At 41.2% G+C, this 144179-nt stretch overlaps 1 protein-coding gene across 6 annotated transcripts; it reads right to left on the bottom strand.

The window, feature by feature from the left end:
• Positions 1-24476: 24476 nt before the first annotated feature.
• Positions 24477-99974, bottom strand: HGF (hepatocyte growth factor). Of its 6 annotated transcripts, none has more exons than XM_039353438.1 (18): positions 99842-99974; positions 77254-77416; positions 74043-74155; positions 72471-72585; positions 69718-69860; positions 68456-68576; positions 63646-63764; positions 52111-52285; positions 44630-44757; positions 40771-40873; positions 36468-36607; positions 34601-34639; positions 32413-32509; positions 31226-31303; positions 29752-29895; positions 29205-29311; positions 28313-28458; positions 24477-27228 (listed from the first exon to the last, which is right to left on the bottom strand). In XM_039353438.1, the coding sequence occupies exons 1-18, from the start codon at positions 99906-99908 to the stop codon at positions 27061-27063; spliced, it is 2166 nt and encodes a 721-aa protein (XP_039209372.1). In that variant the 5' UTR covers positions 99909-99974; the 3' UTR covers positions 24477-27060. The 6 variants fall into 6 exon arrangements, with proteins under 6 accessions (XP_039209372.1, XP_039209374.1, XP_039209375.1 ...); XM_039353440.1 differs by having other exon boundaries at positions 31226-31300; XM_039353441.1 differs by having other exon boundaries at positions 69718-69845.
• Between the last annotated feature and the right edge of the window lie 44205 nt (positions 99975-144179).

The raw sequence follows: 144179 nt of genomic DNA, 5'->3' as shown, positions 1-144179 counted from the left end.
CTAAGCTTCAGAGTGGTTGGGAGGTTAATTCAGGCTCTCTCAGAAGACCGAAGCTGTTCCTTGCTTTTGCAGGAAAACAGATTGGTTTATTTCTCTGCCAGATTGATACGAGTTGTGGAGGGAGCGAACCCATCTCTTAAAAAAAAAGGAAAAAAAATACAGATTATTTTTCACGTAGGTTTCTGTAGATAGCAGCCCTCCGCTGTTTATATCAAATTGACAGTTCCTAATTCAATATCTCTGCTCTATCCATTCATCTGATTTAGCCAAGGAGGAAAAAAGATGAATTGGGAATTTCATCACCTGGAAAGATTTCATCCACAGACTAGTTTTAATATACTCCAGTCAAACAGCTCTGTTCACATTCGTCTTGTGGAACCGAGCTTATCCGCAGGGACAGAAATGTTTTTTTCTTTGTTTTACTATAAAATACTTTAAAATGCAAAGCTATAGCTCCTGTGCCTGGGATTAATCCCCTTTTAACTCAAGGCAAGCTGTGCTGTAAGAGAATTTGAGAACATAAAATCTAACAACCCTCAACTTAATCATATTTTTGCAAACGGGGAGACAATCAGAGGATAGCTGCTACTGCAGATCCGTCCTGCAATAATACAGCATAATTGAAATAAAATCAGTTCAGAGTCATTGGCTATCAACGTCAAGGCATTTTGATCCCATTCAGTAACTTTGCTGGGATTTAAATTAAATGTTGGTGGATCAGAACGGACGGTTACCCCAGAAGGGAGAGAGTAGAATGAATAGGTTTGGTTTGATCTGACAGGAAAACAAAGCAACATGTTCAAGTGTAAAGAACATAAAGAAGAGGGAATCAAGCTATTTTCCAAAGCACCTGAAGGCAGGACAAGAAGCAACAGGTGGAAACTAATCAAGGAGAGAAGCAACCTAGAACTAAGGAGAAACTTCCTGACAGTGAGAACAATTAATCAGGGGAACAGCTTGCCTCCAGAAGCAGTAAATGCTCCAACACTGGAAGTTTTTAAGAAGAGACTGGACAGCCATTTGTCCGAAATGGTATAGGGTTTCCTGCCTGAGCAGAGGGTTGGACTAGATGACCTCCAAGGTCCCTTCCAACTTTACTACTACTACTATTATTATTATTTCCAAAATTTACAATTAGGCAATACCTCTGTGATCTACAAAATATTGAAGAGTGTAAGTGATCTCCAGAACCCATCATCAAGCAAAAGATGGAGTGGTTTGAAAAGATGGAGGGCAACAATGTCCATTCATTGACTTGTATAGGTCCCACCCTGATGATGTTCAAAAAAAATCACTGGAAACTACAGTAGTGGCCCAAATTGTGGAAACCTTTTTGGGGAAAGTGTATTTTTGAGGTTTGATGGCTAATAACACCACTTTTGAGGGGGGAGAAGTACCATAAAATTACCTATCAATGGAAAGATAATTTAATCAAGAATGTAATGCAACAAAGTTTGTTCAATTTTCTGTATTTTATTCTATGAAACATTATAGCCAAATAACCAGAAAAAGGAAGTACAACTTGCTTCGGTTGATCTCAGGTAGCTTTCCTTCATCTGATTGTAGCCAATGAGCGTGAGTGTTTAGAGAGCCAATCGGGTGTCACCTTGTTTTGGCAATGAGCCAATCAGATTATAGTAGGATCCAGTGATTGATGTCCTGTATTGAAGCTGAGAGGAAGACATTTGTCAGTGTGTTATGTGATGGCTATCAAGTTGGTTAAGCTTTTTTTTGTTTGTTTGTGTGTTCTTTCATTTAGTGAGCTTGTAAAACGTAATAAAATTAAAGTCACGGTGCAAAGAGTTGACTGGTCGCCCAGAAAGCGATGTAAAATAGTATTATTAAGTGAACAAGGCTACAGCTATAAAGAAATTAGAAGAAAAATGGGTGGAAACTTAACCAAAGGTGGCATTTCTACTGTACACTTTTCCCAAAAGGTTTCCACAATTTTGGCCACTGCGGTATTTTTGCAGACTTTGGTGATAGTTCAGCTACCTAGGTTATTTTATTAAAATTCATAAGTGTCTTCTGGGCACTTATGATCTGTTTCTCATTTCATTGTTCTTAGTTTTTGTTTTTGTTTAAAACAGAGCCAGATGGAGCAGGATGGATAAATTAAATAAACCAATAAAGTCTGACTTGCTTCTGAGCTTCTTCAAAGCCAGATTCTTAAAACTGTCCAGGTATAAATGGGTTATATTCCATGGGTTATCATGATATGGGGATATATCCCAAAGGTGCTTTTTTCAAGAGGTAACTGGACTTCTTTGTTTTTCCTTGAAGATGTTTCGCTTCTCATCCAAGAAGCTTCTTCAGTTCTGACTGAATGATGGGGAACGGAAGGATTTATATTCCTTGCAGTCATCGGGTTGTTAGAAAGTTGAGAGCGTACAGCAGGGATCTTCAAACTTGGCCCTTTTATGACTTGTGGACTTCAACTCCCAGAATTCCTCAGCCAGTGTGTCTGAAGCCTTCTTGGAACTGCTGGAAGGACTGTGTTGTAAACTGTAGATACTGTAGGCCAGGAGTCTTCAAACCTGGCCCTTTTATGACTTGTGGACTTCAAGAATTCCTCAGCCAGCGTGCCTGGCTGAGGAATTCTGGGAGTTGAAGTCCACAAGCCATAAAAGCGCCAAGTTTGAAGACCCCTCCCAGAATTCCTCATTCAGGGACGCTGGCTGAGGAATTCTGGGAGTTGAAGTCCACAAGTCATAAAAGGGCCAAGTTTGGAGACCCCTGGCCTACAGTATCTACAGTTTACAACACAGTCCTTTCAGCAGTTCCAAGAAGGCACCACACCCATTTGCACTCTGATTCAGGTGACCCTGAAGGCACAGTGACTCAATGACTCTTAATGACTCCATGATTCTCAGAGAGAGTGTTAACGACCAGATGACTGCAAGAAATATAAACCCTTCAATCCTCTACCATTCCACCAGAACTGATGAAGCTTCTTGGATAAGAAGTGAAACATCTTGAAGGAAAAACAAAGTCCAGCTGCTTTTTGAAAAAGCTCTTTGGGACTACCATGATTTGGATGACTGAGAATCTCCAGAGACAGTCTTCTTCTTGTTGTACCATATCCATTATGGGATGTTGGCGATCATGTTAGTGATCCTGTTTTTATCAGTAGCTTCATGAAAAAGTGCTGCTGAGTTTTATCCAAACCAGTCCCTTAGATTTTGAAGCCACGACGTTCTTCTTCTGCCTGGACCTCGTTTGCTTTAAATCTTTCCCTGGAGGATTAAATGGAGTATGCCGTATTTTTCTGGGCGTTGCATCACACGTCTGAAATATTCTAATTTTCATCTTTTGTTTTGATGATTTCCCTTGGCTTTCCCAGGTGGCTTATCCCCTCCTCATTTCTGATCTTGTCAGCCCAGCTTATACGTAATAGCCACCTGTAAATCCACATTTCAAATGCTTCTAGTCTCTTCACGTGGCCTTCTGTCAGAGACCAACTCTCTACTCCATAGAGTCCATACTGAACATAGATTTGTTCAGTATGTGGCAGAACATTCCGTGCTAACATCGGTCTTATTAGCCACCTACGGACACATTGTTGATGGCCCATAACCCACAAGATGTCAAGGTCTTCATCAAAATCGATGGAAAACAACACTCCATAGAGCAGGACAGAAAAAATATAGCATCTGACAAGCCTGATTTTCAATCTTAGGCTTATGTCGTGACTGCAAAAGACCTTTTTCATTTTGCTGAATCAGAGACAGTACAGGGATATAAAGGGTCAATTTTCATTTCGGAACAGATGACTTTCAGTTTTGAAAATTTAATGTAGAAATGAACCTGACAATCTGTATGCATTTTGCGCTTTCCTTTTTTAACTTTAGGAACAGGTAGAGAAACAGATGGGGATGAATTTTAAGATTCAGTGAGAAACCAAAACTTGAGCCAAAACTTCGACACCTTTACCCACCTCTCCTCATATATAGAACAAAGACATTAAAAAAATATATTTCAATTTTGTTTTTGCCTTTTTGTCAGCCTTGACTTTTCCGAAAGAAAAAAAGTTAACATATGTGTGTATACATTGTTAATGATATAGATGTACTCCACATTTATCTCTTTTGGCTTGCGTCTGGGTACCCAGGTTTTGTAACTGCTTCCCCTGACATAATGCATTTTAGAGACTTTAAAAGACTTTGCAAACTTTTCCCTAATGTGATTTTAAAAAAAAAAAAATGTCAGAGCTACGGCACTGAAAAATTTCAAGAAAGCAAATTATGAAAAGTATTCTAAGTTTTGAACTTAGGGGGTCAATTTATTTTCCAGAGCACCAGAAGGCAAGATAAAAAACGATGGATGGAAACTAATCAAGGAGAGAAGCAACATGGAACTAAGGAGAAAGTTCATGACAGTGAAGACTATAAAAATCAGAATTTCTGATTTTGATTTCTTTTTACCAGTCAGGAAAAAAATCAGCAGGTAAGAGAGGCAGCATCATTAGGCATCTTACCTTTTCTGTTTTGAATCTGTACCCTGATTTTTTCTATATATCTCCAGCGCCATTGAAGAATAACACTTTATGTAGTAGATGAACCAAGTTGCAGTCCACAAATGCTTACTTTAAAATAAATCTCTTAGATGTCAGACTGCCAGACTTTTGAAAAATAACATGGCTTTTTTTTCTTGCCATTCTCTGTTTCCCCCCCCCCTTTTTTTTTTTTTTCCTCCCAGCATTTTCTACTTGAATTCACCATGAATGTATTTATTTTTTGTTCCTACTGGGATTTTTTCCAGGCGTTCCCTCAGTATCAAAATGATGGGAGGCAAGGCAAGAAACAATAGATGGAAGCTAATCAAGCAGAGAAGCAACCTGGAACTAAGGAGAAACTTCCTGACAGTTAGAACAATTAACCAGTGGAACAACCTGCCTCCAGAAGCTGTGAATGTTCCAATACTGGAAGTTTTTAAGAAGAGACTGGACAGCCATTTGTCCAAAATGGTATAGGGTTTCCTGCCTGAGCAGGGGGTTGGACTAGATGACCTCCAAGGTCCCTTCCAACTCTGTTATTCTGTTAATTGTTTTGGAATAATCCACTCTGGATTAATCTGGAATAATCTTCATGATATTCAGGACGTGGTTACCACCCAAACCCACTTCACTCCAATCAAGGGATCTCTTTATAGGATGCTCAGGCCTCCCAAGGGCTTCCAAATAATATAAAAATAATAACGGAATAACAGAGTTGGAAGGGACCTTGGAGGTCTTCTAGTCCACCCCCCTCCTCTGTTCAAGCAGGAAACTCTACAGCATTTCAGACAAATAGAAGGAAACATAACAACATTTCCAAATCAATCACCACAGTGAACCTATTTGTCCATCTACGGCCCTTGAACCACCGTTGTGACAGCAACAGTTGCATATTGCAAAGGAAGAACACAGTATTATAAACGTTATGAATATTGTATTATAAAGGAAGACTAACATAGGGTTGCAGGAATGAGGTAGGTCTAGTCTAAAGAAGAGAAGGACCAGAGGTGACATGGTGGCAGTCTTTCAATATTTGAGGAGCTGTCACAGAGAGGAAGGGGTCAACCCATTCTCCAAAGCACCTGAAGGCAGGACAGGAAGCAACGGATGGAAACTAACCAGGGAGAGAAGCAACCTGGAATTAAGGAGAAGCTTCCTAACAATCAGGACAATTAACCAGTGGAAAAGAAGTTGCCTTCAGAAGTTGTGAATGCTTCATCACTGGAGGTTTTTAAGAAGAGACTGATTAGCCACCTGTCTGAAATGGTGTGGGGTCTCCTGCTTGAGCAGGGGGTTGGACTAGATGACCTCCAAGGTCCCTTCCAGCTTTTTTATTATTATTATTATTATGGATCATTGCACAGTCAGCCAGATGTTCAGACTGGATTTGGCATTTGTCTACCTATCGAGTCCTTACCCAGGACCTGGGATAGGCAGATGTGGATGTTTGATGGTATTACAGATATCGTCGCAGGATGGAAGCAGTTCCTAGTAAGGCCGCCTTTTGCAATTGACTAATAGCGAATTTGTCAATGCCAATGGTGTTCAAGTGGTGCTCCAGTTGTTTTGGGATTGCAACCAAGGAGCCTATGACTATTGGTACTACCCTTGCTTGCTTTTGCCACAGTCTTTCTATTTCTATTTGTAGGTCTTTGTATTTTGTTATCTTCTCCAGTTCTTTCTCTTCTATTCTGCTATCTCCAGGCACTGCCACATCCACTATCCAGACTTTTTTGTCTTTCTTATCGAAATTGTTAAATCTGGGGTGTTATGTTGCAGGTGCTTGTCTGTTTGAATTCTGAAGTCCCAGAGCAGTTTAATTTTTTCATTTTCTATGACTTTCTCTATTTTATGATCCCACCAGCTTTTGCTTACAGGCAAATGATATTTTTTGCAGATCTTCCAATGCACCATTGTTGCTACTTTGTCATGCCGCTGCTTGTAGTCAGTCTGTGCAATCTTCTTGCAACAGCTTACTATTATTATTATTATTATTATTATTATTATTATTATTATTATTATTATTATTATTATTATTATTATTATTATTATTATTCCAACCTCATTATTCTGTTACTCACTATTGTATCAGTCCCCAAGGAATTGCAAGATCTTGGGGGCTTTCCCGAATGTCAACAGGATTGGGGCTTACAATCTCTCAGCTGAACTCCTGTGGCAGAGGCGAGACGAAGGAACTAAAAGCGTAGAGCAGTGGTTCTCAACCTGTGGGTCGGGACCCCATTTGGGGTCGAACGACCATTTCACGGGGGTCGCCAAACAAGGCTGTCTGCCATTTTTTCCCCCTTTTCTTTGGCCACGCCCCTGGCACCCGGTGATGTATAAGTGGTTGGGGGTCACCACAACATGGGGAACTGTATTATGGGGTTGCGGCATTAGAAAGGTTGAGAACCACTGGCGTAGAGCCTTATAGTTCCTATGATAATCATCCTTCAAAGATGGAAATTGAAGGGATCCCTTCTACTAGATCTTATAAAACAAGCAGAAACCCCTGGGAAAAGATGTTCTCACAGGTTTCCAGAACTTGGAAACATAGAGGTACATGAGCAATTAGTAGCACTATTCAGGATCCTTCACTTATGTGATCTCTGTACTTCTTGACCAGCTGTGGTTTCAACGTGGTCTTCAGGGGCAGCCCCACCTAGGATGAATTGTAGAGTGCAGAGTAGGCATGTTGTTGGTTTTTTGAAGAACCAAAGGAACTCTTCATATGAAAAATCCATTCTCCTCCACATTCTGGGGTAGTGTCTAAGCCATTTTGCAATATTCCATCCATTGTGACTTGCACCCTTACTCAGAACAACTTCAGTCAGCGAAACATTGCCTAAACCAGTTTGAATAGAAAAGCGTTAAAGCATCAGAAGCCTCACTTATGTATACAGTACATTTGAATCACTGTATCTATGTCTGAATCACCCATCCTGTTTGGTGGGTTTTTATGCCTAAAAGTAGAATTTCAATTCTGAGATCATCTCCATTCACTCTGTTCTGGTCTTCCAGCTTTGAGAAGTCTGAAGTTAAAAGTAAGTATTCATTAAACGAAGTTTTGAACTCTTACTCAGAAACAGGAATACTATACAGTATTATCAATGTCAACTTATTTTCCAAAGCACCAGAAGGCGAGACAAGAAGCAATGGATGGGAACTAATCAAGGAGAGAAGCAACCTGGAATTAAGGAGAAACTTCCTGACAGTGAGAACAATTAACCAGTGGAACAGCTTGCCACCAGAAGTGGTGGGTGCTCCATCACTGGAGGTTTTTAAGAAGAGACTAGACAGTCACTTGTCTGAGATGGTATAGGTTCTCCTGCTTGAGCAGAGGGCTGGACTAGAAGACCTCCAAGGTCCCTTCCAGTTCTATTTCGATGGATTGGATGTTTCTTTTCATGCTTCAACAATATATGAACAAAATACTGTGACCAAGGAAAGAAAACATCCTGAATATCCCTTGAAATAAAATGTAAATGCTTCAGACGGAAACATTTAAGGAATATACATAAATATATTTAAGTAATCTTCAGGAGAGATATAGAATTTTAAAAAAATTATGTTCAACAGCTCCGTCCAACAAAGTATTTATATAGATGGAGGTCATTTATTCAGAATTAGTTTGTTGATAGTTAAAGTATAGAGGGAAAGCAGTCTGAATAAAATGGTCACTAAGTAAAGGATGTTTCAGGTTTCTTCGCTATTGTATAAATTTGTCATCAGTGCTATTTCCTTCATTGTGAATACCACTTATGGAAAGAAAAATATACTTTCATTTTCCAATGTTTTACCAAATCTGGCAGGTAACCATGAATAGCGAAACAAAAAATGAAGCAAAACTCACTTAACAAATGTTTCAGTTAGCAACTGAAATTCAGGGTTCATTTATGATCGTAAGTCAAGGACTTAATGGTTAATATGTGCCCGTTTAATATGTTGCAGTTTAATTGCAATCCTCCAACACAGTCTAGAAAGATTTACGAGGTGAAATTTTAAGAAAGTACATTTGGCCTGTGAGTGATGATCATAACTTTTTGATAAGTCCTCAAAATGGATTGAAAGAAAATGCATGCCAAAAAGAAAAAGGAAAAAAAAAACACATTTAAAATGACTCACCAAATTCATGTTCCCCTTTTCTGATGCTTTTTACAAGGCACTGAAGAAGTTTTTCTGCATTTGATCAAGCAAATGTCCTAATTTTCAAGGAAGTGACTAAACATCAGGTTCTTCCAACGTAATGAGAAATATATTAATATTCCTAAAGGCGTTAAGATCTCATGAGCTTTGGAAACAAGGGTGCCAGATATCTCATTCAAAACCACGCAAGATCTAAAGATCTGGCCACCATTTTGCTTCTGTCAGGTTTTAGCCAACTGTAGGTAGCATACAGCATCACAGTCTGGTTTGGAAGCATCACTGCTTCAGACAGGAAGGTGGTGCAGAGAGTGGTGAGGATGGCAGAAAAGATCATTAGCAGTTCCCTCCCTTCCATCCAGGACATGGCACAGAAGTGTTGCTTGAGCAGAGTCCGTAAGATTATCTGGGACACTACATATCCTCTTCACGATCTGTTTTCCTTGTTACCCTCTGGGAGGGGGGGCTTCGTGGTATCCGAAGCAGAACATCCAGATTCAGCCATAGTTTCATTCCATACAGCATTAACCTTGTGAACTCTCAAGCTTCCTCCTTCCATTATATATTCAAGATGGACAGTATTTAATATTTATTTGCAATGTATATGTGGGGGTGTGGGTCTATACATATGTATATAGTATGTTTAGGTGTGTGTCATGTATGTGTTTCACTTTGAGAGCGGGCAACTAAATTTCATTTTTGATGTGTGCCGTTGTGCCCACAGTAAAAATGACAATAAAGGTTTCTTATCTTCTTATCTTATCTTATCTTATCTTATCTCATCTCATCTCATCTTATCTTATTTCTGTGTCTGATTTACTTTGGCCATGTCATGTGTGCAAATTCATTGGAAAAGTCCATGATGCTAGGAATGGTTAGTGGAACAAGAAGAAGGGGCAAGCAAAGAACATGTTAGCTTGATAACGTCAAATCTGATGCAAAGTTGAACATCCCATAACTGAAGGAAGCTGTGCTTGACAGGATAGCTTGGAGAGCACTTACCTATAAAGTCAGCAAGCATTGGACACGACTTCTTCTTCCTAGCATTATTCCCATGCTAAGGTAGGGTCTTCTGGTCAGCAAAGAGTTGGACATAACTAAATGGTTAAAAACAACAATGACATGTAAAGATGGTCTCAACAAGACAAGAAGGATGGGAATGAAATGAAGTTGGCGGTAGCGGATAAGGGAACTTTTCATACCATGTCACCATATTAGTTGAAATTTTCTGAATGAAACTAAAGTCCTGGCTTAATGCACACATTGGTGTCGAAAAAGGAGAAATATTTGTAGCTCAGGGTTGAACTGAGGTGTCCTTGTTGCTCTCTGAGCTTGGTGGTTTTCTTGCAGACGTTTCATTACCCAATTAGGTAACATCATCAGTTCTAGTAAGGAACGGGATTTGCTCTGAATTTATATTCTAGTGATTTTCCCTGTCAGTGTTGATGGGGGTGGTTCCTTGGTTGGGGTTGTTGTTTACTGTTAGCTTTTTTTGGGAGTTCCTTGATTGGAGTATTGTTTACTTCTTGATTGTTGGTGTGATGTTCATCTTGGTGTTCCTCTGGATTGCTGATGGGAAGGTGCTTTTGGTCCTTTTGTTCTCTTTTTGGCTTGTGGGTTGTCTCTTTTGCATATTCTGTAGCTGTTGTTTATGTCTATGTGCCTGTCGATGTCCATTTTGTCCGAGTTCCAGGCTTTCAGAAATTCTCTAGCTTTTTTTTGGACTTGGCTTGATCTAAGATGGTCACAGTTTCCCAGTTGCATCTATGGTTGAGTCTGTCAATATGCTGTAAAATGAAAGAGTTTTCATTGTGTCTTCTGACTGCTAGTTGGTGTTGACCATTCCCAGCAACACTGACAGGGCAAGCCACTAGAATATTAATTGAGAGCAAACCCCACTCCTTACTAGCACTGATGATATAACCTAGTTAGGGAATGAAACGTCTGCAACAAAACAACCCAGCTCAGAGAGCACCAAGGACCTCACAGACATTGGTGTGTCTGATATGGAGGCATAACACTACATGCATTTTGGTAGATGGACTAGTTGAAGCCCTTTGAATGTTGCCTCCCCTGCAAAGTTATTCAGCCAACACAAAATAAGGCCTGGCAAGTGAAAATCCCAAAGGTGAACAAAATTCAGATGAAAAAAGAATTTTGGAAGCTTAACTTCTTGAAAACAATGGTACGACAATTCTATTTCCTTCTCTTTGTTTCTTTACGTGTTTATTTGTTGTACCCCAGACAATAATTTTGGACCTTACCATGCAGCCTTAAAGAGCGAAGTAAACTCTGCAAGCTACAAAGTCTGCCCATAATGTATTCTTTTGTAATAAAACTGATTATCACACCAGATTGACTCAAAAACTCCTCTTTTTCTTTTTTCTTTTTCTTTTTCTCTCTTTCTCTTGGGCTTTTTTTCAAGCAAAAAAAGAACTCCAAAAACCTGGCTGCCTTTATGTGAAAATAAGCTAAAGCTGCATCCCAAATTGCATCAGATTGGATCCAATTTACAACTGTGGATAAAACCTGTCACTTGAACATAACATTTTCAGTTGAAAACCCTCGGCTGAATATTTACATTTGTATTTGCCACTGTGGAGCCCTTGAGGAATCTGTAAACAGTATTAAGTTTCTTCTTAACATAGTTATATAGTCTCGTGTCATTTCCTTTTGAGGCTGTACATCATATTTGTTTGGGTCAGTGAGTGCCATCTGTGCAGAGATGAACAATTATTTTTTTTTCCTTTAAAAAAAAGGCAAACCCAAGAGCTTAGAAATGTAACATTGATTCAGGCAGGTTTTTCATTTCGTACTACAGGTAGTTCTTGATGGATTCACTTAGCAACTGTTTGAAGCTACAATGGCACTGGCTTACGATCCCATGGTCATATGATCAAAATTCAGGCCCTTCAACCTTCAGTACAATTTATTCTCTTCCATTGGTATGACACATGATCCTCAAATGCTTCAGAAAGCATGCAACTGTGAGAAATTTGCATCTAGGCAAACCTCAACCAAAGAGCAATGATAATATTACCTGGTTGAGTAATGAGACATCTGCAGAAAAAACAATGAAGGTCAGCGAGCACCCTCACATCATAAAGACTATTGTATGTAGTATGTTGTAATGCAGGTGGCAGCCATGAGATGGCACCAAAGACATGCAGAAAACTCTCACCCTATCCTAACATCCAATATATAGGTCATTCAAGTTTTTACAGCTGGGTTTTGTAGCCCTATCTGAGAGTTGTGTGGTGATTATGTCCTAGAACAGGGGTGTCAAACTGTCGGCCTGCAGGCCGGTTGCATCAAGCAGAGGCCACGCCCACCCAGCTCTGGCAATGCAAAAAAAGTTGTGATATGTCACAACATGTCGTGTGACATGCTGAGTTTGACACCCGTGTCCTAGAACAGGGCTTTTCAACCAGTGGTACAGGTACCACCTATGGTACATTGGCCCCTGGCAAGTGGTACGCGACTATCCTAGAAAAGTGGTAGCGGGGAGGGGAATGAGCTGAACTGGTGGCAGCACCGCACAAGCCTGAGTGAGAGATGGCTGGAGCTGCAGGATTGTCAGGGCTCAGCAGAAGCGCCAGGATCAGCGCTTCTTTGGGACTGTCAGGGCTCAGTGGAAGTGCCAGGATCAACGCCAGGCTCCAGCTGGAGCTCAGCACTGATCCTGGTGCTTCTGCTGAGCCCAGAAGAAGTGCCAATCAGCTGGAATGTTGCAGCCCCTCCAGGGTCTTGTGATTTACATTCAGATGCTTGGCAATTGATTCATATTTATGACAGTCACAGTGTCCCAGGGTCATGTGAAGTGACCAAAACCTGCTGCAACCACTCAGCAGATGGGGGGAATAAAAACCAAACACTTCCCCCCACCCCACCCCCACTGCCAATCCTCAACAGAAATGCTCACAACAATGAAAACCTCGGACAGGAGGAAGAATGCCACAGGCAGGTGTCTTGCTTGGCTGTGGCTTGGGGGGCACTTTTTTCAGTGCTACTGTAACTTTGAACAGTCACTAAGTGAACTGTTGTAAGTCGAGGACTACCTGTACTTTATCACTTTTTTCATTTTTTTGGGGGGGGGGGGGACATCAAGTTTTTGACACCTTGTTAGGTGACTGGTGGTGCTCGGTTGTTGCCATATCCTAAAAGTGGTACAATGGGTGAAAAGGTTGAAAAGCCCTGTCCTAGAATGAGACCACAAACGTTGAGTGGGGTCTTTCCTTCTTTAAATCAAGTGAAGTTGCTGGAGGGTAAAGGAAATTCTGTTTTAAACAAAGAGGAGCTGGAAAAAACAAAAGGCAGTCAAATTCAATTTAAAAGATGCGGTTTTGCGGGCAATTTCTGCAGCTGCTCTTCCACTTCCAAACAAAATACAAGAATTAAAGAGTGACCACTGCAGCCACTACAATGTATTCAATTTGGGTTTTAATACGTTAATGAAATTTCATTTTATCCTCTTTGGCAAACATTGAATTAATACAATTTGCAAAAGAGGGTATTTTGGGGAAAGAGAAAATCGACTAAAATTACTACGTGGAATATGGATTATAGAAATTAATTGTTAATGATTGTTTTACAAATGTAACCCAGATAACACACTGTTCACCAATTATTAAGTGATTTATATTTAAAAAAAAAATTCAATAAAATGTATTACAACAAAAAAAGAAATTTCTTTTTTTATTGAAATTTTTATAAAAATTACAGTATACACCCCAAAACCCACCCACCCTAACCCCCCTCTCCCTCCCCCACTTCCCAGAGCTGAGTACAGAGTTACAAATATAATAATCAAACTCTAACATTAACCAGCTATATAAATAACCAAGTCCATAATGCGCTTTAACTCCCCTTTAACATAGGTATAAACAAATTAAAAATAAACATAATAATATAAACAAGTCGATATTATTAAACAATACAATATCCAAATTGTTAACAACACTAATACTAAAAATAATAATAAAACTAATAAAAATTCTACTATAATAAACTATTAATAATAATAATACTCTAAAATTTACTCATAAACTAGATGGAACTTTTTAGTCCCATATTTATTCTGAATATAATCTATCTATCTTCTCCAGACCGAAATGTATCTTTCTTCAATAAAATGTATTACAAAAAAAAGAAAGAAATTTCATTTTATGCCTACTCTTTTTAGTTCAGTTCAAGGTCTCAGAGATACTAGAGGGAGTTGAAAACGGTCAATTTAGTACTTTCAAGGAGCTGCATTACCTCTTTTCTCCTTTAATTGTTCCCTTCACATCCCACATAGAAGCCAGTGCTACGAGAGTTTTTTTTTTAAATTGAAGAGCACTTTTTTCTTAAGATTAATAGGTAGGGGACTTCATCTGAACAGTGGGAGGGCTTCAGCAGGCATTTGCTACAGCCAGATCTAGACACAACACCCTTGTTATTTTCCTCCTACTTTATGACTGTCTCACTTTCTCATTCCCAGAATGACCAACAACAGAGACTGCGTAAATTAAGGGGCTAAACCAGACATGTCAAACACCAGGCCCGGGGGCCAGATGCGGCCCGCGAAGTGGTTTCATGTGGCCTGCGAAGCCATCCTGGAAACAGTGAGGGAACGGCCCCCATTGCCTTGGCCCAGGCCGGCCGGGAGCCAATGTACAATTTTGTGGTGGCCCTCTATGCCGAAACGCATTCAGTCTTAGCTCCACAAGGCCACGTCGGCCCCGCCCCCTGGGTGCATGCTGGGGAGGTGTCACCCTTTGTGAGGAATGCAGAAATGGACCCTGCCTTGGCACTTGCCCCGGTCCCACCCCCTTCTGCCAGAGACCCTCAGATCTGTCCCACTCCTCCCCAGGCCCGCACAGGCACCCTTGACGCAAATGATGTAGAGCTGGCCATGCCCACCCAGTAGGCAACACCCACTCCATCCATGCCCACCCAGTAAGCCACACCCACCTGGCCCCCTGAGGGCAATGACAATGCTGATGTGGCCCTCAATGAAATTGAGTTTGACACCCCTGGGCTAAATGGCTAGCTAGAGATGTTTTTTTTTAAAAAAAAGTCAAGTTATTGGCCATGATCTCCCCCTCCTTTAAAAATAAGTATCACTCATTTGATTTATTTATTCTACATTTATTTATTTATTTATTTATTTATTTATTTCTACTTCTTCCGCTGGTGCCAGTGAGGTGGGCTAGTCCCATTGGAGGAAGAGGCAACTGTTCAGATACCCTCATTTTAGCAATATAAGTAGCATTTAGACTTATATACCTCCCCATAGTGTTTATCACACTCTCTAGACCAGGGGTAGGCAACCTTGGCTCTTTTATGACTCATGGACTTCAACTCCCAGAATTCCTGAGCCAGCCATGCTGGCTCAGGAATTCTGGGAGTTGAAGTCCACGAGTTATAAAAGAGCCAAGATTGCCTACCCTTACTCTAGATGATTTATAGGGTAGAAGCATTATTTGCATATTGCCCACAACAATCTGGGTCCTCATTTTACCGACCTCCGAAGGATGGAAGGCTGAGTCAACCTTGAGCCCTGTCAGGATCAAACTCCAGGCTGTGGGCAGAATCTGCCTGCAATACTTCATTTTAACTAATCTGCCACCAGGGCTCTTTCATGAGGTGGGTGTTCCAATGCCTTGTTACGGCCATTTTGATTATTTTTTACCCCCACCAGATGTGGGATAGCCCCAGAAAGCAACAGTCACTCTAAAACAAGAACAAGCAAAGACTTTGAATGAGGAATGGTTCCCTGTAATTGAAATCTGGCACAGTTTCAGCAGCAGATGACAACCGTATTTATGTCTCCAGATTTCAGCTTTTATTGATTTTGTTTTAAATTGCTTTTACTGACATTCGCTGAACTGGTGCCGATAATTGCAGTGGCTGGGAATTGTTTGAGAAGTTACTTCAGGGATCAACTTTTGTTGTTCAATTGCAATGCACTCCCCGAAGTTAGCAAGGATTTATGGGGTGCCAGCATAGAGATGTGAGCCAATTCAGATTTTGGAAACAACCAGAATGAAATACTGGGATAATAATAATAATATTTTAAAAAACCTGGAAGGTCGGACATGTAAAAATAATAATAATTTCATCTCTTTTGATTCTAATGAAGTTAGTTGCAGCACCCCTTTTCCTTGAAGTTAATAAACTAAGCTTTTCTCCAGTCGTAAAATATGTCTTCATAATCTCATTTTCAGTTGGCAAGAGGAACAGAAGAAGAAAAAAGAGATAACATTGTTCCATGAGGACTTAGCTATTATCCTTGCCATCGTAAAGAAGTAACAGAGCTTCTGGTAGGCAATTAGATCTTTTTATAAAGATAAGCCTAATAGAGTTGATCAATGCTGCTCTTGTGAGTTCAGCCAAAGCTATAAATTAAGATTTTTACATGTATGTACCATTCTCAGGCAGTTTTTATTTGATATCTGTTCTTTTTGTAGGGTACGTAGCTGATTTTGAAAGCTGCCTTAGGTCTCCTTAAATCATATTCCAGACACCATGGAGCATCTTAAACAAACTTACATTGTTGTTTCCATCCTCCTTACCGCCAACAGCTGTTTTGGGGTTTTTTTAACTGTCCATGTGGACATGAGAATGGTGGAGAAAAAATATATATATTTTCCAAATAGAACAAAGGCCATTTGCTCTTAAGGCTGAGCTCAGAATATTAAAGTTTAGATTAGATTAGGTGCCAGTTTCCTGCTTCAAAAGAGAAAGATTGCATCTAACAGTAAACAGCTCTCCTGGGGTAATAAAAAATGTTGAGTTTTACAGGGTTTTTTGGGGGGATACATTTTCAGAAACAAGTCTTCTTTACAAAATTTGCTTTTATTGGAAATGCATAGCCAGCCTTAATGGAATGATGAACAGAATGCATATAGTTAATTGGATGGTTATTTATATCCAGCGATGTATAAAAGATGCACTAATTTTAATTCTAGAGGTTAAGACATGTAACTCTGTTTCACCTAAAATAAGGGACTGTCCCACAACCGAACATGTCACTTTCAAGGTAGATTATGAGCCCTCTTAAATGTAACCTCATTTTTGTTTTTATTTTCAAATTGAGAGCAAATCCTCTAATCCAGAAGCCTGGTTGATCTTAATTGTGATCAACACTGTTGCCAAGAGAATACTTAACCCTAATCTGATCCTATAATTCTAACTGATCCGTAGTTTGGTAAATGAGAGAGAGAGAGATTAAATCAGGCATATACAGTAGTGGCTAAAATGGTGGAAACCTTTTGGGAAAAGTGTACTATAGAAATGCCACTTTTGGTTAAGTTTCCACCCATTTTTCTTCTAATTTCTTTATAGCTGTAGCCTTGTTCACTTAATAATACTATTTTACATCGCTTTCTGGGTGACCAGTCAACTCTTTGCACCATGACTTTAATTTTATTACGTTTTACAAGCTCACTCAATGAAAGAACACACAAAAACCCAACCAACTGGACAGCGATCACTTAACATGCTGACAAATGTCCTCCTCTCGGCTTCAATACATGACATCAATAACTGAATCCTATGGTGATCTGATGGGCTCATTGCCAAAACAGGATGACACCTGATTAGCTCTCTAAACACTCAATGCTCATTGGCTACAATCGGATGAAGGAAAGCTACCTGATATCAACCTAAGCAAGTTGTGCTTCTTTTTTCTGATTATTTGGCTGTAACTTTTCATAGAATACAGTACAGATAATTGAACAAACTTTGTTGCATTACATTCTTGATTAAATTATCTTTCCATTGATATATATTTTTATGGTACTACTCCAAAAAAAGTGGTGTTATTAGCCATCAAACCTCAAAAATACACTTTTCCCAAAAGGTTTCCACAATTTGGGTACTACTGTAGATAGTCCTTGACTTACGGCCACAATGGAGCCTAAAATTTCTGTTACTAAGAGGGACAGATGTTAAGTGAATTTTGCAACCTTTCTGTCAGAGCGTGCACAGTCTTATTGCGCTGAGGTAACCCAGGAATAAATATAATAAACAGTGGTTTGTATCAAATGGTGGGTTATCACACATTATCTACAAATATATATTAGAAACAAAATACATACACGTGGTGATACAGCAAACTCCGATACACAGCAGTTACCGCGGGAAACGGACAAGAGAGAAAGACTCCAGCAAAAAGCCTTCCCTTTTATACTCAGACTCTTAAAGGGATACACACACATGCTGAGTCATTCTTATCATTGCATCATTCATCTCACATTATACAAGCTGGTTAGCTTCTCAATCATTACCTTGGCACTTTCCTGCTACAGTGGTTAAATGAATCACTGCAGTTGTTTAATTAGTAACACAGTTGTTATGTCAATCTGTCAGAAAGTCACAAAAGAGGATCACATATACTGCAACCATCATAAATATGAAGCAATTGCCAAGTATCTGAATTTTGATAACGGAATAGCGAATTGGAAGGGACCTTGAAGGTCTTCTAGTCCAACCCCCTGCACAAGCAGGAGATCCTATGCCGTTCAAGACAAATAGCTGTCCAGTCTTTTCTTAAAAGCCTCCAGTGATGAAGCATGCACAACGTCGGGAGGCAAGGCTTGATCATGGGGAAACTGACATTCATGGTTGAGAGAGATTTTGTTTGGAGAGGAGACAGAAAAAGATTTACTCAACTGGATGAACTGCTTAGTTTGAATTCCAAGAAGAAGCCAACTGAAATGGTTATATCCTTAAGTGAAAACCATGTACAGGTAAGTCCTCCACTTACGATTACAATTGTGCCTCAAATTTATGTCGCGAAGAGAGACGGTTTTTGGAATGGGTTTTGCCCCATTTTACAACTTTTCTTGCCACAGACTTAATTGCCATTAAGTGAATCACTGCAGTTGTCATGTAACACAGTTGTTAAGTGGCTTCCCCATTGACTTTGCTTGTCAGAAGGTCACAAAAGTAGGACACATGACCCTGGGATATTGTGACTGTCATCAATACATACCAATTGGCAAGAGTCTGAATTTTAATCACGTGACCATGGGGATGCTGCAACGGTCGCTAAGTGTGAAAAGAACAGTCACAAGTCCCTTTTTTCAGTGCCATTGTGACTTTGAATGGACAATTAATGATTGTAAGTCAAGGACTATGTGTATAGGCCAGGGGTAGGCAACCTTGGCTCTTTTATGACTGGCGGACTTCAACTCCCAGAATTCCTGAGCCAGCCATGCTGAGAGGAAAGGGAGTGTTTCCAAGCTGAGCCATGCTGGCTCAGGAATTCTGGGAGTTGAAGTCCACCAGTCATAAAGTGGCCTAAGCCTAGGCCAGAATTAGGCAACCTTGGCTCTTTTATGACTCGTGGACTTCAACTCCCAGAATTCCTGAGTCAGCCATGCTGAGGGGAAAGGGAGAGATTTCCAAGCTGAGCCATGCTGGCTCAGGAATTCTGGGAGTTGAAGTCCACCAGTCATAAAAGAGCCAAGGTTGCCTACCCCTGGTATAGACAGTACTGATCATGAATAAATAGATCAAAGGCATCACCAAAAGATTCTGGTCAAGAATACACATATGGTTAGAGAAAATGACTCAAAAACACATAAATTTTAAGCCAGAATTATTTTTGTTAGCCATAATTGTAGGAAACTATGAGAAAAAGCGTATATATCTAATTTTACATGTATTAACTGCAGCGAGAATTATATTTGCTCAACATTGGAAAATGAAGATTTACCAATGGAGGAAGAGTGAATTAATTTTTTTTAAATTGTGCAGAAATGAATAGACTGAAAATGAAAGAGAAAGAAGATGCAGTATATTTTAGAACATGGGACACTTTTTATCAAAGGCTAGAAAAACGAGGAAGAGAGAAAGGAATTTAACATGTATTAGTAAGTTAAATGTTGGAAACCCTGACAATATGTTGCTGATAAAATATTAAGCATTTGTGATTATATATATATATATAATCTTATATATATATATGTCTGCTATTGGTTCCAAAGCCCTGCCATGATCTTGAAGGCTATTTCCTTAGTCACAGATTATCCTTTTCCAGAACATATTTTAATAGCAGAAGCTTGAAGGGAGATGGCTATTTATTCCAAAACTGTCCTGACCCAGCGCAGAAACTTGTGTTTAAGACTGAATTAGCGCCATGAGACCCCGTAGCACATTTTGACAAAATGCACATTTGAGTACTTAGTGCCTTTGAACTGAAACAGAACCTCAGATGCATTTCTGGATTTCTCATTACTGCCTTGTCTAACCACACATCAGCTAGCTCCCTGCAACACACACAAACACATGCGGAGAGATGTATATTATACGCAACTAAGGTTTGCTTTCCTTGGGTCAAGGCCAACACACCACTCCAGCTACGATTGACCGAAAATTAAAGGAGACCATGTGGACTAGCAGTCATGCGTGTTATTTTCTATGGACAGGCCTTATTTTTTCTAAAAAGTACTTTTTCCTCAAAGTATGTGGGTGGCAGTTTGATTTAATTTGGCAAGATTAATATGAAGCTCGATCAATCAGAATAGAGCTGGAAGCGACCTCGGTGGTGTTCTAGTCCAGAGTTCCCCATCATTTACGGCTCCGCAGGCCTGCGGGAGTGAGGTAGCGGATGGTTCACACAACTGGCTGGCAAGAGTGTGTATGCAGTTCCATTTGCATGAGTGGTGTGCATGTGCACCTGCTGCTCATACAAATGAAACGTGCATGGACACGCTCACCCACTGTTTGAACAAAGGAGGATGGGCATGTGCACGCTCGCCGGCCGTTTCCACGCCCCAGATGTGAACCCCTCATGACCCATTAGATTAATTAATTAATAATAGAATAATAGAGCTGGAAGGGACCTTGGAGGTCTTCTAGTCCAACCCCCTGCTCAAGCAGGAGACCCTATACCAGTGGTGGCCGATCTATGGCACGCATGCCAGAGGGGGCACTCAGAGCCCTCTCTGTGGGCACGTGTTGTCACCCCAGCCCTGCATCCTCTTCCTCACCAGCAGCTCCCCAGAGGAGAGTCATCCCCAGGAGTGGCCTGCACAGAGCAGCGCAGTCAAGGACATGGCAGCCGGGCAGCGGGGACAAGACTCCGCCCTCACACCCTGTCATGTGCAGATGATATTATGGGGCATGGGCAGAGGGTGTGGCCGCCAAGGCGTTGCTGGGCTGCCTGGGCAATCTGCTGGGGTGATGGGTGGCCCTGCGGGTAGGTGGGACAGGGACGGGGCTGGAGGCGGAGCGGGTCAGGGGCGGTTTTGGGGCACTTGTTATACATCGATGTTATCATTACCCGTGCAAATGTGAAATAATGTCTATATTTAATCATTTATATATTGAAAATATTAAGAATTACAATTTGTTTAAGGTTGAAGGGGGAGAATACAAATGGGAGAGGGGAAGATCAAGGAAATATATTATTAATTAATATACTAATTGTGTAATTATCAAATTCAATCATTATTGATTGTTAATTAATTATTATTGATTTTCCCCCTCAAATATATAAACCAAGACAACACACTGTACACCAGGCATTGGAGATGGTTATTGTTAAAAAACCAATACAATTAAAAAAAAAAAAAGAATGTAGGTTAATTGTATGCTGGTGCTCTCGATAAGAATCTGAATTACTAATAGTTAAAGCAAATTGGTGGTAGATAAGAGTCAATGGAATTCAAGGTGGGCTGGACTTGTGGCCATAAAGGGACTCACGACTAATGACACGCTTGACCTCATCTTATCTTCTACCTCTTTATTTTAATCCTGGATTGTTTCTGCTTCTCCTCTCATTGACCTTGGTATTAGTACAGAGAAGAGCAACAAAGATGATTAGGGGACTGGAGGCTAAAACATATAAGGAACGGTTGCTAGAATTGGGTATGTCTAGTTTAACAAAGAGAAGAACAAGGGGGGACATGATAGCAGTGTTCCAATATCTCAGGGGCTGCCATAAAGAAGAGGGAATTAAGCTATTTTCCAAAGCACCTGAAGGCAGGACAAGAAGCAACGGGTGGAAACTAATCAAGGAGAGGAGCAACCTAGAACTAAGGAGAAACTTCCTGACAGTGAGAACAATTAATCAGTGGAACCGCCTGCCTCCAGAAGCAGTAAATGCTCCAACACTGGAAGTTTTTAAGAAGAGACTGGACAGCCATTTGTCCGAAATGGTATAGGGTTTCCTGCCTGAGCAGGGGGTTGGACTAGATGACCTCCAAGGTCCCTTCCAACCTTACTACTATTACTAGTATCACACTAGGCTTTCCCGACCAGAAATGTCCACATCATAGAAAGCTCTGAAACAAGACTGGCAGATGCCTGAACTATAAAGCCTGGCTCTTTTTTTTAATCACCCCAGCAATTTGCTAGCGGGATTTAGGACATTGCATACCACAATGAGATGCTCTCATCCTCCTAATCATAATCACTTCCTCCCCAAGGAGTATGGCGGATGAAAGAGATCGGTGCTTATTAGGCCACCATTTATGTGTTAGGGGGAGACTGACACAATTTAAACTAGCTGGAGTGCTATTCCAAGAAGAAAATCTGGGGAGGGGGGGGGGAAACATGCTAATGCTGTTTAAGTTCACTCCAAATAAAGTTAATGAAGCTATTCCCACGGGCACAAGGTTTTCAGATCTGCAGATTGACTTTTGAGTAAGCGCCACTTTTATTTTCAAAGGGCTGGATTCCCATGTTGTTTTTATTGTTGTAGGACATCAAAAATAAAAAATAAAAAAAACCCACATGCAATAGAATATAAAAAGTAGTTTATTTTTCTCTGCTTTTGCTGTTCTAAGTCACCAGGAAGAATGGTAAGTTTAACTCCCATCATACTCCTAATCAACAAACTAAACAATCATCAGGAGGAATCGGTACACAATTGTTTTGTCCTTATTGAAACTCACCAGATATAAACAGCCATTTGAGATATTGGAAGGCTGCTATCATGTCCCCCCTCGTCCTTCTCTTCATTAAACTAGACATACCTAATTCCAGCAACCGTTCCTTATACGTTTTAGCCTCCAGTACCCTGATCATCTTTGTTGCTCTTCTCTGCACTCTTTGTAGAGTCTCAACATCTTTTTTACATCGTGGTGACCAAAACTGGATGCCAAGTTTTTATCTTAAAGCAATCATAGAGTGTCTCTAAGTAACATATAACAAATAGAGACTCACAGGTTTTACATTCAGCCACTTTAAAGCTGCAAAGAACACAGGTTCTTCTCTTCTTCAATAGCTACTTCATTTGTGGAACATTTTGAATCTTCTTTAAAATAAAAGAGAGGTGATTTAACTTTAAACAAAGGAAAGCAGGCTGGTACCCAAGCCATTGAGACAAAACAGGAGGGAGGCGAGATGCCAAACTATGCCAAATTAGTAAGTGTAGGCAGAGGAGAAAAACATGTAGCCAACAAAACTTGGATGGTAAGTAATCTCTGGATAGCAAACGGTGATCATGGAAGCCTCAAAGAAGCTGGTCAAAGGCTGCACATGGATCTTATAAAACCTGCCACCTGGCTCTTGTATTACCAGAAGTGCTTATGGAATAAACATCAGAAAACCAGGCTGCATGCCAGCCAAAGGCAGGTTTCCACCACATAAAACAGGGCAGCCCTCTGGAAAAAAAAAGAAAAAACCTTTGACTTTTAAATGGTTTGCTGGAGATGGATAAATTTGTTCAATTTGCTTCTGCATCATAGGTCCATTGAAGGATGTGGGGTGGTCTTTAAGCGTCTGGCTTTTTCCCAGCGGCGTGAAAAATACACTTTCAGCATGAAGCAAAAAAAAATGATGTTGGGGGGGAGGAAATCTTGAATACAGGCAGGCATCAAAGTTCTTCAAAGCACAGTTTTCAAAATCCCAACATTACAGGGTTATTATGTGGGAGATTGTCACACTGTAAAAATGTACAGCAACATGAAAGGATTGTTCGTGTTTTTCCCAAATGTTTTGCTATGGTATCCTCCTAATAGTAACCACATTTCTTGTTATCCTGTAATATTTTTACCTATCCAATTTAAACAGCCTGGCTGTTCATATCTGATAAAAGTATTCTAGGCTGAACATAGATGCTGGATATATATATACATACACACACGCACACATATATACATATGTATATATATATGTATGTGTGTGTGTGTGTGTGTGTGTGTGTGTGTGTGTGTGTGTATGTATATATACATATACATATGTATATATACATATATATATGTCTTTGGTTATTCGGGTATTCTCCTGCGTAAAATTGGTGATGTTTCGACGAAGTCCCATTTGTCATCTTCAGGCTGGTGTTTTCAGCTTTGTGCTTCTAGCAATTTGCTCCTAGAAGCACTAAGCTATATATTTCAATAAAAAAGGAAGTGATCACCAGGAAATAAAACACCAAGGTTTTAATAAATAAAATCAAGCTTTCGATGGCTAGCATCTGCCATCTTCGTCAGGATACAAGCTAGCTAGTGAGGAAACCTGCTTATAAGCATAGCCACACCTAAACTCTACGCATGGACCTTGTAACAGGTCCAAGCCGACTAATCCTTACTTCACTTACAGCCTTCCGTGATTCTTTCACTGTAAGTGTAGTGATTACTACAATGAAGTCTGCAATTAACAGGAAGAAAGTGGAAATAATGTATTCTTTGAATTCCAACATTAGAGGCTTTTGAACGCTTCTAAGCCTCAGTTGCATGAATTGAGAAAGTTCACAATAATCTATGCATCTCAGATTAATCTGTGACTGTGTGTGTGTGTGTGTGTGTGTGTGTGTGTGTGTACACAATCCCTGTGATCTCAAGGACATGTATTACATTTCTCCACAGGACAGTATATTAAAAGATTAATGAATTCCAGAAGATGGTTGGAGGTGCCAGAAATTTTATAAGTAGTCAAGTCTATAAAATCATTCTAATGAGTCTCAACTCACAGCAAATGTCCCAAGAAGCCTTACATATAATGTAATAATACCCCTATACATATTTTATATATAAATTCATATTGTCTTCTGCCCAGCAGAAGCTTATAATATTTCAGAATAATTTTTATTACACTGAACAGAAAGGCCTGCGTACATAATACAAAATGCCTTCACATATTACAGAGAATACATAAACCTTGAGGGGGGGAAAGCAAAACAAATTACATTTATAGTGTCATGAATATTCTTTTCATGTACATCATACAAATATATACAATTGAAGAGGGATAGGGAGGCAGAGAGGGAAAACATTTGCAAAATATCTTACAGTTTGGAAAAGTAACAGTAATTTACTCAAGCTTTTTTTAAAAAAAAAAACCTGACTAAAGTAAAATTTAGATCTACCTTGTATTGGATTATATTCTAGTTCAGAACTGGAAAACGTAAGTTCACACTAAGTATTGGAAACATGACTTTCATTAATTGCTACAACCCCATTTTGAATTTAAGATATTTTAGTTCTCATAAAGTTCTGAATATGCCGCCAGATAATTAATTACAAGTCCTTTGAACAAAAGGCCAGCAAAAATACACAAAAGCCTTCTAGACCTCATTAGTTGATATTTGTCTCCCTGTGCTGATATTAAACAGCTAATATAATAGGGCATCCATATACCAGGAACTTAGTGTAATAGGTACAACTGAACTAAAAATTATGGAATGCTTCACACCTTACATATAGAAATGCACGTTTAGAACATATTTAAAATGTGGATGCAAGAACGACAGATTGGAAAATCCATGTATTATACAGATAGAGGCGCAAGAGAACTAAGGTTAGCGATGACTCTCAATATGCCCCTGGGAGAACAGGAGTTTTTTCTATACAATAAACATTTGTGTGCTTCTAAAAATCTGAAAACAGTCTTCCAGGACACGAATGCAAACTGAAGTAAATACGCTGAAGAAAACACAACACAGCTCTTTCAAAAAATGGATGGTTGGGTTTTTGTTTTTTTTTAAATCACTCTGATTCTAAATTCTCGTTAAAAAAGATCAAGGTATTTTATTTTATGCTAGATTAAAATGATCAGTTCCATGATGGCTTTTGTTGGGAACGTGACTGTAAAATAAGGGTTTTAGCTGAGGGTAAGCATTCTTGATCTGGTAGAATTTTAAAGGGATAGTAGGTAAGGGATATTGGTGCACTAACCATTTCTGTGGCATAATTTGAAATTTTATATATTATATAATGGGATGATCAGCTGCTTAGTAAACTCCCAACCATCCCCTGCTTTTTCTCCAACCCCAAATCCTAGGTTTACTGTATATTCAGATTTAGAATTTTGTGCAGAAGACTGGCAAATATGAAGGAGCGCTGGAACAAATGAGTGAATGAATAATAACTTACAGCCAAAAGGCCAGAGATAGTGGCAGAACATTTAGAAGGCAAAGTTGTTTAGAAAGTTTACGTTCTAGAGGAGAAGCAATAGCTGAACAAAGAGAAATGGGGTGGGTTGAAATTTCTAGGTCCAAAACAGGGGTCTTCAAACTTGGCCCTTTTATGACTTGTGGACTTCAACTCCCAGAATTCCTCAGCCAGGCATGCTGGTTGAGGAATTCTGGGAGTTGAAGTCCATAAGTCATCAAAGGGCCAACTTTTGAAGACCCCTGGTCCAAAACAATAAGAGCCAAATTTTGCTTAAAGGAAACAATATGCTTAGTTTCCAAAGAAGCCCTTTAGATAAGTCTAACTAGATGTTTGCTGTTTTCCACCCTACTTCCTAATGGTGGTTCTTCATTTCTATATGTAATTGCATTAATGAAGAAGGAGATGGCTGTCAGAGTAAAAACAACCTTGGACATAGAAAGCTAGTAGAACTTATACCCATGTTGGTATCCATTTATGGACACCTCTAGAAAAATTACATTCTCTTTGTAGGGATGACTTTCACTATTAGGATGGAATAGACTTTGTGAATTCATTGCTCCCCTGGGTTGCACATCCAGAAAGCCACTGATAAAGGAATCAACACACATATAAACAATAAAGAGATGACGCTGTCCCTGAACCTGTACATATATTTTATGGCATCTTAAAGATAAATTCAGAGTGGGTTGTAGGTAACGAACAATATTGAAAATTGAAAAGAATGTTTATGTCTCATTAACAAGCAGCCCAGAAGAAGAAGAAGAAGAAAAACAACTTGGCTAATTATAGAGAATGTGCATTTATCCAACCACCATATTAGCAGATTTGCTTTCCTATTCAAGTATATTCAGGAAATAAGTCACCACATTTTGCTTACCCCACACGATGCAGCCAGCGGCAGAATGGGACAGGAAGAGCCACAGATACCTGTTAAACCTGACTATTATCAAGTAAATATTTGATGGATGACATTTTTTTTTCAAAAAAAAAAAAAAAAAAGAAAAGTCCAGGTTTTTTTCTATTACAATGCAGTTTCCCACCTTCCTCCAATGTCCCTAAAATTGGCATTTTTTTTTCCTTGGCAGGGTTCTTCGGCTATGACCTGTACGTCATTAAGATCTTATGTATCCATTTGGAGTAATAGGCCACCTTGACGAAAATCCCAGGCCGTTTGGGAACCGCACATCCTCGTCCAGGGATGATCACCCCCACCACAATCTTAATTCTATTCTGCTCGCAGACCAGTGGTCCACCGTAATCCCGCTGGAAAGAGAAAAACAGAAAAATCACATCGATGCGTTTATGGGAAGAGAGATTAAGACAAGAAACGTCCCTTGTAAAATAAGGAAGGATTTGCCAGTTGTATGTATAACATTAGCTCAGGAGCCCTTGATGGGAAATTAACCTTGGTAGATCTCTCATAGATTCTAAGACTGTTCTATTATCATACATTCATAGGACTAGGGATGATATGATAGCAGTGTTCCAATATTTCCAGGGCTGCCACACAAAAAAGGGACTCAACCTATTCTCCAAAGCACCTGAAGGCAGGACAAGAAGCAATGGATGGAAGCTAATTAAGGAGAGAACCAACCTAGAACTAAGGAGAAATTTCCTGATAGTGAGGACAATCAACCAGTGGAACAGCTTACTTTCAGAAGCTGTGGATGCTCCAACACTGGAGGTTTTGAAGAAGAGATTAGACAACCATTTGTCTGAAATAGTATAGAGACTCCAGCTTGAGCAGGGGGTTGGACTAGAACAGGGGTCTTCAAACTTGGCCCTTTTATTACTTGTGGACTTCAACTCCCAGAATTCCTCAGTCAGCATGCCTGGCTGAGGAATTCTGGGAGTTGAAGTCCACAAATCATAAAAAAGCCAAGTTTGAAGACCCCTGGACTAGAAGAATCCAAGGTCCCTTCCAATTCTGTTCTGTTCAGTCAACCAACAAGATCACTTTTAATCTGAATTGGGCTGGGGGCAGTGATGGCAAAATAAACCACATCCAAATGTATCTTATACAAATGTTGTGTCCTTCCATCTCTTGATGGGAGTCAGAAGATGCAGTTTTCTACATTCATGCCCTCCATTGGTGACTTGACATGAAAAATAAATTCTACTTATTTAAACATGAAAGAGGTTATCTTACAGATTTTTAACCCCGTTGTATTTACAGAAAATTCCATATGAATGATTGGGAGGAAATGGATTAGAACCACACTAGAGAAATCTCACTTGGAATACTGTGTACAGTTCTGTGTATGACACAAACAAGTTGCTGAGACCCTAGAAAATGTGCAAAAAAAGAGCAACAAAGATGTTAAAACATCTGGAGGATAAATTGTACCTCACAAGTTCCACTGCCGATGCTCTCAGCTCGAGCACACATTTCTGATTCCTTCGGCACTACGTTTCCTCCAAAATCTTGATTGCAGCGTTCATTCCCCATAATGATCATATTTGCTTCCTGAAGTTGCCCGTCAAAATTTCTTGCTGAAATGTTGAAGAGAAATGACTGTTCTTTACTCCATCTCATTGGTTGATTGATTAGGGATTATCAAGTCACGATCAATGTCCCCAAAAGATATACTTTCTCTTAAGCACACCCTACTCCCATATAGGATAGAATAGGATGGGATGGGATGACATGAGATGACATGAGGAAGAGAAGAGAAGAGAAGAGAAGAGAAGAGAAGAGAAGAGAAGAGAATGCAGGATAGGATAGGATAGGATAGGATAGGATAGGATAGGGAATGGGATAGAATAAGGAATGGGATAGAATAGAATGCAGAATAGGATAGAATAGAATATAGGATAGGAAGATGGAGAGAAGAGAAAGAAGAGGAGAGGAGAGCAGAGCAGAGCAGAGGAGAAAGAGGAGAGGAGAGGAGAGGAGAAAGAGGAGAGGAGAGGAGAGGAGAGGAGAGGAGAAAGAGGAGAGGAGAGCAGAGGAGAAAGAGGAGAGGAGAGGAGAGGAGAGCAGAGGAGAAAGAGGAGAGGAGAGGAGAGCTCTATTGTCATTTTTAAATTGTGAACGCACTGGCCCACATTAAAATGAAATTCTGTTGATTAATATATATATATATATATATATATATATATATATATATATATATATATATATATTAATATATATATATTAATCAATTGAAATGATGCTATGAAAGTCTATGTCTAGGTATTTAAATGAACAACCTACTTAATAGGATGATTATTTGAAGTCATTTAGAGTTACTCACTTCCTGTGTGCCCCCATCCATAAACACTGCAGGTGGTCCCATCTGGAATGGTGCAACCAGAAATGGGGAGGCGGATTATAGCTACAGCATTGTTGCTTACTGCAGGTCTAAAAAAAGAAGGGGGAAATGTTATTTTTTAGACATGGGCATTTATAGGAATAAGTAGGCAAATGTAAGATATCTTTTCAGATCAGATGAAGGTTAGATTCTCATGTCAGCCAGATGTTTAGAATGGATTTGGCTTTTTTATTCACTTATTATATCACCCCTAGTCCTTCTTTTCATCAAACCAGATGTATCCATTTCCTGCAACTGTTCTTCATATGTTTTAGCCTCTAGTTCCCTAATCATATTTGTTGCTCTTCCCTGTACTCTTTGTGATATTGTGAATGACAATTTGACTTTTTTTGGACACACCTGGTAAACACTCCTCATGATTGAATGTGACTTAAAGGCTTCAGCTCCGTTCAGTAGCATGATTTCACCCTAATATTAACCCCAGCAAACAGATAATTGCCTATGAAATATTATCATAACTGCAACCCACCTGGAAAGTTTTAATAATACTATATCAGATCCTTCAGGCCCATAGACCAACTGGGAAATATTCAGAACTTGCTTATGTTTTTCTTCATGAGCTCTTTCCACATTATGGATTCCAAGCCAAGCCTGATAGTCTTTGAGATTATGCCTAAAGAAAGCAAATGTAATCAGCAATTGGATTATGGGTCAATAAAATAATAAACCAGGATGGAAGATAGATTAGATAGACTGGTCTCCACAGGCTGCTTACTCTGCTTATTTGCTTTGTCATGATCTATTTAGATAACCGTTGCTCAATTTAAACAAAGGTAGCTAAAGCAGGGGTCAGTTCATCCCCCAAACAAAATAAATCACAGAACTCATGAGATCAGATCGTTGCCCTATATTTTAGTCTCCCAAAGTGGAGACTGGAACTGTTCCAACGGTTCACACTGTAAAGTCTGTGCCATCTGTACAAACCTCCTGGATTTTTACTCTGAGCAGACATTGAAATAACAACACTAGTGCAAATAGTTCAAACCCTACCCTTACGGAATAAAAATATGTTCAATTCCTAAGTCGTTCCTCACAAGAAAAAGGAGACTTCTCTAGATATGGATTCATCTAGAAAAACAGAACATTTCCATCACAAAACCCTCAATTGACACAACCCATACCTGACCCATCATCACAAGACCCCCCACTTGATGTGACCCACACCTGAACTATATAAGACCCATCACTAGACTCTCACCTGACGTGACCCTTCCATCACAAGACCTACTGACTGCACAAAGTCCCCTGAAGATGTTATGTAGCCTGGTAATAAAATGTTCTGAAACCAACCCACAATCTCGGTGTCAACCTTCAAACAAATTTGTCTGCAGCCATCTTCACTTCGTTTTTGGTTGCCACAATAATGGGAGAAGAGAGATGTATTCTCTTAGTTTAGACATAACAATAAATTGTTCTGTGGGAACCAAGGTCAAGTTACCTCAGTTTTGGCTGGCTGAAGCTACCCTTAGAAAGCCCACCAAAGTAGCTAATTGGGGATTGTGATTTATGACACACTGCAGGGGTGGGAAGTTTAACTTGTTATTTTGTAACCTTGGGGGGAGGACTTTCAGTCTTGGTTTCACCTTTGTTCGTGCTGATACTGTGTAGCCATTAAATGTGTTCTTTGAGGAAAGCAAATGCCTCAGAGTTCTAATTTCTACTGGTCTCCTCTATCGGAACCATGACACTCGGAAAATGAACCTCCACCCTCATCCTCCATCCGAGCTGCAGATATTCGCCACCATCACAAACTAAAATAATGGTTCTCTGTTCAAAGGCTCTGGATTTTCCAGGGTTGCATTGCATAAAAGTTGGGAATAGTTTAATGTTTCTCTCTCCTTTCCTTTTTTGCGATGTCAGAAATTCAGCATTTCTACCCAAGGACAAAACTGTAAAAGGTATGATCCTATTGCAAAGCTCTTGTAAAAAATTGAAATAGATACCGAGAGAGAAAACACTGTTTGGCTGTCAGGACCCAATCTTCTTTCACCAGTGAACCTCCACAAAAATGTCTGCCTCTGCTGGAAAAAAACCCAATGAACAAACAGTTATTTGGGGGGGGACAATCTGCTAATATAAAATTCACATTTATATCATATCGTTTGTACTGAATCTACAGGGAGTCCTCGACTTACCACCACAACTGAGCCCAAAATTTATGTTGCTAGAGCGAGACAGTTGTTAATTTTGAATTTTGCCCTATTTTACGACCTTTCTTGTCACAGTTGTTACGTGACTAACTGCAGTTGCTAAATTAGTAACAGGGCCATTAAGTAAATCTGGCTTCCCCATTGACTTTGCGTGTCAGAAGGTCACAAAAGGGAATCACATGACCCCAGGGACACTGCGACCGTCATAAATATGAACCAGTTGCCAAACGTCTGAATTGTTTGATCACGTGACCCTGGGGATGATGCAACAGTGTGAAAAAGTCATACATCACTTCAGTGCTGTTGTAACTTCAAATGGTCACTAAATGAACTGTTGTAAGTTAAGGACTACCTGTATTACATTTTACTTCAGCCATTGATGGAACCCGGTTTTGCTTGCTTCTTTGACGTTAACCAAGAGGACAATTTTAATGTCCAAAATTTAAGATGGGGTTGCTAATTCGGATGCCTGGACAGAACTAGACAATACCTAAGACATTAATTGAGAAAGGATTGGAATGGTCATCCCAAAGGTGGTTTTTCAGGAGGCAACTGGACTTCCTTGTTTTTCCTTGAAGATGTTTCGCTTCTCATCCAAGAAGCTTCTTTAGCTCTGACTGAAGGGATCCATTCCTCACCATCCAGTCAGAGCTGAAGAAGCTTCTTGGATGAGAAGCAAAATGTCTTCACAGAAAAACAAAGGAAGTCCACTTGCCTCTTGAAAAAGCACCTTTAGGGGACAACCATGACCTGGATGACTCACAATCTCCATAGATGATTGGGATGGTCCACCTGAGAAATGGTCCTTGGATAATTGATCCTCAAGAGTGAACCATTGGCTTCTTGAAGGAAGAATGTGAAAAACTTTAGCTGCGCCACAGGGAATAACTGGCCTTTCTAGATCTCAAAAATCATCTGACGCACAATTTTCATTTCAGAGGGAATCCACCCAGGGAAGAGATCTGTGCCCCGGTTCTTACCTGTCTTTCAAGCTGACCATCCATCCCTTATCAGGTTGCGTAGGGATTCCATTAACAACTCTTAGATGCTTAGTCGAAGCACACGGAATGATAGGAACTGAAATATTGATCATCGATCGAGTTACATACCGTAGAATCCCCAAATGAAAATTCACCACACTGAGCACTTTATAGAACTATGTTCAAAAACTCCTAAAAATAATAATAATGAATAACCAAAGAATTTCCCCCCCATATATTCTGTAAACCTCTAATGACTCCTGTATTAAATTGTCTGAAATCAACAGTGTCCAGCACCACGTAGTTCTTAATAGGATAAGAAAAAGATAACCAGCCATAACATAACAGCTTAGGCTTAAAATATTTTTCAGAAAGTTGTTGCTGCATCATAAGGAAAATAATAAGATAATTTTGTCTAGAGTCTTCTCAGTTACACTGGGTTCCATAATTCTAGTTTATTGGACTAACATAAAGGCCACTTAGGGTTAGATCCATAACCAAGCCCAGTCATAAAAACAATAACATATCATCATCATCATCATCATCATCATGGAATCATGATGTCAGGCACAAGTAAATAAGTTGTCATCTATGAGATATCCCAAAAGTGTTTTTTCGAAAGGAAATTGGACTTCGTTATTTTCTTTGAAGACGTTTCGCTTCTCATCCAAGATGAGAAGGATTTATATGACAGGAGTCATCTGGTCACTAGTACTCTTTCTGACAGCTCTTGAGGTCACTTGGGGGCTTATCTGTGCCCTCAGGGTCACCTGAATAGAACAAATGGGTGTGGGACCTTCTTGTGTTGTAATTACTCTGAGGACACAGGTAAGCTTCCAAATGGCCTCAACAACTCTCAGAAAGAGTGCTAGTAACCAGATGACCGCAAGGAATATAAATCTTTCCATCCTCCACCATTCAGTTGGAACTGAAGAAGCTTCTTGGATGAGAAGCGAAACATCTTCAAGGAAAATGTTTATGGAGATTCTCAGTCACATGATAGCAGTGTTCCAATATCTCAGGGGCTGCCCCAAAGAAGAGGGAGTTAAGCTATTTTCCAAAGCGTCTGAAGGCAGGACAAGAAGCAACGGATGGAAACTCATGAAGGAGAAAAGCAACCTAAAACTAAGGAGGAATTTCCTGACAGTTAGAACAATTAACCAGTGGAACAACTTGCCTCCAGAAGTTGTGGATGCTCCAACACTGGCAGTTTTTAAGAAGAGACTGGACAGCCATTTGTCTGAAATGGTATAGGGTTTCCTGCCTGAGCAGGGGGTTGGACTAGATGACCACCAAGGTCCCTTCCAACTTTTATTATTATTGTTGTTGTTCAGGTTGTTGTTGTCATCCCAAAGATGCTTTTTCAAAAAGCAACTAGATTTTCTTGGTTTTCCTTGAAGAGGTTTTGCTTTTCATCCAAGAATGACCCAATGACCGCAAGGAATATAAATCCTTCCATCCTCCACCATTCAGTTGGAACTGAAGATGCTTCTTGGATGAGAAGCAAAAATTCTTCAAGGAAAAACAAAGTCCAGTGGCCTTTTGAAAAAGCACCTTTGGGGCAACCATGACCTGGATGACTGAGAATTTCCATAGACAACCAACTATGACAGTGGTTCTCAACCTTTTTAATGCTGCGACCCCCAACCGGTCGTAAGTTGAGGACTACTCAATTCATTCTTTCTCTCATATGTCATCTAAAACTCAGCTATCTCCAAGCTTTCTGCATTTTTGCTTTAAGGTTCATTTACCTGGCTTGTTCTGTTAAGACAGTGGTTCTCAACCTTTTTAATGCCATGACCCCCCAACCGGTCGTAAGTCGAGGACTACTCAACTGGTGCAGCACCGTTTGCAGACAGGGACTTTTGGTGGGCTCAGCAGGGCAGAGACAGCCTGGACAATTCCTATTGGCTTTTGAAAGCCAATAGAATTAGACTCTATTCAAGAGAGTCTATTCTATTGGCTTTCAAAAGCCAATAGAATAAAAGGGAGTAGCACAGCTAAGGAAAAGGGGGAAAAAATGGTGGACTGTGTTGTTTGGCGACCCCCGTGAAATGGTCGTTCGACCCCAAATGGGGTCCCGACCCACAGGTTGAGAACCACTGATCTATGAGATAATGTCATTATTTAAATCATTATTCACCACCACTCCCGGAGAGCCCCATCATGGAAGCTTTGGATTACTTACTGTCTAAACTGCTCATCATTGAAACTGGATCACTGTCACCTAAACAGACAACACAATGCAAAATCACGTTGGGATAACTTTTACTAAAGATATTTCATTTAACAGCAAGAGACCGTTCACCTCATGCAAATGACAGCTCTCTACTGCCTTGTCTGTGACACACATTCAAGGATCCCTTCTTTTACCAGTATTTGGATGTTTGCTGAGAATAATGATCTGATTTGTGCTGTCAAATATCCCATTCAGATGATGTAGTAGCTTCAAGTGCAAGAGCCAAACTAGGGTAGAAAGTTTTTTTACTATCTCGTTCAAAGTGGCTCTCTCTGTGTGTTTCAAATTGCAGCTAGGGAATGGGTCTCTCTGGCTGATATTTTTCCTCAAATCTCCCAGAAATGGATGTTGGGAAAAAACACACACAATTATGATAGAAATATCTGCATGGCAGGAGAAATTTTTTTTCCCCTTTCCAGTGTTTTATTATGATTCTTCTTCAGTACTCAAACCATTTCCAATGACACTGTTATGACTATTGCAGAAGTCCTTTGTAAGTTTTTAATTACAAGACACTTAAATTCCCAGAGAATTTTACAGCCATCTGTCCACATTGCCGTTTCTTCATCCCTTTTCTCTTTCAAATGTTAGCTGAACGTTTTGCAAGAATTTCGGATTTTACAGGATCGTCAATATTTTAAATGTTCTCACGATGTAAACATTTTTTTTTACACTTTTTTGATCCGTGTGGTCTCTAATAACTATTTCCACACTTTCTAAGAAGCACACCATATTTCTGGAGGGATATTCCAGAACACAACACACAGGAAAATGAGGAAAAAATACACTTTAATTGATGCAATTTTCTCACCATGATATGTTTGTATAGAAACATATTTTGCCCAAATTAAGTCTGTCTCTCTGTCTGTCATCTTCATTCAATCTTCATTACAGTCATGGACCAGCACAGCTCTCCATTGTCTGTCTGTCTGTCTATTCCAGACATATCAAAACTCTCACAAGATCACAAGACCCTCAGCTGATGTGACCCTCACCTGATGTGACCTACTGATCACACAAAGCTCTTATGAGGAGAAGAACACCAATGACTTCCCCTAAACTCCACTGAAGATGTTAGTTAGCCTAGTACAGTGTTTCTCAACCTTGACAATTTTAAGGCATGTGGACTTCAACTCCCAGAATTCCACAGCCAGCAATGCTGGCTGTGGAATTCTGGGAGTTGAAGTCCACATGCCTTAAAATTGTCAAGGTTGAGAAGCACTGGCCTAGTAACAAAACATTCAGAAACCAACCCACAAGCTCGGTGAACGAACCTCCATTCTTGACTTGAACAATGAACAAGCATGTGCACAGACTTAGCTCAGATCTGTATCTCATCTATATATCTGTATACGGTATCTGCAACTTCTAGAAATCTCTTAAATAATCCCCAAAAGTTCTTGTCAGCTTTAATTTCTCTTTTACAGATTAGCAAACTTAATAGGAAGTAGTATATTGTTAATTGGGAATATTATCCAAAGGAAATTACTAGCTGCTAAGCGGTTTCTTCTTCCTGGAGAATTCCAGAATGTGAAGGGTTGATTTTTTTTAATGGGGGTGGGAAGCATTTGTACAACTTTTTTTTCCCATTGGAAGAACAGTAGTTTGTCCAGTGCCATTACAAACAGCAGTGATGTCAAAAGACCCACATCAAATCATGTGGTCACAAAGCAAATACATTCTTACTTATTTTCATCCTTGTCATAAGACCTAAACCTTGCTTGTTGGCACCAACAAGCTCAAGGCATAATTCCTCTCATTCATATCCCTTTTAATTAGGCCATTCCAGATCTTTTGGAATGACCCAAATACATACATCTGGATATACGACAGTAGTCCCAAGGGATCTGAGGATTGCTGGTGTAACACCAAGGTCCGTGAGCATCGTCATCTGGATTGCGACAGTAATTTTTCTTCACCTTCCCTATATCTAGGTCTTTATATATAGGGAGGTGCCTAAAAGGAAAAAATACACACACACACACAGCGCTAAGATCACCACTTTTTCAGAAGTATATAAGTTATTGCAGAAGTGTATACCTTATCATCTTATCTGTAGGAGAAAGAACTGGGTGGGGCGGCATCAAAAGAGGAATTAGCCTAGCATCTCTATGTAGCTGCAAAGGAACACAGTCCAACCCCTCCTTGAAGTGCGTTGGCCCTTATTTAACTCCAAGCAAGTTCTGAAAAGATCCCTATGCATAGGTTATTTAGCTATAAATCAGTTTCATTGGAACTTCATGTGGGGACCTGGTCTTTTGTGCCTGGTACTAACTTTGCAATACTTATAATAGAGGAATGGTTAATAAAGACTTATGGAACCATCTGATTACCACCTTCGTCCCACCTGATCAGGGAGGGAAGATATGCTGCAGACACAATCAAATAATTTCAACTGATGGGGTCCAAGAAGAGAGCCTTCTCTGCTGTTGCCCCTCCCTTGTGGAATAGTCTTCCCTCACTGGTGAGGCAGACTCCCACCTCCCCCACTCTCCTGGCCTTCTGGAAAGGAGTTAAAACATGGTTCCGTAGTCTCTCATGGAGAGCCCAGAAGATCATGCAGCTGTGCGACTGTTAGTCCTCTGAAAGTCTTCCTTGATCTTTTAATTAATTTTAACATTCCACCTCCTCTTCACTTTTTTAAACTTTTATATAAACTGTTTTATATTTTATAATATTTTATTGGATTCCGCCCAGAGTCATTTGTTGAGAAATGTGGAAGATACCGTGTTTCCCCGAAAGTAAGACCTGGTCTCAGTGGTGGGATTCAGCCGGTTCCCACCCTTCGGCAGAACTGGTAGCTAATCTTTTGTTGCCCAAGCGCAGAATGGACTTCCGGAAGCGGCATCCACAAAGAGAACTGGTTGTTCATATATTTGAATCCCACCACTGGATGGATGGATGGATGGATGGATGGATGGATGGATGGATGGATGGATGGACGGACGGACGGACAGACAGACAGACAGAGGTAGGTAGGTAGGTAGGTGAGTAGATAGATAGGTAGGAGATAGATAGGTAGGGAGAGAGAGAGAGATTGATGGAAGATAGATACAGTGGTGGGATTCAGCCAGTTTGCACCACTTTGGCAGAACTGATAGCTAATTTTTTGTTGCCCAGGCCCAGAATGAATTTCTGGAAGTGGCACCCATACAGAGAACCAGTTGTTCACCCACCACTGGATGGATGGATGGATGGATGGGTAGATAGATAGATAGATAGATAGATAGATAGATAGATAGATAGATAGATAGATAGATAGATAGATAGATAGATATAGATAGGAGAGAGAGAGAGAAAGAGAGAGAGATTTAGCCAATGATCACTAAATAAATGGCTCTTGTGAAGAAATATATGTCAGGCGCAAAGAATCAGCACCATTTGTAGGGTTGCAGCAGAGAAGATTTCTTCAAGCTTATTCACAAGAATTTGGTCAACTAAAGTTCAACACAAAATTGGTGCCAGATAGGGGTCAGCGGAATTCAAGAGGGGTTGGACTTGGGGCGTATGTGGAAACACAATGACCCTAAACTGCTTAATTTCACCCTCAGCTCTGCCTGATCTTCTCTTACAATTTATCTGCAATTGGAAGCCATTCGGGGACCTTTGCCAGGAAATGAAAAAAGTCAAATTATAACATATGGAGTTGATGATTGTTAAAAATAAAAAAATAAAAAGATGTTTTCCCCCTTTTGGGGAAAAAAATGGACACTGGATTGCATGTTAAACTAAGAGCTGAATGTGTTTCTTATATCCTTGGAAGAAGAAGTTGGAAGTCATTCTTCGTATATATTTTTGTTTCTTCTTCTTCTTCTTCTTCTTCCCCTTCTCCTCCTCCTCCTCCTCCTCCTCCTCCTCCTCCTCCTCCTCCTCCTCCTCCTCCTCTTCTTCTTCTTCTTCTTCTTCTTCTTCTTCTTCTTCTTCTTCTTCTTCTTCGTCTTCTTCTTCTTCTTCTTCTTCTTCTTCTTCTTCTCCTCCTCCTCCTCCTCCTCCTCCTCCTCCTCCTCCTCCTCTTTCTTCTTCTTCTTCTTCTTCTTCTTCTTCTTCTTCTTCTTCTTCTTCTTCTTCTTCTTCTTCTTCTTCTTCTTCTTCTTCTTCTTCTTCTTCTTCTCCTTCTCCTCTTTCCCTCTTCCTCCCCTCCCCTTCTTCTTCTTCTTCTTCTTCTTCTTCTTCTTCTTCTTCTTCTTCTTCTTCTTCTTCTTCTTCTTCTTCTTCTTCTTCTTCTTCTTCTTCTTCCTGCCCCTCTATTTCTACCTTCCTTTTTGCTCTTTATCTCTCTTCTGATTATTAGTTTTTGCTAGCTTTTATTTGTACATCTTTTTTAAAAAAAATACTAGAATTATTATGAAAACAGAAGTATACACGTTATCTAATTCATATTTAATTGTTATCAAATGAACATTGCTGGCTTTTCAGATAATGCTAAATAAAAACATTTGTAAACCCAGGAACCACAGAAGCCAGAAGAATGTCAGAGGAAAATTAGGCAGAAGAATTAGAAATTAAGAGTGACAAAACATGCCACTTGTTACATAATCAGGACTTTAAAAATATCTATTGAAGTGCAAACGTGCACACATTAAAGTTGCATTCCGTGCTCTTTGGGGTGGAAAACAATAAACGGTGAACAAATAGAAGCCACATTAAATTCAACACTTCTACCAAATCACCCTGCAGAAGAAACAAAATTTATGAAGCCATTTCTCAAAGTTGAGGCCAAGATGTTATGGTTGGGGAGGGAAAAAAAAGCATGTGTCTCAGAAGTAAGTGGTCTGAGTGTGGTGAAAGAATTGTGAACTGACAGTCATAAGTGTACTGGAGAAACCCACAAAAGAACACTGTGTATACCAAAGTATATTTATATAAAGGCCAGCCAACCCAGCTGATCATTGCATCAAGGAAGGATTAGCTTTGTCCCAACCACATTCTAGAAGACGGTTGCATTTAGTTCAGAGAGACCTGGATTCCAAGCTAGCTAATTCTGAAATAAATCTGGACCAGTCACTGTCTCTTAATCCTAGCTTGTCACAGAGGAATGATCAAATAGGATGTAGGCATCTCATCTGCTGTAGCGTTCTTGGAGAAACATTGATATGTCACCATAATAAGCAAGCCATATGTAATATACAGCCTTGATATGATATACACACCTATGAAATCCCACTCAAAAGAGGAAATGCAGCATGGTGGATTCTAAAGTTCTCGCAATGTTTTAATGGTCTTTCTTGTTCTCATTGGTTTACATTGTTTTCAAGATTTTCATTGTAATATATGTTTCGGAATTGTGAGCTTTCCTGAAATGGGCAGCTGTAGAAACCAGTTAGAGATAAACATAGAGAGATATAGATGGATAGATGGATAGATAGATAGATAGATAGATAGATAGATAGATAGATAGATAGATATAGATATAGATATAGATATAGATATAGATAGACGGGCGGGTGGGTGGGTGGGTGGATGATAGATAGATAGATGATAGATAGTTAGATAGATAGATACAGAGAAGAAAGAAAGAAAGAAAGAAAGAAAGAAAGAAAGAAAGAAAGAAAGAAAGAAAGAAAGAAAGAAAGAAAGAAAGAAAGAAAGAAAGAACCTGACCAGCTCAAGGTTGACTTAGCCTTCCATCCTTCCAAGGTTTATAAAATGAGGACCCAGATTGTTGGGGGCCATACGCTGACTCTATAAACCACTTAGAGGGGGCTGTAAAGCATCCTGAAGCAGTGGTATATAAGTCTAAGTGCTGTTGCTATTGCTAAATTTACATAATTTCTTAGGTTCTTTTTTTTAAAAAAAAAACACAACCTTTTAAATAATTGCATAAGATGACATGATGGTATTCTAAAAACAGTGAAACGGGAATTTGGGGTTGACTACAGGATTTAATTGTAACTCTTCCTAAATCTCTTTTCCTCGATCACATCGTCTGCACTTTTTTTCTTAAAACATCCATCCCCTCTATAAAAAAAAAGAAAGAATATATCCGATTAATAAGAAAGAAAATAAATCAAGGCTAAAACTGGACAGCCTGAAACCTGGAAGACATTTGTATGATACCTTACAATGTTCCACCCTGTCTAGGAGGGGAAAATATAACTCTGAATTAATTTTGTACATACCTTCTTAAATCTTGAATGTTTTTATCCCACATAGAGCAAGTCAAGCCGAACCGTGTCTGGGCTAAATTGCCCATATAATTCGTCCCATTTCCTCGAAAACAATCTGTGTGTTTCGGATTAAAAGAAAAACCAGGTCAAAGTTGTTAAGAGAAACTATCGCATTATCACTGCTCCCATTTGAGACAAAGCCATTCGTTCTAGACCCTCCTTAACTCAAGTTTGAAAATGTTTAAAATATAGAGCAGGGGTCCTCAACCTGCAGGTCATGGCCTGTTGGCCAGTGGGCCGAAGAACAGACTAGCCAGTGCATGTACCTGGGTGTGCGTGCTCACACCCTCACTTGTGCTAGCAGTGCTGCTGCTATACAAAAAGGGTGCCTCAGGGTGAAAACAGGGCACATGGCAAAAACAGGGTGATGCTAGCACCTGTGCAGCAAAAATTGGGTGGTGCTAGCGAGTATCACATGGGCGTGTTGAAAGAAAAAATCTTAATCAGGGTCCAATCCAAGCTGGGAATAAACAAAATGGAGACTGCTTTAGAAAGAAGGTTTTAGTTTATTGAAGAGGAGAGCCAGACAGAAAGATGGCTCTGAAAAAAAAAAAAACTGACCACACGGAGCAGTGAGTGCTGGGCTTTTATACCTTCTGGGGCTCTTGCGGTTGTTTCCTGTTCCTGTTTGTATTTCCTGTGTCATGTACTTTGACCTGAGTCTGAGTGTGTCCTTTTGGTATTGGTGGGTTAATCCTTTTACACAACGCCCTGCTCAGGCAGGAGATTCTATACCAGGGGTAGGTATAGCCTGCATCTTTGTCCCAGTCATGTTAGATGCATTAGTTTTATATAAAACATAAAACATAGAATAATAGGGTTGGAATGGACCTTGGAAGTCTTCTAGTCCAACCCCCTATACCACTCTGGACAAATGGTGATCAAATCTCTTCTTAAAAATCTCCAGTGTTGCAGCACCTACAACTTCTGGAGGCAAGTCGTTCCACTGATTTAATTGTTCTAATTGATTAATAGGTTTGAAGCTCAATAAATAGGTTTCAAGATGTAAATAAGTAATCCAGGAATAAATAAGTGTCTTCTTCCTGCCATCTTCTGCAGATGTGCTGGAGATGTTTTAGTTTAAATGGTAATTTGTGAACTTGACAAGGTCAGCCAATGCATTAACGTATTTGAAATCTGCCAGGATATCTCAGCACTGTGGTTTAAATCCAGATGTTCTCAGCACGCTGCAGCAGAAATGGAGGGGTTTTAAGTTTGTAGGAGCGCTTTTGCTTATTTGCTAAAACCCAGAGACCACCAGCTAGATAAAAGCAAAGAATCCCTTGAGTCAACTTTGGCCTTTGGTGACTTTATAGGCAGGTCTACGAAGCTTTCTTGGCATCACTCCAGAAGTGATTTACCCATGCCTTCTTCCACATTTTTTAAAAACAATTAGTTGGGATTTTCAGATCTCTCCTGAAAGTACCTAGGTCTAATCCTGCTTCAACATCAGTCAAGATTTGGGTTGATGCTGCCATCAGCTATGACTACAAAATAAAAACTCTATAAAGTTTCTCCAACTTGGAAACTTGAAGCATTCCTCAGGATGCTGGCTGGGAAATTCTTGGAGTTAAGGTCTGCACATCTTAAAGTAGATGAACACTGCTCTATAGATGAAATCTTGTGTCTTCCTGTCTCTGCTGGAATAGGACAATAATTCAATAATTCAATTTAATTATTTAAAATAATTATTTTTTTTTAGTTTTTGTCTCTCCTTTGGCATCCTATCCTTAATGACCTAGTCCACCATTTCTCTGATCCTATAGCAAAATGGCCATGGTGTGTTGTCCCTCAGTGAGTTGACCATGGCAAGTTGACCATAACAAGTTGGCCATGGCCATGGCTAGGGTGAGTTGACTGTAGCAAGTTGGCCATGGTGAGTTGTCCTATGGTAAGTTGACCATGGCAAGTTGGCCATGATGAGTTGGCTAGGGCGAGTTGACTGTGGCAAGTTGGCCATGGTGAGTTGTCCTATGGTAAGTTGACCATAGCAAGTTGGCCATGATGTGTTGGCTAGGGCAAGTTGACTGTGGCAAGTTGGCCGTGGTGAGTTGTCCTATGGTAAGTTGACCATAGCAAGTTGGCCATGATGAGTTGGCGAGGGTGAGTTTACTGTGGCAAGTTGGCCATGGTGAGCTGTCCTATGGTGACTTGACCGTGGCATGTTGGCCATGGCAAGTTGGCTGTGATGAGTTGGTCTAGACCTCTCCCTGCCATTCAATTGTTGATGGACATTGCTTATCAAATATATTGCAATTTCCCTCTTCCATAATATTTAAATATGTAGAGATATATGCATACAGAAAACTTGCTTATAAAGGCAGCTAGAGTCAGACATGACTGGGTGGTTAAAACAAGAACAATAGATGTATAGATTTACATTTACACACAGTAAATTTCTCAGGGCATCCTACAGCTATAGGAGCTTGTAAAAGTCTTCTGTGCAATTCTAACCCTGGTAGCTTTCTGATAACAGTTAAACCAAGATAACCTTTGATGGCATCTTGCTGAGCCTCTCAACCAGCTCTATTACAGTGTCTACTGAACCATTTGCTAAATTCCTGAAATTTATCCCTGTCATTCTACATCTAGTAGCAGTCTCTAAAATTTTCCAGCAGGGCTGTATTGATCACAGATTTTACCAAGGGCTACCTGTTTATTTCCAGCCAGCTGAGGATCAATGAAACCAAGAGAAAAATGTTTAGTAGAAAGAAAAGCCATTTGTTATCTACTACTTATTAAGTGATCAAGATTCAGAAACACATTAGTCAGAAACAAAATATAGATAAGCAGAGATCCAGAAAAGAAGTTGAATATAAAAATTAACGCTAGACCAACAGTCAATCAGTAAATGATACCTGAATTAAGGAACTAGCAATACAGACAAACTATCAAACAATAAACACAGCCTAATTAAGGAACCACCAAGAACCACCACCATAACATTGGTATATTAACTAAGACCAAACCCCACCGCCTTCTAGCACTGATGGTGTTTCCTAGTTGGGTCATGAAATGTCTGCAACAAAACCACAAATATCAAAGATGATTGAGGATCCCACAAAATATTCCTAGCTCCTGGAATCATTCATCGTACGATTCACCTCTAGACCCTTTATGGTTTTTGTTGCTCCTCTCTGCATTCTTTCTCGGGTCTCAGTGTCTTTTAGAATAGAATAGAGCTGGAAGGGACCTTGGAGGTCTTCTAGTCCAGCCCCCTGCTCAAGTAGGAGAACCTATACCATTTCAGATAAGTAACTGTTTAGTGTCTTCTTAAAAACCTTCAGTAATGGAGCATCCACTACTTCTGGTGGCAAGCTGTTCCACTGGTTAATTGTCCTCATCTTGGAGGTCTTCTAAACCAACCCCCTGCTCAAGCAGGAGACCCTATTCCATTCTAGACAAATATCTATCCAATCTCTTCTTAAAAACCTCCAGTGATGGAGCACCCACGATGTCTGAAGGCAAGGTGTTCCACTGGTTAATTGTCCTCACTTTCTCCTTAATTCCAGGTTGCTTCTCTCTTTGGTTAGTTTCCAACCATTTTCTTGCATCATGTATCTTTTTTCTATAACATATCAAATACCAGCACTCAAAGATGCATCTGCCAAGAAGCAACTCATTGTCAAAAACACAACGGATTTAGTGAATGCGTCAGCTTAGCTACAATATTATATTGCTTTTTCCTACAAGCCATCGTACTTAACCAGATCTCTATCATGCTCCAAGTCTTCAGGATCACTTCAGGGCAGATTATCATAATCCTCAGTATATTATTTTAAACCTTCCTTATCTGTGTAGCCGGCGTTACCTTTTTCCGTGGATGTGTTGCATTTTGGGATTTGGGAACAATCTCCAATCCGAATATTTGGATTAGTCGTAAAGCACCAGGGTACCTCAGCTCCGTCTGGATTTCGGCAATAGTTCTCTCTCAAATCCCTGAGGGAAAAAATAATAATAATAAGAGGATGATAAATGTGCTAACATATGTCTGGCAAACTGCTCAGTTTCTCCCACATAAGGAAGAAAACTTTGCTTGATAACGGTGTCACTAACTCGATTCTGCCGAAAAATGAATGTGTTAAAACAACAATAGCAAGTGTGCATATACACACAGCTACACAGCTCATAAAATTATTTCAATTTATAGTAGTATGGGCTTTGGCAACATTGACAGAAATAGTTCCATTTCACACGTTCGTAACCAAAGACTGTGAAACCAACACTGCCCAAGATGCTTTTTTATTTTTATTTTTTTTTCTGACAGAGGTCTGACTTTGAATAGATGAGGATTTTATTTATTTTTATTTACTTGCATCCCACTGATATTAGTTTTTTACAAATAATTCAAGACGGTGAACACATTCAATATTCTTCCACCTCCTGTTTTCCTCACAACCACCCTGTGAGGTGGGCTCGGCTGAGAGAGAGTGTGACAGGCCCATGGTCACTTACATGGCTAAGGCGGGACTAGAACTCACTGTCTTCTATGATTGGCCCAAAGCTATTCAGTTGGCTTTCATGGTTAAGGCAGGACTAGAACTCACAGTCTCCTCTGATTGGCCCAAAATCACCCAGTTGGCTTTCATGGCTAAGGCAGGACTAGAACTCACAGTCTCCTCTGATGGCCCAAACTATCCAGCTGGTTTTCATGGCTAAGGCAGGACTAGAACTTACAGTCTCCTCTGATTGGCCCAAAATCACCCAGTTGGCTTTCATGGCTAAGGCAGGACTAGAACTCACAGTCTCCTCTGATTGGCCCAAAGCTATCCAGCTGGCTTTCATGGCTAAGGCGGGACTAGAACTCACCATCTCCTTGTGATTGGCCCCAAATCACCCAGATGGCTTTCAGGCCTTAGGCAGGACTAGAACTCATGGCCTCCTGACTTTTAGCCTGGTGCCTTCACCACTAGACCAAACTGGCTTTATAAGATATATACAAGCTACGAAAGATATATTAGACAAACCAAAGGAAAAGAGGAATATACACAGCATAACGAGGCACAGTGAACAACTAAATGCCAAAAGGTGTTCAAATAAAGTGACTTTAATGACTGTATTTGTGACATACAAAGAAGCGTGGGATCACTCATATTCTCAGATGGCCACCATAAAATGGCTTTGTCCCCTGAACTTCATGAGTGCAAGTAGTCCTTGACTTATGATGACAACTGGGGCTAGAATTTCCATGATTAGGAAAAGGCAGTTGAAAGAGTCTCACCCAATTTGATAGCCTGTTTTGTCAATTACTGCAGTTGTTAAGTGAATTGCGTATTTGTTAAGCGAATCCAGCTTTCTTAATGAGTTTTCTTATGGGAAGCCAGCTGGAAAGGATCCCTGGATCACATAACCCTGGGATGCTGCAACCATCATACATATGACACCCAGTACCAAATGCCTGAATTTTGATCACGTGACCTTAGACATGCTGCAACAGTTTAATCCAAGGACCAGCCATAAATCACTTTTTCATCCCTTCAAATAATTGCTAAATGAATGAATCTCAAGTCAACGGCTACCTATATTCTCCCCAACTATCCAATCTCTCAGATCCTACGCTGCGTTGCATTGCTTGATATGTCTACGTGCAAGAACACAAGTGAGCAGTCAATCGGGAAGACCCAAATTCATGGGTAGCCTCACATTGCAGTGACAAAGGACGCACATTCAATTTTCACAGCTACTAAGATTGCTGGCTGAGCAGGTACAAAAACAGCCAGGGAAATGGATTGAAGCCTGGGAAATGGACCCCTTGTCAGTCAACAGGAGTGCTCATTTACCACCAGCTTATCAAGTACTTAGGGGCCAAGGAGTTGACAGCACAAGGAAACAGCAGCCAATCGCCAGCTATCACCAGACCAATCAACCAATAGGAAGGCACCAGATCAATACAACTCGCAGAATAGCCCAAAGCACATATTCCATGTCTATGTATGTTTTCAAGATAACCAGCACTAGGAATCGAGGCCAGAACAACAGCTTCTTAAGAACCGGTATTATACTAATTTGGGGCTTATTGCAAAGGCTTCCTTACAAATCTCAACCACATCTGAAACCCATTATTAATGCCAGATTTAATACTCTACCAAAATCAGCTCCCGCCTATTGTTCTGAATGGATGTTAGTATTATTATAATCAGCCCCTGAGTTTTTGTCACTAATTTAATTAGGAAATTGGACCCTACTGTACAGAATATATGCCTTCAGAAACTTTATCCATGTGTTCCCACTGCAGCTGAATATCTGATCTTCGGGGGAATCTCCTTAAAACAAACTTTCTGCTTATATTAAAGTTATAAGCCTCTGGAAAAATGCAAATATGGCTGTCCATTTCATCCCCCACCGAGTTCAGCACAGTAGAGCTTTTCATTTTGAAAGACTGTTTGATCATCACTCAGGACAATGGTCAAGAATAAAATTGGCCCATTTGAGCCTGTTTCCAACATCACACCTCCCCATCTGCATTTTTGAAGAAATTATAACAGAAAATCCATCAAGACTGGAAGTCCTAAGACCCTGTCAGCTTTCAACACTTTCGGTGTTGACTATTCGAGCTTGATTTTTCTTAATTTAGATACACGAGACATTTTTTAACGTGCTAGGAAAACACGGTATCATCAAAAGGACACAGAAATTGAGAGCGAGATTGTAGAGGCATACCACTATTTTTGCTAAACTGCGGTCCAAAATAATATTTGGAAGTTTCTAAGGGCGCCCAAGAGACAGGTTACAGGAACCAGACTTTATTTCCTTTTTTGCATGGTTCCAAAAGGTTTCTGAAAAAAAGGATTTATAGGGGATACCCCCATACTAATAAGCACAATGTATGAAATTTGGCTTACTATTATAAGGAGGAGAAACACTCACAGATTTGTTTATGCCTTTACTTGAAGGCAAAGCGTTACACACACTTGGCTGAACTCTTGAATTTGCTCACTCCAATCCTCCATGATTGATTGAAGCAGGACAGTGTTCAGAGTAAAAGCCTAGAAGATTGCCATGAGACTTTTATACCCTGGTTTCTTTGCACATTTAATCTGAAAGGAAGGTCTACAGAAACCCATGGAATTTACTGAGCAGAACAGAACCCAGTGAAAAGGGATTAAATTTTGAGACCGGAACACAGGGCTCCATCTCCTCATTTTATTCCGGTATGCAAACATCATCAATCCAAAATCTAGACTTTAAATTTCTAAGAACGTCTCCACTTCACGGTGTGAATTACTTCTTCAAACCAATCTCAACTCCTGCTGACTTATGATGTTTTCTTGGCAACCAGTACCATCCAGTCGTTTTGTCTTTTTTAAAATTTCCCAATCTCACCTATAATTCAAACTTTCCCAGTGGTCCTTCAGTCAAGTATTAACCAGATCTGATCATGTTTCGCTTTCTTAGGATCAGTCCAGGTTGGACAAGTTTTATCACTCGTTCCGGATACTTTAAATAATTATATTTCACAGTTCTAAATTTTGAAAACATGCGCAAACTACCTTTGGAACTGATTCACAAAACCAATGGAGCTGAGTTCCAGGATAGTAGAACAAAAGTTTATAGTAAATACTGTGGTTGGATCACTGTTGTATCCAGTGTTGTTTACAGTTGTGTACAGTGGTTTATAAACATCAATTAATGAGGAGGAGGAGGAGGAGGAGGAGGAAGAGGAGGAGGAGGGGAGGAGGAGGAGAAGAAGAAGAGGAGGAGGAGGAGGAGGAGGAGGAGGAGGAGGAGGAGAAGAAGAAGAAGAAGAAGAAGAAGAAGAAGAAGAAGAAGAGGAGGAGGAGGAGGAGGAGAAAAGAAGGAGGAGGAGGAGAAGAAGGAAGAAGAAGGAAGAAAGAAGAAAAAGAAGAAAAAGAAGAAGAAGAAGAAGAAGAAGAAGAAGAAGAAGAAGAAGAAGAAGAAGAAGAAGAAGAAGAAGAAGAAGAAGAAGAAGAAGAAGAAGAAGAAGAAGAAGAAGAAGAAGAAGAAGAAGAAGAAGAAGAAGAAGCACTTATTGACTTGTAATGTTTTGAATGGTAATTTTTTTTTTCCTATTTTCCTTTAGTGTGAAATGAAGCAATTTTTTACTATTGTTGTTGGACCCAAAGTGGTGTCTTCCTGTTCTCAGTATTTCTGAGCTGGCAGAAGTGAACATAATTGCAAATACACTTTCAGCTGTTTTTTTTTTTTTTCTTAAGAGAACAGCGGCCTACAGAAGAGCCAAAAAATCAGTGAGACGAGTTGATTTGTAACCGTTTTTTTTTCCTACATAGAAAAGTAGGAAACCACGTTTGTCACACTGAGCGGAGAGTAAAATGTAAGAAACGAGTATAATTAACCAATAATGAATATACTGGTGCAAAAAAAAAAAAAGCCTACAAAAAAATTTGTGCATTGCTGTGCCAGCCATTAAAAAGGAACAAACAGGGACAGCTTTTAATCAAACGCTTAGGTTTTTGCGAATGAGCATACACTGGAGACTTTACACCATATACTTCCAGCTTTTCTTTTTTAATTTAGAAACATACAAAATTCTAGAAATAGGCAGTTTCTAGAAACATTTCTAGAAATTCTAGAAACAGTTTGTCCATCCGGTTTCCACAAGACCAATTTTTGAAAGGGTCCATACCAGCCAGTACTGATTCCAACTCAAAAGTCCTTGTCTCCAAAATTCCAACTGCCAGTTGTTTCCATTTCCATCTTCCAACTGCGGTGTTTAATCTTCCAAATTCAAATGAGTTTTGCATTTCAAAGGATAGCCAAAGATTCCCAGCTTTCAGGAACATTTCTCCCCTTGATAAAGCGCATCCAGAAGAGTGGCTTTTAATTTCACGATGGCTGCTAATTCCACTGTATTCAGCCTGGTTGGAAATTGGTGACGAGCTCTAGAGCAGCTGACCAACATCTGGATATCATGTTCCATGGAAGAACAAGAAGATTCAAATGGAAGCCAGATTGTAACCATCATGTCCTAAGATCTTCATTGGGGACGTAGACTAACGTTAAATTGTGCATCCTGGAAAAAAAGAAACAAAAGCACAATATCTCTCGGCTAAATTTTACCAGATGATGTGAAACTTGAATTAAAAAATACTAGAACTGGCTAGCATTGATGATGTTGCCTAGCTGGGTGATGAAATGTCTGCAAGAAAACTACCAAGCTCAGAGAGCACCAAGGAGTCCACAGTTCAACCCTGAGCTATAAATATTTTCTTTTATTGAGACTGGAACGTCCCCATCTTTTCCATTCTGGAGCTCCAGTGGTGTCATGTTTCTAATTCTGGCTCACAATGGATGATGGGTTGAGTGCCTTCACTCAGCCTTGTGCTTCTATGGGCGTTCACACCACAACCATTTTCTTTTCTTTCCATCAGAACCAGATGCCAAGAATTAAATTGAAAAATAAAGGGAACAGCTGATAACGCTGAGGAAAGAATCCATACATCAGGGCCCATAGTTAATCCACCTCTTTACACATCATTTGTGTAAAAATCAATACAAAATGGAGCACCCCCTGGTGAACAAGTAGAATTTTTGATCACACTACAGCACTCCTAATAAAAATAAATAAAATTATGGGGTCCTTGACACTCTCTGAGCTTGGAGGGTTGCTTGCAGATGTTTCATTTCCAGGACTGATGATGTTACCTGGATGGGTCATGAAACATCTGCAAGAAAACAACCAAGCTCATAGAGCACCAAGGATCCCACTGTTCAATCTTAATCTACAAATATACTCTTCCTACTGATAAAAGTAAAATTGCCTGTCCACCTTGCCAAAGAAGCACACTTTCACAAAGTTATAACACATGAAGGCTCACTTACCCTCAAACAAGATTCTGGTCATGGTGATGTCCTGCTGAAGATTGAAGATACAGAGAGTGAATCCTTTCACAACAACCAGCCAATCAATTTAAGTAATGAAGAATGAAGAGCTTCAGAAGATCGTGGTTCCATACCACAAGAGCTTCTAGAACAGCAGCAATCCTAATTAGGAGGAGAAGACTTGATGGTGGGGCTTGGACTGTTTCAACTGATGGTGTAGGGTTTCCTGCCTGAGCAGAAGGTTGGACTCAATGACCTCCAAGGTCCCTTCGAACTTTATTATTATTATTATTATTATCATTATCATCATCATCATCATCTACAGGTGAACAGATGTGACAGAATAAGGGTTCCTTCAGGTCAACTAAGCAGCCAGTGATGGGGGAAGGCAAAGCTGCAGCTTCTCCCAAAATACAGAAAGATGGAGAAGAGGTGTCCAAGATCAGAAAAAAACCATAACTCTTGTGTACAGCTCTCCCAGCTGTGGTCAAATGTGGGAATGTTGGTCCAAACATCTGCACATACATACAGCCACCATATTGCTATTTACAGGACAAAGAGGCATGGTGGCCTAGTAGTGAAAACCCTTGACTCCCACTTGGAAGATTGCGAGTTCAGTCCTAGGTAGATGTTTCTCTATCAGGGCGCCAAGAAGAAAATATCTGTTGCAAACTCCACCTAGGTGTCAGGAAGGGCATCCAGCCAGTAAATGCTCAGTTCCGTCCGGTCACCCCAACTCTACCCGACATTAAGGGATTACAGGGTTATAAAAAGGGAATTTTATTGCCATTTACAAGACATACCTAAAGAAGTCATCTGCTCAAAGAACTTGTCAGAAATGGATACAGAGAACCCAACATATTTCTGCCAATATTATTGCCCCACCCCAAATGACACACAAAGGCTGCAAACTGGGTGTCTCACAAATCCCTAAGCTTGGAACACTACATAAGAAAGAACCGTGGATCATCTCCACAACAAATAACAACACTAGAGAGGATTTATTTCTTACAGCAAAAATGACGTGTAAACTTGTTGTTTTTGTTTTCCAGTGTCGGAAGCATCAAAGTGGTTCTGTGGCAAAAGGATTTGCCAGTGATATCACTGTTGCACAAAGGACACCCAACAGAGAGCTCCTTTCACATCCCTGTGAAGTTGCCCACCGAAGTGGTGCCCATTATTCTACTTGCAGTCACCCACTTTCGATATTGCTGGAATGGCAGGAGCTGGAACGTGTGATAGGAGCTCACCCCATCTCATAGCAGCAACAGGTTTCGAACACAACATGCCTGCCAATTGGCAACCCAGCATTCTAACCTCGTGAGCCACCGTGTTCTCTATGTCAGCTTGTTAAAGAGGTGCGATGACAAAGAATTCCAAAAGACACAATACCACTAATTTCTGCCCTTGGATTAGAAACCTTAATGATTGTTCTCCATATTGTGCTCAACTAGTCTTATCTAACTTGTGTTCCTCATGTGGGGGACTCACTTGCACTTAAAGTTCTCCCGCGTGAAGTTATGTTGGTGAGGCACCTGAGAGTCCCAGCGCTGACATTCAATCCCACTCCAGATGGTGTTCACGGTACCCCGGTAGCCTTCTCCTTGTCCTTGAATGCACTCAGTTGTTTCGATTACCGCCAAGGAACTGCGTACCACATTCTGAGCTAGAAAAAGAGAACAGGAAAACTAGCTGGGTGCAAAGACACAGACTTTCTTGCAACTCTGATGCAACCATTTTAAGATCTCCCAGAGAAGAAGACAACCCTTAAAAATGGAAAGAAAGTTGCAGAATCCAATCTGGATCAGTCACCGGGACCAGAGGTCTAGTCTTCTGAGTTTTTGGAGTCCATCCTCAGAGAGCCTCTTTCCAGTGGAATGGATACAGGAGAGAGAAGTTGTTGGATCCTGCAACATTGTCCCGGGACACGTATATTTGCCTCCCTTCATGAGAAAGAATGATTTTGTTGGAGCAAATCAAAATATAAATTGAATTAACATCCTTCTCCAAATTGGTGTCTTCCAGGAATTTAGGATTTTAGCTCCAATAATTTTTGGAAAGTTCAGGAAATATGGGAACTAGTATAGAGACTTAAGTCTAAATACACTTGAAGGGCATGAAGTGGTCCAAAGTTGGTCTAAAGCTTTACTTTTCCCAACAATGACTCATAAATCATCAATAGACATAGCTAGCCATGATTATCCAAATACAGTTAGTCCTTGACTTACAACAGTTGATTTAGTGACCACTCACGGTTACAATGGCACTGGAAAAAGCAATTTATGACCATATTTCACACTTACGACCATTGCACATGATCAAAATTCAGATGCTTGGCAACTGACTCACGTCTATGACCATTGCAGTATCCCAGGATCACGTGATCCCCTTTTGGGACCTGCTGACAAGCAAAGTCAAGGGGAAAGCCAGATTCACTTCACAACCATGTTACTAACTTAGCAGTTGCAATGATTCACACAACAATGTTAAGCAAGGTGGTTGTTACCGGATTTTAGCAATAGCCCTTAGACTTCACAGTGCTTTACAGCCCTCTCTGAGCAGTTTACAGAGTTAGCCTAACAATCTGGGTCCTCATTTTACCAACCTTGGAAGGATGGAAGGCTGAGTCAACCTTGAGACGGTCAGGATCGACCTGCTGGCAGTTAGAATGCAGAGTTAGCCTGCAATGCTGCATTCTCACCACTGCACCACCACGGCGCTGTTTTATAACCTTGCCTGCCACAGTTTTAAACAGTTTTAATTGTTAAATGAATCCTACAGTCATTAACTGCATCCAGCTGCCCCCATTGATTTAGCCTGTGGGGCTCTGACTGGGAAGGTCAAAAATGGTGATTATGGGTGATTTTTGCACATGGCGGAGGCCTAAAGCAAAAAAGTTTTATAAAACCCAGCTGAAGGCCTAGGACTGGGGCGACGGCACACGTGCCCACAGAGAGGGCTCTGAGTGCCGCCTCTGGCACCCGTGCCATAGGTTCGCCACCACTGCCCTATACCATTTCAGACAAATGGTTGTCCAATCTCTTCTTAAAAACCTCCAGTGTTGGAGCACCCACAACTTCTGGAGGCAAGCTGTTCCACTGGTTGATTGTTCTCACTGTCTGCAAATTTCTCCTTAGTTCCAGGTTGCTTCTCTCCTTGTTTAGTTTCCATCCATTGTTTCTTGTCTTGCCTTCAAGTGCTTTGGAGAATAGGTTGCCCCCCCCCCTTTTTTTTTTTTTTTTCTTTTGGGCAGCCCAGTGGTGGGATTCAAATATGTGAACAACCAGTTCTCTGTGTGGATGCTGCTTCTGGAAGTCCATTCTGAGCTTGGGCAACAAAAAATTACCTACCGGTTCTGCCGAAGTGGTGCAAACTAGCTGACCCAGCTAGTTTGCACCACTGGGGCAGCCCCTCAACTATTGGGAGACTGCTATCATGTCACCCCAACGCATCTTTTCATTAAACTAGCCATGCCCAGCTCCTGTAACTGTTCTTTGTATGTTTTAGCCTCCAGTCCCCTAATCATCTTTGCTGCTCATCTCTGCATTCTTTCCAAAGTCTCAACATCTTTTTTTTTATATTGTGGTGACCAGAATACACTTTACACTAGTGTTTATGTGATGATACAGAAGAAGTAATTCATAGCCATCAATTGTGTGTGTGTGGGGGGGGGGTAGGGAATCAAGAAAAACCAAATTTGCTGCAGAGAAGGATTACATACTCCTATTGCTATTTTAAGGGACAGCACCGGCTCCATTCACATGTATCAAGACACTTTGCAGCAGATTGACGCTTTCCTGGGGCTCAGTTTTATCTTTCCCCAAATGCATATAAACGCTTTATCATGGTGGTTTTGCATAATTTCCTGCCAAGCTTGTTCACCCTCATTTCCTAAGGAGAGTTAATGGTAAAGAATGATCGGTGTGCTTAAAGCTGCTGAATTCCCAACTCAGTCTGCAACAGAAAGGATAAATAATAATAATAATAATAATAATAATAATAATAATAATAATAAGAAGAAGAATAAGAAGAAGAAGAAGAAGAAGAAGAAGAAGAAGAAGAAGAAGAAGAAGAAGAAGAAGAAGAAGAAGAAGAAGAAGAAGAAGAAGAAGAAGAAGAAGAAGAAGAAGAAGAAGAAGAAGAAGAAGAAGAAGAAGAAGAAGAAGCACCTGCAACATAACACCCCAGACTTAACAATTGTCGATAAGAAAAACAAAAAAGTCTGGATAGTGGACGTGGCAGTGCCTGGAGACAGCAGAATAGAAGAGAAAGAACTGGAGAAGATAACAAAATACAAAGACCTACAAATAGAAATAGAAAGACTGTGGCAAAAGCAAGCAAGGGTAGTACCAATAGTCATAGGCTCCTTGGGTGCAATCCCAAAACAACTGGAGCACCACTTGAACACCATTGGCATTGACAAATTCGCTATTAGTCAATTGCAAAAGGCGGCCTTATTAGGAACTGCTTCCATCCTGCGACGATATCTGTAATACCATCAAACATCCACATCTGCCTATCCCAGGTCCTGGGTAAGGACTCGATAGGTAGACAAAATGCCAAATCCAGTCTGAACATCTGGCTGACTGTGCGATGATCGAGAAGAAGAAGAAGAAGAAGAAGAAAGAAGAAGAAAGAAGAAGAAGAAAGAAGAAGAAGAAGAAGAAGAAGAAGAAGAAGAAGAAGAAGAAGAAGAAGAAGAAGAAGAAGAAGAAGAAGAAGAAGAAGAAGAAATACCACTTAGAAACAAGGAAGATCAAGGAAGCACTGGAAATAATAAAGCAACAAATAACAGCTATAGCCAGGAAAATCAGTAGATATGAAGCTCGAATTGCAAACTATAGGCAGAACCTCCAATTTCAATCCAATCAGAAACATTTCTACCAATCCATCAATGGAGAAACTGCAAGAAATCAGTCAGTACCTGAGAAGGAAGAAACAGTGCAGTTCTGGAAGCAGATATGGGATAACCCAAAGAAATACAACAAGGATGCGGCTTGGTTAAAAGAGATGGATGCAAATAAAACAGAAGTTGAAATGAAAGAACTAGTAATAACAACAAAAATGGTAGAAAAAAGAGCAAGGAAAATCAAAAATTGGTCAGCACCAGGTGAAGATGAACTGCATGGGTTTTGGTTGAAACATCTAACTGTTATACACCCACTCGTTGCCAAAGAGTTCAACAATATACTACAAGGAGGAGAAATTGAAAAGTGGCTAACAACTGGGAAAACCTACCTAATAATCCACATCTGCCTATCCCAGGTCCTGGGTAAGGACTCGATAGGTAGACAAAATGCCAAATCCAGTCTGAACATCTGGCTGACTCTGCGATTATCCATAATAATAATAATTCCACCTTGATTCTCAAGAGTTTACAAGATCAACCGACTTTTAAGTGAGATCTGTTGTTTTTTTTTTGCCCTATATCTTTTACTTTTATTGTTATTTATTTATTTATTTATTTATTTTATGAGACTTATATACCGCTTTAAGTGCAAGCACTCTCTAAGCGGTGTACACCAGTAAGCAATGTGCCCCCAACAATCTGGGTCCTCATTTTACCTACCCCGGAAGGATGGAAGGCTGAGTCAACCTTGAGCCGCTGAGATTTGAACCGCTGACCTGCTGAACACAGTCAGCTAAAGTGGCCTGCAGTACTGCACTCTAACTGCTGCGCCACCTCGGCTGCTGCCACACTGAGGGGAAATTTGCATGCAGCTTTTGATTTTGAAGACTCTTCTCTCCTTTGTCATTTCACCGAGTCCAGAAATGAACTTGGCAAAGTATCTACAAATGTCCTCTTTTTTTTTCCTTTCAAAACTTCTTTCAAAATTTTGAACGTCAGTAATCAAAGCCTGCTCTTTTTTTTTTCCTTCGTGGATGGAACACGGCTCCAATTACACAATGAAGGGTTTCCATTTTGACTTTTTTGACCCCCTCCGTGGATGTTCCTGTCTATATCATCTGTTTCCTGACGACCTTTCATTTGAAAGTCCAATGGAACTGGTTGAGTTGCTCTCCTTGTTCCTACTGGAACTGAGGGGTCCTTGGTGCTCCCTGAGCTTAGCTGTTTTCATCAACATCATGAGTGCTAGTAAGTAGTGGGGTCAGTTGACAGCAAACCCCGCTCCCTTCTAGCACTGATGATGTTGCCTAGTTTGGTAATGAAACATCTGAAGAAAACAGCCTAAGCTCAGAGAGCACCAAGGACCCCCCAATCTTCTTTCTCCTCCTCCTCCTCCTCCTTGTCCTCCTCCTCCTTCTCCTTCTCCTACTCCTTGTCCTCATCCTCCTCCTCGTCCTTCTCCTCCTCACACTCCCTTCTACCACTGATGATGTTGCCTAGTTTGGCAATGAAACATCTGGAAGAAAACAGCCAAGCTCAGAGAGCACCAAGGTCTACACAATCTTCTTCTTCCTCCTCCTCCTCCTCCTCCTCGTCCTTGTCCTCCTCCTCCTCCTTGACCTCCTCCTCCTCCTCCTTCTCTTCTTCTTCTTCTTCTTCTCCTCCTCCTCCTCCTCCTCCCTCCCACACTCCCTTCTATCACTGATGATGTTGCCTAGTTTGGCAATGAAACATCTGCAAGAAAACAGTCAATCTCAGAGAGTACCAAGGACCCCCCAATCTTCTTCTTCCTCCTCCTCCTCCTCCTCCTCCTCCCACACTCCCTTCAAGCACCAATGATATTACCTAGTTAGGTCATGAAATGTCTGCAAGAAAACCACCAAGCTTATTTTAGCCCTGAGTTACAAATATTCTCTTTTATTGGTCCTAGTGAAACGGCCTGCTCTTTTAAAACTGATTCTGCTGCTGGATTTTTTAATAGATTCCATTTTTCTGCTAGTTATCTGGAAGGTTCATTTTCCTAATTTAAAAACTCCTCGAAATCATTTTAACAATAAAATAACAAAGCTTAGTAGAACCAAAGTTGAATTCTTCCAGCACCTATATTAGGGGTCTTCAAACTTGGCCCTTTTATGACTTGTGGACCAACTTCCAGAATTCCTCAGCCAGTATGCCTGGCTGAGGAATTCTGGGAGTTGACGTCCACAAGTCATAAAAGGGCCAAGTTTGAAGACCCCTCGCCTATGTGATTCAACATGCATCACATTCTAACAATCTTAATTTTTCCTTGCTTAAAGGCTGACCACAACTCTGGAAAAAAGCAGCTCTACAACCCTTTACAGAAATCTAAAGACGTTTCTGTGACAGATGAGTATGGGCTGCCTGAAAAGCCCATCTCCCTGGCAACAGGCAGAGATACAATCAGCCATAAACCCAAGATGAAATATATTAGAAGGGCTTAGGAGCAGACGGCCATAGTCAAAGTTATAGCAACTCAATTGACTGAGCACTAACAGAAGAAAGCAGTGGCTTTTTCACATATTTCAAAGAAAACCCATAGAAAGAAGTTCCACAAGGAATAATGTCAAGTTGACACAATATGGCATTGGAGGTAACTATTTGACCAGTGGTGGGATTGAAATACCTGAACAACCGGTTCTCTTATTGGATGCAGGCCTGGACCTCCGAGGCCTAGAACGGATTTTCGGAAGTGGCATCCATGAACTTCCGGTGGCCTGTTCTAGGCCTGAGAGGCCTCCTCCAGGCATCCAAGGCCTAAAATGGCCATCCAGAAGTGGTATCCACACACTTCCGGAAGGCCGTTCTAGGCCTGGAAGGCTTCTCCAGGCCTCCCAGGGCTAGAACGGCCTTCCGGAAGTGGCATCCATGCACTTCTGGTGGGCCATTCTAGATCTGGGAGGCCTCTTCCAGGCCACTGAGGCCTAGACTGGACTTCCAGAAGCAGTGTGCATTCAGCCGGTTCTCCAAACTCCAAATTTAGCTACCGGTGCCGAACCGGTGCAAACCGGCGGAATCCCACCACTGTATTTGACCATTGAGGAACAGCAAAGATCTCTAAGTCCAGGCAGTTTGATACAACTGGAAACAAAGTCTGACTTCAGAATGGGAACATGGAACGTCCACAGTATCAACTAAGAAAAGTTGGATAGTGTTAAAGCAGAGACAACACTGACCAAAATGTAACATCAACAGTCTGCTTGCATCTTTTCTGACTAACTCGTTTTCACTGAAAACCATAAACGTCCGTGAGCTGCACTGGATTCGCAGACTGACTAGACCAAGACAGGATTTCAGCTGGGGTGTGATGGAAGGAAAAAGAGGGAAGATAAGGTGTTTATGCAAGTTACATCCGAGACCGGTCACCACCCACCTTATCAATTCACAATTGTAGTGTGTTAAAAGCCCATTGGGTCTGTTGAGATCTTCTGAGATGGCCTGAAGAATTTCGATATATGCAGTTCAGCAGTCTCTTGATCCCTTCCACTCTCTTCCCTCCCCATAGTCCAATTTAAATCCTACCTCAGTCTGGCAATTCTACATATCTGACAAGGTGAGTTGCAGCTCATGAAAGATTCTGCCTTTTAACAAGGCTTGTTAGACGAGAAAGGAGCTACCTAAATCCTGATTTTTTTTTTTTTTTTTGCAACCATAGATTCAAATGGTGTTTCTCGTACAATGAACAGAAACTCCAAGGGTAAGTAGGATGGACAGGAATTTGGACAATTCCAATAATGGGAATTGAATTGTTCTATTCTGGATATGACTCACAAAAAAAAATGCTTTAAGAATTGTTATTCCAGACTCTGTCATGGGACACAACACAGTCAATGCAAGTTCATTTCCAACTTCACATTTCTCAGACTGATGAATTCATGAATGAGCTCTCATTGCAGTGGCATCTATCTATTTATCTATCTATCTATCTATCTATCTATCTATCTATCTATCTATCTATCTATCTATCTATAGCATCCATGTCTATTATCTCTCTTTCTGTCTATCTACATCCATCTATCTATCTATCTATCTATCTATCTATCTATCTATCTATCTATCTATCTATCATCTATCATCTCTATTTCTTTCTCTCTCACACACTATCTGTCATTTATCTCTATCTCTCTATCTATATTTATTTCTCCCTCCCTCTCTCTCATCTATCTATAGCAGGGGTGTCAAACTCACCGTGTCACATGACGTGTCGCAATGTATCACAACTTTTTTCCCATTGCCAGAGCTGTGGTGGGCACAGTTTTGGCATGACATATCCAACCCGCGGGCTGGCAGTTTGACACCCCTTATCATATCTATCTGTCATTTACATATTTCTATCAATTAACTATCTATCTGTCTGCCTGCCTGCCTGTCTATCTATATCCATCCATCCATCCATCCATCCATCTATCCATCCATCCATCCATCTATCTGTATCCTATCTATATCCATTTCTTCTTCTTCTCTCTCTCTCTCATCTAATTTATGTGCTACCACAATTACAGGATGCTTGTCAGCCAATAAAAGAAAAAAGAAAATTTAATTTAAAAGCATATAAAAATCTAGATAGTGGATCAGGCAGTACCCTGAGACAGCAGAATAGAAGAGAAAGAACTAGACAAATCATCATGGCCCGCAAATAGAAGTAGAACAATTGTGGCAGAAGAAAGCCAGGATAGTACAATAGTAATATTTGCAATCCCAAAACAACTGGAGCACCACTTGAACCCCATTGCCATTGACAAATTTGCCGTTAATCTATTGCAAAAGACAGCTTGACTTGGAACAACTTACATCCTGTATCAATACCTTTAACACCATCACACAACATCTGCCTCTCCTAATCCTTCGGAAGGCCTTGATAGGTGGACAAAAATACCAAATCCAGTCTAAACATCTGGTTGGCTGCATGACCAACCAGAACAACACTCTTTAGAATTAGTTGCTAAAATACTGAATATTAACCAACACATTCTTCATAAGCACAATGATCTATCATAACCTGTTCATAACCCTCTTGTAGCTGCATAAAGAAGTAACATTAAAAGAGAAAAAAACATGCAGGTAATTTCAGGATCACCATAAAAAAAAAAAAAACACATACTGAAACTCTTTGGTATGTATTGAGTTAAAAAAAAAGTCTCTTAGTTTGATTGGTTATCGTTTGGAAGTTAAACACTGAGATACGTAATATCCAGACATCTATACATGCAGCAGATGTTTGTGTTCCCAAGAGAGGTCTTCCTACTTTGGCTTACATGTTAACAGCTAGCATAAAAATAACACCTGTTAGACAAGGGGCGTAACAATTGCTTCTCAGATTTTATTTTTTTATTTTTTGCTACTTCAATAACTTGTTGATAGACGGCCTTGCAAGCATTGCACAGAAGGCTGGGGAAAATTCAGCATTTGCTGGACAGATGCAAACCTGAATCAGGGGTCTGGCATACACGTTTGTTCTATTTTAACAGAATCACACAGTTGGAAGGGACCTTGGAGGTCTTCTAGTCCAGTGGTTCTTAACCTGGGCAATATTGCCCCTCAGGGGGCGATTTCATTTTTCAGGGGGGCAACGGAACAAAAAGGGGTGATGTGGGGGCGAAGGAATGAAAAGGGGGCGATATGGGGGCGATGGAGCGAGAAGTTTTGGGGACACTTTTGAGACTTTTTCATACAGTGAATCGCTGTATATCTTTCATACAAAAACATCAGATCGCTCGCTATTAGTGGATTGAATTGTGTTTTCAAATGTTCCTCCAGCTCGCTTCCGTACAGAACGCCGTACATATGTGAATACGCAATGCTTATCTTCATGCGCGTTGCGCAGCAGCCTCTACCCTTTTTATATTTGTTTTTGCGTCTTAAATTTTACATGTAATTCAATCATTAAATATTACTGTTTTTCTTTTCGGGCATTTCACTTTCTTGCCATTGAATTTTGTTTTCAAAGTGGTCATTACACTTAAATAAATAAGATAATAATGAAATATATGTATCACGAAGTTTGGGAATAAAGTGACGGGTGGCACCAAAACTTTTCACACAGTTGAGATATGGGAAAAAGATTGGAAATAAATTATTTGCATCGATATGTCCTGATGACAATTTTAAAGAAAATAAAACAAGTGTTGGCATGAATTGAAGAACTATTTCCTCTGTTGTGATTGAGAGGTTATGTTGGGGGAGGGGGGCGATGACAACTTCCTCATTGGCTCAAGGGGGCGATTCGGTCAAAAAGGTTAAGAACCACTGGACTAGTCCAACCTCCTGCTCAAGCAGGAGACCCTATGTGCCATTCCAGATAAATGGTTTTCCAGTCTTTTTTAAAAAACCTCCAGGGATAGAGCATCCCACAACTTCTGGAGGCAAGCTGTTCCACCGATTAATTGTTCTTAGCTCCAGATTGGTTTTCTCCTTGGTTAGTTACCCTCCATTGCTTCTTGTCTTGCCTTCGGATGCTTTGGAGGATAGGTTGACCCCCTTGTGACAGCCCCTCAAATACTGGATCGCTGCTAACATGTCACCCCTAGTCCTTCCTTTTACAAGAACAAACATACTACGTTCCTGCAACTATTCTTCATATGTTTTAGCTTCCAAGCTAAACTTTCAGGAATGTTTAGGATTTTTTTCCCCTTTTCAGAAAACAGGGAACAATTCACTATTGTTATAAACCCCTCCTATGATGGAAGGCTTTAAAATAAGCTTTTAAAGACTGTCTGGTGCCTGATTTGTTTGGGTCTGGAAAATTGTTCCAGGTGGAAAGCAAGCAGATGGGATCTGAAGAGCAGCAAGCCATGACTCTTAAAGAATGAGAATCAAAACCCTCTTTCCCATTATGCTATGGACAATGGGTTCTTCATGTACTGATCAGGATCTTCATGTGCTATGTATAACATGGCCCAACAGCCTATCATCATCATCATCATCATCATCATCATCATCATTATTATTTTAAAAAATTAAATTAAATTAAAATGATAAACTTAAACTGCTCTGGGACTTCAGAATTCAAACAGACAAGCACCTGCAACATAACACCCCAGACTTAACAATTGTCGATAAGAAAGACAAAAAAGTCTGGATAGTGGACGTGGCAGTGCCTGGAGATAGCAGAATAGAAGAGAAAGCACTGGAGAAGATAACAAAATACAAAGACCTACAAATAGAAATAGAAAGACTGTGGCAAAAGCAAGCAAGGGTAGTACCAATAGTCATAGGCTCCTTGGGCGCAATCCCAAAACAACTGGAGCACCACTTGAACACCATTGGCATTGACAAATTTGCTATTAGTCAATTGCAAAGGCGGCCTTATTAGGAACTGCTTCCATCCTGCGACGATACCTGTAATACCATCAAACATCCACATCTGCCTATCCCAGGTCCTGGGTAAGGACTCGATAGGTAGACAAAATGCCAAATCCAGTCTGAACATCTGGCTGACTGTGCAATGATCCATAATAATAATAAAGTTGGAAGGGACCTTGGAGGTCATCGAGTCCAACCCCCTGCTCAGGCAGGAAACCCTATAGCATTTCAGACAAATGGCTGTCCAGTCTCTTCTTAAAAACTTCCAGTGTTGGAGCATTCACCACTTCTGGAGGCAGGTTGTTCCACTGGTTAATTGTTCTCACTGTCAGGAAGTTTCTCCTTCATTCTAGGTTGCTTCTCTCCTTGACTAGTTTCCATCCGTTGCTTCTTGTTCAGCCTTCAGGTGCTTTGGAGAATAGCTTGACTCCCTCTTCTTTGGGGCAGCCCCTGAGATATTGGAATACTTCTATCCTCATCCTTCTCTTCATTAAACTAGACAGACCCAATTCCAGCAACTGTTCCTTATACGTTTTAGCCTCCAGTCCCCTAATCATCTTTGTTGCTCTTCTCTGCACTCTTTCTAGAGTTACCTCCTGAAAAAGCATCTTTGGGAGAACTATGACCTGGATGGCGGAGAATCTCCATAGACAATTGACCACAAACTATTGTATGGGTATATCACACGTGTCAAGTGTGAATTACTGATCATAATAGGAGGCAAGATAAAAAAAAAAAAAACCTGGGTCGTCATGAAACTCAGCCCAGTGTCCTTATCCCGAGGAGATTATTGATATCTGGACTTTGGGGGAAGAAAAAATAAGACTTTCAAGAAAGCAGGCTGATGTGAAACTCACCACATGTTTTAATTGAGCAAAATTCCCAGGGGGTGTTTGGGTCAAGAGTGTAACACCACGGCCTCGGTTTACCATCCGGATTGCGGCAATAGTTATCATCAAAGCCTTTGTCGGGGTATCTGCAAAACATACCGACAAGCACGTTAACTTTGAGGCAGCTCCCAGGAAGGGCCAAGCATATGCAAGATACATTCCCCCATGCCGTCCCATCTAGGGAAGAATCCAAACAGGAGCTAATGAATGACTAGGGAAGCAGGAGAGATATGTCCATCAAGCAGAAGTCCTATCTTAACTGGGACCTCTTTTGCTAGGCTGTAGACCATCCGGTGGGGTCAATCTGCTAATTGGGTGATTTCTCCCCATTAGGCTCCCTTCTGACACAACAGCCTTAATTGGCTTCCTTCGGGGATGGCTCAATTAAGTGAGAGCAATGTAAACATTTCATGGGATGGCCGATTCATTAAGCCAAGGGCTTCTCTAGTTCAATAGCCCTGGGTTCAAAGCTATTTCCAACAAACCGGGCATCTATTTTTAGAAGCCAGCGTAATTTTGAGGCCATGCCCTCATTTCCAGCATGGTAGGGGACAAGTCAAGAAGAAATTAAATTTCCCTTTGCCCTCCTTTATCTTTTTTTTTTTTTTCCTCTCCCCTGCTTCTAATTACTTTCAAATGCCCTTTTCCTAGTTATTCGTCAAGGAAATCAAGAAGTCGTGGGCTTACAAAGCAATGGTGAACTTCTTGAATGAATACTTTTTCATTCTTCATTTAGAACTCCTTGTTTGTTGGTTTTACGTTTATTACTTCTGCTTCTGCTGGCAGGGGAAAGTTGGGCTGGATTTAAAGGAAGGCACAACACAGCTACCTTTGACTGGAGCCCTTTGAGAAGTTCTACACATTTCTAGGCATGTGGTCCTCCCTGGAAGATTAAAAACCTAATTTATAATTGCCCAAGGGACAAAGTTCTTTTTATCCTCAAGGGTCTTTTAAAAAAAATCTCTTCCACAAATTTGCTTGAACACTGCAGGCTTCTGTTCCTTTAAGAGATGAGATTCAGCATGATTTTTCCCTTGTAACCAAACCAGGAGAACATGGTTTCCTTTGATTGGAACTCTGTGGAATGGCTTGCCTCCAGATGTTGTGGGTGCTCCATCACTGGAAGTTTCTAAGAGATTGGACAGTTATTTGTCTGGAATTGTGTAGAGCAGTGGTTCTCAACCTGTGGGTCGGGACCCCATTTGGGGTCGAACGACCATTTCACTCTTGAATAGAGTCTAATTCTATTGGCTTTCAAAAGCCAATAGGAATTGTCCAGGCTGTCTCTGCCCTGCTGAGCCCGCCAAAAGTCCCATTTTGCAAACGGTGCTGCACCAGTTGAGTAGTCCTCGACTTACGACCGGTTGAGTAGTCCTCGACTTACGACCGGTTGGGGGTCACGGCATTAAAAAGGTTGAAAACCACTGCACTAAACAAACTATTGTAAATCCAAGAACTAGCTGTACTGTTGTGATGTCTGTTCTCCAGACCACTGAAATGGGTGCTGTTCTTTCCTTTCGTGAATAATAATACATCTTTATTAACTTTATATTCCCAATCCTGCTTCCGCTTTCACTAAACCAAACTCTGTACTCATACAAGCAGGAGTGTTAACTGAAGGTGCCTGCAGCACAATATATAACATTCTCAGATTTGGGGTGTGTGTGTGCGTGTGTGTGTGAGAGGTTTGGTTTCATCCAAATCTGCAGATCCCAGTGATGTCACCAATAGACTTGGAGGACACAAGGTCAACGCACAACCCAGCTTCCCCTGTCCAGCTCTGTCCTCAATGACGTATTTCCCTCCCCCCCCCCAAAAAAAAATCTCTTTCCACAGATGATTCTTCCCTAATCTAATCCAGCAAGTTCTACTTACCGACTTTGCAATTCAACAGCAAAGCTTTGATCGGAGGTTTCTTTTTAATCAGCCTTATGCTAAGGTCAGCCCTGTTCAGCCAATGTGGTCGAGGGCAAGCAATTCTTTGCCCTGAGGGGTCCTGGGTGCTCTCTGAGCTTGGTTGTGTTGTTGCAGACGTTTCATTACCCAAACTAGGTAACATCATCAGTGCTAGAAGGGAGTAGGGTTTGTGGAATGATGGAGGAGGAGGAGGAGGAGGAGGAGGACTGTGGAGTCCTTGGTGCTCTCTGAACATGGTTGTTTCCTTGCAGACGTTTCATTACCAAACTAGGTAACATCATCAGTGCTAGAAGGGAGTAGGGTTTGTGGAGAGGAGGAGGAGGAGGAGGAGGAGGAGGAGGAGGACGACGACTGTGGGCTCCTTGTGCTCTGAGCGTGGTTGTTTCCTTGCAGACGTTTCATTACCCAAACTCATTAGCATCAACAGTGCTGATGGGGCTAGCCCTGATGATGTTACATGGTTGGGTAATGAGACATCTGCCAGAAAATAACTAAGCTCGGACAGTACCCCCACAATTCTCCTCCTCTTCCCCCTCCCCTTCCCTTTTCCTTCTATCTCCTCCTCCTCTTCTTCCTTCCTTTCCTCCTCCTCTTCCCCTTCTCCTTCTAACTCCTCCTTCTCCACTTCCTGCCCCTCCTCTTCCTCTCCACAAACCTCACTCCTTTCTAGAACTGATGATGTTCCCTAAATGGGTCATGAAACATCTGCAGGAAAATATCCAAGACTTCTCCTCCTCCTCCTCCTCCTCTTCCTCCTCCTCCCCCTTTTTCCTTCTATCTCCTCCTCTTTCTCCTTCCCTTCCTCCTCCTCCTCCTCCTCCTCCTCTCTCTTCTCCTTTCATCTCCTTTCCCTCCTACCCCTACTCCTCTCCACAAACCTCACTCCTTTTTAGAACTGATGAGGTTACCTAGAGGGGTCACGAAACATCTGCAGGAAAACAGGACTCCTAAACTCTACTCTGCCTCTACTATCACTGACTCTGACTTTGGCCTTCCTGTAGCCACTCCTTAACACCCATTCTGCTTTTGAAGTAGGTGGGGGGGGTAGGAATAAATAAATAAATACAATAAAATAAATAAAGATTACACCCTTTGGCTGGAACCTCTTGCAACTTTCCTAAGCAGAGAACCCAATATTTGACAGGATGTAAAGCTGAACTATTTCTGTAGAGATTTGTGTGGAAAGATGAAGGTCATTAATAATAAAGAGTTATTTCGGCAACTCTGATAGAGTGCTTCTTTCAAGTTATTTTTAAGCCCCCCCCCCCTCCTGAAACCTGTCTGTGAATACTCTCTTTCCCTCCCTTTATTTTATTCAGATCCAGCTATCTGAATAATAATTGGCCTTGCTGCCTTTAATTAGGCGCTTCGTGAGTGCCAGCTTAAAAGAGATGTCTTTCTGGTATATAATTCATATTAACTGAAAATCTTTTAAGATGGAGGCCCAGGGGATGCTTCTCCTCAAATTCACCAAGAGAAATGGTATCATACAAGATTCAGCAAGGGACGGAGTTCATGGATCTTATGAGATGAGACTAACAATCAATTAGTAAAATAACTAAAAAAAAGCACTTTTGGGACAGCCATGAGCTGGATAGACTGAGAATCTCCATATAGACATTTATATAATCCAAAGAACATTTTCATTGGTCCCAGTTATTGGATCGGTTTATTGATCAGTGTTCAATTTGACGCATCATTTCCTAACAGGCTTTTTCTACAAAGCTTCATTGATGCTTAATAAGCATCCTTTATAGATTCTGCGGAAGCTAATTAAAGTTTGCTATATGTATGTTATTTTCTCTTTTCCTTCTTCACTGGGAAGAATTCATTTGGGTAATTGTACATATCTATAGAGCTACATTTAATAATAATAATAATAATAATAATACCTACAAATAGAAATAGAAAGACTGTGGCAAAAGCAAGCAAGGGTAGTACCAATAGTGATAGGCTCCTTGGGTACAATCCCAAAACAACTGGAGCACCACTTGAACACCATTGGCATTGACAAATTCGCTATTAGTCAATTGCAAAAGGTGGCCTTACTAGGAACTGCTTCCATCCTGCGACAATATCTGTAATACCATCAAACATCCACATCTGCCTATCCCAGGTCCTGGGTAAGGACGATAGGTAGACAAAATGCCAAATCCAGTCTGAACATCTGGCTGACTGTGCAATGATCAATAATAATAATAATAATAATAATAATAATAATAATAATAATAATAATAATAATAATAATAATGTTGAAAGGGACCTTGGAGGTCATCGAGTCCAACCCTATACCATTTCAGACAAATGGCTGTCCAGTCTCCTCTTAAAAACTTTCAGTGTTGGAGCATCCGTAGCTTCTGGAGGCAGGTTGTTCCACTGATTAATTGTTCTGTCAGGAAGTTTCTCCTTAGTTCTAGGTTGCTTCTCTCTTTGGTCAGTTTCCATCCATTGCTTCTTGTCCTGCCTTAGGCACTTTGGAGAATAGCTTGACTCTCTCTTCTTTGTGGCAGCTCCTGAGATATTGGAAGACTGCTATCATGTCCCCCCCCCTCGTCCGTCTCTTCATTAAACTAGACATACCCAATTCCAGCAACCGTTCTTTGTATGTTTTAGCCTCCAGTCCTCTGATCATCTTTGTTGCTCTTCTCTGTACTCTTTCTAGAGTCTCAACATCTTTTTTTATATCGTGGTGACCAAAGCTAAAAACCTGATAAAGATGAACTTGTCCTCATCTGCGCTCATGTGATACTCCGTTACTTTAATTCCCTACAATGGCTAGGTGCTATTGGTGCAAAAATCAAACATCATTCTGTTTTACAGACTTATACAAATGAAAAAAAAAAAGAATTAGCATGTTTACTTTTCTGGACGAAAAGGATGTCTGTGTGGTCTCTGAAGGTCCCAACGTTGACATTCTTTGCCTGTTTCGGTATGATCCATTGGACCTCTATAGCCTTCTCCATTGCACGTCATGCACTCAACTGAAACACAAAAAATATAAGAACCTCATTAAGATGGTTGCACTACAATATTTTATTTCAACCACCAGAAACAGTCAGTTGCAATGCATAGATTCACAGATGTTTCTATAGACTCCAGACTAGAGTTATCACTCAATTTTGACTCGAAGGTCAAGATTTTAATTTGAAGAATTGAAACTTAAACGATCAAGGGGAGTGCACAAAACATAGATTTGAAGAAAGTAATTAATTTCATTTTAGGGTGCTTTTCCACATTTGTTACTTCTTCTAGAATCATCCAACCACTGTTGTATCAACATAACAGAAAGAGGATGCCAGTACAGTGCATTTTATATCCATAGAGATATAATAGTCATTAAGCTTTTATGATAGTTTTGGGAGTTTAAAGGATAAAAGGGAATGGAAGGGAAGGGAAGGGAAGAGAAGAGAAGAGAAGAGAAGAAAAGAGAAGAAAAGAGGAAGGAAGGGGAGAGAAGAAGAAGAAGAAGAAGAAGAAGAAGAAGGAGAAGGAGAAGGAGAAGGAGAAGGAGAAGGAGAAGGAGAAGGAGGAGAAGGAGAAGGAGAAGGAGAAGAAGAAGAAGAAGAAGAAGAAGAAGAAGAAGAAGAAGAAGAAGAAGAAGAAGAAGAAGAAGAAGAAGAAGAAGAAGAAGAAGAAGAAGAAGAAGAAGAAGAAAGAGGAGGAGGAGGAGAAGTAGAAGAAGAAGAGGAGGAGGAGGAGGAGGAGGAAGAGGAAGAGGAAGAGGAGGGTATTTTATTTATATGTAAAGTCTTTAAGCCCAATTAAGGCAATTTTAGAAAAGAGCTTCCAATTTTGAATATCAATCCCACCGTTCCAAAATAACATTGTTCTATTATCAACATATTTTCTGTGGGTACTCATACCTCCTTTGCTCACACAAGAGATGGAAAAGGCAAAAGAAACTGACCACCAGGTTAGTTCCTTATGATTCTTACAAACTTATTATTCAACTATATGGCATAATTTAAACTTAGAAAGTGATATGGGGGTGGTAGAGATGTGGAAAGAAAATTAAAAGCAGAATGGGGGGTGAGTAAACTGCTAACCTAATATTCATGCCACCCAACATCTGGTGATGTTTTAACATCTGAGATCAGGCAATACCAATAGCCTCAGCGTTACCTTCGGAGCAGAGGGGAATCGCACAAACTTCGTGACGTATTTCTGGATTGCTGGTAAAACACCAAGGGCCACCTTCTTCTCCTCGTGGATTCCGGCAATAGTTCCTTTGAAGATCTTTACCTCGATAGCTCGAAGGTAAAAAGCTAGTTTTAAAATGATAATCATTACAGTATAAGAGCATGCACATTTGACTGTAAGCCTTTCCAACTTCGTGAATTAACTGTCTGATTATGGGCTCCCTTGCCCCATAGATACGCGAGCATGAAAAACCTTTCTAGATTGAGACATTCCCAAAATGAAATATTTCATCTGTCCTCTCTGCAAGGGTCTAGGGAAGGGGTCTTCAAACTTGGCCCTTTCATGACTTGTGGACTTCAACTCCCAGACTTCCTGAGCCAGCATGGGGGAACTATGGCCTCTTCATGACTTGTGGACTTCCCAGAATTCCTCAGCCAGCATGGGGGAACTATGGCCTCTTCATGACTTGGGGACTTCAACTCCCAGAATTCCTCAGCCAGCATGGGGGAACTATAGCTCTTTCATGACTTGTGGACTTCAACACCCAGAATCCCTCAGCCAGTGTGCCTGGCTGAGGAATTCTGGGAGTTGAAGTCCACAAGTCATAAAAGGGCCAAGTTTGAAGACCCCTGGTCTAGGAACAACTCACTGTGGCAACTCTCCATGGCCAACTCACTGCGAGACAACTAGCCGCAGGACAAAAGTTACACTAATCCTTAAGAAGTGGTGAAATAGAATCATTAGAGAAAGGATGCTAAAGGAGGGACAAGATGAAATAGGAATGACAAAAATTAAAATGTTTTTTTTTAATTATTTTAAATAATTATTTCCAAAGCTGGATTTACTTGAAAATTCACTATTTTTCTCAAATGGGTGTCTTACAATACCCTCCTGAATGATACGCTTGGCTGTGTAGTGCGGTCCATCACCATTTTCTGTGGTTATTTCGTAAATTCTAAACCAAAGGAAGCTCCAGGGAAGTTCTTTTGATAGATAATTCCACTTCATGTTGACATTCAACTGTGGTCTGCTCTTGTAGAGCAGAGTTCTCGACTTACCATAATTTAGTGACTGTTCGAACTTACAACAGTACTGAAAAGAGTAACTTAGGATAGCTTTTCACACTTACGACTGGCACATCTCCATACTTATGTGATCAAAATTCAGACACTTGGCAACTGACTCGTATTTATGTCAGTCAGGGTGTCCCAGGATCATGTGATCCCCTTTTGCGATCTTCTGACAAGCTATGGGTTGTCACTTAACAACCAGGATTACCAACTTACCAACTGCAATGATTCACTTAGCAACTGCAGAAAGGAAGGTTGTAAAATGGGGAGAAAAATTCACTGAACAAATGTCTCACTTAGCAACAGAGCTTTTGGGCTAAAATTGTGGTCGTAAGTCGAGGACTGCTTGTATTAGGGGATATCCTTCTCCACATCTCAGCAAAATCTCCCAGGCTAGAGAAGTTCGTAGCAAACACGGCAATTATTTATTTTTTATTTTTATTTTTTTTATTATTTTTAAAATTTATAAGCCGCCCCACTCCCGGAGGACTCTGGGCAGCTTACAAGAAAAACACCATAAAACATGACAAAACAAACAGTACAATAACAGTCATCCAGGGGTCAGATTTTATAAACCCCAGGCCTGCCAGAAAAGCCAGGTCTTAAGCAGCTTACGGAAAATCAAGAGGGTGGGAGCGTCCTAATCTCCAGGGGGAGCTGGTTCCAAAATGTAACATGGGTGTATCGAGGAACACCCACTATCACTCGCGCGGCTGCATTCTGGACCAACTGTAGTCTCCGAATACTTTTCAAGGGTAGCCCCATGTAGAGCGCGTTGCAGTAGTCCAGATTATTCTAAATGTACCATTGTCCTTCAGCCTTGCCCAGAAAGACTGCAATAAACTTATCTAAAGCAACAAGGACCAATTGTAAGTCACCTTTTTCAAAGTCGTTGTAACTTCAGCGAAGGGCTTAAGTCGAGAACTTCCTGTGTGTTCCTCTTTTCATGCCGTGAAACACATGTTTGTCAGTTCATCAAAGCAAGGAGGTTTCTACCACACTCAAACACATCCATTTGTTGTTGTTAGTTGCAAAGTCGTGTCTGACCCATCGCGACCCCATGGACAACGTTCCTCCAGACCTTCCTGTCCTCTACCATCTTCTGGAGTCCATTTAAGCTCATACCTACTGCTTCAGGGACTCCATCCAGCCACCTCATTCTCTGTCGTCCCCTTCTTCTATTGCCCTCCATCTTTCCCAGCATTAGGTCCTTCTCCAGTGAGTCCTTCCTTCTCGTTAGGTGGCCAAAGTACTTGAGTTTCAACTTCAGGATCTGGCCTTCTAAAAAGCAGTCAGGGTGGATCTCCTCTAGGACTGACCGGTTTGATCGCCTTGTGGTCCAGGGGACTCACAGGAGTCTTCTCCAGCACCAGAGTTCAAAGGCCTCAATTCTTTGGCGCTCAGCCTTTCTTATGGTCCATCTTTCACAGCCATACATTGCAACTGGGAAAACCATGGCCTGGACTATACGTACTTTTGTTGGCAGGGTGACACATCCACAGAGGTGTCCAAAAAGGCAAGAAAAATGGCCGTCTTCAAGGGATTGTCATCTTGACTTTTTACACCCATTCTCCCTGCAGATGCCTGTGATCCTATTCCATGGATTTAGCTAATCAGAGAATCTGCCCTGGCTGGAAAAGGCCGGGCTGAGCCTGCCAATCTTACCTGTGTTCGTGAGGTATGGTCGAATTCCAGGCTTGGCACTCGATCCCACTTTTTGTGACCGATATATTTCCCCTGTAGGTTGCTCCTTTGCCAATGATACAATTTCGGATGTAGTCTGTTAAAAGTAAGCGTAACAAAGACAGCTGATTGATACCTTCAAAAGTCTGTTTCGTTCAAATGTCTGTGGATGTTACCTATTGGGTAATGAAACATCTGCAAGAAAACTCTTACTACTACTCCTTTCTCCTCCTTCTCCTCCTCCTTTCTCCTCCTCCTTTCCCTTCTTTCTCCTCCTCTCCCCTTCTCCTCCTCCTCCTCCTCCTTTCTCCTCCTTTCCCCTCTTTCTCCTCTTCCTTCTCCTCCTCCTCCTCTTTTCTCCTCCTCCTCCTCCCTCCTCCTTTCCCCTTTCTCCTCCTCTTTCCTTCTTCTCCTTCCTCCTCCTCCCACCTCCTGCTCCTTCCTCCTCTTCCCTCCTCTTCCTTTCCCCTCTTTCTCCTCCTCTTCCCTTCTCCTCCTCCTCCTCCTCCTCTCTCCTCCTCCCACCTCCTGCTCCTTCCTCCTGCTCCTTCGTCCTCTTCCCTCCTCCTCTTCCTTTCTCCTCCTCCTCTTCCCTCCTCCTTTCCCCTCCTTCTCTCTCCTCCTCCCACCTCCTGCTCCTTCCTCCTGCTCCTTTCTCTTCTCTCCTCCTTCTCCTTTCTCCTCCTCCCTCCTCCTTTCCCTCTTTCTCCTCCCCTTCTCCTTCTCTCTCCTCCTCCCACCTCCTGCTCCTTCCTCCTGCTCCTTCCTCCTGCTCCTTCCTCTTCTCTCCTCCTTCTCCTTTCTCCTCCTCCCTCCTCCTTTCCCTCTTTCTCCTCCCCTTCTCCTTCTCTCTCCTCCTCCCACATCCTGCTCCTTCCTCCTGCTCCTTCCTCCTCTTCCCTCCTCCTCTTCCTTTCTCCTCCTCCTCTTCCCTCCTCCTTTCCCCTCCTTCTCTCTCCTCCTCCCACCTCCTGCTCCTTCCTCCTGCTCCTTTCTCTTCTCTCCTCCTTCTCCTTTCTCCTCCTCCCTCCTCCTTTCCCTCTTTCTCCTCCCCTTCTCCTTCTCTCTCCTCCTCCCACATCCTGCTCCTTCCTCCTGCTCCTTCCTCTTCCCTCCTCCTCCTCCTTTCTCCTCCTCTCCTCCCTTTTCCTTTCTCTCTTTCTCCTCCCTTTCTCCTCCTCCTCCTCCCACCTCTTGCTCCTTTCTCCTCTTCCCCTTTCTCCTCCTCTTCCCTTCTCCTCCTTCTCCTCCCCTCCTCCCACCTCCTGCTCCTTCCTCCTGCTCCCCTCCTCCTCCTCCACCACCACCAAGCTTAGAGAACCCCAAGGACCCCACAGTTCCACCCCGTGCTACCAATATTCTCTTCCCATGATGGAATGAAAGATGCTTCAATAGAAAGACTGAAAACCCTCATCCTCTTCCACCTCATCCGTAACCCACAGTTATGACCTGGTCCCACCTGCTCTGCATAATCACAGGAAACCCTTGTCCAACCCCCCCCCCCAAAAAATCGCCTTAGCTCCGCAGCATGGCTAATCCAGGTTAGCCACTTACCTTTCTTTTCGTAGAGAACGAAGGCGTTGTCATGTTTCTTCCTGACTCCATTTTCTAGGCTCGTAAAAGATAACCAGTGGCAACGTTTGTCTGTTTTGTCAAACGCGAAAGCCCTGGATAGAAAAAAATAAAAAAATAAAATCAATCGAACAGTTAACTTTTACTGGGATACATGGTTTTCGTTACCACATAATGAGATGGGAGAAAATATCAGAGATTAGGTAGAATTACTATAACTTCACATAATTCTCTTCTGCCTCCTCTTCCTCCTCCCCCTCTTCCTCTTTTTCTTCATCTTCTGCTTCCTCTTCTTTTTCTTCCTTCAAGAAAACTAACACTGGCAGTGAAAGTCTACTTTCATTACAATCTGTAGGACAGTTTTTAATCTTAGCAGACCAGTAAGACTTGGCTATGTTCAAAATATCTGGAGAGTTTACAAGGCACCTGAGATGCTTTGAACAAGCTTCAGATCCATCGTAGCTTTGCTCAGCCGACGATAGGGATCCGAAGTGTATTTTCTTTGAATGCAAAGATGTTGTACCTAATAGACTGAGAAAACACAACTTGAAGAATGTAAACGAGCCTTTTCTTTGGGCTTCACTCCAGCTGGACCCAGGAGGAAAGACTGAGAAGCTGCCTGAGAATTTAATTTATGAGCAGGGGAGGTCTTGGTGATCTATCATTGGGAGTTTTGACTCTGATTTCGAAAATGATCACATGGAAAGGAAGTAGGGTTTTTTTTTTAAAGAAAAAAAAGAAAGAAAAAATCTGCAGAAGAGTAAGCTGTGTGGGAGTTGAAAATGTTACCGATAATTGGTAGAGTCTTATTATTCTTCACTTCTTCTGAGTCTCAACCAATTAAGTATCAGTTACATCACAAACAACTTCTAGACGTAGCCCAGAATCTGTCATACTCAAGAAAGTTTGAGAATCTCAAGCTTTTTATCCACCCCCTCATGAAGTCAATACTCTAAGCAGAAAGTATTTGTTACTTCCACAAAGCTATAGGCTTTGTTTTCATTTTTTAACCATTAAATGCACGAAAACCCCAACTCTCTAACAATCAATGCAAGGGAAAAAAACATTGCTTAAGGATCTTGAAATCCCAATTCTTCAATCCTTCCTGTTTGGGAATATGTGTGTCTGCACACAGGCTCAGTTGCTTCTTCTTAAAATGAATCCCCCCCTTTTTTTAGTTGAATTGGTTACTTCCTTCCGCTGTCCTGACCACTTTCTACAGGGGGACGATCGAGAGCATCCTGTCATACAGCATCACAGTCTGGTTTGGAAGCATCCCTGCTTCAGACAGGAAGATGGTGCAGAGAGTGGTGAGGATGATGGAAAAGATCATTGGCAGTTCCCTCCCTCCCATCCAGGACATAGCACAGAAGCGTTGCTTGAGCAGGGTCTGTAAGATCATCTAGGACACTACACATCCTCTTCACGACCTGTTTTCCTTGTTACCTTCTGGGAGGGGGGGGGGGCTCCATGGTATCCGAAGCAGAACATCCAGATTCAGCCATAGTTTCATTCCATACAGCATTAACCTTGTGAACTCTCAAGCTTCCTCCTTCCGTTATATATTCAGGATGGACAGTATTTAATATTTATTTGTTATGTATATGTGGGGGTGTGGGTCTATACATATGTTGTACATAGTATGTTTTAGGTGTGTGTTATGTATGTGTTTCACTTTGAGAGCGGGCAACTAAATTTCATTTTTGATGGGTGCCACTGTGCCCACAGTAAAAAAAATGACAATAAAGATTATCTTATCTTATCTATCTACTTCAAGCCAGAAGTAATCTGAACTCCCATGAATTAAAAAGAAGTTGGTTCAGCGGGGATTTGTATTATCCATGACTATAGGCAAAGAAAAGAACAGGCAGGTATCAGTGGAATCTGCTTCCCACAGCGGTGGGTGCTCCATCGCTGGAGGTTTTCAAGGAAAGTTTGGACAATTGTCTGAGATAGTGTGAAGTATCCTGCCTTTGACTGGAGGTTGGATTAGAAGACCTCCAAGGTTCCTATGATTCTAGGACTTCCTATGTTACAAAAATATGCCTAAGAAAACACAAATACACAAAGATGCCATTGATCTGGTCAAGGTCTTGAAAACCCTTCATTCTTGTCATCTCTGAGTTTTAAGTTCAGAATCTTGGATTATTTCTCCGATTCTAGTTTTCCAGTTAAGTTCAGAACAATACAAAGATGATAACAATCATAAAAGAGCCGAGGTGGTGCAGCAGTTAGAGTGCAGTACTGCAGGCCACTTTAGCTGACTGTGTTCAGCAGGTCAGCGGTTCAAATCTCACCGGCTCAAGGTTGACTCAGCCTTCCATCCTTCCGAGGTAGGTAAAATGAGGACCCAGATTGTTGGGGGCAATGTAAATATATATATACATTGCTTACTGGTGTACACCACTTAGAGAGTGCTTGCACTTAAAGCGGTATATAAGTCTCATTCATAAATAAATAAATAAATGCAGATAGAACCGAAGGACTTAAGAGCAATGGGCCTCTTTAGAAGTTATCTCCACTTGGCTTCTGGACTGCACTCAGGAAAAAAAGGGTCTAGGGCAATTCACTGTGGTCAACTCACTCTGGCCATCTTGCCATGGCCAACTCACCATGGCCAACTCATCAAGGCCATCTTGCCATGGCCAACTCATCAACGCCATCTTGCCATGGCCAGCTCACCATGGTCATCTTACCCTGGCCAACTCACTATGGCCATCTTGCCATGGCTAACTCACCATGGTCATCTTGCTGTGACCATCTAGCCATGGCCATAACTTACTGCAGGACAACTCATCACTGCCAATTCATCATGGGAAAACTTACCACAGGAGAAATTCAACATGATAAAATGTTATCCCCCCACTGTTTCTTCAACGTTATCTTCATTTTTTGTCCCTTTCCCCCAAAAAAGGAAACATTGTCTGAGAAACAATGGCGGATAACATTTATCATGTTGAGTTATCCTGCGTGGAATTGTCCCATGGTGAGTTGGCCATGACAATATGGCTGCGTTGAGTTGGCCACAGAGAGTTGTGCCGTTCCGGAGGGGGGGAGATAGCTTTGTACCATCCATCACCAGTAAGGGATCTGAAAACAAAGTCCAAGTCACACAAATGTCTAATATTGGCTGCCTGCTTCTCCTGAAACCCTCTGCTAAAAAGCAGACCCATCAGAGTGCAAAATTCCTTACTTGCAAATGAATAAAAGTCCTTTACTTCGGTTGCATCTCTTCGCACACTGTTCCGTCGTATTTAGCAGCTTGGTTTTCACTTTCAGTGCCTTGTCTGTCCTTATTAACGAGGTTTCCGCTGTTTTCTTGTAGTCATGAAGGGGGTTTCTTTTCCCTTTGTTTTCTGCAAAAGGAACCAACAAACACATCGGTCCATTTTGTCCTTCCAAGGCAGTCAACCTGCTAAGGAGAACTATATAATAAAAGTAGCGCTCGACTTACCGCACAACACTCATTTAGCAATTGTTCGAAGTTACAATGGCACTTCAGAATGTGACCTACAGCCAGTCCTTCCACTTACATCCAATGCAGCATCCCCCACAGTTGTGTGTGGGATCAAAATTTGGGTGCATGGCAATTGGCCTGTACATGCACTAACTGTAGGTAGGTAGGTAGTTACAAAGGCACCCCCCAAAAGTGACTTATGACCATTTTCCACACTTATGACTTGCAGCATCCCCATGGTCACTTGTCTATGGAGATTCTCAGTCAGGAATATGAAGGGATTTCATATGAAATCTGTATGAACGGATTGCCAGACTAGACTGCACTCCAGTTTGAGATGCAGACAACACAGACTCATCCCCAACACCGGCGCCTGTCTTCCACCGTGAAGGGACACAGGGCAGAAAATATACTGCAACCATGAAGTCTCCACACCCATTTGCACTACTCAGGTGACCCTGAGGACACAGGTAAACCTCCAAGGGGCCTTAACGACTCTCCAAAAGAATGCAAATGACCAGCTCTCTGCAAGGAGTATAAATCCTTCCATTCCCCACCATCCAGTCAGAGCTGAAGAAGCTTCTTGGATGAGAAGCGAAACGTCTTCAAGAAAAAAACAAGGAAGTCCAGTTGTCTTCTGAAAAAAAGCATCTTTGGGACAACCAGGATCTGGATGACTGAGAATCTCCATGGACATTTAGCCATGCCCTTTGGGAGGAAAACCCTTCAAATGGTGAGGGAGCGTGATCGGATTTCCAGAAAAGGTTGCAGTATTCCAGTATTTGAGGGGCCACCACCAAGAAGAAGGGGTCAATTTATTTTCCAAAGCATCAGAAGGCAAGACAAGAGACAACGGATGGAAACCAATCAAGGAGAGAAGCAACCTGGAACTAAGGAGAAACCTCTTAATAATGAGAACGATTAATCAGTGGAACGCTTTGCCTCCAGAAGTTGTGGGTGCTCCAACACTGGAGGCTTTGAAGAAGAGACTGGACAGCCACCAGTCTGAAATGGTAGAGGGTCTCCTGCTGGAGCAGGGGGCTGGACTAGAAGACCTCCAAGGTCCCTTCCAATCTGATTGATTGATTGAAAAACAAAGAAAGTCCAGTTGCCTCTTGAAAAAGCGCCTTTGGGATTTCGGTTCAATGGCTTTTCATACCAGCAGTTTTTTCTGCAGACTGCCTACTTCAGAGGACTGGTATCTCCCCATGTCAACCCACTGTTTTGTCTCTGTAAGCTAGAGGAGACCATAAGATGCCATACACAACCAGTGTGCCTGCCCAGCCCAGCATTCTCAGATCTTTCTGGCCAGCTTATCTCACTTCCCTTGCATCCCATGGATGAAAAACACAGCACCATGCAAAAACATCTCAGGATCTGGAGATTCTCAGGCATCCAGATCATGATTGTCCCAAAGGTGCTTTTTTTTACAAAAGTCAATTAAAAAAAATATGTTTTTTTTCCTTGAAGACCTTTCTCTTCCCATTCAAGAAGCTTCTTCAGTTCTGATGGAATGGTGGTGAATTTTAAAGCAGAACTGAAGAAGCTTCTTGGATGGGAAGCAAAAAAAAAAAAGTCCAGTTGCCTTTTGGACAAAAAAAAAAAAGCATCCTTGGGATTCTTCAGTATCATCTCAACATAGCCTTTCAGATAAAAGAGTAGAACACTAGGGACTTACTTGATGGATGCTTGATGGAAAATATATGTTTAAGTTGGAAAGAAATCCTCCAATAGAGGTTCTATGTCCACAAATATTTGTTAGACAAATATTAGCTTAAGTATGAGATAAATAGACATTAAGAGAAAAAGAGAGGAAGTATTTGATGTTGAAACAAGAGAAAATTTGGTTACTAAATTTAAGATGTTTGGAAATTATTAGAAAATAAGAATGCATTATACTGTATTATCAATTAGTTGATGTAAGATGGTGAGAAATAGAATATATCCAAATTAAAAAAAAAAAGAATTAAGTCTGTCAATGTAAATGTAACTAATTGCTATCAGTAAAAATACTCAGAATTTGGTGGGAGAAATAAACTAAAATAAGGACTGTAACAGGATTGATGATAAGGCAATCCAAATGAATGGAAAGAAAAGAAATGTATTAATATGATGATTTTTTTAGGAATATTGGAAAAAATATATACTAAATTGTCAGTTATTAAAACAATAAGAATTGTATTTAACGCAATGTTTGCAAAAAAGGATGTTTTTAGGGAAAGAGGAAAGTAAACAAAATTAATATATGAAATACAGACTATAGAAATTAATTGTTAAGGACTGTTTTTACAAATGTAACAAAGACACTACACTGTTTACCAACTACTGAATGACTTATGTTTGTGTAAAAAACTAATAAAAATTATAATAATAAAAAATAGAATATATCCAAATAGATAAGATGTGTATTCTGAATATTAGACTTTGTGATGAATTGTGATAAGGGGAACTTTGGTTACTTAAAATTTGGAAATTATAAATACTAAATGTTAAAGTTAAACATTAGCGGGAAATTAAAAATCGGGGAAAACTAATTAGGATATTGATTGTCTAAAGACTGAATGTCAAAATAATAAGGATATGTATAAGCCAAAATTATTGATAAATGTAAGAATATCATTTTTATTTAATCGATTTAATAAAAAGTGTAGTAGTTTAGACAGGAGACAGTGAATACTGAGGGGAAAAGAGAAGAAAAATTTGATATAGTAGCTTGAGACTTGAACTGATACTTCTATGTTATTGTATTATCAATTGGCCCAGCCACCACGTTGCTTTTTGAATACTTAAATGTAAAACCAGAAAATCAATAAAATATTTATAAAAAAAAACATATTTGTTAGACAATTTGGAGATCACTGTGCTGTGTTTTTGTTTTTTTTCCTTAAAAGAGTTACAGAAAAACAATCCTACAAAACCCTGAAGCTATTGAACTGAATCTTGGCACATTTATGTCTTTGAAAGGATTCTTATGACGTTCACCCACCTCTGCCAAAATAATGAAGCAGCTACAGTTTTGATGCTCTCTCGTTATAGCCGAGGGACCAATTTTTTCCTCCAGCTGAATCTCAAAGCAGATCAGATCAAATCAGATTACTTTTGAATTTCAAACAGCAAACTCAAATCAAAGCATGTTCTTCTTTCAGTCTCAGGACCCCAGCTGAAATCAAATTAGCGCTGACTCATGTTTTCTTAGCATCTAAGGGATGGGAATGTCTTTTAACAGGACCACAGTCAAAGAAAAAAACGCAGTTCTTTTCCCTATACACTGCTCTTCCCAACAAAAATCTTCTTTAAATTCAAATTATTTATTTGAAAAATCCAGGAAGTAGGGAGAAAAAAACCAGATACAAGAATGTTTGACTTTCCCCCTGAAATGGACAATTACTATTTCTAGAGTGAAAAGAATCTGGGCAAAGATATAAGGAGAATGGACCTGGGCACATGTATGATTTCTTTCTCCTGCTGTTCCTCCCAAGAGAATACCCTCAACCTGTCCTTCACTAAAATAAAGGCATCAACCCTCAGAAGGGCTTGTCCTTACAACACTTGGAACACTGCATCCACTACAATCTAAAAAAGATGTTAAGACTCTATAAAGAGTGCAGAGAAGAGCAACAAAGTTGATTAGGTGGATGAAGGCTAAAACATATGAAGAACAGTTGCAGGATTTGAGTATGTCTACTCTAGTCTAATGAAGAGAAGGACTAGGGGTGACCTGATAGCAGTATTCCAGTATTTGAGGGGCTGCCACAAAGAAGAGGGAGTCAAGCTATTCTCCAAAGTACCTGAAGGCAGGACAAGAAGCAACAGATGGAAACTAACCAAGGAGAGAAGCAACCTGGAACTAAGGAGAAATTTACTAACAGTCAGAGCAACCAACGAATAGAATAGCTTGCCTCCAGACGTTGTGGATGCTCCATCACTGGAGGTTTTCAAGAAGAGCTTGGTTAGCCATTTGTCTGGAATTATGTCTCCTCCTTGAGCAGGGGCTTATACTAGAAGACCCCCAAGGTCCTTCCAATTCTGTTATAAACCATGACTGTGCTCCTCAGGGCTCGCCATGTGAGACTCCACACCAGGGGTAGGCCACCTTGGCTCTTTTATGACTCGTGGACTTCAACTCCCAGAATTCCTGAACCAGCCACGCTGAGGGGAAAGGGAGAGGTTTCCAAGCTGAGCCATGCTGGCTCAGGAATTCTGGGAGTTGAAGTCCACAAGTCATAAAAGAGCCAATGTTGAGGACCCCTGATATAGGGCAGGGGTGGGGAACCTTGGCTCTTTTATGACTCGTGGACTTCCTCCCAGAATTCCTGAACCAGCCACACTGAGAGGAAAGGGAGAGGTTTCCAAGCTGAGCCATACTGGCTCAGGAATTTTGGGAGTTGAAGTCCATGAGTCATAAAACAGCCACGGTTACCTACCCTTGCCCCAGACTTCTTTTTGGAAAGCCAGGAGAATGGGGGTCTGCCTCCCTTCTGAGGAGAGAATATTCCACAGCGTGTAGGAAAAGGAAGTGAAGGCTCTCTTCCTGGACTCCATTAATCAGAATTCATGGATTGGTGGGGTGTGCAACACACCTTCCCTTCCTGACGAGGTGGGACAGGCTGAGGTAACGGGAAGAATTTTCTGCTGGTGGAAAGATAGCTAGAGATCACAGCAGGGAAAAGCTCTCTGTCCCCCTTTCATACAGATAGTCCTCGGCTTACGATCGCAATTCAAGCCCAAAGTTTTGTTAAGAGTTTTGCTCCATTTCTTGGCACGGTTGTTAAGTGAATCACTGCACTGCATTGGCTTCCCTATTGACTTTGCTTGTCAGAAAGTCGCAAAAGGGATCACGTGACCCCGGGACACCACAACTGTCATAAACACCAGTCAGTTGCCAAGCATCTAAATTTAAAAAAAAAAAGTTTTATTAGATTTTATAGGATTAGGGATAGAATGGGGTCAGGATTAGGATTAGGGTTTAGGCTGGAGTTGGGGTCAGGACTGGGGTTAGGGCGGGGTTGGGGTCAGGATTGGGGTCATCCTCCAGTATCTATTTAGCAAACAGAATATTGCCTGGGTACATATATTTAAATAACAATAATTAATATAATAATAGATAACAGTAGTAAATACGATTAGTTATCAAAAGCAGTATTAATTAATCAATCCATAACATCCTCCTTACGAATATGTATTCAGAATTACATATCACATTCCTTTCTCTCGAATTCCTTTTTCTAGCCGTTGATAAAAGTTATCCCACGTTCTAAAGCAAACTGAATCTTCTTTCTCTTTAATCTCTAAAGTCAATATATCCATTTCTGCACATTCTAGAACTTTCTTGATTAATACTTCTTCAGTTGGTAAGTTTTCATTGTACCAATACTGGGCAAATACAATTCTTGCTGCTGTTAATACATGTAACTATTAGATATCCGCTCGCCAAGCATCTGAATTTTGATCACATGACCACGGGGATGCTGCAACGGCCGTAACAGGGAAAAATGGTCATAAGTCACCTTTTTCAGTGCGGCTGTAACTTCGAACAGTCACTAAATGGCTGTAAATTGAGGACTACTTGCCTACTTGTCTAATCTACCTGAATTTTTGAATTTGTTAAAAAAAAATAGTTTTCCTTGAATGTGACATCTTTCTTAAGTCCAAATTCCAAACTGAAAAAGGATTCCTAAAGACCTCGTTCTCTACAGCAGACATGTCAAACACAAGGCCCAGGGGCTGGATGTGGCCCACAAAGTGGTTTCATGTGGCCCGCAAAGCCATCCTGGAAACAGTGAGGGAATGGCCCCCGCTGCCTTGGCCCTGGCCCAGGCCGGCCGGGAGCCAATGTACAATATTGTGGTGGCCATCTATGCTGAAACGCATTCGGTCTTAGCTCCACAAGGCCGTCCAGAAACAGTGAGGAACCAGCCCCTGCCGCGTCGGCCCTGCTCCCTGGGTGCATGCTGGGGAGGTGTCCCCCTTTGTGAGGAATGAAGAAATGGACCATGCCTTGGCGCTTGCCCCAGTCCCACCCCCTTCTGCCAAAGACCCTCAGATCCGTCCCACTCCTGCCCAGGCCCCCACAGGCCCCCTTCACGCAAACGATGTAGAGCCCACCCAGTAGGCCACACCCACTCCATCCACGCACACTCAGTAGCTGCACTCACCCTGGCCACCCCCCACCCCGAGGGCAACCGCAATGCTGATGCGGCCCTCAATGAAATTGAGTTTGACACTCCTGGTCTACAGGAAAGGACCAAAAAGAGGAACACACAGGTATTTTTTTAAAATAATAATAATAATAGTCAGAGGAGGCACAGTTTTGCAAATGGAAAGTCCAGATTCACATCTTTCTCTTCATTGTGATGTTGAGCAGGATGGGTGGCCGGGACCCCTCCCCGCCTAATTTATTTTTGCAGCATTGCTGCAAGGACCAAACTCCACTCAAGAGCTTCTCAGTGGCCAAATTCCTGCCAGCGGTTTAAGAAATAAACGCAACCAAGACCGACCGGCAATTATTCCAAATGGGAAAAATATCAAGCGCCCCAAATGGAGCCGTTTCTTAATTGTCTCCCCTGGTTTGCATTAGGATCTTTGCGAGATCGAGCTGATTTCACTGTAGCAAAGAAGCTGCACAAGATGTTAATCTCGGAGTAACTTAAAGAGGGCTCGGTGCCAAAAATATGTCATCCTGCTGCTCATGAAACATACCCTCATTTCTCTTTTCTGCAATTCTTCCTTACTTCCTCTAAAGAAACTGCACCAGTCAGAAGCCAAGCATGTGTCAGAAGTAATCGGATTTCAACAGAAGTTTCCTAGAAGGATTTTTTTTTAAACAACAAAGGAACAACGCATCGAATCGCTTGTAGCATTGCTCTATTATTTCTGATTTATATCCTCAGAAGCTGAAAGCTAACACTGAATCACAACTCAGCCTCACAACGCACCTTGCATGTTACATCAGATACAGGTAAGTCCTCGGCGTAGGACCACAATTTTAGCCCGAAATTTCCGTTGTTCAGTGACAACATTTGTTAAGTGAGTTTTGACCCATTTTACGACCTTTATTGAACACGGCTGTTAACCGATTCACTGCAGATGATAGGTTAGCAACCTGGTTGTTACAGCAGTGGCCCAAATTGTGGAAACCTTTTGGGAAAAGCGTATTTTTGAGGTTTGATGGCTAATAACACCACTTTTTTGGGGGGGGAGTAGTACCATAAAATTATATATCAGTGGAAAGATAATTTAATCAAGAATGTAATGCAACAACGTTGGTTCAAATATCTGTACTGTATTCTATGAAAAGTTACAACCAAATAACCAGAAAAAGGAAGTACAACTTGCTTAGGTTGATATCGGGTAGCTTTCCTTCATCTGATTGTAGCCAATGAGCATGAGTGTTTAGAGAGCCAATTGGGTGTCATCTTGTTTTGGCAATGAGCCAATCGGATCACAGTAGGATTCGGTGATTGATGTCATGTATTGAAGCTGAGAGGAGGACATTGTTCAGTGTTTTATGTGATTGCTATCAAGTTGGTGGGGTTTTTTTGGTGTTCTTTCATTTAGTGAGCTTGTCAAATGTAATAAAATTAAAGTAATGGTGCAAAGAGTTGACTGGTCGCCCAGAAAGCGACATAAATTAATATTATTAAGTGAACAAGGCTACAGTTATAAAGAAATTAGAAGAAAAATGGGTGGAAACATAACCAAAGATGGCATTTCTTTCTACTGTACACTTTTCCCAAAAGGTTTCCACCATTTTGGCCACAACTGTAAGCAATCTGGCTCCCCCATTGACTTTGCTTGTCAGAAAGTCGCAAAAGAGGATCACGTGACCCCAGGACACAGCAACCATCATGAATATGCATCTGAATTTTGATCACATGACCTTGGGACACAGCAACAGTCATAAGTATGAACCAATTGCCAAGCGTCTGAATTTTCATCATCTGATCCTGGGGATGCTGTAAAGGTTGTATGAAAAATTATCATAAGTCACTTTTTTCAGTGCTGCTATAACTTTAAATGGTCACTAAATGCACTGTTTGTAAGCCCAGGACTATCTATATTTTAGCATGTTTCTGTTTGGCTAGTCTAGTGAAAAGAAGGACCAGGGGTGACATGATAGCACTGTTCCAATATTTGAGGGGTTCCCAGAAAGATGAGGGGGTCAACCTATTGTCCAAAGCAGCAGAAGGCAGGACAAGAAGCAATGGATGGAAACTAATGAAGGAGACAAACAACCTGGAACTAAGGAGAAATTTCCTGGCAGTGAGAACAATTAAACAATTAACCCTAATCAAAACTGGATATTGATCTTAGCCAATCTCAAAAGAAAGCTAAGACTTGGCTTGACCCAGAATAATAGACTAGACTGGGAAGTAAAATATATCCTTAAAAAAAAAAAACAGTGTCAAAACCTTTTCCAGATCATTAACTCCAAACCTAATGAATACACCCACGAATTTAATAGGAGCTGAGCTGAGGGAGAATTTATTGCATATGTATTGATGACGTATTTAACAGGACTGTTCTCTGCCTTACAAATTTATTTGTTTTCTTTTTCTTGTGTTAAAAATGACTACATATTGCTTTCAGAGGCACCATAGAGGTCTGGGAGGCTCTAAACATCCATAAGCCCCTGGCTATATATTTCAGTGTGTCAGAAAGTTAATATTTGCATCACTAAATGCACAATCCTAAAATCCCTTGATTTATTTCAATGATGCCCAAGATAAATCTGAATGAATATGCACAGAATTCTGACATCATCCACTCATTCCATTGCTTCCTGCACACTTTTTTTCCTTAATATTTCCTTTGGGCATCAGATTTTGTTTCACTTTTTATTTTATTTTTTTCCAGAAGGGCTTTTGACCGCTCCCTTGTCAGCCCCACAAGGTAAACTAGAACTATGAAACCAATGTCCTATCGGTCAGGCCTACTTTTATTGTAAAGCCGTAGAAGCAGAATCTTGCCAGTTTGAATGTGTTCTTTCCTCCCTCACTTTAGTTTAGTGTGAACTAGGGTAGGGCTTGTGGGAAGTCAGCCCCCCCAAAGAAGGAAATATTAAAAGGGCAGAATATATTTCCCTAAAGGATTTTAAAAGCAGAAACCAACCCTGCCCCCACGTCTCTCTGTCCCAAGCAGAAACCAAGTCTGCAGAAATGCAGATAATCTTGTCAGAAAAACTGGAGTCAGGAAACTGGGATTAGGAAGAAAGATCCCTAGAATCAACACCAAAAATCTAAGAGTCATCAGCCCCAGCCACAGGGAAGCAGGATATGATCCTTGGGACATAATAGGATTAACCCACCACCATCAGAATACCAGAAAAGCACATCCAGACTCAGGTCAGAATACGTGACACAGGAAATACAAAGCCTCAAACAGGAACAGGAAACAACTCCCAACAAAAGGCTCCAGAGGGTATAAAAACCCATTCCCTACATGTGCTCATTCTCGTTCTTCCAGAGCCATCTTTCTGTCTGGCTCTCCTCTTCAATAAATTGCAACCTTCTTCCTAAAGCAGTTGCCATGCTGTTTATTCCCAGCTTGGATTGAACCACGATGAACACTTTTCGTTCAACAGCTAAATCAACATTTAGCTATGCCCTTTGGGATGAACACCCTTCGAATGGCGAGGGAGTGTGAACGGATTTCCAGAAAACATTGCAGGCTACAGGAACCATTTGCGCTTCAGTTCGAGATGCAGACAACATGGACTCATCCCCAACAGCTGGCACCTGTCTTCAACCATGAAGAGACCCAGGACAGAAAAAACATCTTGCAGTCAAGAAGGCTCCATGCCCATTTGCACTACTCAGGTGACCCTGAAGACACAGGTGAGACTCCAAGGAGCCTCAACGACTCTCTAAAAGAAGGCAAATGACCAGCTCTCTGCAAGGAGTATAAATCCTTCCATTCCCCACCATCCAGTCAGAGCTGAAGAAGCTTCTCAGATGAGAAGCGAAACATCTTCAAGGAAAAAACAAAATGCCTCCTTAAAAAAGCATCTTTGGGATAGAGTAGAGCTTGTCTGAGAGTTTTGGGGTTTTTTTTCCAATATTTTATTAATTTTTGTAGTCTCAAATGCTTAATATTTTATCAGCAACATATTTCAATATTTAGCTTACTAATACTTATTAAACTCTCTCTACCTCGTTTTTCTAGCCGTTGATAAAATGTATCCCATGTTCTAAAATATTCTGAATCTTCTTTCTCTTTTTTTTATTTTCAGTGTCAGTCTGTCCATTTCTGCACACTCTAAAATTTTCTTGATTATCTCTTCCTCCGTTGGTAATTCGTCTTTCCAATGCTGAGCAAATACAATTCTCGCTGCAGTTAATACAGGTAACATTAAATATACACATTCCTTCTCATAATTTCCTACAATTATACCTAACAAAAATAATTCTGGCTTAGAATCTACGTGTTTTTTAAGTCATTTTCTCTAACCTATGTATGTATTCTTGACCAAAACCTTTTGGCTTTGGGGATGTCCACCAAAGATGATAATATGTGCCTGGTTTTTGTCTACATTTCCAACAATTGCTAGATATATTTATATATATATATTTTATTTTACATATATGTTTATATGTAGGTGTTAAGTGCCTACATTTTATGTAGGTTTTCTTTGTAAGCCACCACTTACAAAGGTGTTTTGATGTTGTTTGTGTTTGTGCCTTAGTGCAGTGGTTCTTAACCTGGGCGATATTGCCCCCCAGGGGATGATTTCATTTTTCAGGGGGGCGATGGAACCAAAAGGAGTGATGCAGGAGCAAAGGAACGAAAAGGGGGCGATATGGGGGCGAGGGAGCGAGATGTTTTGGGGACACTTTTGAGACTTTTTCGTACAGTGAATGGCTGTATATCTGTCGTACAAAAACATCAGATCGCTCGCTATTAGTGGATTGAATTGTGTTTTCAAATGTTCCTCCAGCTCGCTTCCGTACAGAACGTCGTACATATGTGAATACGCATCGCTTATCTTCATGCGCGTTGCGCAGCAGCCTCTACCCATGCAGTGGCGCGCCATTGGCCAGAATATGGGAGATATGGGGAAAAGACTGGAAATAAATTATTTGCATCAATATGCCCTGATGACAATTTAAAAACAAAAAACAAAACAAGTGTTTGCATAAATTGAAGAATTATTTCCTATGATTAAGAGGTTATGTTGGGGGAGGGGGCGATGACAACTTCCTCATTGGCTCAAGGGGGGGATTTGTTCAAAAAGGCTAAGAACCACTGCCTTAGTGCATTAGGTGGTATGATAGCCAATGACTAGGATTATTAGGGTTAACTGGATGCCTTATCCTCAAGGCTTCAGATGTTCGCCTTCAGGTAGCAATAATAATAGCATTTAAACCTATACAGGTGGTTCTTGACGTACATTTCATTTAGTGACCGTTCAAAGATACAATAGCACTGGGAAAAGTGACTTAGCACCATTTTTCACACTTACGACCGTTGCAGCATTCCCACGGTCACGTGATCAAAATTCAGACGCTTGGCCACTGACTTGTATTTATGACGGTCGCAGTGTCCCGGGGTTATGTGATCGCCTTTGGAGATCTTCTGACCAGCAAAGTCAATGGAGAAGCCAGATTCTCTTACCAACCTTGTTACTAACTGTTAACAACTGCAATGACACTCTTAACAGCAGTGGCAAGAAAAGTCGTAAAACAGGGTCAAACTCACCTGACAAGTGTTTCACTTAGCAACATAACTTTTGGGCTCAATTGCAATTGTTAGTTGAGGACCGCATGTATACCGCTTCGTAGAGCTTTACAGCCCTCTCTAAGCGGTTTACAGAGTCAGTGCATTGCCCCCCCCCCAACAATCTGGGTCCTCATTTTACCAACCTTGGAAGGATAGAAAGCTGAGTCAACCTCAAGCCAGTCAGAATCGAACTGCTGTCAATGGGCAGAGTTTGCCTGCAATACTGCATTCTAACCACTGTGCCACCAGGGCTCCTCAGAAGGTAAGAAACAAAATAACTGGTCTTAAGCACCATCCAGACGTCTGACTTAAGGTGATGGCAGGCAGGCACCGGCCACACAGCACCCCAGACTTAACAATTGCCACAAAAAAGAGGGAGTCAAGCTATTCTCCAAAGTGCCTGAAGGCAGGACAAGAAGCAACGGATGGAAACTAATCAAAGAGAGAAGCAACCTGGAACTAAGGAGAATCTTCTTAACCCAACAATTAATCAGTGGAACAACCTGCCTCCAGAAGCGGTGAATACTCCCACACTGGAAGTTTTCAAGAAGAGATTATTATTATTATTGTTAATAATAATAATAATAATAATAATAATAATAATCGCACAATCAGCCAGGGGACTGGAGGCTAAAACATATAAGGAACGATTGCTGGAATTGGGTATGTCTAGTTTAACGAAGAGAAGGACGAGGGGGGACATGATAGCAGTGTTCCAATTTCTCAGGGGCTGCCCCAAAGAAGAGGGAGTCAAGTTATTTTCCAAAGCGCCTGAAGGCAGGACAAGAAGCAATGGATGGAAACTCATCAAGGAGAGAAGCAACCTGGAACTAAGGAGAAACTTTCTGACAGTTAGAATAATTAACCAGTGGAACAACCTGCCTCTAGAAGCTGTGTGTGCTCCTTGACTGGGGGATTTTAAAAAGACACTGGACAGTCACTTGTCTGAAATAGTATAGGGTTTCCTGCTTGAGTAGGGGGCTGGACTAGAAGACGTTGAGACTCTAGAAAGAGTACAGAGAAGAGCAACAAAGATGATTAGGGGATGGGAGGCTAAGGAACAGTTGCTGGAATTGGGTATGTCAAGTTTAACGAAGAGAAGGACAAGGGGGGACATGATAGCAGTGTTCCAATATCTCCGGGGCTGCCACAAAGAAGAGGGAATCAAGCTATTCTCCAAAGCACCTGAAGGCAGGACAAGAAGCAGCGGATGGAGACTAATCAAGGAGAGAAGCAACCTGGAAATAAAGAGGAATTTCCTGACAGTGAGAACAATTGATCAGTGGAACAACCTGCCTCCAGAAGCTGTGAATGCTCCAACACTGGAAGCTAGCCTTTTTTTTTTTTCTTTTCAACTGCTTTGAGGAATTGTGGTGCTGTGTTTGGGACATTATGTGTCTCTGATCAGAGTTGTGCCGCTATAGGCACCTTGCAAATCGGCTTTTCATCTCAGATCTGCCTCCTCACCTAGCAAATCCTGATTTTATTATTTTCTCCCAGAAGACTGGCAGCACAACAAGGCACAGAAGCATGATGTTGAGCTCAGCAGCTGGATGTATCTCAATGCAAAGTTCTCTTCTTTTCTCCTTCCTGGAAGGAGTTATTATGCGGGGAGATAATCAGATTTTGGCTGAAGAAAGTTTGTTATGATTGTATCACTTTGTAAGCTTCTCCAACTTCCAGAGAACACATGCCAGGCTTATTGTTCCAGACTCATAAAATTAATACAACTGCTAAAAAAGAAACTGGACTTGCCAAAGCATGAATAAGTATCGTGCCTTGATGTGCTTTGATCTTTTCCTAAGTGGTCTTTTCTAACAGCAAAACAGAGTATTAATGATCTAATGGTTAAGGCATCAGAGGCTAGAAAGCCAGAAACTGGGAGTTCTAGTTCCATCTTAGGCTGGGTGAGTTTGGACCAATCACCAAGAGAGGGTGAGTTGACATGAAAGCCAGCTGGGTGACTTTTAGTCAGTCAGCCAGGAGACAGTGAGTTCTAGTTTCATATTATACGTCAAAGCTGGCTGGGTGACTTTGGGCCAATCACCAGGAGATCATGAGTTCTAGTCCCCGCCTTATATATGAAAGCCAGCTGGGTGTCTTTGGGCCAACCACCAGGAGCCAGTGAGTTCTAGTTTCATATTATGCATCAAAGCTGGCTGGGTGACTTTGGGCCAATCACCAGGAGATCGTGAGTTCTAGTCCCCGCCTTATATATGAAAGCCAGCTGGGTGTCTTTGGGCCAACCACCAGGAGCCAGTGAGTTCTAGTTTCATATTATGCATCAAAGCTGGCTGGGTGCCTTTGGGCCAATCACCAGGAGACGGTGAGTTCTAGTCAACTTTAGTAAGGAAAGTGGGCTGAGTGACTTTGGGCCAATTGCCAGGAGACTGTGAGTTCTAGTCCCTGCCTTATATATGAAAGCTAGCTGGGTGCCTTTGGGCCAATGACCAGGAGACGGTGAGTTCTAGTCAACTTTAGTAAGGAAAGTGGGCTGAGTGACTTTGGGCCAATTGCCAGGAGACTGTGAATTCTAGTCCTGCCTTAGTCATGAAAGGCAGCTGGGCAACTTTGGGCCAGTTCCACTCTCCCAGTCCAACTCACGTCACAGAGTGGTTGTTGTGAAAAAAATAGAAAGAGGAAGGTGTGTTGGACATGTTGACCTCCTTGAGTTATTTGTAAATATAATAAAGGGAGGGTACGAATACATATATAATACATATGTTCCTAGGATTTGAGTTCTGTGCTGTCCAAGGCCATAGCTCCATTGGAACCTAACCCAGAAACCTAGGTGCAGGTATGTTTGGATGACGTGGGCAAAAAAGGCAATATGGTGGCCTCAAAATCCTACTGACACACATAACAATGGGTGTAGCTTTGATTTCACCACCATGGCTGCCATCTTGACTTCTTTGCCCCTATTCTACTGTGGGAAGAATCCAGAGAAAGAAATATTTTGGGAACTATTAAAAAGGCAGAATATATTTCCCCCAAGGAATAATGGAGAAGATCTTTAAAAAAAACAGAAATACAAATTCAATAATCCCTACAGGAAGGTTGGAGCATGGAAGCTAGAAATTAGGAAGACAAAGAGACCTAAAATCTACATACCCCCCCACTCAAATTCTAAGGACAGGAGACATAATAGGATTAACCTATCAATACCAAAAGGACACACTCAGACTCAGGTCAAAGTACACGACACAGGAACAACTCCAAACCAAAGGCTCCAGAGGGTATAAAAACCCACTCCCTACATGTGCTCACTCTTTTCTTCCAGAGCCATCTTTCTGTTTGGCTCTCCTCTTCAATAAACTGCAACCTTCTTTCTAAAGCAGTCTCCATTTTGATTATTCCCAGCTTGGACTGAACCCTGATGAAGATTTTTCTTCCAACACTACCGACAAGACAGATAGAAGAGACTAAGAAGCCAAATCATTCAGAGCCGAGAAGGCACGGCAAGCACCACCATTTCCCCCAGTAGCATAAAGATGTATTAAATAACTAAAATCGATAGATAAATTGCGCTCAAGTGATTCTTCAGCACATCAGCAAAAATGACCCAAGGTTAATTCGGTCCTTCAGGATCTGAACGTAGGAATTCGTCCCAGATGCATTTTCTTTCTATTCCAGTTCCCATCACCCACTTTGCTGAGTGATTTTTTTTTCTTTTCTTTTTGCGTGCAAAAAAAAACCCTGAAGGCTGGCAAGATAATAAAAAAAGGGGGTGGGTGGGAATTTGAACCTCCGAGATGAGTTGCATTTTCTATTACCACCACCACAGAAGGACTTAATAAAGATGTTAGCTCACCGGAACAGTTTCCCAAACTATGTTATTCAAACAATACACAACCACAATCATGCATACCCAATTAAGCCTCCGAAGAGGGGAGAGTGGAGGGAAGAGGATGAATAACCAAGTATATTTTCTATCTTTCCTAATAGGCGAGCAAGCTTTCGGATCATACATTTAATACATGCTTCAGAATGTTTCAGTCCTTAAAAAAAAAAAAAGTAAATCCAACTGGTTCCAAAATTGGTGGAAATTCATGAAAGGCACGCACACCCAGACACAGATTGCCATTAAAATTTACTTTCTCCTGCTTTAAAAAATCTGTCACCCTGCAAACATGATGGGACTTGGACAGAAGCATTTCCAGCCACAGCCCAGAAGGACCCATGGGAATATACAGTAGTGGCCAAAATTGCGGAAACCTTTTGGAAAAAGTGTACTTTTGAGGTTTGATGGCTAATAACACCACTTTTGTGGGGCAGTAGTACCATAAAATTATATATCAATGGAAAGATAATTTAATCAAGAATGTAATGCAACAAAGTTTGTTCAATTATCTGTACTGTATTCTGTGAAAAGTTATAGCCAAATAACCAGAAAAAGGAAGCACAACTTGCTTAGGTTGATCTCAGGTAGCTTTCCTTCATCTGATGGTAGCCAATAAGCATGAGTGTTTAGAGAGCCAATCAGGTGTCATCTTGTTTTGGAAATGAGCCAATCAGATCACAGTAGGATTCAGTTATCGATGTCATGTATTGAAGCTGAGAGGAGGACATTTGTCAGTGTGTTATGTGATGGCTATCAAGTTGGTTGGGGTTTTTGTGTGTGTGTGTGTGTTCTTTCATTCAGTGAGCTTGTAAAATGTAATAAAATTAAAGTAACGGTGCAAAGAGTTGACTGGTTGCCCAGAAAGCAATGTAAAATACTATTATGAAGTGAACAAGGCTACAGTTATAAAGAAATTGGAAGAAAAATGGGTGGAAACTTAACCAAAGGTGACATATATATATATATATATATATATATATATATATATATATATATATATATATATATATATATATATATATATATATATGTTTTCTGAGGTTTTCGCGGGTATTTGTATGTAGGTCTTTGGTTGTTCGGGTTTTCTCCCACGTAAAATTGGAAGTGTCTTGGCGACGTTTCGACGAAGTCCCATTCGTCATCTTCAGGCTGGTGCTTTCAGCTTCGTGCCTCGAGCAGCAGTGTGTGGTCTTGGCTGTTTCTTCCTTTTAACTGCCAGTGGAGGTATGAACTGATTGGGTGGGAGCTTGGCTGTGTTCTGATTGGGTGGAGGTGTGTTCTGATTGGTTAGGGGCTGATTGGCTGTGCTCTGATTGGCTGGGGGGTTGGCTGTGCTCTGATTGGCTGGGGGAGGGCTGGGGGGTTGGCTGTGCTCTGATTGGACTGGACTGACCCTCCATGAAGAGGAAGCACGACCATGAACGCGAAGCCAAGGAATGGCAGGGCAGCCCAAAATCTTGAATCCCTCTGCAACTCAGACTAACCTGAGCACAACCAAACAGAACACTCCCCCAGCCAATCAGAGCACAGCCACCCCCCAGCCAATCAGAGCACAGCCAACCCCCCAGCCAATCAGAGCACAGCCAACCCCCCAGCCAATCAGAGCACAGCCAAGCCCCTAACCAATCAGAACACACCTCCACCCAATCAGAACACAGCCAAGCTCCCACCCAATCAGTTCATACCCCCACTGGCAGTTAAAAGGAAGAAACAGCTAAGACCACACATTGCTGCTCGAAGCACGAAGCTGAAAACACCAGCCTGAAGATGACGAATGGGACTTCGTCGAAACGTCGCCAAGACACTTCCAATTTTACGTGGGAGAAAACCCGAACAACCAAAGACCTACACATATATATATATATATATATATATATATATATATATCTCCAGATTTCTTTTTTCTTGACAATCTGAAATTTCACAGTAGTGACTTGAGCCTGCTTAATGCCCCTAGTTGGGTGGCTGCAAGGCAAAAGAGATTGTAAAAAGTAGAACTGCAGTATAGCAGTTAAAAATGCCAAGGTGTAATCAATCAGATCGGTCTGTCTGAAAAACTTTCTGTATGTATATATATATATATATATATGTATATGTATATATATATATATATATATATATATATATATATATATATATATATATATATAAAATACATTAAAAATTGAAGAATAGCGATTCCTGGGTATATATATATATATATATAAATGTTCTTGCCTGCAAGAACCCTGGCCAGATCCAGCTCACTTTTGAACTCAACCTTTCTTTTACCACCTTCTCCCCTGACACCCGTTTTGCTTCCATGCTTTTCAGCGTTTGGAGAACAATTAAGCTGATGAGAGCAGAGAACGTCCCAAATCCCTTTCCATAATTCATTTCCGACATTCCGTTGGGTTTGGAAAGAATAACAAGGAAACGCCACCAAAAAGGGATTTGATCTCAGCGTGTTGCAGGAAATGCAGGTGCGCCCGTACGAGCGGTTTTGAGGGCCATCAACTTTGTCGTATTTATGAAGGAGAGGCCCAAATGACATTGTTTTCCCTCTGTCCTCCCACCAATTCTTACAGATTTCCCTTTCCCCTTTTCCACTGGGCAATCTATTAAGGAGAAGCTACATCCTGCAAAGTATTTACGACAGCATCAAAGCCAGCCACCTCGTAAGAGCGAGCTACACATTCCCGGTTTCTGTGCTTATACAGAGTTCAAAGGCAACGCCCAGCTGCTTCAAACTAGGAAGTTAGTTCTTCACTCGGAATACAGGCGGTTCTCGACATACGACCACAATCGAGCACATCTCTGTCGCTCAGAGAGACATTTGTTAAGTGAGTTTTGCCCCATTTTATGACTTTTCTTGCCGCCCTTGAATGAACCCCTGCGATTGTTCACTTAGTCGCCCAGTTGTTAAGTGAATTTGGTTTCCGTCAATGACTTTGCTGGTCAGAAAGTCACAAAACGGGATCACGTGATCCTGGGGGCCCTCCAACCGTCGTAAATGTGAGTCAGTTGTCAAGCATCTGAATCTAAATCGGATGTTGCAACGGTCATAAGAGTGAAAAACGGTCAGACGTCCCCTTTTTTTCAGTCACTTTTGTAACTTTGAATCATTGTGAAATGGGGGCAAAACTCACTTATGACTTGTGGACTTCAACTCCCAGAATTCCTGAGCCAACCACGCTGAGGGGAAAGGGAGAGGTTTCCAAGCTGAATCATGCTAGCTCAGGAATTCTGGGAGTTGAAGTTCACGAGTCAAAAAGGGGCCTAGGCCTAGGCCGGGGGTAGGCAACCTTGGCTCTTTTATGACTCGTGGACTTCAACTCCCAGAATTCCTAAGCCAGCCATGCTGAGGGGAAAGGGAGAGATTTCCAACCTGAGCCACGCCGGCTCAGGAATTCTGGGAGTTGAAGTCCACGAGTCATAAATGAGGCAAGGTTGACTACCCCTGCCTTAGGCCTTCAGGAAAGAAATACTTCCAAGTTCAAAAAGATGCGTTCCCAGATAAATGAGGCTAAGATTGTGACCACACAATCTCTCCTTTGTGTCCTGTGCAGAAATTAACTGCTATCAACGTTTCCAAATGTCAGACTTTTTAAAGCAAACAGGTCATGTTGTTGTTGTTTTGCACCTGCTGGAAGTTTTAACAATGCACACACTACAATGTAGCACTTTTTATCCATTTTATACCACTGATCTGATGTTTAATTCCAAGATGGCCTGGACTAAATTGTTTTGTAACCCTAATCTACCTTGGAAAGTTCAAATGAGGCCATCGTGTTAATCCAGGATAAAGGGAGTGAGCTTGACTGTTTTTTGACCCTTATTTATTTAACTGATCAGACACTTAGAAAGAGAAAAGTGTTCAAATAGGCATTCATAAAAAAAAAAAAAAATTCCTCTCCTAGGGTGATTATAGCCTGCAGATTTTTGTCATATGGAAAAATAGAGAAGAGAACAGACTGCAGAACAAGAAGAAAAATAGATATACAGGCCGATTTGCACACATATTTCTAACAATTTAAGGATGTCCAATTTGGGCTGCAAAAATCCAGATGTCCACATGATTGTTCTCCCTATCAGGAAATTTCTTCTTATTTCTAGGTTGCTTCTCTCCTTGATTAGTTTCCATTCATTGCTTCTTGTCCTGCCCTCAGGTGCTTTGGAGAAGAGCTTGACTCCCTCTTCTTCCCTTACATCAGAGGTCCCCAACCATTTGGGCACCAGGGGCCAGTTCCATGGAGAAAGGTTTTCCCAGGGACGGGAGAGTGTGTGATTGTGTGTGCTGCCTGCATCCTACGAATGAGGCTTTTCTTGTTTGTGTGGACCCGGTGCTTGCATGCCGTGGACCAGTACCCATGGACCTGGGGGGGGGGGTTGGGGGATCCCTGCCTTAAATATTTTTTGTTGTTGTTAGTTGCGAAGTCGTGTCCGACCCGTTGCGACCCCATGGACAACGTTCCTCCAGGTCTTCCTGTCCTCTACCATCTTCTGGAGTCCATTTAAGTTCACCCCTACTGTTTCAGTGACTCCATCCAGCCACCTCATTCTCTGTCGTCCCCTTCTTCTCTTGTCCTCCATCTTTCCCAGCATTAGGCTCTTCTCCAGTGAATCCTTCCTGCTCATTAGGTGGCCAAAGGACTTGAGTTTCAACTTCAGGATCTGGCCTTCTAAAGAGCAGTCAGGTTGATCTCCTCTAGGACTGACTGGTTTGATTGCCTTGCAGTCCAGGGGACTCGCAGGAGTCTTCCCCAGCACCAGAGTTCAAAGGCCTCCATTCTTTGGTGCTCAGCCTTTCTCATGGTCCATATTTCACAGCTATACATTGCAATTGGGAAAACCATGGCCTTGACCTTGTTTATTAGCGCATCAGCCTCAATTATTGCAGCCACAATTTTATTCATAAGAGGAAGACAACTTTATATGAGACCCACAACACAACGCTCCTCCAGGTCTTCCTGTCCTCTACCATCTTCTGGAGTCCATTTAAGCTCAGGAATACTGCTTCAGTGACTCCATCCAGCCCCCTCCTTCTCTGTTGTTCCCTTCTTCTCTTGCCCTCCATCTTTCCCACCATTAGGCTCTTCTCCAGCTTAAATATTGGAACTCTGCTATTCTATCACCCCTAGTCCTTCTTTTCACTTGAGTAGGCATACCCAATTCCTGCAACCTTTTTTCCTAGGTTGACCCCCCCCCCTCCCTTCTCTGTGGCAACCCCTGAGATATTGGAACTCTATCATGTCGCCCCTAGTCCTTTTCATTAAACTAGACATACCCAATTTCAGCAACCGCTCTTTATATGTTTTAGCTTCCAGTCCCCTGATCATCTTTATTGCTTTGTTCCTTCTTCCTACTTGTCTGAAGTTGGGACTGGCCAGAGAGGAACATTTAAGCAACGTCCTCCCCCCAACAGACACGCACAAGCGCTGGAAGTCGCACCGGTATAGTTAGAGGAGCCGCTATCGCAAACTCCGCTGATCGCGGAACAATTCATTCTGCGCCAGCCAACAAGATCGCACCGGACCGGACGGCCGAGGGAATCTTTTGCTTCCTTTTCAAACGGCTGAATCCCACCCAACCTTATCCGCAATTCAAAGCGGAGATCTACCCAGGGGCTGGCACACCCGCACCGTCCGACAGCTGAGCGTTTGCACGTGTGTTGGCGTACCAGGCGCACGGATCGCTCACACGTGCAAGAAGCAGGCGCGCGTATATAGCCAGGCTTCGTACAACACGCGGGCGCTTAAGTTTCTGTTTGTATGCACAAGTAGACACGGGGTACTCTCTGAGCTTGCTAGCTCGTTTGCAGACGTTTTCACGGCCCAGACTTAAGGAACACTATCAGTGCTAGTCCGTGTGGATGTTCGCTGGTTTGAGTCATGAAAGGTCCGCAAGAAAAACCACTAAGAGCCCCACATTTCGACCCTGCGCTACAAATATTCTCCTTTATTGGTGCAAACAAAACACAAACACACAAACACAAACAAACACACACACAACCTTCGCCTTCCCTTTAAACCTGTCCCGGGAAGAGGCGTCCCACCCCAAACTTAACCCGTGCGCCGCCGGATTGCTTCTCCCGTGTCTCCTCTGTCCCGACTACAGCACCTCGCTTGGTCCCCCAAAACTGGGCGGGCAGCAGAGGTCCAAGGCACACGTCTTGGACCCCAACCTCGCCCAGTCACGAACCCTTTTAAAGAGCGCAGAAACCCCGAGTACACGCGTCTGCGCGTCTCCACGACCCTAAAGAACCACACCATCAATCAACGACTGCCTTCTGTTCAACGCCCCTCGCAGCACTTTTCCTCCAAGCGCCCGGAGCGCCCAGACCCCTCCTTCCTCCTCCTTTTCCTCCCTTCCCTCCCGCGGACACGCGTGTGTGCGTCTCCACGACCGCAACGAAACACAACATTCCCCCAATGATCGCGTTCCGCCCAACGCCCCTCGCGGCATTTTCTTCCAAGCGCCCAGAGCGCCCAGACCTCCCCCTCCTCTTCCTTTTCCTCTTCCTCCCTTCCCTCCCGCGGACACGCGTGTCTGCGTCTCCACGACCGCAACGAACCACAACATCCCCCCACATACACCAACGACTGCATTTCGCCCAAAACCCCTCGCGGCGTTTTCCTTCAAGCGCCCAGAGCTCCCGCTTCGCCACCCCCCCCGCCTCTTCCTCCTCCCAAACTCCCGCGTACACGCGTGTGCGCGTCTTCACGACCAGGCAGGCTTTTCCCTCGGACCACGAGAGCGGCGCGCCTGGGCGAAGAGCAAACTAACCTGCCAGCGGGACGGCCAGGACGGAGTGGAGGAAGAGTCCGAGTGGCAACAGCTGGTGGGTCCACATGGATGGGGAGGAAGGGGGGGGACTGGCTACCTGGGCCGGTGTGGAGGGGAGGGGGGGGCTCTTCCCCCTATCCCGGGGTCCCCAAAAGGAGGCAGAAGCGGCAACACACTGGAGCCCCGGAGCGATGAGCTGCTATTTATTGCAAGCAGCCCGGCTTTGGGTTGAGTGATTAACAGGAAAACCCTGGGTCCCAACTCCCTCTTACGGTAAGAAAGCGCGTGCACAGGCATGGCCCCCACCGCCGCGCTCTCCCCGCCTTCCCTCCCCGCCAGCCCAGCCGGGGAGGGAGAGTCGAGGGGCACAGGGACCGCCGCAGGGCAGCGCAGCCGGCCAGAGCCCCGCGTTTCCAAAGGGGGCTGGCGCGGGCGGGGTGGGGGAGAGAGAGAGAGAGAGAAAGAGAGAAGCAACTCCGACCCGGGGCGACGGACGGCAGCTCCGCTTTGGGTAGCTGCAGCTTCGAAGAGCCGGGATGGCAGCTCCGGAGGATTTTTGTTTGCAAAGAACTCCCTGCTTGCAGAAAGCTAGCCTGCCAGCCCGAAGGGGGCCTGTTCGGCGTTCTTTCTGTCGCGGTGGAGAAAGTTACTTGATGTTGGAGATTTTAAGGCTTCTTGGGTGCTCCACCCGGTTGGATCAAAAAGTCCAGGTGTTTGTTCGCAAGGGGAACGCCTTGTGTTACCTGGCTTGGTTTTAATCAAGGGGATGGGGAGGGAGGGAGGGGGAAGGAGAGAAAATGAGAGAGGGGGGAGGGAGAGAGAGGTAGGGAGGGGAAGGAGAGTAAGTGGGAGAGAGGGGGGGAAAGGAAGGAGAGTAAGGAGAGAGCCGAAGGAGAGGGAAGGAAGAAGAATAAGAGAGGGAGTGAGAGAGAGGGAAAGAAGAGAGAGGGAGGAAAGGAGAGTAAGAGAGGGAGGGAGGTGGAAGGAGAGAGAATGAGAGAGAGGAGAGGGGAGGGAGAAAAGGGGAGGGAGGGGGGAAAGGAAGGAGAGTAAGAAGGAGGGAGAGAGCCGAAGGAGAAGGAAGGAAGAAGAATAAGAGTGAGAGAGAGGGAAAGGAGAGAGGGAGGAAAGGAGAGTAAGAGGGAGGGAGGTGGAAGGAGAGAGAAAGAGAGAGGGGAGGGAGAAGGGGGGAGGGGAAGGAGAGTAATTGGGAGAGAGGGGGAAAAGAAAGAGAGTAAGAAGGAGGGAGAGAGCAGGAGGGGAAGGAGAGGAAAGGAAAGGAAGGAAGGAGAATAAGAGAGGGAGGGGGTGAGAGGGAAAGAAGAGAGACAGGGAGGAAAGGAGAGTAAGAGAGAGAGGGAAAGGGAAGGAAAGAGAGGGGGAGGGGGAGGGAGGGGAAGGAGAGTAAGTGGGAGAGGGGGAAAGGAAGGAGAGAAAGAGAGAGAGAGTGAGAGGGAAGGGAAGAGAATAAGAGGGAAAGAGAGAGGGGAGGAAAGGAGAGTAAGAGAGGGAGGGAGAGGGAAGGAGAGACAGGAGAGGGGAGGGATAGAGAGGGGGAGGAAGGAGAGTAAGTGGGAGAGAGAGGGAAGGAAGGAGAGAGTAAGAAGGAGGGAGAGAAAAGGAAGGAGAATAAGAAAGAGGGAGGAAGGGGAGAGAGAGAGGGAAAGAAGAGAGAGAGGGAGGAAAGGAGAGTAAGAGAGAGAGAGATGCTTGTCAGGCTTGTTTCTCCAAAATTCTGCAGCCTCAGGTGGGCTCCCTATCAGCCAAAGGAACAGCAGCCATTCACACAGCTGGATCAATCTGGGTACACAATTAACCCAGCTCTTGAATTCACACAACTTGCACAAAGCCACCCAAAGAAACCCTGATGAATAACCAAGCTTGGCCTATTATTCAAACACGGCAGTGAGACGTGGTCTTTGTGGTCTTAGCCATTTTCTTGACTCTGCTCTTCATTATAGCACACACAGGACGATGGAGCCACATATAAACATTTGTTCATTTTTATTTACGGCCGCCTAGGTTGGCCATTGGCCACTTTCAAAGAACAGCTCTTCCGAAAATCATCAGAAAAAAAACGGGGATATGGAGACGACAATCTGAACCGTGAAATTCATTTTTTTTCCACCATCTGTAAAGATGGCTTTGTTCACTCCACGGCCCATAACTCAGTTCCACAGCAAAATATTCAAATTGCCTCCCGTTGATTATATGTCTAATTCAGTTCAGGTAGTCCTTGCCTTACAACCGTTCATTTAGTGACCATTTAAAGTTACGACAACACTGAAAAAAGTGACATGACTATTTTTCACACTAATGACCGTGGCAGCATCCCCATGGTGATCAAAATTTGGATGCTTGGCAACTGACTTGTACTAATGACGGTTTTCAGTGTCCTGAGGTCATGGGATCAACTTTGGGGACCTTTTGACAATGGGGAAGCCAGATTCACTTAACAGCCATGCTACTAACTTAAGAACTGCAGTGATTTGCTTAAGAACTGTGGCAATAAAGATCATAAAATGGGGCAACCCCCACTTAATGAATGTTTCAGTTAGCAACAGGAATTTTGGTCGTAAGTCATCTCAGATAGAAGAAGAAGAAGAAGAAGAAGAAGAAGAAGAAGAAGAAGAAGAAGAAGAAGAAGAAGAAGAAGAAGAAGAAGAAGAAGAAGAAGAAGAAGAAGAAGAAGAAGAAGAAGAAGAAGAAGAAGAAGAAGAAGAAGAAGAAGAAGAAGAAGAAGGAGTTGGAAGGGACCTTAGAGATCATCAGATCCAACCCCCTGCTCAGGCAGGAAACCTTATACCATTTCAGACAAATGGCTGTCCAGTCTCTTCTTAAAAATTTCCAGCAGGGTTGGAGCAGTCACCGCTTCTGGAGGCAGGTTGTTCCACTGGTTAATTGTTTTAACTGTCAGGAAGTTTCTCCTTAGTTCTAGGTTGCTTCTCTCCTTGATTAGTTTCCATCCGTTGTTTCTTGTCCTGCCTTCAGGCATTTTGGAGAATAGTTTGACTCCCTCTTCTTTGGGGCAGCCCCTGAGATATTGGAAGACTGCTATCATGTCCCCCTCGTCCTTCTCTTCGTTAAACTAGACATCCCCAATTCCAGCAACCGTTCCTTATATGTTTTAGCCTCCAGTCCCCTGATCATCTTTGTTGCTCTTCTCTGCACTCTTTCTAGAGTCTCAACATCTTTTTTACATCGTGGTGACCAAAACTGGATGTAGTATTCCAAGTGTGGCCTTACCAAGGCCTTGTAAAGTGATATTAACACTTCACATGATCTTGAGTCTATCCCTCTGTTAATGCAGCCCAGCACTGTGTTGGCTAATAATAACAACAACAACAACGACAACAACAACAACAACAATAATAAAGTTGGAAGGGACCTTGGAGGTCATCTAGTCCAACCTCCTGCTCAGGCGGGTAACCCTATACCATTTTGGACAAATGGCCGTCTAGTCTCTTCTTAAAAACTTCCAGTGTTGGAGCATTCACCACTTCTGGAGGCAGGATGTTCCACTGGTTAATTGTTCTAATGATCAGGATTTTGTTTTTCATCTTCCCAGACTAACCTACAAACTCAGATTTCCTTGAAATTTGCCATCCACTTATTAACTTAATCCAATTCTTCTTCGCTTTTCTGCAATCTACTAATGTGGGCTGATGTTGCCAGCCAGCCAGTCATTTTTATTGGTAGCACTTATTCCAACTACCTTATTTGCTCTTTATTTTATTTTTAATGTTTTTTTGTTTCCTTCTTTTATGCATTATCCTTTCCCCCATCAGATAAGCGAAATGTACGTGCACTTTATCCGTTTTTAAACATTTCTCTTTTTTCTACAAATTGAAGAAGGATGTGCTATTTTTTTTCCCATTATGGCACAAATTTGATGACATTTTACCATCCCAGAATCTTCTTTTCAAAATTTGAAATCTTCTTATGCTGTTTAGGTAACCCTGTTTATAAGGTTGCTTTCTTTCTTCTCTCATTTGTTACTGTTTAACTTTGTTTATTTTTTGTTTATAGTGCAGCCTTTGTACCATGGAGGGGTTTTGTGTTTTTTTTTTTTTTTTGCTCAGTTTATTTATTTTAGTACAGGCATAAAAAAAAAAGAGACCAAATTACGAAAAAGTTTATTTCTTTTTTTAAAAAAAAATGTTTGTTTGCTTGTCTTCCCTTGATTTCATCATTGATAGGGCAAGAGAGGACATAATAAATAATGTCTTTGAATGGCTGGCTCTCCAGAGACAAGGACTTTTTCACTTGAAGTTTACAAAATCTCCCTTCAGGGTCTATGAAAGGCATGAACACTCTCTCTCTCTCTCTCTCTCTCTCTCTCTCTCTCTCTCTCTCTCTGTGTGTGTGTGTGTGTGTGAGTGTGTGTGTGTGTGTGTGTGTGTAGGTCTTTGGTTATTCGGGTTTTCTCCCGCATCAAATTGGAAGTGTCTTGGTGACGTTTCAACGAAGTCCCATTCGTCATCTTCAGGCTGGTGTTTTCGGCTTCGTGCTTCTAGGAGCTCCTAGAAGCACGAAGCCGAAAACACCAGCCTGAAGATGACGAATGGGACTTTATTGAAACGTCGCCAAGACACTTCCAATTTGATGTGTGAGAAAACCCGAATAACCAAAGACCTACACACACCTTCTTTAAAGAACGTTTAGTGATGTTGAACAGATTTTTGTTCAACAGATTTTTGTTTCTTAAAAGGGTGTGCCAAGGTGAAGATTTTGATGATTATATCATAACTTCATCTGAAAAATCCCCCTCTGCTCCCAAGAACTAAAATCCTCTAAATTTGCTATACAGGAAGTATAGCAATGGTCGTAAGTGTGAAAAAAGGTCATAAGTCACTTTTTTCAGTGCCGTTGTAACGTTGAACGGTCACTAAATAAACTGTCATAAATTGAAGACTATCTGTAAAGTGCTACCAAGGTGAAACTTTTGAAGATTGTACCACAAACATCCAGCTGAATGTTTTCCCTCTGCTCCAAGAACTAAGATCCTCTAAATTTGCTCTATTGATTTTATTTATAGATTTATTAGATGTTTATCCTGCCTTTATTGCTTTAGATGTAATTCATGGCGCAAACATATCTGGGGCTGAGGAGTTAACAGGTTCTGCTGCTTTTGTGTGTTTCTGAGAGAGAGAGAGAGAGAGAGAGAGAGAGAGAAAGAGAGAAAGAGAGAAAAAAGAGAGAAAGAAAGAGAGAGAGAAGGAGAGAGAGAGAGAGAGAGAGAGAGAGAGAGATTGTTTGTTGCCCTGAAACTTGGCTATATGGATAATCAAAATATATTGTGATTTGATTTCAATTTGCCATAGACTACCCAGAATCACTATGATGAGATCATTGTGATGTGATGTGATGACCATATAAATAATTTCAATGGGCAAGGTGAATTTGTCTGCCAAATTTACTCCAATTTTAAGACAGGCAGAAGGAATGTCCTAAAGCAAGACTCAAATCTCCATGAAACTCTTCTGCTCTCTTTGCCCCAACTGGGCAATTATCTTCTTATCCCCACATAATATCTGACCTTTCAGCTTGACAGGAAATATTTTGAGTCGGTTGCTCCTTTGGACTAATTTTTATTAAAGCCGTTTTTCACGAAATAAAAACAATACAAGAGAAAAAAAAAAAGAAACAAAAGAAAAATGGGAGAGATACAAAAGAAAGAACGAGAAAGAGAAAAAAGAGATGAGGGAGGGAGGGAGGAAGGGAAAGAGGAAAGGAAGGAAGGAAGGAAGGAAGGAAGGAAGGAAGGAAGGAAGGAAGGAAGGAAGGAAGGAAGGAAGGAAGGAAGGAAGGAACAATTGTCTTTGTGACAATTGTTACAAATACATGTATATTTTACCCTCTCTAATGATACGTTATAATTTCATTCTTTCCATACTCTATCCTTTCTAACCATCAAACCTATAAATCCCAAGTTCATTTTGTTCTGTTTTCAGCAAGAAGAATTTCCAGTTGTTACCTTTCCCAGTGTTGCCATCTCAGCAAGTTCCATCACCTTTACTGACCCTTTCTCCATTGTGGGCATTTCAGATTCTTCCCATCTTTGCGTGTATCAAAAACAATTGTCCATAAGTTTTTTTTTGGGTTGTCTGTTCAGTAGACCCAGCCAAGAACAGTTCTGTCTTCTCCATTTCCAACACAGATTTGAAATACCTTTATACATTCTAGAAAGTTGTTCTGGTGTCATACACCAACTGTATATAACTCCTTTTTTTTAATGACCCTGTAATCCCTTAATTCGGCATAGAGTTGGGGTGACTGGATGGAGCTGAGCATTTATTGGCTGGATGCCCTTCCTGATGCCTATGTAGAGTTCACAGCACACTTTTTCTTTGCACCCTAAAGAGAAACATCTAGGATTGAACTCTCAACCTTCCAAATGGAAGGCAACCATCTTCACCATCACTGTTGTTAGTTGCAAAGTCGTGTCTGACCCATCGCGACCCCATGGACAACGTTCCTCCAGGCCTTCCTGTCCTCTACCATCTTCTGGAATCCATTGAAGCTCATGCCTACTGCTTCAGGGACTCCATCCAGCCACCTCACTCTCTGTCATCCCCTTCTTCTATTGCCCTCAATCTTTCCCAGGATTAGGCCCTTCTCCAGTGAGTCCTTCCTTCTCATTAGGTGGCCAAAGTACTTGAGTTTCAACTTCAGGATCTGGCCTTCTGAGGAGCAGTCAGGGTTGATCTCCTCCAGGACTGACCAGTTGGATCACCTTGCAGTCCAGGGGACTTGCAGGAGTCTTCTCCAGCACCATAGTTCAAAGGCCTCCATTCTTTGGCTCTCAGCCTTTCTTATGATCCAACTTTCACAGCCATACATTGCAACTGGGAAAACCATTGCCTTGACTCTACGCACTTTTGTTGGCAGGGTGATGTCTCTGCTTTCTAGTATGCTGTCTAGATTTGCCATAGCTTTCGTCCCCAGGAGCAAACGTCTTCTAATTTCTTGGCTGCAGTCCCCATCTGTGGTGATCTTGGAGCCTAGGAAGATAAGATCTGTCACTACCTCCATTTCTTCCCCATCAGTTTGCCAGGAATTGAGAGGGCCAGATGCCATGATCTTGGTTTTCTTAATGTTCACTATCATACCGTACATCATTCTGTAAAAATTCTCTTTGAAATGATAACATTAATGTGAAAAGTGCACCTGCTCTTAACTGCTTTCCTTCAGAGGGAGCTGGCTGAATTTACCTGTGTCCTTTTTTCTTAATCTCTCTCTCTCTCTCTCTCCCTCCCTCCCTCCCTCCCTCCTTTCAATACCCATTTTTCTCCGAGATTGATAGAGGCGAGACGCTATCAAAGCCTGCTTGGGTACATTTTCCTCCAACAAGTTATTTCTTCATTATTTGGTCTTCGAACCATGTTGCAAGCAGCCTCATGGAAGAACATCTGATCCTGTGACATTACAAACCCCGAGCCAAAAAAACGGAAGTGAAACTTGTGCTGTAATAACTAGAGTTGGCTAGGACGGATAACATTCACTGTTTTTCTTTTCTTTTTTTTTTAGCGGTTTCAGATCTGTTCCTAGTTCCAGCCCATATTGGAAATATTAATTAAAAATTAAATAATTAATTCATTAGAAGGAAGCCGGAAAGCAGAAGACAAAGACGGATGCTTTTTATAGGGGAATCGCTTTATGTCTTTATCATCAGCCTTTGGTTTATTAGAGAGTTGGGAAGGAGAGAATTTTAAAAAGCAACGCAATCCCTCCACAGAACGGTCAGCAGCAAAGCGACTTAGGACCGTTTTTCACACTTACGACCCTTCCAGCTCCCTGTGGTCACGTGATCAAAATTCAGATGCTTGGCAACTGACATGTACTTAGGATGGTTGCCGTGTCCCGAGGTCACGAGATCCTCTTGTCTGACAGTCACCGGGAAAGCCAGAATCACTTAACAACCAGGTTACTAATAATAACAGCGGTGATGCAGTTTAGCAACCGTGTCAAGAAAGGTCATAAAAAGAAGCAAAATTCACTTAGCCGTCTCACTTAGCAATGGAAATGTTGGGCTCAAATGGTGTGGTCGTAAGTTGAGGACAGGCAACCATTAATGTTATTAGGATTAAATAGCTAATTTAATCACTGCATGATTCACTTAACGACTGTGTCAAATGTCTTAACAAACTTCTTATGTAAAATAATAATAATAATAATGAGGAGGAGGAGGAGGAGGAGGAGGAGGAGGAGAAGAAGAAGAAGAAGAAGAAGAAGAAGAAGAAGAAGAAGAAGAAGAAGAAGAAGAAGAAGAAGAAGAAGAAGAAGAAGAAGAAGAAGAAGAAGAAGAAGAAGAAGAAGAAGAAGAAGAAGAAGAAGAAGAAGAAGAAGAAGAAGAAGAAGAAGAAGAAGAAGAAGAAATACAAGCAGCGGCATGACAAAGTAGCAACAATGGTGCCTTGGAAGATCTGCAAGAAATATCATTTGCCTGTGAGCAACAACTGGTGGGATCATAAAATAGAGAAAGTCATAGAAAATGATAAAATTAAACTGATCTGGGACTTCAGAATTCAAACAGACAAGCACCTGCAACATAACACCCCGGAATTAACAATTGTTGATAAGAAAGACAAAAAAGTCTTGGACGTGGCAGTGTCTGGAGACAGCAGAATAGATGAGAAAGAACTGGAGAAGATAACAAAATACAAAGACCTACAAATAGAAATAGAAAGACTGTGGCAAAAGCAAGCAAGGGTAGTACCAATAGTCATAGGCTCCTTGGGTGCAATCCCAAAACAACTGGAGCACCACTTGAACACCATTGGCATTGACAAATTCGCTATTAGTCAATTGCAAAAGGCGGCCTTACTAGGAACTGCTTCCATCCTGCGACGATATCTGTAATACCATCAAACATCCACATCTGCCTATCCCAGGTCCTGGGTAAGGACTCGATAGATAGACAAAATGCCAAATCCAGTCTGAACATCTGGCTGACTGTGCGATGATCGATAATGTTGGAAGGGACCTCAGAGGTCATCTAGTCCAACCCCCTGCTTAGCAACAGAAATTTTGGACTTGCAATTGTGGTTGTAAGGCGAGGACTACCTCTTAACGGCCTTCAGAAATGTGTCAACATCAGATGTGGTCACTCCATATCCTTACTTTCTTTTTATTGAATTATCTTCTTTCTGAAGAGACTCAACAGCTTTAATTTCAAGATGGATCCTCAGGGACCTAATTACTTGCATTCGCTCCCTGAACTATTTATTCTTACTTTTGCATCCTCTTCAATGCATAATTGGCACACTGCAGTAGAGCATTTCCTATGACACATTTCCTATGACTGTTTTGCTTTCTTAGAAAACTTAAGATCAGGAGTTTCTTCAAATTCCTGTCGGAAGCTCAACCACCCGATCCGTCTCTTGTACATTTTTATGCGTTTATTGATTGCCTGTCTAGCGACCCCCAATCTCCAAGGACCGGAGCTTTCAAAGCATTTTTTTAGAGTTTCAGGTTCAGCATTTTTGTAAATCTTTTTTAAAAAGCATAAAACACGAAAATATAAAGAAAGACGAAGGTAAAACAAGAGAGGAAAAGGGCAAGAGAGGAAAGGGGTAGGGTAGAGGGAAAAAAAAAAGAATTGACTTCCGACTCCTTTTGGTGCAGTAGAATAAAATAATAACATGAAACATCAACTTTTTACTTTGATGTAATAGTGTATAGTGCCCATTTCTATAACAATAAATCTATCTTGTCAGCAAAACCCAAAATCAAACTTTCCTTTTTTTTTTTAACCTACCTCGAGCACAAAGCCCAGCAGCGGTTTCCAAGCAGAAACAAAATTAATTGTGTTTTTTTTTTTTAATCAAAGCAGTCTGTTTGGCCATCTCTGCAGACTCCATCAATTTTTGCTGCCCTTCGTCCGTGGTGGGCATCCCAGTGCCTTTCCATTTTAGTGTATAAAATAATCTCACTGCCATAAATTGTGATGCAACTATCGTTAGTTGTGTAATGGTTCCTTCTTCAAGATCACATTTGTCTCTTTTCTTCTTTTTTAAGCACTTTTTCTTTTTAATGCTTATGTTTTTTTTGTTATATATATCTTATTGTTAATTATTTTATAAGTTGTTTAACTTTTTTTAGGATTTTTAAAATTTTAATTAAGCCTATATTCAGCTCTGGGAAGCTCGGGGGGGATGGAGGGGGTGGTTTGGGAGGGGTTGGGTGAGGGTTGTTTTTTTGTTGTTGTTGTTGTCTTTTTTGTTTTTTGTAAAAACTTTTAAAAATTTTCAATAAAAAAAAAAGATCACATTTGCTTTATTTTAAAAAAATTTTGCTTACTCATTTATCCAAAAGAGAAACTCAGCTCTTTGACCTCTATTTATTTATTTACTTTGCAAATAACTTCTCAAATATTTTTTTTTATTTTTTAAAAAATATGTTTTATTAATTTTTTAACATAATCACCTTAATATTTGGTAAACAGTGTGTTGTCTGGGTTTACATTTAAGAAACATTCACAAACAGTTGTTTTTTATGATATATAATCCACATAATAACTTTATTGCATTGATTTCCTCTTTTTCCCATAATGTTCTCTTTACCAACCTTAAGTTAATACAATTCTTGTTGTTTTAATGAATGATGGTTGAGTATAAAAATTTTCTAACATTTCTACAGATAGTAATCACATCAATATAATAACTTTTTTTAACACTGCTGGTAGAAAAGATCATTGTGGGTACACATACATATTTTTGTAGATGACATGAAATTTTTTGGGGGGAAGCCCTGAAAGGTATGTTGGATGTGGTAGCTTGCTTATTTTATTTTATTTTTAATCAATATAATCAGTTTTCAGCATTATTCGCCCAGGTAACAATCCTGAAATTGTCAGGTGACGGTCTACATCGCTGCATCACTGGAGATTTTTAAGAAGAGATTGGAAAACCATTTGTCTGGAATGTGTAGGGTCACCTGCTTGAGCAGGGGGTTAGACTAGAAGACCTTTGAGGTCCCTTTCAAATCTGTTATTCTGTCATTTCCTCTTTTGTAAAAAAAAATATTCCTGCAGCCTCTACAATCTCTGCAATTTTACAGTATTGGTTCTCTCTTGATTTCCTAGCCATCCATCTTAACTACGAACCCCCGACCGAAGCAAAACAAAAGGATTTCAACCTGACCCAAACATCATCACCTAATTGTGTAAACTGCAAGCTTATCTAACAAAGTTATGACACACCAGGCAAACACACAAGTCCTGATGGCTTCATCGCCTGTTCACAGGTTGCCCACTCATCCCCAGTCTTCCTGCCCTGTCTCCTCATCCTGGGCCTATTTAAAGTAGGTTCCTGCTAGGATGAATTTAGACGGCATTTTAGATAGCTGGGCTTGGTGCGATTAACAATATTTTCCTCATAATCTCGGCTTTTCGCCTGTGCTGTTATTGTGCTCCTCAGTGTCGTTTTTGTCCTGCTGATTGAAGCAAGACTTCCATTTTCTGAAGGAAAGGAGCCTTGCTTTAATAGCTTCTTTGACAGCCCTCATTAATCAAGTTGGTGACCTCTTAGGCTTTTAAACGCTCCTCACCTGAACTTGGCTAAGTTCGGTTGTGTGTAACGGTTAGACATTTTGGGAAAACTTTTGAGACACTTGGGAATTTCTGTTCAGTACTATGTTTACCAACCTATCCAGCACAAAACCTTTCAGGGGATTGTGACTGTATTTGAATGTGTTAACAACAAAGGACTTTTTAGCATGCCAGGGTGTTTTGTGAGGTCCCAGGATTAATCATTTAAATTTGTTCATTTAGGGTGAGTGTATAAGGCCATGATGATATAGGATGAGGTATTTCTGATGACCGTTTATATATGTTAGTAATCATGGTTTTAGATGTGAGAAATTGTCTATGACTTGGTCATTACTGAACCAGGGACTGTCCTTTTCTTTCTTTTTTCTTTTTCTTTCTTTTTTCTTTCTTTCTTTTTTCTTTCTTTCTTTCCTTCCTTCTTTCTTTCCTTCTTTCTTTCCTTCTTTCTTCCTTCCTTCCTTCCTTTCTTTCCTTCTTTCTTTCTTCCTTCCTTCCTTCCTTCCTTCCTTTCTTTTTTTCTTTATTTCTCATATTTATAAACAGAGGCCTGCTCAAGCAGAGGCTCTGGGCAATGTACAATGTAATAACCAATACGTAAAACAATATAGAATAATTAAAATTAAAACTCAGGGTTAGAAATGTTAAAATTATCAAATAATAATAATTATTTGACAATGTCAAAAGCAGAAAAAAAAATCCAGAGATGGCCATTTAATTTTAATTTAAATTTAATTTCCCTGTCACTTAAAGCTGGATGATATTTGAGCAACTGGTGAGCTTTACAAAAGGGTCAAGTATGGCACAGCGTCCTCTTTAGGTGGCAAATCACTTTTTCAGAAGCTGTTATAACTCTGAACTGTAATGAAACAAATGCTTGTAAGTGGAGGACTGTTCATTGTGAGATCTCAAAAAAGAACTGAAGAAGCTTCTTGGATGAGAAGGGTTGTGTCCTGAGCCTGCTAAAGCATTCAGCAGGCTCGGAAATGTTGCAAATGGTCCTGGGCAAATCAAAAGCTACCGGAGACCAGACCGGCTGTTGCCAGCCTTGCGCGCATGCGCAAGGCACGAAAACAGCTAGATTCTATTGGTTAATTCTGTCTGGGTTCAGAGCCCTATAAAAGGCCTGCGTGCCTTTTACTCCTTGCTTGGTTGTAGGAGAGAGAAATAAAGAGCTTGTTGCTTTCACCATGTGTCTTCATCAATTGCCAACGAACCGAACACAACAAGAAGCGAAATGTTTTCAAGGGAAAAAAAAACCAAGAAAGTCCACTTGCCTTTTGGAACAAGCATGACTTGGATGATTGAGAATCTCCGTAGATGTCCTATTACCTTGTTATATGTAACTGATATAGATCCACATGTAATCAAATCTTTCTGCCATGATCGTGGGCAGTTTGAGCCTTTCTGATTCAGAAGGAGGAGGGGAATATAGACAGGAGGAGGAGGAGGAGGAGAAGAAGAAGGAGAATATAGAGGAGGAGGAGGAGGATATAGACAGGAGAAGGAGGAGGACAGGGATACAGAAAGGAGGAGGAGAAGGAGGAGAAGGAGAATATAGATAGGAGGAGGAGAGGATATAGACAGGAGGAGGAGGAGAAGGAGAAGAACAAGGAGAATATAGAGGAGGAGGATATAGACAGGAGAAGGAGGAGGACAGAGATACAGAAAGGAGGAGGAGAAGGAGAATATAGATAGAAGGAGGAGAGGATATAGACAGGAGGAGGAGAAGAAGGGGGTATAGACAGGAGAAGGAGGAGGACATGGATATAGAAAGGAGGAGGAGAAGGAGGAGAAGGAGAATATAGATAGGAGGAGGAGAGGATATAGACAGGAGAAGGAGGAATATAGACAAGAGGAGGAGAAGAAGGGGATATAGACAGGAGAAGGTGGAGGACAGGGATATAGAAAGGAGGAGGAGAAGGAGGAGAAGGCGAATATAGATAGGAGGAGGATATAGACAAGAGGAGGAGAAGAAGGGGATATAGAGAGAAGGAGGAGGATAGGGATATAGAGAGGAGGAGAAGGAGGAGAAGGTGAATATAGATAGGAGGAGGAGAGGATATAGACAGGAGGAGGAGAAGGAGAATATAGACAGGAGGAGGAGGAGAAGGGGATATAGAGAGAAGGAGGAGGATAGGGATATAGAAAGGAGGAGGAGAAGGAGGAGAAGGCGAATATAGATAGGAGGAGAAGAGGATATAGACAGGAGGAGGAGAAGGAGAATATAGACAGGAGGAGGAGAAGAAGGGGATATAGACAGGAGGAGGATAATATAGATTGGAGGAGGAGGAGGAGGAGGAGGAGGAGGAAAACAACAATTACATCTTAAAGCATTTTGCATTACCATGTTCCATTGCTTTATTTACTTCTATGCATGTTAAATCACATGATGAACTAATGGTGCTCTGTGGCTTCAAAAATATTTCAAATTTGTTATGGTTGGCAAGTCTCGGTGAGCAATGGGTCACTCATTTTACAGAAGGATTCGTTCATTGAAAGATATTGATGGATCCAAATAGTTTTCGGATTGGTCTTGCTGAAATTTCCTATCACTTACTTAATGAAATGTTAACCGGCTCTGAAAAGGGACAATAACTCAGGTGGTTAATTTGGGGAGGTGAACATTTTTCTACTTCTCTGAATGCAAGGATAAATCATTTACTGAGGAATTGTGCACGGTGGGGTGATGGCTAGAGCCAGCCATGGGGAGGGGGGGGAAACGTCTTGGGTCAAATTTGATTGAAGACAGATTGTGTTTATATAGTCAGCGCAGATCTCATATGATTTCCAATTCTATTTATTTTAAAGATTTTCCCCCTGCTGTTTAGCCAAAAAAGTCAAGAACGGCTAACGCAGAGACAGCGAAATTGAGACAATTTCTAACTACAATGGCATGCACAAAAAAATGGAGTTTTCTCTAGTAGAAATAATGGGATTTTTTCTATAACATGCACTTAGCATTATTCAACCGGTACAGTATCTTAGCGCACCATCAGTGAAGAAATACACTCCAGAACAGACTTGGTAGAGTAGAAGTGAAAGCCTGGGAAAAGTTGTTCAGATACCTTTCTGGATCTATACCGGGGTAGGCAACCTTGGCTCTTTTATGACTCGTGGACTTCAACTCCCAGAATTCCTGAGCCAGCCATGCTGAGGGGAAAGGGAGAGGTTTCCAAGCTGAACCATGTTGGCTCAGGAATTCTGGGAGTTGAAGTCCAGGAGTCATAAAGCGGCCTAGGGCAGGGGTAGGCAACCTTGGCTCTTTTATGATTTGTGGACTTCAACTCCAGAATTCCTGAGCCAGCATGGCTCAGCTTGGAAACCTCTCCCTTTCCCCTCAGCATGGCTGGCTCAGGAATTCTGGGAGATGAAGTCCATGAGTCATGAAGGGGCCATAGTTCCCCCATGCTGGCTCAGGAATTCTGGGATTTGAAGTCCACGAGTCATAAAAGAGCCAGGCCAGAATTTAGTGGTTTTTACCTGAGATACTCTAGAGAAGCCAGAATTGGATTTTGAAGAAGTGAGATTAAAAAAAAGAAGAAATATTGAATTGGGAATTGGGTCTGGCTAGTCTAGAGAAAAAAAGGACTAGGGTGACATGATAGCAGCTGTCCAGTATCTCAGGGGCTGCCCCAAAGAAGAGGGAGTAAAGCTATTCTCCGAAGCTCCTGAGGGCAGGACAAGAAGCAACGTATGGAAACTAATCAAGGAGAGAAGCAACCTGGATTTAAGGAGAAACTTCCTGACAGTCAGAACAATTAACCAGTGGAACAGCTTGCCTCCAGAAGTTGTGGGTGCTTCATCACTGGAGGCTTTCAAAAAGAGACTGGACAGCCATTTGTCTGGAATGGTATAGGGTCTCCTGCTTGAGCAGGGGGTTGGACTAGAAGACCTCCAAGGTCCCTTCCAACTCTGCTATTCTATATTCTATGTTCTTAACTCACAAGATAGTGGAAAGTCCACTGTGCAACAGTCTGCAGTTCAATGTTGTTATCAAAGCACTCCTACTGGATTCATATGTACTTTATGAATATACTTTATAATTAAATATTTATATGATACACACACACACACATATACATATATACAAATAAGATAGACTCTATCATTATCTATCTATCTATCTATTTATCTATCTATCTATCTATCTATCTATCTATCTATCTATCTATCTATCTATCTATCTATCCTCTATATTATTACCCATCTATCATCTGTCTGTCTCTATCATTCTATCTGTCTGTCTGTCTGTCAGTCAGTCTGTCTGTCTGTCTCTCTCTCTCTCTCTCTCTCTCTCTCTCTGTGTGTGTGTGTGTGTGTGTGTGTGTGTGTGTGTGTATATATATATATGTTTTCTGAGGTTTTCGCGGGTGTTTGTATGTAGGTCTTTGGTTGTTCGGGTTTTCTCCTGCATAAAATTGGAAGTGTCTTGGTGACATATCGACGAAGTCCCATTCATCATCTTCAGGCTAGTGTTTTCGGCTTCGTGCTTCTAGGAGCAATGTGTGATCGTAGCTGTTTCTTCCTTTTAACTGATAGTGGGGGTATGAAGAAGAAACAGCTACAATCACACATTGCTCCTAGAAGCATGAAGCTGAAAACACCAGCCTGAAGATGACGAATGGGGCTTCGTCGAAATGTCACCAAGACACTTCTAATTTTATGCGGGAGAAAACCCAAATAACCAAAGACCTACATACAAACACCCGCAAAAACCTCAGAATATATATATATATATATATATTGTGGGTGTGCATACGCACAGTACATATTCACACAATAAATAATATACAGACATAATATATGTACACACAATAAAGTCTAAACAAGGAACCATTAGGAACACCCCCACCAACAATGTATTGCATCATAGTGCAAAGGGATACATCTTTTCAAGGCTGTGTTATGAAGATTATTTATATATTCTTGTGCTGCTTAGTCTGAAGTGAAGGATACTTCAAGCATACTATTTCTAACAGAAGCCGGGCAGATGCCTCTGAGCAAACTGGAAGAACTACATAGATGAAGCATTCATCTCTCTTTCTCTCTCTGTCTCTCTCTGTGTGTGTATGTGTATGTGTGTGTCTTTTGTTTTACTAATCTTCAGGAAATCATTCATTCATTTAACTTATGGCAAATCTTCAAGAAGACATTTGCTGAGAAGGAGTCTGATGTTTCTCCAATCTCTCTTTAGCTTATTATTATTTTCCTCACCTGCTCCAAAGAATAAAAATACCTCTGTCTCTAGAATTCAACCCATGCTTAAAAGTTGAGCCTGCTCAAAAGCTTACCTTCATACAAACACATCTGGGTTTTGATCCCCAGGATTAAACTGAATTGTGGGTGACCCACAATTAAGCTACAATGCTTTTTTCCCAAAAAAACGAATGATCTGTCATCCCAGAGGAAGCAAGGGTGCCTAAAATTGGGGGACTCCAGATTGGGCTATAAGCCAATAATCACTAACAGAAGCAGGCCAGGGACTTAATATTGTAAAATTTATGGGGGAGCTTTTCAGAGGATGCACCCTGAAGGTGTTTGTGGAAAGTGTGTTCAACGCGTAGCAAAACGAAAACGAATCGGCGGTTTTACACGCTTAAAGTATTTCGCAAAAACTTGATGTACAAAAAGCGTTTCCGATTTTTTTTGTGTGTGTTTTTTATTTTTTTAGACCAAGAAGAACAATCCATCAACTTGAACAGGGTGCAAAGAAATCTTGCTGGCGTGCATTTAATGGCATAATGGGGGTGAGTCTGTATGTCAGGCAAACAGGAAAATGGGGTTGACCCAAGCCAATTAATCCTGCAGAGATTCAATTGATTTAGCATTTGGGTAGGTTAAAATGACTCCACCTGTTCACTGTGTTGTGTGAACTGCTATCTGGGAGGATGAACTAGCCCAGAACTACTTTTAAACTCTAAACTATGTCTTATAGAGGCTTTGCTGCAAGGGGTCACCTCTAATAACCTTAGGTCTAATGTTGTTTTTGCAGCCATATGGTGGGTTAGGAAGATTTTGGAGGAACAGAATTAAGGGATTATAGGATCATAAAAAGGGAGAGGAGCCGACAAACTGGCTACATGAAGCTTATTCCCATTGCAATTCCATTGGAGTGTCTTCTTCTTTTATTTTTATTACAGAGAAGAGCAACAAAGATGATCAGAGGACTGGTGGCTAAAACATATAAGGAACGGTTGCTGGAATTGGGTATTCTAGTTTAATGAAGAGAAGGACCAGGGGGGACAGGATAGCAGTGTTCCAATATCTCGGGGGCTGCCACAAAGAAGAGGGAGTCAAGCTATTCTCCAAAGTGCCCGAAGGCAGGACAAGAAGCAGCGGATGGAAACTAATCAGAGAGAAGCAACCTAGAACTAAGGAGAAACTTCCTGACAGTTAGAACAACTAACTAGTGGAACAACCTGCCTCCAAAAGCGGTGAATGCTCCAACACTGGAAGTTTTTAAGAAGAGACTGGACAGCCATTTGTCCGAAATGGTATAAGGTTTCCTGCCTGAGCAGGGGGTTGGACTAGATGATCTCCAAGGTCCCTTCCAACTTTATTATTATTATTATGGATCATCGCACAGTCAGCCAGATGTTCAGACTGGATTTGGCATTTTGTCTACCTATCAAGTCCTTACTAAGGACCTGGGATAGGCAGATGTGGATGTTTGATGTTGTTGTTGTTGTTACTACTACTACTACTACTACTACTACTACTACTACTACTACTATTATTATTATTATTAATATTATTTCAATGGGGGAAAATGGGAAGAACCAGCGCTGGCTAGGAGGAATGTAAAAAAAAATAAGGGGGCGGAAATCCATCTTGCAGTGACAGAGAAAGGGAATGATTGGAACAGGATCATAATGTCCTAATAAATTGTGATCGTTTTTTAAAGGATTTCAAAGCAGAGGTGTATATGAAAAAAATCAATCAATCAATCAATCAAGATGGCAGCCCAGCTCCAACAGCTGCTGAGAGTAGTGGATTTCTATACAGGTAGCCCTTGACTTAAAACAGTTTATTTAGTGACCGTTCAAAGTTACGACAGCAGTGAAAAAGTGTTTTTCACACTTACGACCATGTCAGCGTCACGTGATCAAAATTCGGACCCTTGGCAACTGGTTCCTATTTATGATGGACGCAGTAGCCCTGGAGTCATGTGATCCCATTTTGTAAAATTTCTGAAAAACAAAGTCAACGGGGAAGACAGATTCCAGTTAACAATCCTCTGGCTCCCTTAGCAACTGCGGTGATTCACTTAACCACCGTGGCACGGAAGGTCGTAAAGTGGGGTAAAATGGACTCAACCACCGTCTCACGGAGCGACAGAAATTTTGGGCTTCATGGCAAAGGTCTTACGTCTGAAAAACAGTCACAATGTCCACTCTTTTCAGTGCTGTTGTAACTTGGAACGGTCCCTAAATGAACTGTTGTAAGTTGAAGACTGCCTGTATATAGATATTAGAGTTAGAAGGGACCTTGGAGGTCTCCTAGTCCAGCTCCCTTTCTCAAGCAAGTCTTAATAAAATGAGGAAAAGTTTTTATTTTTGAATTAAAAACTGGCAGGCAGATATTCTTTTACAGTAGTGATTGGTAGGATAATGAAAAGATTTATAGCATCTTAAAGAAGATAGATAGACAGACAGACAGACAGACAGACAGATAGATAGATAGATGAGAGATAGATGAGAGATAGATAGATAGATAGATAGATAGATAGATAGATAGATAGATAGATAGATAGACAGACAGACAGACAGATAGACAGACAGACTATCATATATGTATATGTATATATGTGTGTGTGTGTGTGTGTGTCATATAAATATTTAATTATAAAGTATATTCAAAGTATATATAAAGGGTTAGGCAAAAATCATCCAGTAGGAGTGATGTGATAACAACACTGAACTGCCCACTGTTGCACAGTGGACTTTCCACTATCTTGTGAGCTAAGAACATAGAATAGCAGAGTTGGAAGGGACCTTGGGGGGGTCTTCTAGTCCAGCCCCCTACTTAAGCAGGAGACCCTATACTATTCCAAACAAGTGGTTGTCCAGTCTCTTCTTAAAGACCTCCTGTGTTGGAGCATCAACAACTTCTGGAGGCAAGCCGTTCCACTGCTTAATTGTCCTCACAGTTCAGAAGCTTCTCCTTAATTCCATGTTGCTTCTCTCCTTGATTAGTTTCCAGCCATTGTTTCTTGTTCTGCCTTCTGGTGCTTTGGAGAATAGTTTGACTCCCTCTTCTTTGTGGCAACCCCTGAGATATTGGAATGCTGCTATCATGTCTCCCCTAATCCTTCTTTTCTCCAGACTGGCCGTACCCAAATCCTGCAACCGTTCTTCATATGAACCGCTCTTCATAATAAATACGATACAGTCCATCTTCTGCACCACCCTAAAGAGCTTTTATTATCACTTAAGCTTTTGAGGAACATGACCACATCTTCAGATAATGGTCTGAATTCCTGAAAGAGAGATTTTTATAGGATCAAAAATGTGGAGGGGGAGAAAAACCCGAGAGGAAAAATTGGAGGAGGGGACTGAGAATAGACAGAGTTGCTTTGAGAACTGAGAGACCCAAAACCAAATTGCTTAGATTGCAGTCATAAATAATCCAGGGGGGATCTGTTAGTGCTCTGCGGCCCAATCAGCAAAGAATCTGAGGACCTTTCAAAGACCAGTCACTTCTTTATCGCTTGAATTTTATAGCACTGAGAAGTTTATATGCTTATGTCACAGCTCTAGTTTAGAGAAAGGGGGGAAAGAAAGAGAGGGGGGGAAATTGCAAAATGCAGAGCTTGCGTTGAAGAGCGACCAGAGGTGGAAGCATCTACAATGTTGTATTGATACAGTTTGAAATGTTAAATCTCCTTGGAGTCAAATTCAACTCCTGGTGACTTTGTGGATATATTAAACGTGCAGTTTTCTTGGCAGTAACATGGCAGTCGTTTGCCATTGCTTTCTGGTGGGAAATGTGTATTTTTAAATTTCTACAGCCTTTGGGGTTTCCTGTTGAAATAATAACCTTTTAAGCTTCTTTACCTTCAGACTCAGACACGGCTGCCCTTCGCTGAGATTAAAACAATAAGGTGATTTAATTGTCTATATCAGTGGTGGCAAACCTATGGCATGGGTGCCAGAGGTGGCACACAGAGCCCTCTCTGTGGGCACGCGTACCCTCGCCCCAGTCTTAGGCCTTCAGCTGGGTTTTATAAAACCTTTTCGCTTTAGGCCTCCACCGCCGTGTGCAAAAAAAAGGTAGGTAGGACTATCTAATGGAATCCAAAGGTGCTTTTTCAAGAGTAACTGGACTTTCTTGTTATTCTTTGAAGGCGTTTCGCTTCTAACTCAAGAAGCGTCTTCAGCTCTTTAGTCTTCAAAGAATAACAAGAAAGCCCAGTTATTCTTCAAAAAGCACCTTTGGGTTCCATTAGATAGTCCTACCTCATCTTTATTTGTTGACACTGGCATGAAGTTTTGACCTAAGCGTTTAATATCTACTTGAATCCATTGGGAGAAAATAGCCGAGTCATTAAATCATGACACTACTAAAGCGATACACAGGTCTACTTTACATCTAAAGAAACAGAGTTCTTTAATATGATGGGTATTCCTCAAGATGAGGGGGAATAAATTAGAATTCATTCCACAGAAGATAGTCAATATCAGTAGAGGAAAAAAAGGAAACTTTTCAAGATGGAACGCTACCAAAGTGTTGATTTTGTAGTACGGAATGACTTATGGACTCTGTTTTGCTTCTGGAGGTCCTGGTGACATCTACAATCCCAAGTGGTTTTCATCAGCGTTGAAAACCATCTTCTGGTGGAACAGATCTGATCATCATTACCCACAGGTGGCCAAGTCAGGGTCACATTATAGCAATTAAATGTTCAATGTATTTACGCAAAGACAAAATTTAGATTTGAATGTGCCTAGGAAACATGCTGTGGGAAGTCAGCCCCCCAGACAAGGAAATGTTAAAAGGGCAGAAAAATATATTTCCTCAAAGGAGGCAGAAAAACATGCCCAGTTTTTCTTAATAGCCCCAGGTCTCCCTCCCCCAAGCAGAAAGCAGCTCTGTAGAAATGCAGATGGAGGCCCCAGCTAGAAGTTCAAGAAGACAAAGACACCTAAAATCTACATACCTCACCCAAACTCTAAGACAGGACATAATAGGATTAACACAGAGATACCAAAAGGCACACTCAGACTCAGGTCAAAGTTCATGCCACAGGAACAATTCCAAACAAAAGGCTCCAGAGGGTATAAAAAACCACTCCCTACATGTGCTCAGCCCTTTTTTTCTCTCTTTTTGGCTAGAGCCATCTTTCTGTCTGGCTCTCCTCTTCAATAAACTGCAACCTTCTTTCTAAAGCAGTTGCCATGTTGTTTATCCTCGGCTTGGACTGAACCATGATGAAGACTTTTCTTCCAACAATACGAATATACTAAACAGCCTATCTGAGTCATAGTTTCTCACAGAAACTTGGACTGCATGTTAAACTATAAAGGCAACTTGCAAATCCTCATGGACTAACTTCTCCATTTCTAAAGGGGCAAGGTTGTTTCTAGACTGCATCCTTGCTTTTTTCCTTTATTTAAGGTCTTGAACTTAACAATAGCCGGACAAGTTCAGACTTGTTTTTATAGACATAATCAGGAAACCAGTCCCAGTGCAAGTTTTGCCCCAGAATCGGTCCTGCAGCCAAGTTTGTCGTAAATATATACAGTCAAATCTTTAAGAGTCATCAATCTGGAAGACTTCTAGACTCCCCCTCTCTGCCAGGAAAACAACTTTTCTGACTCAAAGTGTTAGTCGCCTGTTGCTGTGGACCCCTTCCAACATCTGCTGGCATCGAGTTAAATTCCACAAGAGAATAGTCCACTTCACTGTGCTGGTGCTGTTCAGTTCCCAGCTGTTCAACGTAGCTGCTTCTCTGCATGGAGACCTCTTCCCAATTCAGCAGCAGAGACATTTCAGCAAATAGAAAGGGTGTAGAAGCTCCAGTGACATCAGCTGAATTTTCCCCATGGTCATTGGGACTGTAGATCAGCCTTCAAAAATGGATGAATATTAAGTATAGCTAGGAAAAAATTAACCCAAATTATTATATGTGAAATTATTATGCGTTATTCAATTACTGGGAGTGGGGTGTTTGAATAGTTAACAGTGGAAGGCCACTAAGATCTGTGGGCTCTCCTTTTTAAGGATGCTCTCTATTCTTTTATAAAGAGAATCTTTATCGCCTGCCTAACAACAAACACATACACCCTTCCCAGCCCCCAGCCCAGCACATTAAAACCTATAGAAGAGAATATTTGTAACTCAGCGTTGAACTGTGGGGTCCTTGGTGCTCTCTGAGCTTGGTGGTTTTCCTGCAGATGTTTCATAACCCAACTAGGTAACATTATCAGTGCTAGAAGGAAGTGGGGTTTATGGAGAGGAGGAGGAGGAGGACGACGACAACTGTGGGGTCCTTGGTGCTCTCTGAACTTGGTTGTTTTCTTGCAGACATTTCATGACCCAACTAGGTAACATCATCATTGCTAGAAGGGAGTGGTGTTTATGGAGAGGAGAAAGAGGAAGAAGAAGAGGAGGAGGAAGACTGTGGGGTCCTTGGTGCTCTCTGAACTTGGTTGTTTTCTTGCAGACATTTCATGACCCAACTAGGTAGCATCATCAGTGCTAGAAGGAAGTGGTGTTTGCTCTCTGATTATATACAAGTGACTTGCCCTGACAGTGTTGATGGGAGTAGTTTGGTATTTCTTTGATCATTGTTTACTGTTAGCTTGTTTGTCTGTGTTGGTAGTTCCTTTATTGCAGGGGTGTCAAACTGCTGGCCCGTGGGCCAGACGCATCACATGGAAGCCACGCCCACCCCACTGCCGGAATGGCAAAACTGGCCCGATACATTGCGCGACATCACGTGATGTCACGAGTTTGACATGCCTGTTTTATTGGGATATTGTTTGCTGTTTCATTGTTGGTCTAGTGTTAATTTTGGTGTTGCCTCTGCTTAATTGGATGAGGATTGCTGGTGAGGAGATGTTTTTGGTCCTTTTGTTTCATGTTTGGCTATCTCCTTTGAGTGGTAGGTAGGTGTTGTTTGTCTCTGTGTGCCTATTGATGGCCGATTTATCTGTTGATGGCGCTCATCAAGGAACCACTAAGATGAAAACCACACTCCCACCAGCACTGACAGAGCAAGCCACTAGTATATAAAAATAAGCAAACACCACCCTCTTCTAGCATTAATGATGTTCCCTAGATTGGTAATGAAATGTCTGCAAGAAAACAACCAAGTTCAGAGAGCACCAAGGACCCCACAGTTCTCCTCCTCCTCCTCCTCCTCCTCCTCCCCCCCTCCATAAACACCACTCCCTTCTAGCACTGATGATGTTACCTAGTTGGGTCATGAAATGTCTGCAGGAAAACAACCAAGTTCAGAGAGCACCAAGGACCCCATAGTTCTTCTCCTCCTGCTCCTCCTGCTCCTCCTCCTCCTCTCCATAAACCCCACTTCCTTCTAGTACTGATGATGTTACCTAGTTGGATCATGAAATGCCTGCAAGAAAACCTCCAAGCAGAGACAGCACCGAGGTCCACACACTAAAGTTTTCCCGCGGGTCCACAGAAAATGCACTACTGTCTAGAAGACATTGCAAGAAGAAAAATAATCACGCTCCGTTTGAGATGGAAACAATCACTCTTGACACTGAACAGTAAGTCACAATGCTCGACAATTCTATTACTGAATGAGCGATGCACTGAAGCAACTAATTGCTTGCACTGGCTTTGCCAGACAACTCCACCCATGCTTTGTTTATAGTGGCCTACAAACCAGGTATTCTGGTTTGTTTCTAGTTCATTGAGACACAGTAAACAGGAAATGGCTGTTGGCAGGCAGATCCATTGGGAAATATTTGTCCTTAGAGATCCTGAATTCATTGTTATCCTTCTTTATGGGCATCAGCAACATCTCTATGGAACTAATAGGTACAGCAGTGGCCAAAATTGTGGAAACCTTTTGGAAAAAATGTACAGTAGAAATGCCACCTTTGGTTAAGTTTCCACCCATTTTTCTTCTAATTTCTTTATAACTGTAGCCTTGTTCACTTAATAATACTATTTTACATCGCTTTCTGGGCGACCAGTCAACTCTTTGCACCGTGACTTTGATTTTATTACCTTTTACAAGGGTTGTTAATGAAAGAACACACAAAAAAACCCAACCAACTTGATAGCAATCACATAACACACTGACAAATGTCCTCCTCTCAGCTTCAATACGTGACATCAATCACTGAATCCTACTGTGATGTGATTGGCTCATTGCCAAAACAAGATGACACCCTATTGGCTCTCTAAACACTCATGCTCATTGGCTACAATCAGATGAAGGAAAGCTACCTGATATCAACCTAAGCAAGTTGTGCTTCCTTTTTCTGGTTATTTGGCTATAACTTTTCATAGAATACAGTGCAGATAATTGAACAAACTACGTTGAATTACATTCTTGATTAAATTATCTTTCCATTGATACATACTTTTATGGTACTACACTAAAATAAAAGTGGTATTATTAGCCATCCAACCACAAAAATACACTTTTCCCAAAAGGTTTCCACAATTTTGGCCACTACTGTACAAGGCAATACAGCATTACAGACTACAGTAGCATAGCTAAATTCCCAGTTTCATGCATGCTTTTGTATATGTAGAATTGCACCACTTCTAAAAGCTCAGTGAATAACAGCAGGCTTTGCCATTCCACAGTGCTCATATCCACGAGGAGTCCTCAGTTTACGACAGTTCATTTAGTGACTGTTTGAAGTTACAATGGCACTGGGAAAAGTGACTTATGACCCTTTTTCACACTTACGGCCATTTCAGCATCCTCGTGGTCTTGTGATCAAAATTCAGACCCTTGGCAACTTACTCTTATTTATGACGGTCGCAATGTCCCGCTGTCACGTGATCCCCTTTTGTGAACTTCTGCCAAACCAAGTCAGGTTATTAACTTATCAGTGATTCACTTAACAACTGTGGCAAGAAAGGTCATAAAATGAGGCAAAATTCACTTAAGAAATGTCTCACTCAACAAGAGAAATCGAGGGCTCAGCTATGATCACAAGTTGGGGGTTCCTTTTCTTTGCACCCGCAAAGAATAGGAACACCCCTAAGCTTGCCATTTTTTAATTGTCTCACACTAAAGGAACAAGCGCCAAAGAATGGAGGCCTTTGAACTCTGGTGATGGTGAAGACTCCTGCGAGTCCCCTGGACTGCAAGGCGATCCAACCGGTCAGTCCTAGAGGAGATCAGCCCTGACTGCTCTTTAGAAGGCCAGATCCTGACGTTGAAACTCAAGTACTTTGGCCACCAAATGAGAAGGAAGGACTCACTGGAGAAGAGCCTAATGCTGGGAAAGATTGAGGCCAATAGAAGAAGGGGGCGACAGAGAAGGAGGTGGCTGGATGGAGTCACGGAAGCAGTAGGTGTGAGCTTAAATCAGACATGTCAAACCCAAGGCCCAGGGGTCAGGTGTGGCCCACGAAGCCATCCTGGAAACAGTGAGGGAACGGACACCTTTGCCTTGGCCCTGGCCCAGGCCAGCCAGGAGCCAATGTACAATTTTGTGGTGGCTATCTATGCTGAAATACATTCAGTCTTAGCTCCACAAGGCCGTCCAGAAACAGCGAGGAACCAGACCCTGATGCATCGGCCCCGCCCCCTGGGTGCATGCTGGGGAGGTGTCACCCTTTGTGAGGAATGAAGAAATGCACCATGCCTTGGCGCTTGCCCCGGTCCCACCCCCTTCTGCCAGAGACCCTCAGATCTGTCCCACTCCCGCCCAGGCCCCCACAGGCACCCTTGATGCGAACAATGTAGAGCTGGCCATGCCCACTCAGTAGGCCACACCCACTCCATCCACACTCACCCAGTAGGCCACACCCACCCTGGCCACACCCACCCGGCCCCACAAGCGCAAGCACAATGCTGATGCAGCCCTCAATGAAATTGAGTTTGACACCCCTGGCTGAAATGGACTCCAGAAGATGGCAGAGGACAGGAAGGCCTGGAGGAACGTTGTCCATGGGGTCGCGATGGGTCGGACACGACTTTGCAACTAACAACAACAAAGGAACAAGGAAGAATAAAAGTGACGAAAATAAAAATTTTCCGCGCCTCGCAGCTCTCAGCAGTTTTACACGCTGCTTTCACAAAGCCGAGGGAGGCCTTGCCAACGCAGACTCGTACATTTAAATCAAACGGGCGCAACGAAGCCAATTTTTGTATTTAATCCATATGGCAAACAGCTGTTCTTCCCTCGGACTACTTTTTAAAGGTTTTTTTTTAAAATAAAATAAAATAAAATAAAATAAATGAAAAGGAACAGGGGAAAAAAAAAAGGATCCTATTTTCAATAAGTTCATCGGGACCCAAAAGCTTAAGGACAAAATGAAACGTTGGCCTAGCTCGCTCAAGAAATTAAGAGCAGGTGTCGCTCAATTGAAGTTTCCGATGCTCCAATAAAATAATCAAGTAAAAGTGAGGGCTTGCCAAAAGCAGGGATCAATTTAAACGTATGTCTGGAAAAGTTGTGTATTTTGGGAGGCCGATTTCCTTTTGTACAAGGGGGATTGTTTTCAATCCACGTTCTAATAGAAGACAATTATGTCATGGTGTCTCCTTTAGCTGGTGTTTGTAGCTGTTTTTCCTTTGACGTTTAAAACAATGTCAGCCCGTGTGGTTTTTAGCTAAAGGCTTAAAGCTTCTTTCCTGAGCTGTTCCTTTATTTTAACTACCAATATTAGTGGTAAATCGCTGGATTTACCTCCCCAGCTTTTTTTTTTTAATGTACCGTATACACCACTCCACAGAAGACTAACATATTGAATGGCATGCATGAATGCATTCATTCATTGCTTATCTATCATCTATACAAGGGGTCCCTGGTGCTCTCTGAGCTTCGTTGTTTTCTTGCAGAAGTTTCAATACCCAAACTAGGTAACATTATAAGTGCTAGCACCAATGACACTGAGGATGTTATGTAGTTTGGTTAATGAAATGTCTGCAAGAAAGCAACCAACCTCAGACAGCATCAAGAGCCTCTTATTTCAACCCTAAGCTATAAATATTCTCCTTTATGTCTGTCTGTTTGTCTGTCTGTCTATTTATCTATATCTGGCTGGCTAGCTAATATCTATCTATCTATCTATCTATCTATCTATCTATCTATCTATCTCAGTGCTTCTCAACGTTTGTGTGATGGCAACCCCTGTCACACAAACGTGCCGCGCATGCGCGGCGCTGCCCACCGAGGGGGAAAAATGGCAGATCACCTTGTTTGGCGACCCCCGAGAAATGGTCGATCGACCCCAAATGGGGTCGCGACCTATAGGTTGAGAACCGCTGATCTATCTAGAATATATCTATCTATCTATCTATTTATAATATCTATCTATCTCTATCTATCTATCTATCTATCTATTTATAATATCTATCTATCTACTGTATCTCTATCTATCTATCTATTTATAATATCTATCTATCTATCTATCTATCTATCTATCTATATCTGGCTAGCTAATCTATCTATATCTCTATCTATATCTCTATATCTATATCATCTATAACTATATATCTATATCTATCTATCTATCTATTTATAATATCTATCTATCTCTATCTATCTATCTATTTATAATATCTATCTATCTCTATCTATCTATCTATTTATAATATCTATCTATCTACTGTATCTCTATCTATCTATCTATTTATAATATCTATCTCTATCTATCTATCTATCTATCTATCTATCTATCTATCTCTGGCTAGCTAATCTCTATTTATATCTCTATATCTCTATATCTATATCATCTATAACTATATATCTATATCTATCTATCTATCTATCTATCTATCTATCTATCTATCTATCTATCTATCTAATGCTTGCAAACTATTATCTATTGCAATATTTTCCCTATTCTACTACCAATTTTGTTTATTTCAGTTTGAACACTGTCATGAATGCATTTTTTTTTTTTAGATTTTGAAAACTTCACTGCTCTGCGCTTTTAATTCTTCTTAGATCAGATTGAGGAGGCACACAGGTAGTCCTCGGCTTACAACTATTCATTTAGTGATCGTTTGAAGTTACCACAGCACTGAAAAAAAGTGACTTGTGCAGCCAGTCTTCCTATTGATGAAGGTCGCAGGAGCTCCATGATCCCGTCATTAAAATTCGAGCCATCGGCAATGTATTTATGAGAGTTGCAGTGTCCCAAGGTCTTGTGATCACCTCTTGGGACCTTCCCAGCAGGCTTCCACCAAACAGAACTAATGGGGAGGCTTGAATGCACTTAATGACCATGAGATTCACTTAACAACTGCTTTGCTTAACCACCATGACAAAAATAGTTGAAAAACCAGATGCAATTTACTTAACAACCACCTTACTTTGCAATGAAAATACCGGTTCCCAATTATGGTCCTAATTCAGCAAAGACCATCGTGTTAAGTAATTCTGGGGATGGGGGACGGCTTCTTACAGATTTCTGCCACGGTTCATTTTTTATTTCTCTGCTCGTTGCAAGTCTCCTCAACCAGCCTTTATTATAGGAACTTTCCAGTTAGTCTAATGCAATAGCCATTTCCACTTCTTTTTTTTCCCCTGTACTCATTTCTCATTGTGGTAAATCTTTCAACCTCATTTGCACAACTTGCTTCAACACACACACACACACACATATACGCATAGATACAAACAACAGGCACATGATGTCTCAAACCGAAGCCAGCTATTCCTGAATGTTTGCATGACTCTTGTCTTCCTTTGATTTAACAATCGGATTTATTTTCTTGTTCTGCCTTCTTCGCCTTAGAACCACTGGTGGGATTCATCCAGTTCACACCAGTTTGGCAGAACTGGTAGCTAATTTTTTTTGTTGTTGTTGCCCAGGCCTAGAATGGACTTCCGGAAGCGGCATCCACAGAGAACTGGTTGTTCACACATTTGAATCCCACCGCTGCTTAAAACTAAAGTGGCAGGCAGTCAGTTAGATGAAGAGCACAGCGGTATGCTTTGTGAGTGCCCGGATGCAAGAATGGAAAAAATGACAAAAAATGTCGCATCTGGAATGAACAGGATGGGTGGTGGTCTGTGACATCCCTACTGGGGATACTGCATCCAGTTTTACGTTACTGTGCCATTAAAAAAGTTGTTGAGACTCTGGAAAGGGTGCAGAGAAGAGCAACAAAGATGATTAGGGGGCTGGAGGCTAAAAGATATGAAGAATGGTTGCTGGAATTGGGTATGTCTAGCCTAATGAAGAGAAGGACGAGAGGTGACATGATAGCAGTCTTCCAATATTTGAGGGACTGCCACAAAGAAGAGGGGGGTCAGCCTATTTTGCAAAGCACCTGAAAGCAAGGCAAGAAGCAATGAAGGGAAACTAATCAAGGAGAGAAGCAACCTGGAATTAAGGAGAAACTTCCTGACAGTGAAGGCAATTAACCAGTGGAACAGCTTGCCTCCAGAAGTTGTGGGTGCTGTGTTTTTAAAGAACCGTTTGTCTGAAATGCTATAGGGTTTCCTGCTTGAGCAGGGGGTTGGATTAGAATACCTCTAAAGTTCTCTAGTTTGGCTACCTAATGAGAAGGAAGGACTCACCGGAGAAGGGCCTAATGCTGGGAAAGATGGAGGGCAATAGAAGAAGGGGACGACAGAGAATGAGATGGCTGGATGGAGTCCCTGAAGCAGTAGGCGTGAACTTAAATGGACTCCAGAAGATGATAGAGGACAGGAAGACCTGGAGGAACATTGTCCATGGGGTCGCGATGGGTCGGACATGATTTTGCAATTAACAACAACAACAACAAAGTTCTCCAACTCTGTTATTCTCTTCTATTAATTAATCCGTGGAACAGCTTGCTTCAGAAGTTGTGGGTGCTCCATCACTGGAGGCTTTTAAGAAGATATTGGACAGCCATTTGTCTGGAATGATATAAGGTCTCCTGCTTGAGTAGGGGGTTGGACTAGAAGATCTCCACGTTCCCTTCCAATTCTGTTATTCTGTTCTGTTACATCCCCTTCTTCTTCCACTTTTCCACTTTTTGTTTCCTCAGCTAACCCATTGCTGCTTTTCCTTCTGCATGTCCCATCCCTCTAAAGGTCACCTTTCTCTCCTTCTCCACTTCCTCGTTCTGTATCCCCAACTGCTCTGTCTTTCTGCTTCCTGCTCTGACTTGCTCCTTCTTCCCATCTGTTTTGCATCTGCAACTTTTTGACCAACTCAGGAGCTGACATTCCCTCATCCTGCCCAAAGTCTTCCATCCTGACCCAGATCTGCATCAGGTGGTGAGGGTTACTGCTCTTTCCAGATACTCCATTTATTTGTTCACTCCGTGTATGATTTTTTTTAAAAAAAAAAAATGTTTCGTGTAATCAAGAATAGTTTGTTGTGTTGTGTTGAAGGTTTATGGTGTCCCCTAAGCCAGAGGTAGGCAACCTTGGCTCTTTTATGACTCGTGGACTTCAACTCCCAGAATTCCTGAGCCAGCATGGCTCAGCTTGGAAACCTCTCCCTTTCCCCTCAGCGTGGCTGGCTCAGGAATTCTGGGAGTTGAAGTCCACGAATCATAAAAGGGCCAAGGTTGACTACCCCTGGACTAAGCCTTTGGAGAGGAATAGCCAAAAATAGCAAGTGGAGGTAGAAGAAAGAAGTGAATACAGCTATTTCTTATCACATTAAACTTATGTAGAATCATAAGGTTGGATCTTAGAGGTCTCCTAGTCCAGCCCGATGCTCAAGGCAGGAGTCCTTAAATCATCCCAAACAACTGGTTGTCCAATATTTTCTTGTAAATTTCTAGCGATGGAGTACCCACTACTTCAGGAGGCAGGCTGTTCTATTGATGAATCATTCTCATTGTCAAGAAATTCCTCCTTATTTCCAAATTGGATTTTCCTCTGATGAGCTTCTACCCTTTGCTTCTTGTTCTACCCTCAGATGCTTTGGAGAATAAGTCAATCCCTTATTCCCTTATTTGGAGTGGTACCCAAAAATTATATATCAATGGAAAGATAATTTAATCAAGAATGTCATGCAACATAGTTTGCTCAATTATCTGTACTGTATTCTGTGAAAAGGTATAGCCAAATAACCAGAAAAAGGAAGCACAACTTGCTCAGGTTGATATCAGGTAGCTTTCCTTCATCTGATTGTGCCAATGAGCAGGAGTGTTTAGAGAGCCAATCAGGTGCTATCTTGTTTTGGCCATGAGCCAATCAGATCACAGTAGGATTCAGTGATTGATGTCATGTATTGAAGCTGAGAAGAGGACGTTTGTCAGTGTGTTACGTGATCTGTATCAAGTTGGTTGGGTTTTTTTGTGTTCTTTCCTTTAGTGAGCTTGTAAAATGTAATAAAATTAAAGTAATGGTGGAAAGAGTTGACTTAGTATTATTAAGTGAACAAGGCTACAGCTATAAAGAAATTAGAAGAAAAATTTGGTGGAAACTTAACCAAAGGTGGCATTTCTACTGTACACTTTTCCCAAAAGGTTTCTACAGTTTTGGCCACTACTGTATTTGTGAGATGCTTCTTTCAGAAATGTGCTGGTAAAGGAACATAGTTTGTAAATGATGAAAATAGCAAAGAAATAAATCTGCATTCAGACTTGAATTCCATTGATTTAATAAATGTATGGGTACTTATGAAATAGTAATAAGCCTGGGAGCAAAGTAGCAGCAATCACACAGTTGTAGCTTGGCAACCTGACGTATCCTGAGTATGAATCACAGAGATTATTCTGAGAGGTAGCGGAGGAAAATTAAGAAACACAATGCGCACAAATGGCAGGATATTCAAATTCAAAGAGGAGAGAGACGCATTGGTTGCATATGCCACGTTGCTCTGATTTCAAAAGCAATGGGGTGGTGGAGCTAAGCCATCTTCTCGTGGAAAACATGCTTTTTACGAGCACAGCAGGTCTTTTTTATATAATAACAATAATGGCAATAACACGGAAAAAGGCAACTGAAAAACTGGTGTAGGAGATGACTAGGCTGAGCCAGAGGATGGGGTCGTTGTGCCCCCAAAAGAGACTTAAGTTCAGCTCCTCCTTGAAGTCCATTGACTCTTATCTGGCACCAACTTTCATTGACCATTAGTAGATCAGATTCTTGCGTATAGCTTACATAGAATAAACACATAGTTCTTTTGAGCTCTACCCTGGCTCCTGGTTTCTTGTGCACGATAACTCATTCCATTTCCCACCACCCGGTCAGAGCTGAAGAAGCTACTTGGACGAGAAGTGAAACATCTTCAAAGAAAAAGAAGAAAGTCCAGTTGCCTCCTGAAAATCCACTTTTGGGACAACCATGACTTGGATGACCGAGAATCTCCATCGACGCCCGATAACTCAGTTTTTCTTGTTTAGGGAGATATCAGTGGAAGGAAGAATATTTAGTCATGTCAGCTAGAGAAAGGTGAGAGTAGTTGGAAACTATCAGAATCCATTCTGCTGGTTGACTGATAAAAATATTTGGACCCGGGAACATCTCCAGGAGAAATAAAATATCAAAATATCAGCCATGACCACACAATTGAACATAAAATAACAGAGCTGGAAGGGACCTTGAAGGTCTTCTAGTCCAACTCTCCTGATTGAGCAGGAGACCCTATACCATTTCAGATAAATGGTTGTCCAGTCTCTGTTTGAATGCCTCCAGTGATGGGGCAACCACAAATTCTGGAGGCAAGCTGATCCATTGGTTCATTGTTCTCAGTGTCAGGAAATTTTTCCTTAATTCTAGGTTGAATCTCTCCTTGATCAGTTTCCATCCACTGATTCTCATTTTCCATGTTGGTGCTTTGGAAAATAGTTTGACCCCTCCTCATGTTTGAAGGAGCCCCTCAAATATTGGAACACTGCTATCATATCTCCTCTAGTCCTTTTTTTTTAAGTCCAATCTTTAAAAAAAAATATATTTGGTTGTGGCCAACATCTTGATTTTTTAAAACTGTCTCCGTGGTCTCCTCTATCAGGAATGCTTTCCAAAGCAAGACTCTTAAAATTATCTTGATCAGTCATGGCAGTAGATCAAGCAAGAATAAGTTTATTCTGAGGTATCAAAGTCCATCAAAAAGGGTTTATGTAGTAGTAGTAAAGTAGTAGTAAAGTTGGAAGGGACCTTGGAGGTCATCTAGTCTAACCCCCTGCTCGGGCAGGAAACCCTACACCATTTCGGACAAATGGCTGTCCAGTCTCTTCTTAAAAACTTCCAGTGTTGGAGCATTTACTGCTTCTGGAGGCAGGCTGTTCCACTGATTAATTGTTCTCACTGTCATGAAGTTTCTCCTTAGTTCTAGGTTGCTTCTCTCCTTGATTAGTTTCCACCCGTTGCTTCTTGTCCTGCCTTCAGCTGCTTTGGAAAATAGCTTAATTCCCTCTTCTTTATGGCAGCCCCTGAGATATTGGAATACTGCTATCATGTCTCCCCTTGTCCTTCTCTTCGTTAAACTAGACATACCCAATTCTAGCAACCGTTCCTTATATGTTTTAGCCTCCAGTCCCCTAATCATCTTTGTTGCTCTTCTCTGTACTCTTTCTAGAGTCTCAACATCTGTCATAATCAACACCTAACAGGATCTTAATACTCATTCATAGGGCCATGTCTCTTCTCCTTTTTGACCAGATTTTCAGTTCAAAATGTAGCCCATCCAGAATGTTCCGTGTGTTGGCCCAGAGAGTGATTTAGTTGGATTTATTCCCAGTTCAGAATAATTATTCAGGAACCGCTAGCAATGAGCAGTGAACAATCTGCAGAAAGGATAAATAAAGAACAGAGGAGGACTGTGCTAAAAGATCTAGCACACTTGAAAAATTGTTGTATTTAAACATAATGAAAAATTGGAATATGTCATGAAAGGAAGGAAGGAACAGATGGGGTGGGAAACGATATCAGAACATTTTAATTATGTCTATGCGAGTATAGTAATTAATGAACTATGTTTCAGTCTATGTTTCTAATATAATGTCACTAGTATGTAAAGCTACTCGTTATATGACATCATGCTATAGTGATGATTGATTGGCAGCTTTATGTTACTGATTGTGGGAATCGCTGTACATGAAAGATGTGGAATGTGAGACTCATTCAAAACAGGGAGAAAGTATTGCTCAGAAACAATTCAGCTCAATTAGCAAGTGAGGAATTTCGATTTTGAAGAAGATCTAAGAAGATACAAGAAATACTGTTCTCACATTAAGCTGTGGGATCCTTGAGGCTCTCTTAGCTTGGTGGTTTTCACATAAGAACTTGTTTATTGCACAACATATGGACAGACTTCACCCTAATCTCAACTGGGAAACTCTGAGCGTCTTAGAACAAGTTAAGTCGAAACATGCTAGAAAATTTTTTGAAGCCTGGCACTCACCCAAATCAGCCATCAACAGGCACACAGAGATAAACAACATCTACATATCATTCAGGAGAGACAATCAAAAGGCAAATAAATCAATACAGTGCTACCTCGGTGCTCATCCATGAGGCATGATGAGTAACAAAAATGAGGAGTACCAATTTTTTCCATGAGGAATAATGTAGTAAGTCATAAGGCAGCCGACACAGACAAGTTCTAGCTGGTGTGGGGAGTACTAAACAAACAATGAGTACCGGGACAAAATGTTTGTGTCAAAATGCGTTGAGTACCAGATTCGATGAGTTTCAAACCAGTTAATCACGACCCTAAATTTAAGATCTCTATTGTTTTAATGTTTTAATGTTCTATTTAATATTTTATTTTAATGTTCTATCCTATCCTATCCTACATCCTATCCTATTCTATCCTAGCCTATCCTATCTGCTCCATTCCATTCCATTCTATTCTATTCTATTCCACTCCACTCCACTCCACTCCACTCCATTCTACTCTACTCTACTCTGCATTGCATTGCATTCCTTTCTGTTCTGTTCTGTTCTGCTCTGCTTTGCTGGGTTCTGTTCTATGAAATTCCAACATTTGCAACAATTAATTTCATTGATAAAGGTATCACTTTGTGGATTTTATGCTTCATCGTGATTTAAAAACACACAAACCTGCATACCTTTTGAGGTGGAATCGATAATTATCCCTATGACATTTAAGCTGTAGATTGTTCCATAGAGATCATTTAATCACTAAGAAGACATTTTAAATATTAGATTTCATAACCCACAAAATTTAGCTATCTCTCCACACAGAATGAAATGTTGACACAGAGCTTAGCTGGAAATATGACTAATATAGGAGAACTAAAGTATTATGTAAACAATTTGACCTTTTGTGCTTTTTTTTTTAATTTTAGGCTTAAGTTTATAGTTTGACATCTGGAATTTATCTGGTTTAAGAACAAGCAGATTTTAAAAAAAAAAAATCCCAGAGCTGGATCCATGTTTTATGAAGAACAAATCAAAGTGATGTAACATTTGCCATGCTTAAAAGAGATCGGCTGAAAGAAGTAAGACAGGAAAATCATGATTAATCCAAGTTCTCATTGACTTCAAGAGACTTCTCTGAGGGTGACTATGCTAAGATTCTAGATTGCTTGGTTGGATTCTAAGATTGAGATTCTAAGACTCAGCAACATCTGGTCCTTCACAACCTGGAAAAAAAATAAGCTGGGAATTACTTTTACTTTGAGGAGGATTTATTGATTATTGATTTAGCGTATGGCATACATCATACATGGACTAGCAAAATAAATTAACATTTCAACTAGATTAGTAGAACTGAATAAAATATAAATGTCAAAAAATCTAAGTTCAAATATCAATGTTAATAATAATAATAATAATAATAATAATAATAATAATTGGAAGGGACCTTGGAGGTCTTTTAGTCCAACCCCCTGCTCAGGCAGGAAACCCTATACCATTTCAGACAAGGTCTCTTCCAACTTTATTATTATTATTATTATTATTATTATTATTATTATTATTATTATTACTATTATTATTATTATTCATTAAGCATGAACCTCAGTCAACTGAACATTCAAATTGACTGGTGTTGATGGTTGACATGGGTTGCTGCCAGCATCCTAGGTGTCAACAAGGTACCTCCTTAAAATGTAAGATGTTCCGAGTAGCGCAGTTTTTTGTAGCATTGCTGGAATTATTGCAGGAAGCTGCAGTTTCTTGATGTATTTTGCAAAGTTTTGGGACATAGTTCCCAGTGCCCCGATGACAATGGGTATCACTGTTACATGTTTCATCCGTAATCGCGCAGTTTCGATGGCCAGGTCGCGATATTTTGTAATTTTTTCCGGGTTTTTTCTTCGACTCTGGCATCTCCTGATACAGCGATATCAATCAGCTGTACACTTCGGTTCTCTGCAACCGCAGTATCTGGCGTGTTGTGTTCCAAATGGCGATCTGTCTGTATTTGAAAGTCCTACAAAATCTTCACCCTGTCATTCTCAACAATTTTTTCCACCCTATGTTCCCACGACTTTTCGGACACAGCAAGTCCTATTTTTTGCACAATGCCCAATGGATTGATTTTTATTTTTATTTTTTATTATTATTACTATTCTTATCATCATCATCATCATCATCATCATCATCAATGAAAATTTCAGAAAAAGACTATAGCCGTCAACAACAACAACTATCTAACTCATGGGGGAGGTAGCTTCCATCTTACGGATACCATAATCTTTCTTATCTTGAAAAGAAAATAATTTTAAAGAGAAAAAGACTGCAACTGAGTAGGTTCAGATCTTTGACCATGTAGATGACAGTCCCTAAGAAAAGGATATATGGCTTTATGGAGAAGACAGTGACAGCATGGGTTTCATACATCCCAGGATTTTATCAACGTATGGGTTTAAATGTGACCACCATTTTGGATTTTTTTTTCATTGCTTCAGAATTCCTCTTCTTGGTTCCAGTTTGCTTTTCTTATAGGTACATAGATTCAACAATAAGATTTTGGAGTTACTTCATACGGATCAAGGTGGTACTCACCACAGCATGACTTCATACTTCGTTGAAGGCCTTTCCTGGATATGCTGATTCATGGTGCCAGGCATCAATCTTCACAGGAATAACATCTCCTGGGAACCTCAGTTCAGATGATTTTACAAGATATGGACAGTTGAGACTAAGTTTCTCAGTGCTACCAACAAACTGTGAGAGGGAAGAACCTCCTGTCATGGTTCTGACAGATGAAACTCTTCAAAGAACTTCGAGACATTGTTTTACCTGAAAGAATCTTTATTTGAGCAGCATAGCATCTGCACGTACATAGGTATAGCCAAAATCCGAATTCCCTTCCCCTGAGCACATAGTATCAAAGCACAATCCCCTCTAATTCACAGTCATAAATCACATTCTCCAACTAGTTTGAAATGCAGGCTTTCCCTCCATTTCTTCAACCCGCCATTTCTTATCATCTCTTATTTCAAGCTCTGAAATACAATATTGTTATGTCTAACTCCCATCATATTCCTCCTCCTCCCCCAGCATTATTTAATTCTAAGAGTAAAGCATAAGAAAGAAAAAGGTTGCATCTTCATATGTTGCCAAAGCAAGAACATCCACTGTTCCGTTAGAACATTTCCAACTGTCATCTTTGGGCTTCCTTCAGTTTTGTCTATAGAAGTCTGTGGGTGTACCATAAAATATAGAAGAAACATGGTGTCCGCGCCACAATCTAGACCAAACAGAGAAATTAATTCCTCATAAAGTTTAAAACCATTTTTACTAATATTGATTCAATAACAGAACTTTGCAACTCTGACTCAGCTTTTTTCTATCCTGCCTTCATTTCCCACAATGCACAATGAGAATTAAGGAGGTATCTGCCAAAATCACGTGAGCACACCTTCTGTCAACACTGCAATGGAATTAGCTGAAGCCATTTTCACTTCATTTTCCATTGCCACAGTGGTGAGAAGAGGGAGATGTGCTTTTAAGTTTAGACTAATTAATAAATTGTCCTGTGGGAACCAAGGTCATTGCTGCCTGAGTTTTGGCAGGCTGAGGCTTCGGTTAGAAAGCCTGCCAAAGTAGTTTATTGGGGAATGTGATTTATGACATGTTACTGGGATGCGAAATTCAACTTTGTAACATCGTAAACTTTGGGAGGGAACTTCAGTCTTGGTTTCACTTATGATTGTGCCAATACTTTATAGCCAATAAATATGTTCTTTAAGGAAACCTCTTGCCTTGGAGTTCTGTTTTTACTGTCCCATCTATCAGAACCATGACACCTTCTTTTTGTGTTGGATTTAGATCATGTTTTTCCTCTTCTGGCTTTGATAACATGTCTGATCTATCCCTTTCAAAGTCATCTTCTTTTCTCTCTACACACAGTGAAGATTTACAGCAGGGGTCTCCAACCTTGGCAATTTTATGACTTGTGGACTTCAGCTTCCAAAATTCCTCAGCCAGCATGGCTGTCTGAGGAATTCTGGGAACTGAAGTCCACAAGTCATAAAGCTGCCAAGGTTGGAGAGTCCTGATTTAGAGAAATACAGAACAGATTGTCATCATCACCACAACTCCAGAAAGTTCCTAACTTCACACATGTGTATGTGGATTTCCTAATTCCTCGCTTGCATTTCTCAATTTGTTGGAAAAAATCAGTCTATTGCTATTACAAATGAAATGACTCCAGAAAAGTTTCCTTAGGATTATTACTTTTGGTAATCCAGTGTAAAAAAAATGTACTAAGATCAGAAGGTATGTAATTAAATATACTTATCTAATTTTTCACAGATATAATAATCTCTCTAGAGATTTATGAATTGCATGAATTTTAAATGTCTAGTTTAACGAAGAGAAGGATGAGGGGGGACATGATAGCAGTGTTCCAATATCTCAAGGGCTGCCCCAAAGAAGAGGGAGTCAAGCTATTTTCCAAGGCGCCTGAAGGCAGGACAAGAAGCAATGGATGGAAACTCATCAAGGAGAGAAGCAACCTAGAACTAAGGAGAAACTTCCTGACAGTTAGAACAATTAACCAGTGGAACAACCTGCCTCCAGAAGCGGTAAATGCTCCAACACTGGAAGTTTTTAAGAAGAAACTGAACAACCATTTGTCCAAAATGGTATAGGGTTTCCTGCCTGAGCAGGGGGTTGGACTAGATGACCTCCAAGGTCCCTTCCAACTTTATCATTATTAATATTATTATAAATGGAATTATAATTTACCAACTCTCAATAGCAGGCATGCTTTGGTCATAACATTTTTCATAAACTATTTTTCTTATTTTTTTCCTGAAAACAAAATCATTTCCAGAATGGCAAACAGATATATTATAATACATTATTCACCAATAAGTTTGTGTTCCAGTTTACATCACCTTCAATCATTTTGTTCCATTTCCATGATAAAGAAAAAAACTAAAGTGAAAATGTTTGTATGTGTTTGTAGAGAGATAAAAGGGGGGTAGGGAGAGGGAAAGAGTACAATTTCACAATAACACGCACAGTTTATTGCTTGCTTTTTTAATCTTAAAGCCAGCATATAAGAAGGAAGAATTGTAAGATATATTTTATCTGCATTTGGAGGTTTTGGAATATTATTTTTTAAAAAAAGTTTATTATTATTATTATTGATCATCACACAGTCAGCCAGATGTTCAGACTGGATTTGGCATTTTTGTCTATCTATTGAGTCCTTCCCAAGGACCTGGGATAGGCAGATGTGGATGTTTGATGGTATTACAGATATTGTCGCAGGATGGAAGCAGTTCCTAGTAAGGCCGCCTTTTGCAATTGACTAATAGCAAATTTGTCAATGCCAATGGTGTTCAGGTGGTGCTCCAGTTGTTTTGGGATTGCACCCAAGGAGCCTATTACTATTGGTACTACCCTTGCTTGCCTTTGCCACAGTCTTTCTATTTCTATTTGTAGGTTTTTTTATTTTGTTATCTTCTCCAGTTCTTTCTCATCTATTCTGCTGTCTCCAGGCACTGCCACGTCCACTATCCAGACTTTTTTGTCTTTCTTATTGACAACTGTTAAGGTATTATGTTGCAAGTGCTTGTCTGTTTGAATTCTGAAGTCCCAGAGCAGTTTAATTTTATCATTTTCTATGACTTTCTCTATTTTATGATCCCACCAGTTCTTGCTTACAGGCAAATGATATTTCTTGCAGATCTTCCAATGCACCATTGTTGCTACTTTGTCATGCCACTGCTTATAGTCAGTCTATGCGATTTTCTTGCAGCAGCTTACCAGGTGGTCCACTGTTTCTTCAGCTTCTTTGCATAGGTGGCACTTACTGTTTGTTGCTGTCTTCTCAATTTTGACTTTGTATGCATTATCATCATCATCATCATCATCATCATCATCATCTATCAATTTGTCCAAGATGTACAGATTTGGTTAGTCTATCTAAAATTACAGACAATTTTTTTCTTTCTAAGTTTCACAAGCAATATTCAGAGGAACAATACTTAACATTATCCACAATTGCCATGTGTGAGAATAGCATGTAGTTATTATTTTTCATCCAGATCAGCGTGGATTGTACAATAACTAAAAGCATAAGGAGATAGGCTTACTGAGTTAAGTGACATTTGCTTTTAGGTAACCATATCTACACATTTTTTAAAAAAAATGTAATGTCTCTTACACGTTATCCATTGGGGTTGTGCAAAAACTCACAAGTTTCAAGTTGCAAATTTGAAATATTTCAAAACTGAAATGGCTGTTCTGTTTTTGCTTGATAGAAAACAGTTGTGTGCTGAGGTTCACCTCCCCCCCCCCCAGCATAGAAAAATTGTGATGAAATGGAATATTTTGATCGATATTGCTTTCCAGGACTGTTTTAGCTTGTTTCTTAAGTTGTAACTGGCATGGTGGTTACAACTTTTAATGTAGCCGACAAAACAGTAGGGACTATTTCCATACTCTCTTGGTTATTCAAATTTTTAGTAGTTTAGCATAATATAAAATTCAGAGGAAAATGAAAATAAATAGGAAAGTAGTGGAAGAAAAAGGAAAGAAGAGAGAGTATAGGGGAAAAATAAAAATAAAAAAGCATTGACTTCCGGCTCTTTTTGACACATAGACAATAACATTACTTTCAATTTGGCAGTGGTTTGCTCTCCAAACTTGCTACAGTTTAGTTTCTGGATGTTTCATTACCAGACTAGGTAACATCGGCAGCAGGACTTTCTGAACTGAATTTAATTTCAGTTTCTCAGCAACTAAGATTGTTGGCCCTGCAGGTACAAAAACAGCCAGGGAAATGATTGAAGCCTGGGAAATGGGCCCCTTGTTAGTCAGCAGGAGTGCTGATTTACCACCAGCTTATCAGGCACTTAGGAGTTAAAGGCTTGGCAGCACAGGAAACAATAGCCAATCGCCAGCCATCAACACACCAATCAACCAATAGGAAGACACTACATAAATACAACTCATCGAATAGCCCAAAGCACACACTCTGCTAGAGAAAAGGATGGGCTCCAGCACAAGTCTGAAAGCTTGGGAGATTAAACCTCTGGTCCTGGAGACTGACCCAGATTGGATTTTGATAACATTACTGCCTTAGCTTTTTGCTTACACAGAGTAATCTATATTAGCCATTTCTATAACAATACATCAGCAAAACCCCAAATCAAAAATCCAAAAGCTTTTTCCTTCCGTACCTTCTTGGTATTGCCTGAGTTACAGGAGGGGAGAATAGGATGAGGATAGGGAGGAAAGCCCAATTGTAGGTAAACATATATACAGGGGGTTTTTTGCACACAAAATTGCACACGTTTCCTTGTGTGTCCAATCACCCTTGGCCAATAAAGAATTATCTGGCAAATCATGTCTCCTAAAAAAAAAAAATCTCTCCCCCCCCCCCCCCGCCCAGGGGAAAAAAGGGTTGCTTCAGTTATGGAGAGAGAGGAAGGAGAAGAGGAGAGGAGAGGAGAGGAGAGAGAGGAGAGGAGAGGAAGAGAAGAGAGGAGAGAAGACTGGAATATGGGAGAGGAGAAGAGAGGAGGTTTGCTTCAGTTATGGAAGAGAAGAGAAGAGGAGAGGAGAGGAGAGGAGAGGAGAGGAGAGGAGAGGACATATTTTTGATAAAGATTGGGCAGAAGATATGCATCAGCATCTATGGACAGATGTATTTCTATGTGTATTCTAACCTACAAGAAAAGTTTGTTTCAACTTCCCATCTCCCCCCCCCCCCCCCCGGCTTATGGCGGTAGCTTAAGATTCTTGAGTTTTGTTCCAGGCTTTCCCAGTTTTACTTTGTCAAAACATCACTAACTTAGAATGAATCTTCTTTGAGCGAATGTTCCAAATAATGTGGGTTTATCCCACTCAAAGCAAGATGCTTTTTCTCTTATAAACACACTCAGAGTTTCCATTACTTTGATGCATTTATTTGACTAATCTTTTTCTGTCCCCAAAGGTCTTTGATAAGATCAGTAGTTGAGGTCAAGAGTGGAGAATTTACAGCCCTCCCAGAAGTTCCAACCAGCCTAGCTAAATGATCAGATTTGTCATTCAGTCAGTGGCAAATGCTCTCATTCTAGGTCATTCTAGGACAGTCTTGGGAATGTGGTTTCCGTGAAATACAAAGCTTTTGCAATATTCCAGTGATAAATGACAATTAATTTTATTTCAGAAAGTACTAAAAGATCCATCAGAAATTTGGCATCTTCTAGAGAAGTCCTATCCCTGTCAGATTGGTAGTTTCTTCCCGCCATAAACTTCTCAGTAGAATATCTGCAAAAGCTCCTAGGATAATCTTCCACACACCAGAAAATGTCACCTTTATATATATGAACCATCCAGGTAACAAACCATTAAAAGAAAATAATCATTACTATACAGAGGAGGAGGAGGAGGAAGAAGAAGAAGGAGAAGAAGAAGAAGAAGAAGAAGAAGAAGAAGAAGAAGAAGAAGAAGAAGAAGAAGAAGAAGAAGAAGAAGAGGAGGAGGAGGAGGAGGAGGAGGAGGAGGAGGAGGAGGAGGAGGAGGAGGAGGAGGAGGACGAAGAAGAAGAAGAAGAAGAAGAAGAAGAAGAAGAAGAAGAAGAAGAAGAAGAAGAAGAAGAAGAAGAAGAAGAAGAAGAAGAAGAAGAAGAAGAAGAAGAAGAAGAAGAAGAAGAAGAAGAAGAAGCAGCTTAGATTTGTGGATTTCTCTTTGAGAACTATTAGACTGGGAGGAGATAAGTGTTCCCAACACTTATTACTATTGTTCCTATATTATTTTGGGATTGAATATATATTAATAAGCATTTTGCAGAATAATCAGTCTGCCAACAATACAAATCTTTAATTCTACTACCATCCAATTTTGTCTGCAGCAACAAATTATACTTATTTTACAATCTTTCAGCCAGTTGCATCAGTTGTTGCTTAGTCAAGTCACATAATTTCAACATCTTTCATCATTTCCTAGCGTACCAAGGGTAACATGATCCTATCTAAGTTGCAACACTTGGGAGACCACTAGATGGCACTAAAGAATCCAGGCTCTCTCTATCTCTGTACCGCCATCTAATGGTCTTCTGTATATTTGTAGCCAAAATACGACAGCTTTATTAATTGTATAAATTGTAGCTGTATCTTGGTAAGCTGAGACAGATCAAGAAGACGCATACATAATAAAAACATGCACATATGTTCATCTGTGTGTGTGTGTGTATGCGCGCATGGGTGCTTGAAAGTGCTAAGATTGTATTACTAGCCATGGATGCTACTCAGTCCCCAATACTTTGGAGCACTGCAATTGAGATGTTCACAGAGCCAACCAGATG

The sequence above is a fragment of the Crotalus tigris genome, unplaced genomic scaffold (genome assembly GCF_016545835.1).
Source record: "Crotalus tigris isolate CLP2741 ecotype Arizona unplaced genomic scaffold, ASM1654583v1 scf7180000018523.1292444, whole genome shotgun sequence".
NCBI lineage: Eukaryota > Metazoa > Chordata > Lepidosauria > Squamata > Viperidae > Crotalus > Crotalus tigris.
Note: the sequence above shows the minus strand (reverse complement) of the source record. Positions and strands in the feature narration are given on the sequence as shown.

Excerpts from the sequence above, each read along its gene's own strand:
- HGF (XM_039353438.1), bottom strand. The coding sequence starts at position 99,908 with ATGTGGACCCACCAGCTGTTGCCACTCGGACTCTTCCTCCACTCCGTC. Across the intron at positions 32,510-34,600 it reads AATGATGAGCAGTTTAGACA|TTCCTATCATTCCGTGTGCT; the intron begins GTAAGTAATCCA and ends TCAATATTTCAG. Across the intron at positions 28,459-29,204 it reads TGGATGGGGGCACACAGGAA|CAAGAAATTTTGACGGGCAA; the intron begins GTGAGTAACTCT and ends TCAACATTTCAG.